This window comes from Varroa destructor, unplaced genomic scaffold, assembly GCF_002443255.2.
Source record: "Varroa destructor unplaced genomic scaffold, Vdes_3.0 BEIS01000005.1, whole genome shotgun sequence".
NCBI lineage: Eukaryota > Metazoa > Arthropoda > Arachnida > Mesostigmata > Varroidae > Varroa > Varroa destructor.
Window position 1 is genome coordinate 3,782,196 of NW_019211458.1, and position 144,179 is coordinate 3,926,374.

Here is a 144,179-nt window from a genome sequence, read left to right on the forward strand (position 1 = left end):
CAGTAGTGTGGGGCTACCGCATGCTTCATCACGTACAATCAACTCCATGCTTTCTGGACGTGATGACCTCGAGAGGCTCATACGTTCCGTTGACGAACTTAGATCCGCGAGTTCCTTATCATAGTCTTTTTCCACCATTTGGCTATCCAGTTCGGCCACGATGGCCTCGTCACTTAGCCGACTGAACGTCTTTGCATGACCAAAACTAAGAGGGAGCCCAAGTTCTAGCATGTTTTGTTGTTCAGGAGATAGAGCTACAGGAAGGTGGTCACATGTCCAATCAGGCTCACAGTCCATGTGGTATGACCGTGTTAACACAAATTCATTTGTCGACGTCTGACCTTTGAGAAGCTTGTGCCACACGTCGGTGTCGTGAATTCCACAGGCAAACCCATCGGGTGTACAACGGCCATAGTGATTTTCATGGATTTCAGAGGGCTCTTGAAAATATACACGAATCTGTTGATCTTTAATGGTAACGGAAAATGAAGTACTTGCACAATAAGTGTCTGGAATGGGACATAATTATGAACATAAAATTAGGTGCTAAATGATCCATTTTAATACACTTTTTTGGATGCCATACAACTATCCTTGAAATCTTTTCAGGAATTAGTTTTCAAATACTTAATGACTTATAGAATTTCAATGAAAAGTATAATAATTGGTGTTATTTTATTATTCATATTAGATTTAAAATTGGGATTATCGAATATTAATAAAAAAAAGTTATTGCTTTTTAGCTCACCTGCAAATTGCTCTACGGTATAGATGTTGTTGTAGATTTCTTTGAATGTTCCCTCTTTTATGATCCCCTCCTCGATGAGAGCCTCCAGCGTTTGATGAGCTTGTTTACCTGGCAAATTGAAATAAATACGAATAAATATTTAACGAAATCTTGGACCTAGTTGAAACAAAATAGACTGTTATGAAGCAGCAAAATTTCAAAATACACTTAAGAAAAAGAGTTTTTTTAATTACCATGCTATAACAGATTTCAAATGTGTTAACCCCAGTGTACAACCAAGAATTGAAATCATGCGTGACTATTTAAAATGGTGGGATTGGGTGCACCAGGCGTTTATCATAAATGAAAGCCGAAAATACAGCGTCGCAATAATGCAGCAACATTGTCGTAATACTAATAAACACGTTATTATTTATTTAATATGGCAGTATGAAACAAGTATTATAAACGTTTACATAAACAAACAGTATTGCAGTGAATGAACATGTGTAAGAAAGGTATGGGGCTGCACTCGTCAGTGCATCACCAGTCTATTTTAAGTGAAGGAAGCGATAAGGATTTAATGTAAACAGACCTGGCAACTATAATGAAAGGAGATGTTACTCCCATTAATAGCCTGAGATAGGAGGAAAAAATGAAAGCAATAGAACATGTGTTCCACTTTGCAATCTAGTGCAAAAATCGTATTTGAAAGAATGTTGGGAGACGTTTAAAAAGTGTAAACTTTTATCTGTGCATTATATTTCAGTTACGAAAAATACTATACGTATAATTTCTTTCGTATGCTGAACGAACCAGTCACTAGAGCCAGCAGAGAATTTGAGTGAGGCAAAACGAAATGACGTTTCTGTACGGCATACTCTGCTAATGTCGCAGCTTTATCTTTATGAAGACCGTCGGCGAGAGTTTTTTTTGTTTCTTTTATACATTAAGCTCTACAGTCATGATAATAATTGGTACACCAGGTGCTTTGCTTTCAAGTGCTTCGGTGTCTTTTAATTTCACGTGGAAAAAAACATAGGATTTTTTAGCTTCAGACTGTAGCGAAGGGTTGACGCCACATGCGTCCCGGTTTAAATCCGTAAGGTCATATATATGATCTAATTCAACCTTTGTACCTACGAGTTTACTAATGAACTTGGTAAGTATCAATGTAGCATTTTATTCTTCTTTATTGTAGCGTTATTTACTTATAATTACAATGAATCTAAATTACTTGTCACCTATACTTGGCAAAGATGAAACAAGATGTGGAACAGATATTAGTAAGTATTAGGAATACATACGAACACTTAGTAGTGTAAATAATGTCGTTTAGTAGTCGACTCTTTTCTGACTAGGAACAATTAACTAAACACTCAAAATAAGTTTGTCAATAGGTCACACAATTAACTGAGTAAGTTAGTCTTGGAAACTGTAAAGCTGAAAGATTTTTCAGCTTGATACTTTAATTCAGGGATTTTTGCTTAATTATTTATTTTTATTTAACATACGACGCCGTTCTACTATGCTTTGCTTATCTTCCATTGCTAACTTCAAAACAATGAAGATCACTCACCGGCACAATTGAGCACCATGAGACACATCCCCTCAGCTGCCTCTTCGATTTTTGGGAGAACGATTCGACGACTAACCAATACGCGGTCGCAACGAGCGGCTCCGCGTAATATTTCTACCATCATTACGCAAAACGCTGCAACGATTATGTGCTTAAAAACGGTGTAGTTTCCGTCAAATGAGTTCGTCGTTTTGCTCCCTCGCGAAAGTCGCGCTTTGCAAAATAGTGAGACACACTGTTCACAAACAAGCAGACGACTTTTCTGCACCTGGCCGGTCTCAGATTGTGTAAGAAACAGACATGAATCACATCGTGTATATATGTATATATATATATATATATACAAGGACGATCAGACTTGCACGTGGCCATTGATATTGTTCGCGACACGAACGTTTAATACGCTCATCATATGGTACTTAAGCTTTATCTTCGTTTATATTAAGTGTCCTAAACTAATAAACATTTTATGCCTACAGTAGAAAACTACGAGTCTACATGACAGTTAAAGAGGCTATTAATATTTATCTACTGATAACAATGGTTATATACTTTCGATAATATACCCAATTAATAATTTATTACTGACGTAAATAATCCATCATAAATATTTCAATTGTCTAAAGTCTTTCTCAGAACTCTCGAGCGCAAGTCAAAAGCAAATACGATCTGGGTAAATCCGACATAACTAACTATCGAAAAGATTAGCAGACCTAACATTTAGATTTTTAAGTGAACGAAAAGGACAAATTAGACGAACGTGTATAGAGCCATATGTTGCTGATAAAATTTTCACTTATATTAAAAGGAAACGTACCATAGATTAGTCGCAAGCACCACTACTACTGTTGTTCCAATAGATAATTAATACAAGTCTATATATATGGTCGGTGTCTTAAAAGGACCGTGGAAAGCAAAAGGTAACTGGCAAGATAATTGACTCAACACCGGCTCTCAGAAGACGTTGAAGGACCTTGAAATTATTACTGCATTAGATTCGCTTTCGCTAGGCCTTTCCACTTTGAACGGATAATTAGAGGACCGCATTAAGAGGACACTAGCTATAGATAAAGCTGCCTTTTTCGGCAACTAGATAGGACAAGATAGTGATTCAAATATTTTGGTGTCAAATGTTAATATTCCATATGCTTTGTACGTGTGTAATATACACGGTCGTCATTCCATTTGATTATGTGATTTCATTTGATTGATGTGTGATCCATACATAAAATCTGTGATTTAAAATTACTGTTAAGTAAAACAAGTTTATGTAAGCTAACAGTACATTGTTTTGGCGAAGATTTCCTTGTAATTAGCTTTCGCTGCTGTAGATAACTTTTCCATCCCCGTCTATGGCTCCCTTACACTCTGAAATACACCATCTTTTTCACTAAGAATAATGTTCACAGTGTGTCGTGGCTCTAGGAGAAAATTTAATGAAGTACGATGGAAGGATAAAATCAGGCAACTGATTACCATTTCTATTACAACGTTGATGCTCTCTATTTTAGAGTGATGCCAAGTGTGCCCTCCTCTTCTGTGGAGATTTTAATAGCTGTCCTGAATTTGGCGTATATCGACTCTTCACAACGGGAGAAGTACCTCATAGTCTTGCTGACTGGAAAAGCAGTAAGTTACATCAAAATCATTGAATGAATATTATGAATACTTGATATGAAAAAATCTTGTCAGTGGCGTTTCTCTTAAAATTTACGTAGGCCCTCATCATTTTGGATGAGAGAGAAAGCATAAATATAAGAACAAATGCGCTACAATCCAAAACTCTTAAACTCAATGCGATAATATATTTACACCCATTATGATTTATTCCGCTAATGTGCCGTATGGCTTTGAACCTAGCGAGTCACAATAAACACGCGTATGATACATGCCACTTTCGGGCGTCGTGACCGGCAGTTTTAAGTTCGAGAAGGATGCGACACACGAATTATTTTGTTTAAGTATAGCCCAACACAGCGTTTCAAGCACTACACCATGGGGCGTGCAATACTACTTAAATATTATATAACAATGCCGTGCCTGTTCGCTTATCAAATGACGAGATGCCTCTATAACACGATACGCTTTTAGGTGAGGAGGAGGCAGTGTCCGGTTTAACAGCTAGTATTCACGAAACGCTCCGCTCGGCGTACGGGACGCCGGATTACACCAACTACACAGTGGATTTTAAAGGATGTCTGGATTATATCTTTTATTCCAAGGTAGTAATCACTCCCGTTCTAATTTAAAATACGCGGTTTTATTATTAGCCCAGCAATACGTACCTTCGAACGATCTAATTTTCAGTCATTCTTATAGTAGCAAAGCTCCGCGAACATGAGCAAGTATATTTCAATAAAACGCTTGGTATTTTATAGTTTAAAAACGCTACGGAATCGTATAACGTTAGTCTCATCAAGTTTTTTCTACTTTTCGAATTCAGCTTTGCAATAATCGTCAGATACATACCTTGAACTGTAGCATGCGGAAAGTGTAACGTCATAATAAAATTTAAACAGTATTCCTTAAGCTGAGTCCAGGAACTATATATAGTAATGTTTTTCTTCTTATTTCATCAAATGTTTGGTAAATAATAAGAGAGCAAGGTAATTAGCTCCTTTTTCTGCTATAATGTCAAATGTCACATTTCCAACGAGAAAATGAAAACGAGGAGCATTTTATGGAAATCATTACATTACATTGATTTACTTTTACATTACCACTCGGTGCGCTACACTAACCAGAGTGAGCCAGCATATATAAGCGTATATGACATTGCAAGCCACGAATGCTGATCTTAAAGTATTTATTATGGATAATTATACCAAAGGCTTCCATAATCATAATAGTTATACAGGTTTCAATGCCGTTAAGTTAATATAACTTATAGTTTCATTTAACCCCATTTTGTGAGGCTATATGGGTCAACGGAATAAATGTTTCAATTACTATTTTTACAAAAATCAGCGAATTGCGCTGAGCCCATTAACATACTAGTATATGTTAATCAAAATGAAAATGAATGAATTGAAGGGAAGAAGTAATACTAGTTACTTCTTCCCTTCAATTCATTCATTGCGCGGATTGTCCTCAACGTTAGTGTGTGAATTTTAGCCCATACAATCTTATTCTCTCCACAAGAAGTAGTTGTGTCATGAATGAAAAGCATGCCTAAATTTAATTCTTAACCCGATGCTAGAAAATTGTGCATTTACTTATTTTTCATTGACAACACTAGTACATAGTATACTTTCTCTGACATAGACGAGTTTGAACCACTCTTTTGGCTTTTTTACTGTAAGCTCAGGGCATATTGATGCATTAGATCAACGAAGTTCAATCGCATAATATACTAGTGAGAATGCTGTAAAGTTTCCAGTTACGGCTGATGTAAGCTATAAACTTCCTCAACATTACCGCTATCCATTTAGAATGATTTTATCATACAAATATATTAAGGAGAACTATAACTTTAAACTTATATTATGAACCCACAGACATTTAATAAAAGATTATCGGATTTTATTGCTAATAGTCGGATCAATCCTCACTCAAAATTTTTAGCTAGACAGATGCTATGCTTCTGTGAAAGAATTTCAATTTATATTAATTTTATATTATCGAACCAATATATACGACTTTAGCGTGCATATTTAATTTAAGTTCCGATAATGGTTAAAGCGATAGCAAGGCTGGTATCAAATAAATAAGTTTGTCGTAAGCTGCGCGCTCGAATTTCGGCATTTTTGCAAAAGGAATTTTATTGGAAATCTAGCAAAACAGCAAGAATGACGGTGTTAACTCAGGATACCAAATGGTGAAACGCCTCTGTCGCGGAGGGAAGAGATGCCCCCTATGAAAGGAAAAATACCAACAATACCAGATGAAAATAAGCGGCTGCGTTATTAAGAGGCGCACTCTTCACGGCTTCCGTAGTTACGTCCAAAAGGCTTCAGAGACGGAGACTAAACAGCAATACATGGCGAAGATTGGCCAAGAATAAAAAAATATATATCTATAAGAAAAGCTTCTAGACTTACCTATGTCAAACCACATATTACTTATCAACAAACGATTGGTGAAGGCACAACTCTTTGTTAGTGTTTATCGTAGTATTTCTTTTATAATCAATAAAGATGTAATGATAAAAGACGTAAATGATATATACCGTATCTTGCTCATTGAATAATTGTAAGAACAAACATTTTGACGTACAGACTAGATAATTCTGAGCTTTCTATCGACCAAAATGATTAACTTGAAGCATGGATCTACATCAGGGCCTAAATTTCGGCTCTCCTTTGGTCACATTTAAATTTGAAAACATTTTCTCGATATGTCATTTCTCGATTTTACAATAATTAATGCATTAACAAGCTAGTGTGTGGTGTATCTGTCTCATTATATTTTTTATGAAATTATACATACTCTAATTCTACAAGTGTTTTGTTTATTTCTTTCTCTTAGGAGCTATCAGTGACCTGTGTGATTCCCCTCCCTCCGCATGAGGTCGTCGCCCACACCGAGTACTTGGCCATTCCCAGCCCCCTCCTGCCTTCTGATCACCTCGCATTAGTGGCCACACTTCAGTTTATTGAAGACGCAATTCATCAATAAACAGATCACCCACAACGTGATAGTTCTTTATTGTCTTCGCAATTGTATTATATAAAATTGCTTTTCATGCTGTAGTAACTGCTAGCCAGTCCGGTTGAAATTTCTAGAAATTAGCTTAGAAGACGCGTTTTATTTGGCTTTTTGCCTCCACCAACTAGCCATTTGGACACTGTCCTGCGTGTGCAACCGTTTCGAAAAAAAAAAATGCAGCGCCGCTTTTAAGAACGGTATGCACGGTACAAAAATATATACAAGATTGCCCGATGGAGATTTGTACACTTTTGCAAGCGCAACTGCCTATAACATCAACAATATCCTATGCTTTCGTTTCATACAGATCAATACACTTTAAATAAATATGACTGTTTTATACATTGTAAGTACTATGATGTTGCTAACTTACTGAGTTCCAATTATCAGAAAAACTAATGTAGACGGTAACAACAACGGATTTTCTGTTGTTTTTGTGTGCTGTTGTTGTTATCGTTCGTGTTGTTGGGTTCAACTGTATCATATTGATCTTATTATGGTGACATAGTTTTAGCAGACAATTAACAGGCTCCTCTATTCACTTTTCTGATCTCATTATGTACATTATTTGGCCATATCTCGTATTCATCCAGTTTTACTCACATACACACATGCGTATATACCTATACGCATTATATATTCATCTTTAATAATTTATATTTTGTATCCTTATATTACTATTCACTTCCTTTTCTATAGGCGTGTATTTTTAGCGCCCATTTTCAGACGGTACCTCTATAATTCAATGTTAGACGAAGAAGTCAACAATATCTACACAAACGCTACTGGCAAGCGTTAACTTTTGGTAAACAACGGTGATAAACCGAGCATGGTATATATAGGCCTCAAATGATATTAACGTTATTATCAATTAATAATAGCAATAAAAACAATGATAATTATTATAATAACTATCATAGAATATCTTCTTGTGGGCAAAAGCTGTCTTCTGCTTCGATGATGTCATTAGACTACCAAAATGATGGTCCTGCGACTTTCCAACTAACTTAATGACTATAACAGTTTATTCTCATTTTTTGTAATCAACATTCAAGCTCTGGACTCCAGCACCTTGGCCATCAGATGCATAGAAATATCAGAGATTTTTAAACTTTTCTCAAGTATTATGGACACCTGCGTAGTATCACATGCTATATATAGATATATAATCACGGCTAATTGAGCAGATGGCTTGATAAAGCCATCTGCTCTACAAAACGTCGATTGGCACCAAAACCATTTCTTTTTTAAAAATTTTTTCCTTAAAGAAAAATATACAGTACAATAACTACGAGGCTTCTCAGAAAAACAGTCTGCTCAACCTTCAATTAACACCTTTTAACTTGTAGGACATAGCAAATTAGGTTTTGTAGGGCTGCCAAAATATGTTTAAGGAGGCCCTTATTTAACACACTAAGTAACGTACAAATACGTTCTTTGCCTAACTGAATTATAAAGCAATCACCAAAAAGAATGAACCGAGCTCGGATCAAAACAAACATTCAAAGCTGGATTTTCGTGATACATGACCGAATATCCTAAGTTTTAATTACAAGAATTGCATTTGTCTTGACATGAGGAAAAAGATGACATATTATTTGGCCGACTCCGATCATATTAATCAATTAATGTTAACATTTTCCTGGTATCTCCAGATAATTCTCTGATTAAAAATAAATACAAAACTATAACTATATATAAATGTAATGGATGTTGAAGATACACATTTTTGGACTGCCTTCTAAAAGAGTATTCATTCATACTGGATAGGAGAAGAGCCTACTATTCTGCGCATTATGCATTATGCCCTCCTACATTGCCATAGGTGTTCTGTACCTGGTGACCCCAAAACAATCACAGAATCCATCAATGCTGGTTGTTTTGCTGTGTATGGTTGTACATGTATTTGTATATTTACAAAAATCTGCTAACTATTTTGTAATGCATGCTTCTCTGGGAGAACTTATATCTTATTGTAGCAAGTTTCAAGCACGCAGTAAAGATGTTTTGCATGTGCATACATAGAGTACGCATAAGCATAATCGAAACATTCGTTCCCGGACCTCACACTGTGAGAATATCTAAGACTTACACATCTTCAGCTAAAAGAAATGCATTTCTTTACAAGTGATGGTGAAGATGTGCAAATTCACTGGATCATTTCTTCCGTTGATCCTTACAGCATATCACGTATCTCTGGGCCACGTGCATAGCTGGTGAGTAACCTTCTGGATAATTGGTGTCTTCAAACAAAACGCTGTACTCCTCTTGTGGACCCAGAGGAATTTCATCCACCAAAGCCCTAAAATAAGTACATACGTTTTTGAGTTCTCTTGATACTCCTGCTTATATTGAGAAACACATATTTCTGCCTTAAGAAAAGGTAATAAAAATAAATATAGGTATGTTGTTGACGGGCTTCAAACGGTAGAATTCTAATACATTACCGTCAAAGTGACGCACCAAGGTTTCCAAATTGTTTACGTTCGAGATTCGACCTCCTCTAAAAGCTGTACATTAGTTATGCAACTCTGTACATAAACTTTCACACAAAAATATATCTCAATATGTAATTTTTACTAATTATTAGGAGTCGTAAACCGGGACTAGTTTTTTGGATTCATTTCGTCAACGAACGCTATATGCATAAAGACCCCAGTTCAGTAGTTTAAATAAAGATCAGAAAAGATAAAATTTGCTTTAGAATCCTAATATTAATTGATTTTCTGATGACAGTAAATGTAGAATAGCTTTATTTCAACAATAGGTTTTTAAAATTAATTTGCAGTTACTGTAATTGGATGGGTGAATATGAAATACTAATTGATTTAATTGGCTCTAGTCTCCTGGCTTATATATATATAAATATATGCCGAGCAAATGAACATATATTCGTATGCACGTTACATACCTGTAGAAACACGTAGTTTGTGGATAGAGAGCATTTACAAGCGTTCCTTTCGGAAATATTGCCTCAGGATGCGTTATAGGGTTGGCCCGTAGCAGCGGCAGTGGAATGACCCTCCTGCGTGATACCAGATGCCTTTCCCGTCCTTCTACATCTATATCGTCTACTTCATATTTGCATGACGTTGGATTATAATGAGACACCTAGCGGCGAGTATTGAAACATATGCAGTGAGGTTCGATTTAAGTAAGCTTACAAAAGCATATATATTAATATCGGTTCATAATGCGATTTTTTAAAATAAATCACAACAACGCAACGTTACCGATAAAAGTCAAAGAGGTTTGCTTACATTTCCGAGCAAAACTTGGCGTTTAATTTGAGAGCTTCATACAACAATATTTCTATAAACAATTAGTGTTCCATGAAAAATTTATGTTATCTGGATATTCCGTAATTTTGATTTTAATGATACACAGATGATTTCCTTGTTTTGAATGTGTTAGCAAGATAAAAACCTTGGCAAGAATCCAGTTTTCGTCCTCTTCGGTGCCTTCACCGGAGTCAGTGTTTTTCACCAAGGCAGCCACCATGTCCTCGACCTTAGCTACGTAATTTGGTTCAGCGGGAATGGCGCCGCAGAGGGGAGGCGGTTTTTCGCTATTCGACGGCACCCACAAAGGCAATTGCATGGCCCACATGCGTAACAATTGCATTTGAGCCCCTCGACGTAATGCACCCTGAGGGCGATCAGCGCGCTGTGTACTTCTTTTTGCCCATGAGGCTGTTTGAATATCCTGAATTAGCGACAACGATTTTCGCAGAGAGTTCTCCTCCTGCTCACAGTCTTCGATGGCACCCCGATAGCATCCCTTCAACTTGGACCTAACAAATCAACCCATAAAACAAGTTTATTATGTTTAGCGAATTGCCAAACATACCGCTAGGAATTGTTAAATTTTTTAGTCTAAAACGCTATCCATATGCGCAGAACAATTTTCCTTGCAATACATTGCAGCCTCGTTTGTAATACAGGTCAGTGTATTGCAAACTAAGATCATAGAAGCATCGTATCTCTAGTTGAGGCCAATGTTCAAAATATATCATCATAAGTGGTAGCAGAGAGGGCAGTAGCCTTTAATTAACTAGAATATGATTGCTAATTTCTAAAATAAGAAACAGCATTTCGAAAATAAATATGGGACAATACTAAGATATATGAAACTGAGATACGTTTTTTTGATAGGGCTAAAATCTGTCTGCTAAAATAGGATGACCCTCGTAAGAGGCAATATTATCTACTAGAATTAACAATTTTGGATTTACATAATAATTATATTACGGGAAAAGAGTATACCGATTTTGCATTGATCAAATATGATTCTCAAAAGCTGAATCAAAATCTCAAAGGAAAAAAAAATCACTTAATTCCAGCCGGAAGTCCGATACCATACCCACCCGTCACCTTTAAAATTTGAATTCAACACATTGTTCTGCACAGGATGTTACTCACTAATTACTTAAGAAAAGCCAAAAAGAATAAGTGAGTTAATATAAATTTCGTATATATTATATATAAAACTGTTTCGAGTCCCCCAACAATTGTATTGGGGGGAATCGAAACAGTTTACATTTTGATCACACCGCATAAAAACATGAAACAAGATTTCTCAAAAAAAAAAAAATATATATATATATATACATTCTGGCTATTGCACATTATGTTCTCTTTATAACTGAACCACCTTTCTGATTATATTCCCTAACGCAACGATTTCATTAATAAGTAGATTTGCCAATAAACGTGTACAGTGCTCTTTGTTATCATTTCGGGCATATCGTACAACCTAAGAGACTGGACAACCAAAGGTTATACTATATAGATGAAAGAAACCCTTTTTGTTAGAAATTGAATAATTTATGTGAGCCCTATATAAACTGTTGTAATCTTCACGACTATGTATACCTTTTTTGAATTCGATACACATTTAATTTTTATCTAAAGAGAGAAATATAATTATCATACACTTACTTGGTCGACGACGAAATCTTCTTCTCAAGTAGTGCCCTTTCTCGTGCCTTGATCACTGCCTCTACACCCCGTTGTGATTGAGCTCTTCTAGAAGCCACTTGACCTAGAAGTGCGCTAAGCTCTTGTAGCCGATCTCCGCTAAACGGGCCCCCGGTTCCTGCTCCCAAAGGCAATGGGTCTAAAGGAACTCCTGGACGATTCATATTTTTATTTAAAATGGTCGTGCCACCGTCCAGTTATAAGTGGAACAACAAGGTTGCAATTTGTTAAATTTCTTAGATTTACGAGACCTTAACGTAAGCGTTGAGCTTGCAGCAGTAGCACTCCTTAATGTAACTAGGGCTTTAGGTAGCCTGTTTAGCGCGATTTGTAAGCCTCCAACTGCTGTATCAACAAACAGCTCCACCGATGAGTCAGTCTTAGATGGCCAGTAGAAGTTCCAACAACGAGAACAGCTATGGCTAAACAAATATGGAGATAAGATAGAGGAAGGACCGCAACTGAAACCACTGATTATTCCCTGCTGCCGAGTGCAGGGGACGCCGAATGTCGTCGTTAAGGTTAGATTGGTGATTAGATGACGGTAATGTGGGGATGAAGGCCGATTGCTCGAGCTCCCGGCAGCACCTCGCCCACAGCACTCGTCCATCGGGTGGCTGCGGCTGAAATTACTAACATAAAATTAATGGGCGGTATATCAACAGGAATCCGGTGATTATACAGAGGTCGCACCTGAAAACTTCTCACTCACGTGAAGAAATCATGTGAGTGAGAAGTTTTTTTTTTACTAATAGATCATTTGACAAAATCAAATACACTCCAAGGCGACTTGGTAGCACATTACGCCTTATACTACCTATTTTGTAGAAGAACTGCTCTAATTATATGCTTATATTATATAGACTTCATATATATATATATATGGCCGAAGATTGTCTCTGGTGTAATCAAATGGGCAAGAGAAACATACTGCGACCTCATATATGAAGTCAACAAATATTTTCTTTTAAGCAAGTGTTTCTTGGAGTTATGGATATTTACGGAATCGAATGCTTAGACCTAAATCACGATCACAGAATGAAATCTATAATAAACTTCAAAAACAAGCACTTATGTCTACTCCCCCTTCCACCATCTAAACAGTCTGTTTTATGTTTAAAGCTCTGCACATTCTGCCGTTTGCCTTCTACGTTGAACATTTAATGTTTTGTCTCGATATTTTAAAACACATTCTTGACAAATACCTGTAGTCATAAGTATCTGGTACGTCTCTAATACCGCTTATGGTAGTGATTCTCATCATTAGTTGCGTCGTGCTTTCATAATGTTTGAAATCGTCAGATTCGTTCTTTAGCCTATACTATTTGGAACTTTCTACCTAGTCAAATTAGCGCATTGCAATTGTTTTTCTCACTATTTAAGCCCATCCTCAAAGACAATTCTATAGATTAAGTTATAAATGATAATATGCATAAGATGAAGTCAAATGTTGTACATCGTTTAAAAATTTTCATGAAAAATCATGCTCTGATATCTCCATCATGTTATCGCTTTTGGTAGTTTTTTTTCTTTGTTGTTTGTTGCACTTTCCGATTGGTACAACCGGCTCATCGCGTATTTCCTTATCGTGATAATTAGTAAAAAAATATAATTATTTGTAAAATTCTCTTTCAACCTTTGAGGTATCTTATTGCTACAAATAGCAATTTATTGGCAATAAGCTACACAAATCGTGTCTTGTTCCACTTTTTTTTACATAATACTCAAAGTTACGACCATAATTTCCATAGTTTCACTTTGGTTGTAAATAACGTCAATTGACTAATCGGCGTTGTCAGTCTAGGCAGCAGTCTATAAAGGAATCGCGCCATTTCCTACCCTAACCAGCTGATAGAGATCAAGGGATCGCCAAATTTATCATTTCGGCTAGTTTCTGTTATTATGCCAGGATGTTTCGATTCAGGCAAAGAAACCAACTTTTTCAGTTGAACAAGTACACGAAAGCATTCTTTAAGTTTTTTACATTTAGCGAAGCGCCCTTGCTTGCCACTTTACTGCAATTCCCATTTGATAGAACCCAATTACTTCTGTCGAAAGTTGACTCTTAGCTTATGTTGCCTTCATCATTGATTTATGTAAATCGTCATCACCTTATAACTGCGTATCGTTGTACTACTACAGGAGTAGCGGCAACAACAACATCGAAGTGCCGACCGCGTACGAACGTAGCGCTCGACAGCAACTCACTCACTCACACGTCGCAGCCTCCTCGCCGCCAGGTTGCTGCAAGGCGCCAAAACAGGTCGTCGTTTTGCACTGATTACCAAAGTTAAAGTTGATTGGATGCCTTTTTTATGTTTCAATATTAGCGAACGAAAACTATTTAGCGTAATAAACGGTCGTAGTTTTCCACGTAGCCGAATGGCGCTAGTGAGAAAAGTATTACAGACTAGCAAATGGGCTTACACCCAGAATAACAGTTTTGTCAGAAGCATGAGTATACGAATCGTCCAGTCAAATATCTCGCCCAATCTATAAATGAAATGGGGTCAGTAATTTACGAGCACTTACCAATTCACAATTCACAGATTTCTGAAAAAACACAATGCCTTTATCGGCACTGCACGGGCGCCGCCATGAGTGAATGAATGAATCTGCGAACGAATTCTCGTTGTGACCTCCTTAACCGCTGACTCGGGCTGCAAAAGGGAGAGAGCAAACTGCCAAAGAGCCCTCGAACCTAATAAAAAATGATTGTTACTATTAAGATTATTATTCTTGCCGATACAGTACAATGCCAGGCAAATTGCCAATATTAGTGTCCATATACTTCTAATGGAACTTTCGCTACATAATAATGTGGCCACGTTTATTTAAAGCTCGAAGCTGTTATCATTTTAGTGTAGACAAGGAAAGCGCAGTACGCAAAAGTAGCCGAATAGTACGAATGAAACGAAATTTGAAAACGAATACCCTTTTTAAATGTTCTTGAAAATAAAAATACTCTTTCGACGCGTTCAAGTTGTACTCGACATTCACTAATCCTACAGGAGACTGTTTATTAAAGTAAGTTATAGATTGTGCCAAATCTAAGAATATATAGTTCACAATATATTATACTTCTATAGTTATTAATAATAAAAATGTAATAAATAGATTCCTCGTCAAATAATATCAATGTCGGCATTTTTCTGCTAGTCAATTTTATCTTATTTCGGGTGGGTAATTTTCGTACTGCTATGCTTTATATATATATATATATATATATATATATATATATATATATATATATATATATATAAATTAAAACAATTTCTTTTCTGCGAAAAAGGGTTAATATTGATTAATATTATATAAACAAAAGTACTATTTATTTAATAAGTACCTAACTTTTCGGTTTTAGGAGAAAGAAAAATTTTAAAAAGTGCATTTATATTATTTGTAATGCAACTCTCAAGCTAAATAAAATAGCATGTATCGAAATGTCATTTTTACCATACAAAAGAGAATATATAATTTGAGTTCATTCCTATATCAGTTTTTATGTGTGCCCACAATACAGTCCCTGCAGTATTTATTTAGATTTGATAAAAAATATTATGAGTGCAGCTCCCATAGAGCTTAATAATAAATATTGTATTACTATGTGGTAGGTCAGTTTCAATGAAATATAGTGGGGGATAACTAACATTACGCCCACTACACCGAAGTTGGCCCTAAATTTTTTGGCTCCTGTCATTTCAGCAAGTCAAATCAATACAAATCCTAGATACGTGAAGCTGCGTTGAGACTGACAAATCGGCAGTTAGCCCGTTTTTCTGAGTAAAGTATTTTTTGCATTGCAGCCAAGCCCTTGACCTATTGTAGGGGCTAGTTGCTTGGAAACATCATTGACTAGACCTCGAAATTTATATTCGAAGGATCCAAAAAAATTGCCTATATAAAGCTAGCTCGAGGCTTTGTACTAGTTTGACATTTGTTAATCAACTGATTTATTTTGTTGATATAAGGGACTTAATCTGAATTCTAGGTTTAGATTTATTATTATTCGTTTGTCTTGTGATAGTTATCTCGCTCTCCCATTTAAATGCCAGTGTAATGCCAATTTCGTGCTACTTTTCCAATTTTCCCGTTCCTTAATCAATCCATAACCCGTACACCCTGCACGTTGAAATACGCTATCAATTTCAACCAGTGTGGAAAATGTAACATCAGACACGCTCTGTAAAACATTTTTTCGGATAATTGCGGCGTCTAAAGCAAATATTTGACAGATCGCTCAAATCTGAAATGTAACATGAGTGATAAAATGAAACGTAAGGAGTTCTATCAGTTCGTAGAATAAAATCGAACCATTTTAAAATAGACCAGCAGACAGACACATATTCTCTTTAATTAATTCCACGTGAAGAGCTACGCTTGCATTGATGAAAATAGCCTGTTTGTTCGGCCTATATTTATTGGTTCAATTACTAATCGATTGTCGGAGTTAGTAACGTTCTTGATGTTCTTAAGCGACACTAGAAAAATCGCATCCTTGTCATAGCTTGCAAGCTGCACGTCGAGATAGTCAACCTACAAATGAAAGCCGTACTCTTGGTATGCACCTTTGCTTTATATGAAAGCACGCTTAACAATATTGCGCAGTATATGTGGATGGTCGGGTTTGGACGCTTACACAGTGTTTAAAAACGCAAAGCACACTTGCCAGATCTTGAAGGAGTACAAACGTGTTCCTTAAATTTGATTAAAAATGGATGGTCAAAAATCCAAATAATCACGGATGTTAGCATAGCACAGGCCAAAATAGCCGATTCACTCAGCAATTGCTAGAGCAATAACAGCAAACTAGATAGAATTCTTTATAACGAAAATATAGGATTTGGCGAATTAACAAGACAAGTGAAGAAATGGATCGAATCATGTATAAACTCATTAGGAATCGTGTTTCAATACTGGAGAGGATTTCGGTGAGAGCCAAAGCGCTCCTAATAGTGAAGTCGGTAATTAGTAAAGATTGTCAGTAAAAAGTGTCCGATTCGGTTTTTCCTACCAGTCTGTTGGAGCACAAGACGACAATGACAATTAGTTGCGAAAGGTCGGAGATCCCACCAGGTACCATCCCACCTTTGATGGCGCAAACCGAATTATCATCAGGATAAGGCCGAAGGAGAGCTTGAGCACTGAGAAATAGCGCGGCACAAAATCGAAGAAAGCTAGGTTAATGGTAGGTCCTGTTAAAATTGCCAAGGACTCCATATGAATGTATTGATTTTTGCAGAGAGAATGCTTGTCCTGCTATTTTTTATTAGCCAGTTGTTGAGAAATTTTTGTCACAAAAAAAGGTTAAGTTTTTCTGTTTGTAGGTTTGCATTGTTACAAAATAGGATATTTGCCTAAAAAAAGTAACAGAGATAAGAAAAATGAGAAAATGCTATATATGTGGGGTATTTGATCGTTAGAAACGATGCCTGAGAACCACCCATTGTTACGAGCGTGAAATCAGCGGTTACATAGTCCCGCCCATTTTTCCGGACGGTGGTAGAGGTTTTGAAGAAAGTGTTTTACAAAAAGAGCGCCAAGATTTGGACTAGGATTTGCACCGCTGAACTATCGAAGCGGAAGGAGGATGGAACACAGAAGAAGCAGCAAAGATCATAGATTCGTATAGTTACGACAGACGGACATGATTGGTCTATACTGATCACAAGGACCACATTCCTGGCCGTAGATTGAAGAAAGCTTTTTCATCGCAACAAGGGGTTGAGTACATATGCATAGAAAGGGTCGGCATAGAAAGCATCCCTTGCTGTCAGCAGTTGGGACGGTACGTCGACGAGCTGAGAATGGCTAGAAGGACAGTTCTGCCCAACAAAGTCTGTTTGACTTCGGCGCCGCGATGGGTTTATGGGACATACACTAGATTAATCACACACGACTGGACGTTTACTGGGAAAATAATCTTATTGCAATGAACTATGGTAGAGAGTCAATTTTCAGTAGAGCCATACCCGGGACCATACAAGAGCCCTTTGCAAATGTCTTGGCGGGAAATTATAAACCTAAACATTCTACTCGCACCGTATCGAAAATGTTGAATCGCTCTTACTTATTAGGATTAATTATTAGGAGCAAAAGGACATACTGTAGATATCTCATTTAAGAAATTGGTGAAAACTCGAGAAACAGACCATATATGATGATCTAAGACTAGTTGAAGAAAGCGGCTGAAATCGACCTGTCGAAAGAACAAAGATTAAACATATTGAAAAAACTTTCTCCAACACAAATTATATTTACTCCAAGCCTATGACGGACTAAAAGTAGCTGATGAAACTGTAGATGTCCGTGGGATTCCATTGGAACTTCCATTGGAAATGACAGCTCTAGCAGCAAATATTTTCCGAAAAGGCGGGATGCCGGCTCTTTAAAATACGTCTGTGGTAAGCTGATTCCACTAAATAATGCTAAAGATTTGAGGGTTCTTCGTATATGGTTGATCAGTACTGCTTGGAGACTGGTTAGTCCAGAGCGGTGAAGATCTCGGCTAATGGATCCTACACAAAAGATATTATGTTAGGCATTTTTCACCAATATCCATAAGTTGTTACGGATAGCAAAATTGTAAGTTTCCTGTCCACATTACATTCAAATTTGATAATTGGCATTATATTGATAACGAATGTCAGCGTCATTTAACAGTATCGCATTTTTTCTTGGTTTTTGTTGTTGTTACAGAATGTGGCAAATAATCAGATCGTCGTTGTTAGTAAAGAATTCCGTGTAGATCAAAAAATATAAACTGTTTTTAATCGCTAATAATAACAAAAATCTGCTGCACGTAAAAAGCTATGTTATTAATATTTAGGAGTGATAGACAAATATAGAGGATGCGTAGTCAGAGGCAACCGTTCAGTTACGCGATCTAAATACGCGAAGCTAGTATCCGAAGAGCATACGACCAGCATAGGTGATTTTGTCTTAGTATGAAAGGGTATATGAATGAAAGAGTGTGTGAATGTATCATAGATCAATCCGTATTTTTATATATTTTATTGGCATTTAAGTAATGCACTTTCAGTTTATCCTCTTTCAACGGATTTTGGTCAGTTATTTAAAATTAGTTGTCTGTAAAAAAACTTTCACCTTCAATCTGTTATAGCGAAACACAGTGAAGTTCAAATGGATAGCTATGCGAACTTTGATCATGTTCTAGATTTTTCGTTGCGAGGTCGAAATAACCATGTTGACGGTTTCTCAAGCGTGTCAAGTGGAAATTTGAGGACAATATGGGTTTTAGAACGTGACCAAGTTTTACCCTTAAACCGAATAATTGAGATCTGTTACTCTAAGGTGTTTAGTCAAGCCGCAAATCCATCGAGATAACTATATAGATGAAATAAAAGAAACGAGATCAGTGGGCCATTTTGTCGCAATAGTAGTAATAATAATACCATTGGGCTGAAGTAAATCTTGAAAGGCCTCTATCGAATTTTTTTTGCTGTTGATAAACACTTTGTTCTCTGATGCAAGTAGACGTAGATGCAAACTCCTATTTCTCGAATCGACTCGTGTCATACAGTATGGCATAACAAAGAATGTAAATAAAAGAGCACTCGTCTACAGGTGCGGTCTTTTTGAATATACCTTAGCATACAGTACACATGCACACCCGAATAAAATAAAAGGCAACCAAATTCTCGTAGGGAAACGTGTTTATTATCATCACATAATTAGTGTTTCATATCTCCGAGTACTTCCCGACATTTGTTTTAGTCATATTCATCAACGTCATCGTGAGGATAAAAATAATTGTTTTTGCTTTACCGTTTCTTTTGCTTCTTCTGTTTGCGTTTTGAGTGAAGACTGGTGTATTTTACCCACACTCACAGGAAATCCGTTTTCATATATTTAACACGATAGATATACAGGACTATAGAGCTTGTTCATTGTACGGGTCGTTCATCGTGTCCTCTGATCACGTTCTTCTTTGACAACATAAATGTTGTGGACCGGTGCACATTTATGCACAAACATCTAATGTTTTTCATTTATTTAGTAAGCCCTCGTCTATCGAATTATTATTTCAGTTTCCACTGGGGAATATCTGATAAATGTAGTAAATCTTGTAAAGTTACAATTGTCCTATTTTGGGATGTTCTTCAATACTTCTACCACTTACGCTAGCCTATGGTACACTAAGAAAAGTTTAACGAGGTTATGTTGTTAATACAATTTTTTTACGTAACACCTTCACTTCATTGTCTCGTAAATCAATAATTAGGTAGCAACGTGTATCAAAAGGAAAAAGGGACCGAAAATTTTGTTTCAGAAAAGACCAAATGTTCGTTAAAACTCTGGAAACTAAACTCGTTCTTCTAACCTGTTTTATTTTAAAATGCGCAGTACTCTTTAAATAGACATTTGAAAAATGTAAACGCAAAATATTGTACCACAGGCTGTCTTCGAAAATTTCGGTTACTGTCCGAGTTGCGCAACTTGCTGATAGTTCCTAATATGTTTACCTGTTCATTGATTTGAAGAGGTTTTGTTGATTAAGCCTGAACCAATTATTGCGACTGTCGCTCACGTGAAGTTATCGTGTGGTAATGGGTAGAGTTAAAATTTAAAAAGCAGACCAGGGCAACAAAATTATAAAACAAACAGTTCACCTTCAAGGTTGATCTTTATTGTCTTAAGCTGCACTTCGTTTAGATACTGATTTCACTTTTCATAATTTTATATAGTATAATCAATATTGTATTTACACAAAAGTCTTTTATAAAACCTAGTTGAATATGAGTTAAAAGTGATTCGTAAGCTACAGTGTGTATACCCATGCATTTATCAATACGACAATATAAATGGTCTTTTCAGCATAAAGAGGACAATATAAACCAATAGGACGTTTCTTATAATGACACAAAGTTCCACCTAAATTCTTCCAATTGTATGCATGGCTCTGTTTGTACAAAAATAGCACTGGCTGAGAGCTAGCGTTATAATCGAATGATTAGACGCTATTTTTATCGTTTTTGTAATCAAATGAAATTATCAGCTTATATATGATATAAGCAAATAATTACAATCCGAATTATTCAGCTATCTTTGAGCAAACCTGATCTAACTCTTGCCTTTCGGTCTGTGTGTGCAGTGTGTAATAATTCTAATCATTTTTCACCATTATCAGCATCGTCGACTGTTATTGTAACTGGCGCTGCAGCCCTTTAGCAGCATACTAACTTCTATCTATTGATCGAGGGACGGAAATGGCCAAAAACGTCAAACGCTTACAACCGAATGGGCTCACGATATGATCAGTTTATTTCGTTTATCGTAAGTTGCCCGATCACAAAGAGGGCATCTCTGTAGGGCTTTGACCAGTCAAAATACACTCGTTCAAAGACATAAATCGCTTATAATATTTACGGCGACACGGTCAGCTTTTGTTTTAATAGTGAGAGGTTGATCCAACAAATAAATATAACGGGACCCCGCAGAATGTAGCCTACATCTTTGGTCGCTAACATTCGTACGCTGACTGACTATAAAACTTAGAACACAGATCTGAATGAGCGCGATATAGAGTTATTACTAATTATGTTACATCAAAGTAGATACTACATTCATCTCTGGATTCCTTATATCTGTTCAAAGATGTCATTTCCAGCCATGAATGTAAACATAGGTGCATCTGGTTCTGTCGATATTGAAACTGCTTGTAACATTTTTTGAATGTCCTTTGTTATCAACTATATTTTAATCAACAAAAATACAAATACTTTTACGAAATGTTACCACAGTGTTTAAACTCGTCTCGAGTACAATTATAAATCAGTATATATATCAAATATTCTAAAATCGGAATGTTTTGATTCTCAAGTGCACTTCTGCGTTACTTGTCACTGACATAAAAGGAACATCTCTTTAAAATATCAGACGTTGACAATAACAAGGTTCGCAACAAATATTTACGAGATATCTCTAGGAAGCTCTTCATTTACTAATTATTAGGGATTATTGCTCGGATATAGTTCCTAACTTTTTAGGAGGTTCAACTAACCTTCACGTTTTGTACACATTTGAATACTGACTTACCTAGAAAAAGAGAGAAATTGAGGCAATTCACTCCTCCTAGGTTGCGAGAAGAAATTTAACTAAGACCTCACCTAGAGCTCTGAAATTTACGAATATATATATATGAACTATGTTTTGCTTAGTGCGACACTCTTAATCGATGCTCAGTGCTTTGCCAGGGTAAATATGCTTACTCTTTGGTGGAGGACACTTATTTTATCATGTCGTGTTACATTTCATTGTTGATGTTAGGAACTATTGATTACGTATGCTCTGCCTTATCTGTTGATTCGAAGTGATGAACGCGTTCGTTGTTGTTGTTGTTCTCTTATTATTTTCATTCACGTCAAATCACAACGGTTATCAATAGTTCGCTATGAAAATGCTACTGCTATATTTAGCAGTTTAAGATAGAAAAACAGTTCGCAATCACATATCGAGCTATAGCTTAATAATAATGAGCGAAGAATTCTAGATATGTTACTCTAGATTCTAACAAGCTTAATGTACTAATTCGAAGAAATTTCTTGCAATCAACACTGTCTATGCAATTGCAAGCATTCTTAATTAAGCAGTTTCAAATCTACAAACATTTATCTTTTGCTGTTTTGATTATAACGATTTATTTTCGTTGCGTACAGAATTAATTGTGATTTACTTTTCAACGGCGTAGAATCTGTGAAGATGGATATGAAACCTGGTCCATCATTAGGTATACCGATTAATGCTTGATGACTTGTATGCGAGCCTGAGAAAATTTGTACAAATTTTAGTCTATAATTAGCGAAGTGTGAGCAAGAGAAAAGCAAAGGTTGGTGCATTATTAAAGATATTCATAGTAAAAGGTACTTCAAGTAATTACGCTTCGTTAGAGGCAGATAAAAATGACTTCAGGCGGCGCAATCTTAGCGGCCGAATAGTTTGTTATCCCGGAGGATTGATTGTTCGTCAACTTCGATGTATAACGTCCATGAAAATGAATTGAATTCACCCAAAGACACCTTTTTTGTGGGGCAATAAGGGAAGACTACGTATTGAATAGAAGGGTTAGTGTTAAAAGTTAGACTTTTCTGCTTAACTGCAAACCGGATAGCTCTGAGGTTTGCCAAATTGGGGCGGAAAGAGTTCCATCGTGCTGCAATACTGTAGTAAGATCACACCAAATGGTTCAAAAGTTACTCAAAAAAATACGAAACTACAAGTATTTTCATTTTGCAGTATCAGTGCTCAAAGAAGTTTTCACCGTCGTGATGTAATTTTTATTCTACAAATGCGTTTTTTTTTTAATTACACATCGACACAAAAATGCGAGCTGATTGTGCTTCAAAGTACATTTAGAGAGTGACTAACCGTTCTTATCACCGAGCCATTTGATAGCGGCTGTTACTTTGAGCATGCGTCAAGATTCCAAATGCGACGGCATGTTTATGTACAGAACATGTTAAATGTAGGAACATTACAAGTATGGTTTTGTAAAATCTACTAAACAAAAGTGAGGTTAAAAATGGGCTTTTTCGAAAATTCGTAAAAATGTCGTATTCCGCAGTGCACATGAGACGACAACGGGTCAGCAGATAAACCGATTTGGCAACACCTATGAGAATATAGACAGGGTACTGTTTTATAAGCACAAGGACAAGATTTTGTTTTTAAGCAGCTGTATTCTCAATGAGGTTACTGTGATGTATAATAAAGTTTTATCGATGTTGACTTTTGAAGTAATTACGGCTAAATAAGGCCCTGATATATCTGTTTCACTACTGCTGTGCTCTCGAATCGCGCTGACATTCCGCTCCCATCTGAGTCTTAGAGTAGAAAACCCGTGCGCCGAGAAGTTTCAGCTAGAAATCGTCTGCTACGTGTCTCGTATGCCTTAGCCGAGGCCTACGTCAATTTAGTTTATTATTGAATTCTAAAAATAAGAATAAGGTTGATTTTTTTAATACTTAATTAACTTACTGTTTAATTCAGCGTAGCTTTATATTTGCATTATAACCCAAAGTAATCTGTACATTGTATATGACATTGTTATGATGTAGATGATTAAAAGGAACAGCGGTAGATTATTCAGCATACAGCGCTGCCAGTAAAACTATTTGAAAGCAAAAACAAGATAACACAAAAAAAGGGCAATGTATCGGAAGAGCTTGTTCACTAACTTATAGCAGATGCAAGGAAGCCAAGCAAGGAATGCAAGAACAGAGCTTCATTTTTGTAACCCACTCATATATATATACATAGAGAAAGAGAGAGAGAAAAGAGAAAGAATGCGTCATATGTGGGTAAGTATCAGTTGTAACAAATAGAATTCGTAAACAATATATGAGTGGTCTTTAGCGACGTAATTCAAGTAGACATTTTTTTTATTTACATGTTCCTTTATATCAGGCTTCCCGTGGCATCACTTGAGTCAATTTCACGAAGTCAATGTCTTTTGTTCTAATTTAAATACTATAGATGCCGTTGATTTTTGTTAGTCCATACCACAATAATACCTGAGCGCTGGTTCACACAACGTGCTTTCTTATCTTTTTCTTTTTGGAACTTTATGGAATTATTTATGATCAAAAGATCGCAGATTATAGTTTTGTAAACGGTAAAAACTGAAAGCAGAGCAAAGAGCCCAGCCGAGTTATCTGCTCATAAACAAATGTATGCACATGTACACTTCAATCTACACACACACACATTCACACACATTATATTACCGGATGCATGTTATTATTTTTGTTGTAAATACATTAGCCAACGCTAGGAAGCAAGTGGGCCAATCCAGATCATTTCAACATGGTCTAATGCCAACCAAGAGCGACAACGACCACGTGACGACCTGTTACTCCATCTACACAGCTAATATCTTCTATTTAATGTCAACCGTAATCTCGTTCCTTTGATTTCTGTGTTGTCTTTGTTTAAACCCGTACGCTAATAGTCATAATGTCGGTTGTTGGGCACAGTGCAAAACACGAGCCATTTGATCGTAGTTTACTAAATTATGTTATTCTCCACTTAATTTAAGCATTACTTCCCTGATATATATATATATATATATATATATAATTTCAAAATTTACAGAATAATACGGGTCATTATTATTATTATTATAAGATTTGTAAGACAAAAGCTTTTCAACTAACACTTCATTGCAGTGTCATTCCATTTCCATTCGACTTTCTTTTCTTCTAACACAAATATGATTATTACAGCATAATACGTTCGTATTGAATATCTGCACGAATAATGTGCACTTCATTTCCGAATATTACATAAATGAACATTAGTTAGCTTTTTTTTTAGCTATCTACATATGTATTCATCGTCGAATCAGCGTTCACCTTTCGCTGATTTCGTTGCCCACCTTTTATTAGTCTGATGACAAACACGATGACTGGCAACGACGATTATGTAACACTTGGTTCCTGGCCCTCTTCTTGATCATGACCTCATTTTCTACCTAGTTTATTTTTTTACAGGTAGGTCAGATCTGTTGGTGTTGTGCACGTTAAAGCGTGCATATCCTAATTTTGTTCATTTGAACATGGTTGGTAAGAATGCACTTAAATCGTGTATATTTCATATAGAGTTTGATTGATCCATTTGTATATATATATATATATACATGCAGCGCAAAACACGTATGTATTTATATAATTATAGGTAGGCAACATCATGCATTCAGTCTTCCTGCTTCTGTCCCTCTTGTTGAAGCGGCGTTATGTTAAAATCATAAAATTCTAGTTTCGGATAAAACGAAGCTCTTGCACCATCCAGCTCACTCGACATCGTTAAAATAATTACCATATTTCCTATTATAATTATTCGGTGCGTTTGCATGTGAAGAAATTATTTAAAAGTTTTGTAAGGTCTCACATTTACAAAAAAAAATAACTCATTGGAAACGTACGTCGACATTATGTATATTTATGTGCGCGTGCGTGTGTGTGTGTGTCTACACATTGTCAACGGCTAAACAGTGTCAGGTGTGATTATGGATATCTACGGCTTGCTAATTGGAGTCTACCTAACAACTTTACTCTCACCGACACAACGTTTTCCGTGAACCGTGAACTCTAACAAAAGTCAGGCCAGTTTCACACGCATCGCTTAGGGGTAGATAGTTTACAGGGAGCGTAGCGTGTAACGTTGGCACTTGCGTGCATCCACATTTAACATTGATCGGTTTAAGTGAAGATGTCTTTCTTTGAGAAGCACGAAGAGTACCACAGATGAAGAGGCTATTAAGTGATAATACCGACGAAAGGTGAAGTGAAATCTCGACAGTACATTGAACCGTTTTTGAATTTCTTGAGAGAAAGAGAAGTTTTGGAGTCACATAGCTTCACCAAATTTCCCGAGGGTTGTGCAATTAGCTGTCTGCCTATATGGGCGTATCGTTCTGGCCAGGTTCCGCTCCTCTCAACCGAAGCCGTGCGAAGTCCTCAAAAATTAGATCATCCTCCGGGTCTTCTAATTGAATAAGGTCATCTACCGGGATCTGTAAAACAAGATGAAGCATAAAAACATTATTAGGCAACTATGACGATGACGAGTTCGAGGCACTCGCGCTTAAGAGGATCTGTTAGATGATAATTCTTTATGAGAATGTAATACTATGGTCGGAAGAGAAGTTTGAATCGCTGAGCACCATTAGGCTGACTAGCTAGAGGTTACATCGGCAAGGCCAGACAACGCTACTTCTAAATAGTTTTTTAGCTCTAAATATTTGATTAGTCTGAATAACTAATCTTCATGCTACTAAGAATTACTTAAAGAAAAAAATAGTGGACTAGCTTCGTTTTCAACCCTAGATACTGATACGTATTTCACTTAAAAATTTTAACAAAGCTATTTAAAATTCAGGCGTCTGCCCGAACTTCTATTTTCGAATATCTTTAATATTCAAATACACTATATATTTTGAGAGTAAGAACGGATAAACGGCAACTTTTGTCATGTGTTAAAATATAGTATACTTATTATGTAGTGTATGTTCTAAAGACATATACCGTATCGTACATATTTTGTATACCAAAGAGTCGTGCGCCGAATCATAGCAGCCACACAGTAAATTATCAGCAACCAAACGGATCCAACGCAGATAGAGAAAAGACTGAAGCAAGTGTTAAAGATACGCTTCCTCAATAAATACGTATTTTCGGTCAGATTTTAGGATATGTTGCTAATTTTAGAATGCGACATACAATGCTCGGAGTTGATACCAAGTAATCTGTTGCTAAGGGGTTTGACATAACCGTTTGACTTGATTTAGATCATTGGGGTGCCACACACATACACGCGTGCACAAAAATGTGGTTGGCTTCTTTCGGTTACTATCAGCGGTAATTAGCTTCTTGGTGAATTGCTAGCTTAGTTAGTGTAAGAACCGACGACCCCGAAAAACGTTCGACTTTTGGATATACGCCGCAGCTGTACCTATAAAGGTTCACAGTGACTGTCTGTCGCCCATGAGACAAATATGTAGAATAACGAGAATGTGACGCATCTTTTGCGCTGATATTCGCTGATATTCTTTTCTGCTATTTCAACTATAGTTCGTGATTATTTCTTTAGTGGATGACTTCGTGTATGCCGCCTTGCTTATATTCTGTGCACTTGTTTTTAATACACATAAAATTGTTGCGTTATTACATTATTATTACCCACATAATACTTGCCATATGCGACATTAACACGGCCGTTCATAGCTTTCTGGTTCTAGCCAAATAATCACAATATCTTAAAACAGTATAATTGAATAGCATGCTTTTTCTCTTTGAGAGCGTAAACGAAAGAAGTGCACACCATTGCTAACACGTAATACAGCGGATCACAAGTGATTGGTCTCATTCATAGTCAACTAATCAATATGATCTTGATCGCATCTTGTAGAAATGTCTATCAGGGACGTATTGCAATAAAGCGACAACCGACAGCAACTAGTCGGGTGTACATCAGAATCAAATGGCGTTCCGAACAAGTATACTTGATTAAAGTAATAAAACAAGTGCATTTTGCTGCTAAAAGGAAGAAGATAAGTAATCTGGCGGCCCGAAGAAAGGAAACATACGTACGTGGGTGCATCTATATTATATCGAACAACAACCACAAATTCCTGGTTTATATTGTCATCAGTAGAAAGGAAATGTCACTTAGTATTGCTTTATCGCCTAATGCCCGTTGTTATCCTTATTATGATGACCCAGTCATTCGTCGTTCTAGGCTTCTCTGTTACTATTATTAGCTCATTACCTATTAGGGCGTCCACCCCGTTGCGCATCGCTTCATCTAACGTCTTCTCACGCGACGTGTGGACTGATTGCTAGATAATTCATAGGTACGCCTTAGAAGCACGACAGCGAGTGATATAAACACCAGGCAATGACAATAACAGATGATCACACGGACAGACTCTTCCAATAGAACTTGCTGTCTATGGACAGCAATGTCGAACACAAACGTAAGAACTCATGCTTTGAAAACCGGATATCGTTGGTATTAAAAAATATGGTACACCTGTAATACAGGTAAACGATTTGGAGGTAAAAACAGAGCAAACGTCTCTCAAAATACCCCCAACAGGGTCTCAAATAGGCATTGTAGGAAATTGAAATGATCGAATTATTGTATTCTACAGGTCATTCTTTTTGTACTGTTGTATACAATATCCATTGTTTGCCTGGTTTATTTTAATAGACTATACGGTAGATTACTTTTTTCCGTTTTCTCAGAAGGTACATGAGTGTATTACCAAGGGTTAGGTTTTCTCGTGGGTTGAGAGGTGAACGGATAAATAGAACGACAGTGAAAAAATACTGTCGTTCCATTTATAGCACTCGTTTTTGCTGATCCGGTACAGGGTAAAGTGGACTTAGCAAGTTGTTTTCGTCGATCTAACGATGAATTAGTGACGTGGAACTGCCACGCATGACAATGATAATAGTGCACAGTACACTAAGGTAGCACATATAAAACAAAGCCCAGCTTTCTGCTGTAAAGTATAGCCAAATAAGGTCTTCATCTCGACGTGGACACAGTGACGTTGGCGTCTTACATTTAACTAAATACTGCAAAACACTACGCATATACCAGACAGTGCGGACGCTAGTCTTTTTTTATCCTTAAAGAGCACTAGAGCGTGACGAGATTTGTACAACAATGTATATAACAATAAAAAGTTATTACAGTCATATAGTATACTATTGATGCAATAATAGTAAATACAACTATTGTAAAATTATTTATACAATATTGCTAGCTATCGGAGTAGACGGTAATCCGCATGCATGTATAAGGCCTGGGCAATACAACGAATGCGGAAAAACCTCTCTCTCGAATTTTTGCAGGCCCTGGGCCTAGACGTATCTCCGGGAGCTGCTTATACCTTTCGGTTCTAACCGACGTAGAGACACCGCTTTTCGTAACTCGTAACAACCCTATGCAGATCTCTATTATGATGGATGCACGTTTTACACTACCAGATGAGATATTTGAGGTTAATGAGAAAACGCTGTTTTTTGTACACTTCACCCAGTTCACGGCCTTTTCCTCCTCCTTCTAATTCGTAGCAAAGTTACATACAGTTAAAACGCCTAACGATCTTCTAGTATCCGCAGTTTAGCCCCAGTCAACAAGTTGCTTGTTATCCGAAACGTTCATCAACTCTGGATAATGTGCGCATTTTAAATCTAAGATTCATTCTTTAAACTTCTCGTGATTCTGTACTGCTTTGTCAGCTTTTGATCTCGCCAAAAAGTAAACTAGAAAAGATGTGGAAAATGCACTTTTTTTTTTTATCTGGAACTTCTCTCTTTAGAGCCTTGACCCGACGTAAAACAATGACCGAATAATAACGGTTTTCTGCAAGAGTGGGAGATTATATTTTATACAAAAGATTAAAGATTAAAAATTAAAATTAAAAAATAAAATTAAAAGATACTCCTAATTGAGTAGAAAGAAACGAATAAATACGAAATAAATAAAGATAGAGAATAATGCCGTACGTTAACCTGTGATAACAAACTGAAAAATCCACAACTGAAAAATGAACAGTTTTGTTTCATTCCTTTTAAGTCATGAATCTTGTACGTTTAGCCTCACTCATGCTCTTAGGACTCTTCCCTTTACAGTGTAGCGTTTAATGTAACCCATTTTTTTTTATTAGTTAAAACCTTTGAGGTAATCTAGGTTCAAGAGAGGGCGTTGAAGTTGTGTTGGAAGTGGCCAGTCGCCGAAAAAGTACTAAACAAAAACCTGGAAACGTTTATTTTAGACTCGTGATACTCCATAGTCGGAAAGGTAAATAGAGGTAGCAATTTACTTCACCAATGCACTTCCTTGTAGGCATCTTTATTTTGCGGTTGTTGTCGTATTTTTTCTTGGCGAAGTGTTTAGATAATATCGCAGATATGGCAGTAAATATTAAAGATATTTACAGCAAAAGCTGTAGTCAGATTCGTATCCATACGTTGTGTTTAATGGGACAATTGGGCGAGTTCCACTGGAAGGAAGTTTTGGCTCCTCTCAAAGTCCTTGTGTATCTGTTGTGCCATCTTAAGTCGGACACACGTCACCTTTATTAAATAAATATGACCTGAAAGTTAAAGATTTAAGCTTTGTGTTAAGCTATATATCACATATGTAAAGTACATGGAGTTTGATGATTAAATACAGTTCATGAATAGCTCATGTTGCGTTCCGCCAGAAGTTCCACAAATGTTAATTACTATCTCTCATGACGATAAAAAAAAGAGAAATATTTACTCAAGAAAGGGAAACTGCTTCTTGAGGAAGTGACTTCCGGAACTTAGAGTGGCTTTGGAATATGACGAAGTATGTACTGTGCGTTCATTCGAAGTTGTTTGATCTAACAGTTGTAAATAAGGCCATTTTTTTCTGCTGCTATCTTTTTCCGGGTCGCACGTACATCCTTGTCTCGTTTATGTTCTGCAAGGCATATAGATTTGCCGATATCGGAAATAAAAAAATGTATTCAGAATTGATACGATATTGGTAACATTACAATTATATAAATTAAATAAAATACATATATTTTTACTTAAATGTGGAGAGGTTCTAAAAAAATATTGGACACCAGCTCATCGAAGATAAGTATTCAAATCTGATGTCTGGCCGTCTATCTCCCTTTTCCAAACTCAGAAAGTCAGGCGTGAAACCTCACCAAAACAAATAAAGACAAACTGGAAAATCTTAGGTGTATTTTGAACTTCTTTCAAGTGGGCTGAAGTTGCGTTAACTCATCTCCAGGTTAAAATATTTTTATCATTTCCTTAGCTCGTACTGCTTTACATGCAGAGTTAATAAAAAATGAATTAGAGATAAATTAAAAAAAAACTAATTGTTAGTTGTGATTTACCTGTACTTAACGCCGCAACATCGCTACATTGCCGGCAGTAGCACTTAGTTGTATCATTACGATTATTAGGATTGCAAGTATCTGGATCAGCAGCAGGAGCAGCGGAAACCGGATCCAAATGAATAAAAAAAAAAAAAAAAACAGCAAACCAAACGGGGCTCGAGAGAAAGGGTTAGAGTCAGAGAGCAAGGCCAAAAACTGCCGTTGTTAGCACTGGTAGCAGCTAGGTAATATTATATGTATTAATGGAACAGATTTATCTGTATAGATCAATAGCAACGACGCCTTAGCCACATTTTACCGTCGTCATCACGGGCATGAGCTGCAGACAGACAGACAAGCGCCTGCCATATGTCGATCTATTAATAATATGCACTAAACCTGAATAGAAAATAAAGCTACCAGAACTATTCTACTTTATGTGTATAACGTCAACGATAAATATTTGTGGCGGTTCGCAATAGTGATACGACTGGTAGCAGCAACACTAGGCGATTACTGTCACCTCGACCCATCATCGGCTGCAGTGGCAGATGACAATAACAACAGCAGGAGTTTCGACCGCCTGTGCACTAGCTCCTCGCCAGTCAATCAGCTTTTATAAGTCACCGGAACGCAGAATGGCAGTGATAGTCATGCCACCAAAGTAACAATATTACAATTGCCATAAGACTTCCTAAAATCAACCTGGACAGTGCAATGTTTCGGGCAGATTATGCCCGCTGCCAAGACAATTCCATGTATTACTCATAGACGTATGTGCTTCAACAAACTGATTTTTATTCATCGAAGTCCAATTCAAAGAAATCCGACAATTTTTGTAATGGATGTATCTCCAGGTAGAATTGCCTGTTTCAGCGTTGATTACATCAGGAGGGCTATGGGAATGTTCGGTCATTCAGATTTGCAGAAAAGCAAAAATACTTCTTACTACAGTTAGCGTATTCTATCACGCTCTAGATAAACGCAGTGTGTAGTTGTTACTTGACATTTGGTCCTAACCTTAGTAGTGCTCAATAGCTATCCTAGTATTTTTTTTGGCAAAATCAGTGCAGAAAAATATGTGAAATAAAATTAAATTATGTTTACTTTAACATTAATTATTATATATCCCGCAAGTTTGACTGCTAGAAAATGCGCTCGTTGCCACACCGCCTTGCACAGCAGTCGAATCAGTAAGCTCATAAACACGCATAGTCGCGTAAACGGATATTAAATATATACGTATAAAGCAGACAGCTATATTATAGAAACGCACGATCCTGTATTGCCATTGTTGCAAGTAGGTGGGAAACCGTTATGCTCCAGCTCTTCGGTTATTTAGCCCTATTCAACCTGGCCTTCCCTTCACTAAATATCGAGACCTCCTAGACATTAAACATCCAATATATATAGAGACAAAGCGCAACCTCGTTTTGCATTAACATGCCGGCTGATGTCATAGCGTCTCGATGTAATAAACGGGGTAGGCTGATTGAATAACAAAAAGACAGATAAAAAAGAAGCAGTACATGCGAACGAACAGCTTAGCACAGAGTCTATATCTCTCATTTGTACAGTCGACAACAAAATATAATGATATAGATGAACTGCAGCGATTAATCTAAGTAAACCTTGTCATTCTGTAACATTCAAAATAACAAAGCCAGCCACATACGGGATAAATATCCGAAATCGTTGTCTAACCGTTCCACAAACGTTTACAATCACTTGAAAGCTTCAAAGGTTTTAGGCGGTTCGTTATAAATTCAAATAGGTTCCATTTAGAATATTGTCCGTGTATTGGATCTAAAGTAAACGGTCGAGGTTGAATATTTAAAGTTTCAGTTCCAGTAGGGGATTAGATATTTTCAATAGCTATTAGTAACCTTGCTGCTCGAAAATAAATTTAAAAATTTGTTTTTCAGAAAAAAATGTGATTTAATTAATTAATGATCCATTGTATCTCATGACAACATAATTATAAAAAAAATATCGAGATTCGACTGGATTTTGATTTTTCGTCATTCTATAAAATATATCAGTTACGTTTATGAATACACAAAACTATCAAATAGAAAATTCATTGCTCTCAACCAAGCTTGTGACTTTCCACTAAAAGTCTTGGCGACAAAATAACAAACATAACAACATTAATTTATATATATTTGCGACATTATAGTTCCATTTAGATAGATTTGAATAATTTTGAGTTGAGTGACGACCTTTATTCAGAAGCGCTACGTTAGTCCTACGATAAATTTTGGGCAGATTCACTTAATGTTATCATAGCTCTCGTTGTGGCATGTAAATGTTCCATTGGTCCTTGCGTGATCAAAGGCTCGCGGCACTCGCGACGTTGAAATTAAATTCAAAATATAGAGGAAGTGTTACAGTTGTCGCAGATTAAGATAATTAAATTTTCAATAACTTTGATACTTGCTAATCTCTTTTTTAAAAAGTTTTTTTTTAAATTTAAAAAATACCTATTTTTAACCATGTTTGTTTGAGGTGCAACGATTGTGCTAAAAAAGTTGTAATAACTTTACCCCGTATCGTTTTTTTTTCTACTGTTTAATTTTTTGATGTTGCAGCCAGCCTAACGTACGTTACGAATCGAGCAATTACGTTACAATTATTTTGACTCTTCATACCCGTTTGTTCTACCGAACAGTGAATTTTACTCGCACATTTAGAGTTGAACTTTGGTAGTGTAAGCTGCGCTAGCCTGCAGCTTTACCTGACCCACATTCCTCACCCTTCTATAATTAATCCCGTTTTCTGGCTTCGAGAACTACTACCGCACGAAAAATACATTTCATTCAACTAAGGAAAATGAGGCACGAATGTCCATATGGTTACTGTTTCATCAATCATCTTACGAATTAACCAAATTAGCATTTTACCCTGCTACAGAATAAAAAAAACCTCTCTCAGAAAACATTGCCCACTCACAAAAACGAATTCTGGTGGTATATATTTCACCGATTTCCAATAGTTTCGACAAAAATCACTGTTTTATAGGTGGATCGTAAAAATATGAAACGTCAAAAATTTCAATGTCGTTTGTTTGGTAGAGTTTGGAAAAAAAACAATTTTGCACTATTATAGGCCTTCGAAAGTCTCGACGGTTGTCGAGCAAAAGGGTCAAATTATTTAAACTAGCATTACTCTCTATGGAAGAAACAAACTTCCTATTAACATAAGTATTCAGCCAATCGGAGAAAATTTATCGTGTGCAAATATACTTTTCAAACAGATTCACAAATTAACCAAGCTGGCATCACAATCTTTTACAGGACAAAGAAATTATTCCTTATGAAAGTTAAAAAAACCTGAACTGAAGTGGTTCATATTTCGTTCACCCCCAATGATTTCGGCAAAGCCAAGTATCATGCTTATGAAAAAGAAAAAACAAGCTCGTAGAAAAAAGTACTCGCACAATCAAAGAATATAAAGCGAGTGGTTTATATTTTATTAGGTAAGAACCTTTTTAACAAAAGGATCGCAATTGAAATGCAAAAATGTGAAGGATCGAATATTTTCCTCAAATCTAATGTTCTCCTATTTTGTAGAGCTACCCACTAAAGCTCAGCCCAATCTATCCATATTAAGGGGTCAATTTGGATGGGGCAGACAGGCACACAAAGAAACGGATTTAGTTTAAGTAGCATATACAAGTTGGTCTGGCAAGCTTCGCCGCGCACCTTTGTCCTGTTGATTCAGTTAATGATCCATCAATTATTATAACTAACTTAAATTATTGTATATAATAACGTTTATTTTCTTGCCAACCATGTTACGTTTTTTTCTAATTTTATCACGCGGTTCTAATATGAACGAGTTTGGTCTGTGTTGGATATAGCCTAACATAAACTGTAGTTGGATGGTACACCTTTACAGTGACCTGGTTCGGATACTTATTGAAACCTCGTTACACGATTACCCCATTTGCATGATTGGTATCTGTGACGGTGTTACCGCTACCCTGTTAAAATATAGACGCTCTTATTTCTTAACTGTCCTGTCTTCACATTGTATTCAAGCCCTACTCTGCAATTTGATTCATGTTAGGCCCAACTGAATAAATTATCGATTAGAGACTGGCGCTTTGCAACTGTCGTGTCCTGCTCATAGTAACGCACAATATTGGACTTCGTTTTACGCTAGCATCTAATAGAACCATACAGCACAGTAAGTGTAAGGGGCGGCTCGTGCAGGAAGTCAATACAAGGGAAAAACGGTACCGATTCTAAAAAATCAGCCTAATCCGCCTTCGTTAAAAAGTAAATTCAGGTCAAGCAAACCCGCTACATTTTTTTTGTATTTACTAAAGGGCTTCATAAATTTGATTATAATTAATTATTTAGTTATTCATAAGTTATTTGTTCATTTTACTATTAGGCGAATTAATTATATGACACGGGCTAAAAATCACATGTTTCAATACTAATCTGTGAACCTTCGGGTACGCGTTTGAATTCGATATTTCCGCGTGCGCAAATGTAGCTTAGTTCTTCTGTTGAAAGTTTTTTGCTTTATTAAGCCACAGGAAAATGTGCGCATGCAGCTATCTTCCTTTTTGTTTGCTAAAAAAAAGATAACGTTGCTCATTTCTTTTATATGAAACATTATTTTTAATAAATCTGGTCGACTTCCAGGTTGTTGGCATTTAGTAGGGTGACTCACAAATTTTGGCGTATTGTACATCGTTGTTACGAGCGGTGAAACATTTTTATACGTATGAACGTACATCGTAGCTTACTGTCGCAATTCGGTCATATACCTTCATCGTGTCATGGCATCACCGATTTTATGATGAATAGCACCTTGTAAAATTAATGAATAGTTGTAGGTTTCTGCAGGAAAACAGCACTCCCCAGAGATACTAATCTAAAGAATTTTAAATAAACAACTTTATTGTCTGAGGTTTTTCGTAAAGCCTTTGCTGGTGATGTCCTACTCATATACAGTTATTTCAGTTCCTTAGGCAACTAATTGTCCCCTGCATACAACAGAAATTTTCCATCTCATTTTTGAGGAGATATGCTTTATGATAACGACAAAATTTACTCATTTTACTTATATCTGGCAAAGCATTTTTGTGTTTTTTCCTCGTTCTATGTCGTCCACGGTTTTTGGAAGTAGCGCGACGTCGATCATTTGCATTTTTTGCTGCCTCATTTGGCCTATAAGTTCTGTCTTTCTCATTGTACTCTGCGCCAATCAATCGCTATTGATCTTTTATCGTTTTGCCGGCTCTCTTTGCTCTTTTCGCGCCTTTTTCGTTCTGAACCGCTGTTTTCAACTATGACAGTTTTCGCATAACTAATTAGTAGTCTATAATCCTCATTGACATAAAACCTAAGAGTTCCTTATAGAATTTAATTTAAATAGCTTTTCATGCTATACACGTTAAACACCAATGCCGCACGAGTTTTTTCACACTGATGATATATTAGTGCAAACAATGCTAGAGGACGTCCTGAAAACGCTACTGCAGCATTGCCTTTAAAGGTGAATAAGAAGAAATGCTGCTGTCAACCCACCAATTTAATATTACGCTTTGTAGAAAAAACAAACTTTATCCTCTAGAAGAAAGAGTACTTGGCCAAACATTTCCGGGATTAAACTCGCTTTAAAAAAAACACCTTAGGGGTCGCTTTGGATCCGACAAATAAGCAGATAGACGGATATAGATTTTTTTCATAGTATTTAGCACATGTAATAGGTTAGAGGGGCTTGCAATATTCTATTCTGTTTGATACGCGTCAAACCGAACAACGACTACAGTTTGATTGCAGATCTACCGCATTTCAGGATATTCCTTTTCGGATTTGTCCACTGCAGTCCCTGTAGTAGATTAGCTTTCCACCCTATACGAAAAACAAAGTTTTTTTTCTATCGGCTATATATAGTATTTACATTATTTCTTCCGGGGTGGTGTTATAGCGGCCGTAATAAGTTCATCTCAATGTATTCACAGAAGAAGATTTGGATAGGGCAAATCCGTTACCCAAGAATTAATAGTTTATAGATATGTAGATAAATGAGTAGACTCTCGTTAAATAGATGAAGAACATAGCTAGATTAATGAGTATCAACTTAACGGCAGTTTATGCAACCAGTACAAACGAAAATAAGAAGCAAGGATTGCTTTTATTATTATTATATTGCATTATATTATTGTATAAATGTAACCGCCAATGTTAAATAAACCGAGATTTTTTTTAGATCCGCATACATTATTTTCAGCACAACTAAAGTGGATCCGAGACTCTGAACTCACCTCGCTGCCATCTCGACTTTTATTACTCGCATTCTTCGCATGTCCATCGGTCGTTGAATTTGCGTCATCCGCGTGAGCAGGAGACGACGGCTCTTCTTCCTCGGGTTTCGGATGCATCAGGACAAAAGGCAGCTCAGCCACAAGATCGCCTCCAAGAGGACCTAAACATAGTTTCACCTTTACCTATAAAGTGAAAGATGTCCATTAAGATAGTATGTTATTTTTGAATAGGGGCTGTCCGTAAGGGTTTATTTATATGTAAAAGTATAAGGCGCAGTAAGACTAGAACATATTATATACTGTCCCTACCATGGCGATTTACCAGCACTGTAACTTCGTACGCTCTATCGTTCAACAAAGACCGAAGGTGGTACTAGAAATCGAAAAGAGTTTTTACCAATCATCTAAATTGCTATTGCCTAATAAGTTGACATAAAGGTATGTAGCGAGTCCACCAAGTTAGTTTAAAATGAGAACGTTTATGTGTCATCCCACGCCGATACGTTTACTTGTCTGGCCTCTAGATATGAGACATGGTGAAACTACGTATAGTCAAAATTCAAACTAATTAATTTTATTTTGAGCCGCCGAAGAAAAGTACATCAAACAGTACTTCTTGGTATCTAAAAAAACCGAAACAGGAAATTAACTAGTCTTCATCAAGTTTCTTTTGAAAAATAAAGTTAATCGTGTGAAACTTAAAAACCAGCTATTGAGGCTAATTACTTATACTCAATTTATTCGATTCATCAGTAGTTACGTTGCCACTACACCCCCCCCCCTGAAAATAAACGATCACTGGACCTTGCGGAGTGTAAAACAAGGTTACAGACACACTCGAGTCTGTTGTATAATCATCACAAATGGATGATACTACCAATACAACATTTCTGAAAATTCTAAATTTAATGACACGTTCTTAGAAAACATTTTGAGAAGATTGTATACATTTAGAAACAACGTATTTATACCGTAGTCCTATTTCCGGTTGAACTGCTGGAAAATCAAAATCGTACAGAATAAAATTAGAACACATTATAAGTTTACCGGTCTGTAGCTGAGGCAGCAGATTACAGATGAAGGAGAAAGGTGGAAAAAAAAGCCCTCTTGGAAGAGTAAAAAACGCATCACAAGTTACGGTAGACATATTCAGTGAAATTAGGATGCATATTGAAATCGATGATGATATAATTCATTTTCTATGGTCACGTAACTAAAGAGTATAAAAGCAAAGCTGGCAACATTGTACATTAATTTCCGAGAGAAATCTAACTAAGAAACTAAGAAATCTACGAAATTAGGCGCCCCTGTCTCTTAGAACTCTGTTTTTGTATTTTGCGGAGACCGACTAACAAAACCCAAACTATTGGCGTTTTTAGTAGATTTCCATATTTTTTTAACATGTATATGTTGTAGAGTCCATATATTGTAACGGATCAACTATTATAGTATGAACGTGTAAATAAATAGACAGCTACGGTTATATAGGAGCAGAGAGAGCGGCTGTAAAGGCAAGTCAGTTCGCTTCAGTATATATAGGCTTATAGCCGGACTGACCTAATGATTTTATCAAACGCTCGTTTTGCTGTCAGGTAATCCGATTCACGGCCTTCTAGAGATATAATTTTTTCACTCGTCCGTTACCTTACTTCGATTATACCATGACCCGCCTACATTTGCTCCCCACTTAATCACTGAAATATTTTAATAGGCCAACCGTTGTTATTTAGTATTTAGTCTCATCAACCTGTTTCACCAACGTCGCGTTGCAGTTTTTTGATTAGTGCAATTTTATCTGCACTATCCTAGTGCGGTCATTTTACGACCCGGTAGCCGTGCTTGCTTACATTTAACCTTGGGGTTATCTGGTGTACTGACTTATTAGAATCCTTCAGCAACCAATTATCCAATAGTCCCAAAGCCCGTCCTCATATTGCAATAAACTGCTACTACATCCTGGCTGGCACGGCTCGGGAAGTGAATACATATCCCTTCGAGCGGGTTGCCAGGATAACCACGACTAAGCATGCTAACGAGTTGGTTCAAATCTCAAGTGTGGATAAAAATGATCACTAAATATTTACAAGAAAGAACAACGTAAGAAATAAACGGAGTTATATATATATATATATATATATACATATATATAACGTTAATATCTACCCATAGATTTTTGGGGAACCCCAAGCAAGTCCAGTGAAACCAACTACGTTTGGACTCTTAACAGGAAGAAATGTTTGAAATAGGTGATTCCTGTTGTTTATATAATGATAAATGGTAAGTTGGGAAGATATTACATAGCCCTGATGTTCTGTTCTCTGAAACAACAACAACTAACCTCAACTTCAAAATGAAGAACCTCAATACCACTCAAAAAATATTTTGCTTCACTTGACCTAATTCAAAACCTTGCTCAGAGACATAGTGGTTAATGCCTTGCCCTCACTCCCTTACCCGTAACACACAACTCCTATTGAAATGTGTTATCGATTCCAATTTTTTGCTGCATTTCTCATTGCAATTAATTTGAAAATTCGACATGAACACAGTTTTTGTTTGAACACAGTGTAACACACAAGTATCAGACACACAAGTATGTCCACACGACTCTTATTCACACAATTTGTTTTTATCCGAAATCAAAGTTTGCGCTTATTTCGTCGACTCCACGAAAATCAAAAAACTTTTTAGGTAAAGGAGGGTTAATTTGCCTAAACGAATATTAGTATTTCCCTTTCCAAAAAATATTCAGCCAGCTGCGGGAATACATAAAACGTAAGCGTCCTCAGGATGAAAATCAGATCAAGCAATTAATCTACCTTATGCTAAAAAACACACTTACACATACACATAAAAGCTCTTGCGAAAAAAAATATAATGATTAAATAATAATAGAATACCTACGTTTCAAAAAGGTGCCGTTTTTTTGTTGTCACTGTTAAATTATAAATTCTTATCAGTATTCAACGAGCAAAATTCTCAGGCAACTCCCAATTATTTACTTCTATGGGTAACATATGCGCGTCGTTATCACATCCATTTGCAGGGAAATTGAGACGATGGTGTTTCCTGGTTGCATTTAGTACTGTAGCAGACTTGTGGGCAAGAGACCAGACTCGTGTAACTGTTTCGTTGTGGATAATAACTACAGACGAAGCTAGCTGGACGGAGTATAAATGACAGAACAGTAATAAATGACGTAGCTTGATTCTAGAGAAAACTTGCCTAGCAGTTGGCCTTTCAATGCTCAACCCCTTTACCCTTTTGTGCGCAGTAGGTAAATAGGGAGGTGATCATCCTATCGTGAACGTAAGCGTGCCTCATAACGGCCCAGCTACATTACTAAAGACTGGCTAAGATACAATTAAGCTCATCGTTACTCTCTAATAATATAAGCTTGTTCAGCATAGGATGCGGCATAATGGATTAGGATGCATTACATTTTGTCATAGTAGACTACAGTTATTTTATTTTCGATTGAAGTATTATAAGTTATACATTATTATATGTTTTCATTTAAGTGTTTGTTTATTTACTCTCCTGTGGTGAAAGTTTATGATGTGACTCTACAAAACACTTTAATAACATACGTTGTGCATATATGTACAGAAAATAGATGTATTAGTTAGGTATGTTCTGATAGACAAGCATGTGATGGAAGTAGAGATTATACTATTGAATTGAATTAACACTGATTTCTCCTACTGGGTGTAAATATCGTTAGACGATCTATTCTCCGCTAAAATGACTACGCTAAAATAATAAAGAAATATTAGTGTTCATTTCATTGGTACACCATTTTATATATATTCTTCTTTTATAGCCTAATTGTGTAAAGTGAGTCTCACGGTTTGTTATACCATTAAGAAGAAATAAGTACATATATTTTTGCAAAAGCATACATGGCTCTTGGGCAGCTCAATTCATTAGCAAATCGATTGGTTAATTATTGAATAGGTTAGCTCTACCTACGACTTACCTCTTATTTTAGACTCGAATACACGAATTGAAAGAAGAAGGCTTCGTATAATATTATATATGCTCAATGGTTCTTTCATGTTCGGGGTCATGTTGAGCTCAGAGGTATTTAATTTTTTCAGTTATCTTTACACGTGCTTTGAATGAACGTGAATAAAGTATAATTTGTATGCAAACTTTAATACGATAAATGAATGCTTGTCTTGTTTAATATATGATCCACACGCAGTAAAAATAGATACCTCATATGACTTTGGACAGAAGCTATTGTCATTTCACTACATTATCTTGGGTCATTTCGCTCTCTATATATGCTATCCCTCTATCATGCACGTAATAAAAATTCACCTTGCTTGAAGTAACAATGCCTAAACAGGAAGCCGAGGACAATCTCTGTAGGAATCAGTTTACGCACAATTTCATATTTAAATGGGACGTTCCCTGCCATGGGAGCGATACGACTGCTTCTTCAAAAGCAGCGCCATTGATTTTTTCTAGCTTTTAGAACGAACGTTTTTAGTTTACATAACGATCTTGTGAAGGTATAGTAGCAAGCGTATTTGCTGGCTAAGTGTAGGGATCCAGATTCAAATATGGGCTTATACGCATTTTTTTTTATGTTGAGAGCCAGTCGTTTCCGGCAATGTTTAATTACAAAACCAAATGTAGAGAACTAAGCATGTCGATATCATTAGGACTACAAACGGTTTTTATTGCCAGGTTATATTAAAACAAGAGGCTACCGACGTTTTTATTATATAGGTAGGTTCAAAGAGACTTTAGTGTACCAATTGGGTACGATAAGTGAAACCGTTTTTATCGTTAACCGATAATCATCTGTGATTACCGTAGGAATTAAAAACGCAAATATCGATCAGCAATTTAGGCTATTCGGCCGTACGGCAAAAGAATCGCTTCGAACCGAAATTATACGCTAAGCGTAATGGTAAAGATGAATTCCGTACTGCCATTACTATACATCAATGAGTACTCCCCGCCCAATGAGCGATGAATGTAAGCCTCAGTCGATCGTATTATCCTATTGCTACGCCTATAGTTTTTTCTAAAAATAGGAACCGTATTATGGTATCGCGTTCGATTTGCTTCAAAGAAGAAGAGAAATTATTTATGTCATCAAAGCAAAGTGTGCTAAGTAAAAATTGTGTGATCGACAAAGGTATTCTTCTATTAAATGTTATATGCCAAGTGGAATCATATATTAATCGTTAAACCCTGTCTTTTTACAATAACAGCGAATACTGCTTATTATGACTCAATTACGCGAAACAACAACTAGCCGGAAGCCGGTCCAATCGACTCTCGAAATTCTCATAATAACCTTATAATATGATCTAACAAAAAATATTTTATTCATAAGAATCATGATGTTATATATATTAAAGCGATACAAATATCCTTTTTATATAGGCGCTTAGAACACATTCACTTCGAGAGTTAGTAATATAATGCAAATTGTCAATTTCGGACAGAAAATGAGCTTGTTAATCTTCGTGGGAAAGATCGCGTAACCATTGATTTTTGTACAGATATGACGAATTTTCCGTTTTGTTTAAGACAAAAACTGATTTTCGTCTAAGAATGAATGAACGTATACCCGTTGTCATAAATAGCCAGACCATGTTTTCTCCAATTTGAACGCACCACTCTGTATACACTTGGAAGTTTTAGATCTGCGATTCTTTGTGAGATATACAGTGACATCAAAAATAACATCTGCTCCACGTCAAATCGGCCAGATGAGACGATGTTAGCTCTTCGGGCACTACGGTACTACACTAAGATAGGTCATATATTAGAATCTTCACATGTGTTGTGCTAAAAATTATAGGCGCTGGGTTGCTCAACCCCCCTCCCCCTCCCCTTCCTCCGAACATATTGTGTGGCGGTACCTTCCCAACGTTCGAGCTAAAATATTTTTTTATGCTTCCGTTGCCGGTATTGTCGGACCACTCTATGGCTAGAACGATTATATAAGATGTGATTAAATATAAAACCTACCATATGTTCAGCCACGACAAATACGTTTTTTTTTTTTGAATTAGTAAGGGTTGCTATAGCTAATCCTTGTCTTTCTCTGTGTAACTAATTTACAAATTCTATGGATCAGATTTTTCACATAAATGCATGACTCTGAGAGATACGGTTAGAAATTTCTCGAATCGCAATCTTCAGGACCGAGCATTCAACTTCGAAACAATCTCAAAATGATCTATCAAGTGCCTAAACGTACCCATATTTCAACTGCCTTCAAGTTCAAAATTTAAAAAAAAATCGACAGATTTCTGCTAAGAGATTACTCTCTCAATTTGAATAATAATAGGATTCATTATACATTAAAAAATAAACTTTGACGAATTGTCCTATCTTTTAGTGACACTATAAGTGTTTGTTTTTACGGAGTTAAATAGAATAGCAGATATATCCGCTCACATTAACTGATTATTTTCGAACAACAGAATAATTTCTGTTAATTTACTGTGAACGATACCAAAGCCAACCGAGTCATCCGCCGATACACAATCTAGGTAGTGTAGATGGAACACATTTAGTAGCAATTTAGCAAGACGTGTCAATAGCCGTTACCGCCGATACTTCTGTATAAATATATATTTCGAGTTTATTTTTGAGCAATACTCCGGGCAATGCCTGCACGAAAAAATAGTCTACCTAAATTGATATGTTCCAAAGTTCAGTAGCCAGATTCTATACCACTTTATTCAGGGACAGACGCTCACAAGAACCTTCAAAATGGCTTCCCTTCCATACTAATACTTATTTTACGGTCTTCAGTTTTATGTCGTAATGTACTAACTAAGTAACTCACTTTACTAACCTTTTAGTTTGTGGAAGTGCCCAAGGAAAGACTACGCACAGATCTGCATATATGGCGGACATACAAATTGTGAGAACGGTAAATGTTTTTTTACATTTGTAAGTCCCATCTGCGCATACAATGTCGGCATTACACATGATAAAGTCACATACCTCATCTGCATGCCTTATGTTTTTTAGTTATGCCCTTGGTTTAGTAAACTTGGTCCATAATTACCAAACCATGTAAAAAAAACCAAAAAATGTACACCACTGATTCATATTGTAGATTATTCTCTGATGTCCTAGACAGACGTTTGCTGTTTTAAAAAATAACATTTTTGAGATTAGGATACGCATATATAAGAGGTTGAAAGTGAAAGTAATCAAAATATCATAAAAGTGAAATCAGATGGCAATGCAGTTTTTATAACCTAAAGGTATTGCAGAATATTTTAAGAAGACAATCTATCATTTCCTAAAATAAATAAAGTATCATTTCCTAAATAAGAAATGTAATCAAAACGAAACTAAGGGCAACATTTTGTGTGCTCGTTTTTGCTCGAAAAAAATTATATTAGCGGTTTATTTTCAAAGAACCCAAAAAAGATTACTGAATGCAAATTGCTAACTCAATCTAAAGACCAACATCAACTATCACATTTAAACAGCTACAAAAAATTGCTCTTTGAAGTTCACAAGCTTGGTTCTAACAAAACTGATTGGTTTCAATAACAAACTTGTATTCAGGTTTAACTGGGAAAAACCTAAACGCAAGATTTAACTGTTTTTACTTCTCTACCCTTTCGAGTACTTCACGTATCCTCGCAGTTATAACTTCTTTTCCTACTAAATTTAGGGATACATGAGATCAGATGGGGCCCAGGTTCGAAACCAGGCGTACACAACCATAAGGTTCGTTTCAGGTTGCTTAAGGGTGCTTCGAGCTACTTGATAGCAACGAAGCTCAACGAGACATTTCAGATGCCCTTAACTGGAAATGTTTCATTTGCCTGGTACCTTATCAAAGTATAACTATGCAGGTGCAGTTGTTCATGTCGGCCATTACATCTAAACGAGAAAGGATAGAAATTTGTAAAATCCTAACGACTCGAACACGTATGTTATACCGCTTGTAACGGTCAATGACTATTGCGGGTGCCATGTGTGCCCAACATATTCTTTTAAAATACTGCGTTTAGGAATATTGTTAATTGTTACCTTGTACTGCACGATAATGCCGAGGTTTTCCCGCTGTTGAGGATCGGTGATAATTGTGCTTGAGGCAAGATTAGTATCTTCGTGTTTCAACTGTCCGTCTAATGCCAATCCACGTTTATCTTTATTGTGCGCCAGCAGGGGCTTAAGCATGAACACTTTTGAAAGGGTAAAGCCGGGCGCAATAGGGCAGCCCTCATCTGAGTCCACCTGCGCCACCGTGCACTTGTATTGTGCTGTTGAAAAGAGACAAATATCGGCTAATTGCCGAACTGACACTTTGACACGCTTCACACTACGGTTTGAGTTGTTGGCGATATGCACATTTACGGCGATTTCCTCTCCGTGGTGGTACAGCTCTTTATCAAGCGATGCCTCGAGATGTAATTTATTTGGTGACATTACGAACTCTTTTGACACTTCCACGGATGGTTGATCACCCTGTCGCGATGGCGCATACATCACCTTGCGAATAGCTAATCGAACGCAGTTGCGCTTGTGCGGTTTGTCATCCGGCGAATCGGCGACAAATCCTTTGAGTTCGTAGTCTACTCCGCATGGTTTACCCGTGTCGCCTTGCGCGGGCTGTAGACTCACACTGGCGGGACAGTGCGGAGGTAGTTCAAAGTAAAATGGGTGCGCATTTGGACCGAGCTTTTTAATGAGTTTCTCTTGAAGCCGTGTGAGCTTTCGTGCGGGTTCCTTGTCAGGCAATGGTGGGTAAATCTGTTCACAGGCTAAATAAAGATCCTTGCGAAATGTCAACCCTAGTACATCAAGGTCCTCCCGGCCGTATCTAAAAACTGCAAGCACATGTCCAAAAACTTTACGGTCTTTAATATATTCCGGATCGACAAGAATAACACCGTCAATCGGATCTACATGCGTAAAATGATCAACAAAGTCTCGCTTGCCAAGGTAAACTGTAAGTTTTCCATTGGGGCAGGTCTTCTTAAAGACTCGTGTGCCCTGACGGCTGGTTTTGCCTTCGCCGTTGTCAGGCTCCATTTCACCTAGGACATCCGTTTATAAAGTTTCTACCCGAGGCCCAATCGATTTTAAGCGAATTGTCGCTTTTGTTTTGACCCGCTCTGTTCTGTAACAACCGCCATGCAGCCACAATAACTATCACTATCACAGCTCGTCGTCTCACTGAGCCGTACCGTTTTTTTTTTTATATGCATCCCGAAATCACCAAAATTCGCATTCAATTTACCGCAAAACACAAAACTCGGTAATTCATTTAAAGTGCAGTTGCTTTACGACAAGCTGTATACGATGTGAGCCCTCATACACAGCTCAACCGATACAGCCACCGCTCCGAAAGTGGCAGGCATCACACACAGACACGCAGCGGAGATAAACAACATCAGAAGCGCCGCCACCATAAGCAACGGAAGCAATATCTACTCTCCTGTACCAACAAACTCCGTCTTAATAGTATCAGACACATGGTCTGCTCACGTGGCGAGAGGGGCCACATCCAGCAAGAGCGAGAGAGCAGAAGAGGGAGCAGAGATAAAAAGGCGGGAAATTTGACCATGTCTATAGTTGTCTTTTCTCACACGCAGGCCACACATACACGGTCATATCTATATAACAGTATATTGTTCGTTGCATTAATTTTCACTGATACACTGTCCAGTAACACTGACGCGCGAATCAACTACCGGTTGCGTTATTGGTTCAGAAACTAAAATGTTAACTCGATTATCACCTACCGGCTTCTTCCTTTTAGTAATCGCTTATGTACTGATACCTTCTTTTTTTTTATTTCGTAGCAGAGTTGAATATAACATGTTTAGATTAGACCCTTTATTCAGAATTTTAAATAGCAATAATTATTCTCTACCAAATCAAAAGCTACTGAAGACTTCCTAAACAAATAAACATGGGAAACTTGAGTATTCCTTTTCATGCATATATGGCAAAAAAATGAATACAGGTTATATTGAAGTTTTGAGTGTAAGGTGATTTTCGGTATGTAGTAATGGGTCAATAGCATTGGAGTAACAAAGACTCATTTAGAAAATTCCCTTCATCAATAATACACAGATACAGATACATTGTTGAGATACTAAGGAATTAAATGAATATGAATAGGTCAGTCGTTTTAGTAAATCATAACTTCGGTATTCCAAACTAACGTTTGAACAAAGGTTGAAGTTGTTGAGCCATTTTATTAACATAAGACAGAAATATGCTACTTGCTTTGCTATACTTTTGCCTCAGAACAAAAGATTTTTTAGAATACATCCTTGCGTATTTTTGCGAATGATTTCTTGAAGTAATAATTAAATATCTCAGGTTATACGTACAGTATTATTGTTAAACATAGCTTCAGGTGGCTGGCCCCTTCCAAAACGAAACATAGTGTGTTGACGTCCGGGCGAACCTAGACCACAATACGTGTACCTAATTTAGTAGGCAAACATTACCACTGCATCATCTCAGGAAGACTTGAGCTCATAATCACATGTGCTATTGTAATCAGAAATTAACTTTTTCTACACATATAAATATTTTGCTAGCTGTACAGCAAGAACCTATTTGGCCATTTTTAGATTATCATAATTCGAAAAGGATAACGATTCATGGCTACTTGTTTAGCATGGCTTTCCCACTGTCTCACAATTATATATGTTCCGTTCAGAGTGTTTGATGTATGAATCTATGTGTGAGTCAAAATGAAAACCTATAAATGCACTATCGATCATATGTCAGAAATGATCAAATTAGACGAAATTCACTTGATTCTTCTGAGAAGATTTGTAGTGGACGCTACGAACACACTTATACGACATCTTTCAAATCCATTTGCCAGCTTTGATTTGATACATTAAAAATGACAAATTATTCTGCTCAGAATTGTCACTTTATTTATAGTATGAGGACGGTGAATATTAACATTATTATACTTGATTTTATCAGAAGTGTCTTTCGTGTTTTATCCACGTGTTATATACGATAGTTACACCATTAAATATTACCAAACTGATTCTTATGGCCTGTATATAGTGCAAACTTTTGGTGTATATGCGAGTCTATAATTTTGACTATTTTTAAGCTGCTCGAACGTAGCTTCAAATAGAACTTTTTCAAATGTTGAATGAAGAGAAAAACAATGCAAGCGCTGATATGCAATACTTGCATTAAACTTTTGAATATAGGAAAAACGATCTACAAATCTGGCAAAGATAAAATATTTTTTCATGCATTTATATGTGTTTGTTCGGAACTATTTTGTTATATGAAGCTTGACGTAATTCAGAAAAAGGACCGCAACGGCCGAATTATTTTTGGATTTTGGTCCGTAGTGTGCGCCATCATGTTATTGTCATTGGCACGAATGCGCCCGTCGTAAGGAAAACAGTTCTCCTTTACACTAATATTATTACTATCATTATTATTATTTTGGCCGGCAGAAGGAGCATTAGCAGCAGAAGAGCCGGAGAGATTGACAGTGATACAGGTACCTGCTTAGTAGCAGACGAAAGCTGTCGGTGCTGTCATTGAAGGTAAAGGGCAGTGTGGGTCGGGTGTTGAGAGTTGTCTGCCTTTTCATTGTTTTGTATTATGTACACCCCACCGAATTGACAGCTGCAGCCGGTCGTGGTCAAACGGATCTAGGAAGCGTACCGCTGACCGTGAAGTTTTATGATTTCTCTCGGAAACGGAAGTGTGGGTTTCAGCAACTGTCGCTCGTTGTGAAAGAGCTCATGGCGGCTATTAATCTTTCCGCTCACCAAACCCTCTTAAAAGAGGCCTGGGAGGATGTGCTTAGCGAGACAACGGACACCGATTGGTAAGTGACTTAACACTCTTGGTACCAGTGAAGGTGATCAGTGAGGTAATATACTTCTGCCAGACTTCTTCGTTTCTGAACCGTTACTTTGCGCACGGCCTCTTTTTGATCCTGCCGCCAAGAAATGCCCTTGGGAGCTAGGTATGCTCTTTCTCCCTCTGGCTATAGTATAATGCAAATAAAATCCTGCGCAGAGAGTAGTTGTGGGGGTGCGGTGCTTTCAGAAAAGCCGTACGCGCATTATCTAATTCAAAACGACCCTCCCAAATTTTAAATAAATATATTAAATAATTAGTCTACTATCCTTATATATAACGCATTTTATTACATCTAAATGTATTGTTTTTTCAACTTACTCGCGGTGTTAATTCGGGAAGATGGTAATAAATGAGACTAGTTATACTCACCGCTCTTGTTGCAAATTTTTTTTATAATTATTAGAAAAGCTTAGTTGTGCACCGGGACTAATTACTAATAAAGACTGGGTCTTTATAACGAGTCGATTTCTGTTACCGGAAGCGCCATGGGCTATGCTGAGTTAAAATTCCGGGTTCATTCCGAATTTCATTGTTTCGTCATGGAAAGTACAAGAGATGATTGCACTTTACTGTATGCAAAGATTAAGTTAAAGCTAAATGAATCTATATATTTAAAATTTTTAAGTGACTAATGGTCGTTACAAACACTAGTTAGACGTAGTAGAAGGCGCGACACTGATCTGCGGTCTAATGCAGTGGCGACAAACTAATATATATACATACAGTCTTCTAAAATAGAAATTGACGAGTAGTAATAGCTGAAAATAGTAACCTTCAGCATATACCAACCAGGATCCATAAGATCTCGCTTTTTATTTCAGGAGGAAGGGTCAGTCAAGCTCGTTGTGACTTTCTTATTAGAGCTTGCAAAATGTTTATCCGAGTTATCATTACCTATTCTAACACTGATCATAAAAAAAACAATGTGAACGTTATATATAGACTTCTGAACTGTCAAATGAAATAACGCCGAGGCAGCTTCTACAGATATGTCTCCACACTTCTTTATAGAAGTAAGCGCATAAATGATTTCTTACAAATAGCAACAGTCGTTCATAATACGTTGACTAATATGTGAACATAGCTAGTGAATTCAATTGTGAGCCGTGGCCAATGTTGGTGTGAGGCAAACCTGTTGTATTGCGGATGTGAATGTTCGTTAATATGCCATTATCCATTGTTTCAATATCCGGAAGCTAGATGGTGGTGCCACGAAGCTTTAAAACGAAAAACTCATTCAAGTCAAGAACGGCAAATGCGCTTGTGTAAAAACGACAAACGCACGGCATAAGATAGAACAGGCTGTTTTAGATCTCATTTCGAACGCAACATAAAGATACTGTAAATTTTACCTATGTACCCAATCGTTTCAGTATCTCCGAGTTAAGATATAGCTCTCTGTCTCAAATACTCATCATTTTTAAATAGAGCACCTCGTAGACTTTTTACTCAGAGTATCAGGTTAAAGTTAACTTCGACACAAATGTGTAAACGTCTAAGCACCGACTCCTTTGGTACCATTCAGTTTTGGAAAAAAATAAAGAGGTAACTTTTTCACTAGCAACCTCTGCTTATCTGATAGCTGATACTTATAATAAAACCTTTAATAAAAAGGTGTCAGTGCTGGTTTGTTCATATGCTAGTTTATGCAAAATATATTCCAGGTGGTGTATCATAGCAGAATCCGTGCAACTATCAGTATGCGTGGATTATTTTTAGTCATGTAAGACAGTGACTTGCTATAAAGTATACTATAAAGTGAAGTATATTCCTACAATGATTTATTACACCATTTACGATTCGTTTTGTATTTTCAGGGCACTGTTTGGGTATGAAGGACAAAGCTACAACCTTACATTGGTGTCGAAAGGGTGTAAGTATAACTAAAGCGCCGCTGAATGCCGAGAAGTAATACTACTTACTGAAAAATATCCTTAAGTGATCTTTGGGTTCACTTCGGTATTAACAGTTAACTATTAATGCTACATTAGAAAATGACGATGTTGCACTGAGTACAGCTCATATCTTTTTCACTCAATAATATCAGTCGTTTCAGTTTAAAAGCAGTTGTTTCAGACAATTAGCACTTAGCACGTTTACGCCCGTTTCGAATTTAGGGAATCTCTCACGTTCCAAACGGTATTAATTAAACGCGATACCATTGCACTATGAGGGGGACGCAAAAGCATCATGTTAAGGCTAATCGACCTATGAATGAAATTGCGGTTTAACGACATTAAAGTTGAAGTCTCAGTTAGACAGGATGTGTAGTGAGAAGTACAGATTTCTCAAAAGGTTACTACACAAGATACATTAGCGTTTATCAGTTGACACTATACATATAGATAGTCCTGTATTTAATAATCTAGCAACAATTTATTGGACAGATCCTTTTCCCTTTAGAATTCTAGCATGCCAAAAGGAACAAAAGGTAAAAAATGCCAATTCAAATAAAGTAACAATTACTCGCATTTCCTATTATTTTAGCAGGGACTAGAAACGAATATTTTAGTGTCTTTACCTAGAATTCGGTTATAACAATAAGCATGTAGCATTTTAAATGGTTTACCTGTTGAATGTATGTTTGCTCGAAGAAAACGTTGCCAGCGTGAGATAGCTGTGACCGCCGCTTGGTTATAGTTTTGCTTGCCTGCCTTATTTTGAGAATTTGATCAAAGCCAGTCACCAAGAAAGTTTGGGTAACTATTAGATCTTTTTTCTAGCTACTTTTTTTGTTAATTCTTGTGTTAATCCTGACACTTTACGCAGACATATTTAATTTTTCATGGTCATTTATCCAAGCGCTGTCGATGTTCTAGTTTTTATGCGGACTGGATGTATTTGCTCTGTCGATCTGTTTCTAGGCGGTTGTAATATATATATATATATATATATATATATATATATATATATATATATATATATATATATCTGTAACTGTAAAATCTGATTACTTGAAATGATAATTTTAAGTAATCAGATCAGTTCAAAGGCTGATCCGTACATCAAAACGCATAGTGCAAGGGATTTTAGTGTCTATGCGAACAAAACGGGACTAAACTAATTATCATGAATCAATCTGGAAAATATGGCGAAACAATAGGGTAATAATAGAGAACTCACCATATGTGAAGTGTACGTTTAGTATAATGCTTTATGATCTGTCTCCTTGTTCTGCGAAACCTGAAACTGTGTTTTAGTATTGGGGAAATTTTTTAAAAAAGAAGGCTATGGATGGTTTCAATATCAAAAACAACGTTTTCATATTTGTTTTCAAAAATCAATTTTCTTTTTTCGTCATTTTTTGAAATTTAAAATGTTATATATCATACAATACCAAACGTAATTTAAGACTTACAGGAAAGTACATGTTACAGTAAGTCCATTAGTGACTGTATCTCAGTTAACACATATCAAATTTTTTTCTAAGAAAGCGTCAGGTAGCTAGCTTGGGAAATTTAGACTATTCAATCGCTCCGATGAGTTTTCACATGGGGCCCCCGATAGATGTCAAATTAGGAAATAGCGAATGGTAAACAAACGTGTTTTTGACTGCCAAACTATTAGATAGGCGGATTCCTAAATATTAACGTATCACAGAATCAATGCAAGAATACCAAGATACCGTCTATATAATCACGTTAAAAAATGTAATCTGTAAGTTGATTTTTGATGGAGAAATCCTTAATTTGATCATTCGAAACACGTAGGTTATGTTCATTCTTTTCCTTAGATCATTCCTTAGATTTCTGATAGTACTATATAATGTATAATAGATTGTGCCTACATGGAAACAACGTACATATGCGAGTACAAGAGTAAATAGAGGGGAAGCGAACTCGCGCCATTACTCGGCTATAGTTTTGTTTTACCCATTACTTATTTACTTATGTTATCTGATTTTCGTGCCAAGCCGAGTGCTGAGGGGAGCATCGTTGAAAAAATCGAAGGCTAGATCCATTTGCAATTTGTTACAGCTTTGATTTGTAAAACAGATTAGTTAATAGTAAGAAAAGACATAGGTAAAATATCACCTGAAATGATTCAATAGATAACAACGAATACGTCTTTAAATTATGCAGATCTCAAAAAGGAATAGGGGATGCGGATGTGGTTTTTAGCGTGCTGATTTTAAATTTGATAATGCTGGATTTCATGGAAAGCATCTGTATATCATACCCTATGGCTCTTAATGTCAAGTTAAAAGTTTCTTGCTCTTAACAGTGTCGAATGTATATACAGGGTTCCCATAAAATGTATGCATGGCTCGAATGATTATAGCTTCAGTTCCTATTTGTATATAATTAACATTTAAACACCAAATTAATCTACATAAAATATACAGTTTTTTCTCTTACTGCAAATGTTCACAATTTTTATCGCTGTGGTCAATAAACTGCTGGTAACAGTGGGCTATTGACCCAGCAAACATTTTCTGTAGTGTCCATGGTGCATTTCCTCTCAATTGCGGCCTTCAAATCTCTCAGTGTTGTTGTTTTTCTGCTTAAGGTATTATCACAAAAAGTATATAGGCGTCAGGTCTGCGGAACGCATAGAGTGTTCAATGGGACGTTTTCGTCCAACTCATCTGTTTATAAAATTCAGAACATGGTCTTAAATTACGATGACTATGTGTAGGTGTGCCATCCTGTTGAAAATAAAATTCACCATTTTCACCAGAACTTTTTCGAGTATGTGGTGGGACAGATTTCTACGGAAAGGTCAAATAACTGGCATCGGCCGCTGTAGTATAAAAAAAAAAAGGTCTAATTTATCCTACGCTTCAAAATGCCGCTTCACACCGTAACTCCAGGTAAATTTACATAGTGTTCCTGCATACCACGTAGATTTAAAATTGCATTATAAGTGCAATTTTGTCGAATAATTGTGCCATTCAATTTTAATCAAGCTTCACTGCTTTAGACAATTTTTTCAAAACCTGAGCATCTAATTTACATTTTTCCAAAAAACATTCGCAAAATTTTTTTGGTATGAATCATCTCTGTTCAATGAAACTTTTTCATTTACAGCATCTTACAATACGATAGACACTTTACTTACTGCTCACGAACCAACTGTCTTATATATTTTTGGGATGTTTTGCTATAATTTTCCAACACTTTTCTAGCTTGTGAAGCTGGTAGATGTCTGTGGTCTACAGAATGTTGTCTATAAATATCTTAAACGGTTCTATCCGTTTTAAACTTAGAGTAGGTAGGTCTACCTGAAGCTCTCCTCGATATTATTATTTTAAAATAAAATTTCTTCATTCAGTAGTTAATCTCGGTCCAGTCATTGTTTCCAATCGGTTAAACCCTGGAAAGAAAGATTACTCAGAAAGTTGTCGTTCGTTAAACAGTGTATACATTTTCTTGGGGCCACCAGTTATATCAAATGGGATTGTGCGTTTTTGCGAATATTTGTAGGCTTTATCTATCTAGATGCAAAAAAGGCGCTTACGACAACTAATTTTTTTTTATGTACCTTAATAAACATTATCCAATAATAGCAACAACAATAAATATAATAAATTTTATTATCATTGCTGTTTAATTTTTATTCGATAGCGGGCGGACTGGAAGAGCTTCAGAAAGAATTTTTGGAGTCAGCGATAATGTATGCCTTTTGCCGTGTCACAATTCCACCTTCTGGTATCAAAAAGAATATTCTCATCAACTGGCAGGTAAGCGTTGGAGTCTCGAACGGAATCCAAAAGGTATTAAGAAGATAGAATCGAAATTTAAGTGCTTTTTATTTAAGGCACTTTAATTTTCCATTAATTAAGACACTTACATTGATTGAGATTTACGCTTGTATTGCGGAAGCCTGTACACTAAGTAAAGGAAATACATGATGCCTAATTCACGATAAATCTTTGAGGTCATCATGTAATTATTTGAAGAAGTCGTTTACCTAAATATTATATTATGCCTAAAAAAAAGCCGATATACAAAACTTTGTCTATCACGCTGGACACGTAATGTGCTCTGCTAGGTTCGTTTCCTGATATCATATACAATCCATTAGATGATCAACAAAATACATTAAACCTAATATTTTTCTAAAATAATATTCTAAACTTCGCTACGAATGTTGGCTATATTACAAAATATCCACCTCAAAAAATTCATTTGCGCACATGATATATTTTTCCACCTATATAATGCTTAACAACTGAGTTGTTAGAGACCTGTATTTACGAAGTTTTTGAATACTACTAGCAGAGATGAATAAATAAAAGTTGTTTAAAAAAATTCTTTACTTTTCTTATACGAATCAAATATAATGTAAACTCAAGTGCAAAAGCCGTCTATTATGTCGATTATATTTAATCTGAAAGGTTAATGTTTGTTACGGAAGATAGCAATTTGGATGCCTTGTTCTGTAATTTACTGTAGGGCGAAGGAGCTCCGGTCGTTCGGAAGGGCTGCTGCGCTAATCATCTCCCAGACGTCGAACGTTTCTTCAAAGGCCTTCAGCTTATCTTGAACGCCCGCTCAGATGAAGAAATTGAGCCCGAGGTCATACTTGAGAAGCTTGAAAAGTGTTTCGCTTCTGCCTCAATTCGTGAGTCTATAGATCATACAAAATTATTTTCTTTGCGTAAAAATATAATTTACTCGGTAAACAATGCATATAAAACGATATGTATACACATTTACATCCGCAGCGTTACTTAATTGCCATTATACAAGTTATATGTTTTGTATACTGTAATTTTATATGTAAATATATATGTGAAAAATTGATGTAAATTTTTATATATAATATTTCGTAAAAATCTGTTGCGACTAGGGCATCCCTGCGGCGAAATTTCATTGCTTCATTTACGTGGACATTGCCTCTAAGTACGTACAAAACGTTTTGGACCAGCTTAGAAAATGCAGCATTTCTGGATGCCATATCAAACGCAGATTGACAATGAACCAACACTGCAAATAGGTTTTCACGAGGACTGCTACTACTAATAAGGAAGGATACGCTGGATGCGTTCCAGCAGAACTGAGCTACTTTAATAGGTGGAAGGCTGTGGCCAGGAGCCGTGCTGTTTCCCTGGATTGGGTGCCATGAGTTAAGAACACTGCGAAAAGCAGTTTGAAAAGTGAGGCAAAAGCTTATAGCAGCAGCTTTTTTGTTGCCGTAGCAGAACATGTCTCCAAAACCATCGAGACTGACTAGAATTGAAAAGAGCTTCGCTGAAAGCAAAGAAAGCCGGCAGCCGTCAAAATGTTTTAGAAAGTGTGGTAACCGATACGACTTAACATTGTTCGTCTAGAAATTCAATTTTGCTTACTGGTAGGACTTATGGTAGGAATTCATCAATCTAGCAAGTGCAAGCGTCTGTAAATTTTGCTTATCATTGATGATGTATCCTCTACAAGTTGAAAGCGAAAATAAAAAATAATAATGTTTAGATGAAAGGCTGTGAGCATAACTGGGTCGTCATTATACTGCCTCAGTTTCTATCTGAAAAGGTGGGATGACCTGGCCCAGTAATACTCTACGCAGAGGTGTGCATTTTGTAGAATTTACTTCATTCAAGACATGTTGTTTCAATCTCCCGTGAGAACTAGGACACGGCTTTTATGACAGCAGGCTATGGCAAGAGAAGAAGGTTTCAGACATCTTCGCAGTCTTCCTGTACATTATTTTTTGCTGCTGCGATCGCGATGCCGTTTGTCGTAATCTTTTTACCCACAGTCTCTTTCCTCGTTGCTTTGTCGGTCCTGCGACACGGTTTCGACAGTTTAGACTATAAATTAATAAAGCTTGTCAGTTCAAAGTACTGGATATTCATTCTGTGTGTCCTACTAATAACGGCGGGCAAGTCCCTTCTGTCCTTTCTTTGATTCCCAGCTGCTGTGAAAATTTTGATTCCTACTGCGATGCATCTAATGTAAGATCTTCGCGGGCACACCATTGCTAGAGCCTTAGTTCACATGCCGCGACTCATCCTGGAGCACCTATCGTGTGCTATCACCTATCTTAGTTTGCCGTTGCTATTGTTATTTCTCTCCTCCTATAGCCCTCAGGAGTGTTGCCATGACTTATGCTTTGGACCCAAAAAACCCAACATGTGTTGAGTAATCGTTGCGGCCGCTTGTTGCGCAGTCTCACCGTCGTAATTATCAGCGTAAATTGTATGTAAATTCCAAGAATTTAAGGCCATCTTGGCCCGAGAGCTCTTTCAGGTTCACTCTGCACTCTGAATGCAGCATTGGGGAAGAACAGATAGTCAGTTTTAATTTGTCTTGAGCCTGACGTTTAATTGGTAAATGCTGTGTGCCTTTTGCTTCTAAGCCTAAATGAACGCATATGCTGAAAGCGTCTTCAAGATGCTTATTGGCTCTTCATTCAATTCTTTGATCATCTGCTCATATGGCACGAGGGGTGCCAAGGAAACGGCGCACCATTATTATAGCAGCCTATAGCGTAGGTGATTATGAAGCTTCCTAACCCTTGTATCTGAGAAGAATAACAGTTTTCCGCTCTTTTGGGCTTTAGGCTTTCCTTGCTTGATGAAACATTTCCTTTTCGGTTTCCCGTAGTTGACATTTTTGCTCTGGAGGCATACCAGTGTGTAGAAATATAGACTCACCTAACAAATTCAGAATTCTCTCTCTATTTGTTCTTCTTTAAGCAGTGCGTATCCAATCTATCTTATTGGCTTTAACATGAAATTTTTTAATCGACCAAATTTAGAAATTGTTGTTCACTTACACATACTTTTGCAAATCATGGGTTCGATAATGTATACTTGATTGGTTGCCTCGATTGCAGAAAGGGTAAGCCATGGAAATAACGTGGACGCCCCGCCTCATGCTGTATCGAGCGCCTACCAACGCATCCAGCCCGATAAAGATGTCGTCTCGATAAGCGAACGCGAAAAGTAAGATATAGTCATTTCTATCTAGAATTTTTCTTGCTGAAAATGAGAAATGAAATTTGAGATTTATGTTTTTATAATTATCATTGTTAATCGAATTCAAAGGCAGCTTAATAGTGCTGTTTTAACTTACCAGTTCGACGAGCTGACAGCCATCAAACGTTGTCTTGAATATATAAAAAAAAAAACTTTGCATCTTTTTTATAGGGACTTTTCCTATATGAGCAATGAGCCACATTCAGGACATCTGTAAAAGGCGTTGTAGAGAAATGGTAGTTAAGCCTAAATAAATGATTTTTTAAGCAGTGAGGTAAAATTAACTAAGATGAAGGTTAAGGCAGCCTGATTTTGCAGTTTACATTAAGTGATAAGTAAGCTCCTTTTGTGTAAGTGCTCCATTGTCCTGAAATTGACAGCTATGTTTGGACCGAAAATAAATCGTCCAACCATAAAATTGTACGCGAAACACATGCAGGTGTTGTGCTTTTAAGAGCTCAGCAGATTTTAGGATAAATATTTTGTATTCAAAAGTTGTTAATAAAAAAAATGTGTATTGTGGTGTTAATATTGACGATTGATATTTCGCGGTATTTATTGCGCTCTTTTAGAGCTAAGGTTTTCGCTCGAGTCTACAGAGGTGAAGAACGCTACCCTTAGTGAAAAGTACCAGACTGTTTCTTAAATGTGTTTTCGTCAAGCACAGGATTCATCACGCTTGCAGGTGTGGCCCAATCCTGTTGCGGTAATGGACATTATAATAAAGCAGCCCAGTATGATTTTCTGCCATTCCATCGTTGCGTGATCGGTTATTCCTATGTTTGTGCGGCTGTTGTTTTTAATTTTCGTCAGATTTTGGCATCAGCAGCAGGAGGACGAGAAGCGGAGCGCCCGAGAGGAAAGAAAAGCTCTCACGGAGAGGCAACGCAGAGAAAAGGATGAGCAGCTTCAGCGAGAAGTTAGTCATTAAGCTTTTCTTGAATTTAATATTAAAATGGGTTATGTGTAAAAACGATTGCACCTAGCACAGTAATTGCATGCGATACGTGAATATTATGGTGCTCAATAATAACGAATATAATTGATAAAAAAATTATGATTGCTGCATCCGCCAGGTTGAAGCGGCGAAGGCCCGTGAACAAAAATATCGCGATGACTCAAAAACAGCGAGCACAAATGTTACGGTTAAGCGTAAGCCCGTGGCTCCTGTTAAAAAGCTCGATATCTCAATGTGGGAGAAGCAAATACAGGAGATGGGGAAAAGAGGAGGAGCAGCGGCTGTGGATTCTGAGCCAGTCCAAAAATTCGATAAAAAATGCAGTAAGTACTTGGCTGAGTGAGTATGGCACTACATTGTTTGCCATAGCCAAATATACACTAACCGTTCTGTATCGGTAAAGAATTTGATGTACGTATAATATAGTTTGAAAATCGAAGTTTTAAGAAGAAATGTTTTACATGTCGCTTCTCTTTGTAATGAATGAGATTACAATTAATGAGCCCGATTGTATAATGTTTTGCAAATCAATGAATGTCCTATTCTCTTTTTGTAAAGATTGTTACTCTCCGCTTGCAAAAAACAGTCCGTGGCTCTAGATACTGATGCTGGAAAATCTAATAGTCAAAATTAGATGTTAATGTATCACTACCGAAACTTACTTTTGAAAGACCAAACCAACATGCGATGGTGAAGTTATTCCCTATAAGGTTTGTCATTGGTGTTTTAGGTGTTCGGCAAACGAGAGCCTTATTTGAAAACCGTAAGGATTCGGAAAACTCTATATTGCCTGATGTCGTGCCAAGTGGAAATGTAAGAACTGTAACTGGAACAGGAACCCCTGGAAAAATTGTCGTTCCGAAGTTCGAAAGTAAACCTATAGAGAAGACACCTATCATTATAGACAAAGGTCCAGCAACGATCGTTGAGAACACTTCAGCCACTCCTCAAATGTCTCAAGAACGAGACTTAAAATCGTCTGCTGTAGGCCATCAACCACCGCAGCAAACTGGAACTCAAGAGTTTTCGTATACAAAGAACCTTCTCAAAGAAGAACGACGGGAATCTGTTGACACGGGTGGAAACTACGAAGAGCAAGATTGGGAAGGTACGGCAACTTACATTACTTATTTTATTAGCCAACATTTATTTCTGATTAGGTACAAGGTACAGGAAGCCTATCATGAAAGAGCATCTCTTGATGCATGACTCTCAAAAAAGGTGTCAGAAGGAAAAGTATATATATATATAATAGTGTTTTGCCTAAATATTTTGCTATATATAATTATCTTATAATTATATATTTCTCCATCTCAAACAAGCTTTTAATAACATTGTGAGCCTACTCTCACGCTGTAAAAAAAGCTACATTATATTGTTCATGTTGCATTCCAGTACGAAGTGTCTTGTTAATACACAAATACTAATTTAAATATATTGGATACCTCCAGTTGCAAATCGTTATTATAAAGCTATTGTGAAGATGCCCTTAAACCCCATTCATTATGGACGCGTGCTTCCGAATTTCATTTTCAACCGCATTGTCTTTGTATCTGTCTATTCTGAACAGAAGAACCTTTGGAAGAGCCACCTTCAAAGATTCCGGATCCCCTGGTTGACGCGATGTTAGAACAGGGACTTCTGAAGGCTCCACCGGAATCGCTAACTTCACAGAACACAATTTCGGCGGATCCTCCATACACATCTAAAACCGACTCAGCGCACCCCGACAATCCCGGTCAATCAAATGTTCCAATTGATAAAGGTACATTCATCATAATTAATCTATTAGTGCCTAATATTTTTTAGGAGCTCCACGCCGGTTGAAAAGTTTATTGTTAACAGATATTTAATACCGTCTAATGTTTCGTCAAACGTTCGGGCTATATCGGTCGATAGTTGTCTAGTGTGTTACTCGGTACAACTTACGACATCATTACCATAAGTCGTAACAAAAAATTATTGATTGTTTATTAATTTTTCGACTCTCCAGTGGTTTCCATTTCAAAACAATCCCGTTTTTTTCTGTATGTATAATGTATGTGGTGTACTTTCAGGCCAATGTGCAAGGGCCTTGTTCGATTACGAGGCAGCAGACGACACGGAAATATCGTTTGACCCTAATGACATAATCACAAATATTGATCAAATTGACGAGGGGTGGTGGCAGGGTGTTGCACCCGATGGAACATTCGGTCTTTTTCCAGCAAACTATGTCGAACTTATATAACCAAGACGTGATGAACCACAATCGAATACCGCGGATTGAGTGTAAAAACGTTACTGAAAATGACAGCTTTGATTGGGGTGCATGGAGAACTAAACTCGTAATAATTTTCCTTACGATAATTTTGTCACATACTATCAATGTAAGATAGTAGCCATCTGGAATTAGCGGAGTTAATCGATACGAGACACAAAAGGAAAGTAAGTGTTCAGCGTAAGGCAGTTCAAAAATGACAACCTGCTTTGTCAGAGTCCTTTCGTTGTCTTGCGTTGTATAACTCTACCTATTTTTTAGCTCTTAGAAAAAGAAAGCTAAGAGCGTAAAGTTAAAAATCTGTTTTTGTGCATCACTAATTTCTGATTTCATTATCATCATCACGATCATTGCAGGAATTAATATATGACGTGGTCTTGGTTACGTCATCCTTCATGCAGCGCTTAGGTATTCCTAGCACCAACAAGAAATGATCCATTGCAATTTTTTACTCTGTACCATATACATACATATGTATTACCGTATACATATTAGGTTGTCGAAAAAAAAATGACCGTTTTTTTTTTAACTAGATGTCTCTAAAGTGACATATTTCAGGTAATACGAGTCGCGTCGGGTCGGTGTTATTTAAAAGCTAAGATTTAGTAGTAGTAAACCATCGTTTAAATGCCTTTATTCAGATTTAATATAGCGTCTTGAAGATGAGTAAAATCTGTGCAAAAATCGACTGTTTTACAATCTTATTACAGTAAAGGCACAGATACTGCCTAAGCCTATAACAAAATGTGATGTTTATGATAAAGACAGGTTATCGGCCGAAAGATGACTCCATCGCTCTCGTTCTGGAGATTTCGATGCGATAGATGTTCTTCTTGATTTACTCGATCGCATTTCTATCTGCGAAGCTTTATAGAAACGCAACGAAATTGAGTCATTTCTAAAGCGGTTGATCACGGGTGATGAAAAATAGATCGATACAACACGAACGTGCAAATAAAAAAATACGTTCCACAATCTGTGACAAAATCCAAGCTGACGCCAAAGAAAGTCACGCTATATATCTGGTAGTTTTAAAAATAAATCGTGCATTATAAACTGCTGCCGCTTGGCGAAACGATTGCTTCAGGCCTGTTAATAACTAACAACAAGCCAATAAAAAGAACAGACCAGAACAAGTGGGTAAAAAAAAAGTTGTCTTCCACCACGAGAAAGCTAAGTTATACAGTTTTGATTACACGGCAAAAACTGAAAGTGCTTGGATGGGAAATTTTAATGCATCCACCTTAATAGTCCGGATCCTGTACTATCAGACTATCATCTGTGTCGATCTCTCCAGAACTCCTTTAAAGATGTTTTTTTAGTTTCAATAGAAGGGTACGAAACTCACTTGTCACAGTTTTTCACTAGGAACGACAAAATTTCGATAGTTTGTAGTGTTATCAGAAAAATAACATGTCACTGATCAAAATGGCGCATATTTGGTTCAGTAAGATTTTCTTGAAATATAAGAAATGTTGGTTTCAATTTTAACGTAAAAGCGGTCAAAGCTTTTTCGATAACATAATATATACAAGGTGGCATATAAATTAATATTTTTATGTGTCGTTCTTAAACAATATTGTAACAAAACCTTCCAAATTATAGTGTCATATATGACGAGTATACCTATTCAATATAACCACTATCCACCGCGATTACACTTTCAAGGCCTAAACCACTAACCACTAATTTTCAATCCATAAATGACTTTTTGATAATATCAAGTGTCAAGCGATATTGGTAAGTGCAGACTACCTAGATATGAAAATTTTAAAAAAAAATCGTGCTGATAGTATGCCAAATGACCTAAAAATGCAAAGACTCAAAAGGTCAAAGTCCAAAAGGCGCGAAAAGTATCAAAAGGACAAACCATTGGACTTCATCTTGGTGGCGCAATTGACAACTGATGTTCTAAAACGGACATTAATTTTTATACGACAGAAAAAATCTAGGTGTATCAAAAATAGCCTTCTAAGCTACTCTAATCAGTTTCCGAAGCTTTTGAATCTAAATCCCATTAAATATTTTCCGAATCGCCTTACGGATTTTTTTTTTCTTTTCAAACGCTGCATGGAAACTGATAATGATATCGGCTGTCGATTTCAAAAAAAGTTTTTAATACTGGTTGGGGTTTGCTCAGTGCAGAATGATTATATAATGGCTTGATTTCACTCGAATTTCAAAAACAATGTAGTCTTACTAACCGTGCTGAACTTGTTTTAAAAATAACTGGCTGTTAATTTTTAAAAAAGTGGGTTAACTCATGCTTGATTCGATAAGGAGCGCACTGCAGTTTTTCCTAATTTGAATGCGATATATATATATATATATATATATATACTGCCCCACCAACGAATGTCGATTGTTCATATTCAAAATGTATGTACTTGCGAAACTAGAAATAGCAAAAAAAGTTGCTATGAAGTGAACAAGTAAACAAATTGTGAACTTTAACAAGCAAACCTAAAATCTTTTTGATCCGCTTTGTGCTCTATATTGTATTTATCAGATCAAGAGAATTGTATCAGCGGTCTGTAGGAAGATGGATCTGATTAGTCTGACTAATCTAACACACAAATAAATTTAATTTCCTAGTACGGTTGTTTGTTATCCGTATCAACCAAATTTTTCTTAAACCGCATTCAAAAATGGCAACGCAGTGGGGTGCCGCGATACAACCTGATACAGCTGTTCATTTTTTATTATATATCGGGTTCTGAAGAGCGTTTCTTAAACTAAAATCATTCAGATGGTCGTTTGTTTCTTATCCTACACATCTTCAATAGAAGTTGAGTAAGTGGATAATTGCACGACGTAAATAACTGAATGAAATGCATTTCACTAAAATCAATAAGCGATTATATAACGATGGCATCGGAAATGTCAGTGAAGCCTATTACTTTCCAAAGAACTGACATGAGTGTAGTTAAAATAAGGTGGTAGAGAAGACAATGCAATTTCGTGAATTGTAGCTCAGTATTTAACACACTACATTACACTTACTATCAAGACTAGATATGTTCGATGCTTTTATGTAACGAATACTAAGTAATATACGTGTAGAATATAAGTACCGCTCAGCTATGATATTTTGTATTACACTGAAGAATGTGTCAGTGAAAAAGATATATAACCATCACTGGATATACCTGTTCAGCAAAGTATTTCGGCCATGGAACTTCGAACGTAGAACTTCGATTTCACTATGACTTTAGTTTTATATTATTTCCTAAAAGCACAGTGTTTTTTCATTCGGCTGAACAAGGTCTGTACTGTCGAATTCGACTGTTTACTGATGGTAAGATTGTATTTTAGATTCAGGCTTTAATGTCTTGGTGTCTACGCAGTACATATTACACTGTGAATATATAAATTATAACTGATGCTCGCTACGCCCCAATGTTGCTATCAACATTAAGAAGCCTGTGTTGTTCTCTTGTGTTGCGTGTGCGTATAAGGAGGCCTTAGGTTCTACTTTTAATTCACGCCTAGAGGGTGAGTTGCTGTCTTGTTTGTAAAGAAGTGAAAATGGATTTAAATTTGCCGAAAAGCTTGTTAACAACTAATAACGGAGTTAGATTCTCGACAGGTACTATACACTTCATGATTCCGCTACAAGCATTCTAAAACTTGGGTAATCTTCAGGGTAATGAGATTTATTCTCCTTTAGTACTTAGCAATAAGGTTTCAAGAGCGTACAGTTTTTGTTTTTGCTTTATTCTAGACTTCCCACCTACAAGAGAAGGGTCTTGACAGCAGTACATGACAGCGTACCAATTTTTCAATTTAAGCAGTGTTCTTAGCGCAGCCACTGTTTTTCTCGTCAGTTCGTGCATGAAACGAAGACCGATAAACGAGTTTACGGCTGTGAGGTTGCCTATCGTTGCTTTGAGCCCGTTTGATATGCATGTTGTAATTCTACAATTTCACTGTATTAGGATATGAAAATTTCGATTGATGAATATTTATATTCTGTATAAATAAGGTTCTCGTTTTTACTAATTTAACTCTAACTTCCGACCTTAATAGTAGGCTTGTATTTCAGTCCAACCTTACCACATAGTTTTTTTTACTAAATATTAATTTAATATGAACATAAAATTATTAATTTGATATTTATACCCAGTAGTTTTTTTAAAACATGTCATACTTATCTTTACCTGTAACTGACGAACCTCGTGTTTTGGCGTCCTTTACCTATTTGAATAATAAACTGAACAGAAATTTTTCGTATTGATCTCGCAGTCATCGAATTGCTATTCCAAGTACTTCTACAGACTCCGTGCCTATATGCACGCGACTGTTGTGACCACTTCTTGTATCAGCATATGGCACGTTTAACCACTTAACACCTAAAATTAGGTTTGACTAGACCACTTTTTATTATCTGTATAGAAGAGTGAATAGAAAAATTACTCTTGTTTACTAATATTTACTATTTATTTAATAATTATTACTCTAATTATATAATTTTTATTATCACTATGTGCAGTCTTACGCTTTCAAGTTCTTTTTCTTTAGGTTTCAAGTGAAACAAGAACGGGAAGGTAACCTGTTACTTTAACTTGATTAAATATGTAACAATGGATTATGATCGATTCTCACCACCAACTGATTGAAGCTTCGGAGGTCGGCTTAGGACGAGCTGCTAATCGTACCAAGGAAGTTAAACGCAGAAGCTACTATGCATAGCAGAGCGGATAAACAGATTATATATATATATATATAATATATATATATATATATATATATATATATATATATCAATCACAACAATGACCAAGGTTGTTACTAATGACGATACTTAACATGAGCAAACAAAAAATATCAACAGTAACAATTATGAATACACATATACTGTAAGAAAAGTGAATCAAAATGTTCTCTTCATTATTCTACTCATCGTGTAAGTGTAGTATCCTTTAAACACACTTCAACAGCTTTAAATAAAAAGGCAATTTGCTTATGTTAACGGTCGTTGTTTTTATTACGCACAACTATCGCTTGGGTTGGGTTGTTGCTTTCGTCGTGCTTCGGAACTACTGGTAGAAGTATGCATACTGGAACACAAGAGCAAGTTCCATCCTGCTTTGCTATAAACGATCACTCGGACCTTCTGTGCACAAATAGCATACATACGCCCAAGTATCTCGAACAACTTTTGTTTCACGAGCTGTAGATGAGCGGGCCATTTCAGTAGACGTCTGTCGATGTTTATTGGACACGAGTAACTGCTAAGATAGTCCTATTATTCGTTGGTCTTACAGAATGCACAATTAGATAACCTGTGTTCTAGAGAAAAAGCTGTTGCATCATAATATGCGTATATTATATCGTGCACGCTGTTTTGCAACGAAATGGAAACTCGCTATCTTAGGCAGTTAAGCGATGTTCACAATAAACATTACACAGAATATAAACGGGGCCTGAATCAGGAACGACATAAGTTGTACCTGAAACTCTCAGTTAAATCATATATACCAACCGCTACTAGAAGGCGGGATGCCGAGAAAATGGAGAACACACTGGTTTGTGATGTCCTGGCAAGAAGTCCTTGGCACTATTCACAGTTTATACAAACCGAATTTGACACAAGACACTGACTGAGCGATTCAAAATCACATTGCTGCCATTGCGAAATAATAGAATCCAGAAGTAAATGGCAGGAGTAGTAGCACTATTTTTGCTGAACAAAGAGCTGTAGTTATAGTTCTATAATAGAAAGTCCTCATCATTTGATATTTAAACACTTTGCCGAAGTCCACGATGCGTAGAAAGGGAGTTGGTGGATATAGGGCATCCATTGGCGCGGATTGATTTTAAGAGCAACAATCAGAAGACAATCAACAACAGCGGTAGTAGTAGCAGTAGTAGCAGTAGCAGAAACTAATCAAAAAAGTCTTCACACTTCATGATAACAAAATACCACACGCACATCTCCACAATTTAATCCTCCAAGACCTCGTCCCAGCTGCAGCGTCCTCATTTAGCTGTACAATCAACACGCTCAAACACGCTTCGAGCCTTGCTTTCTAGCCTACTAAGTTTAATAGATTAGAGCGATCGACTAAACGAGTGTTGAGATCTTCTAATGGGTTATTATCTTCTTATGGCTGAATACGCTTGGCTGACTTTTAGACGTTGGGTGAACAAAACACTACACAACGATAGCAGCTGATAGCGGCAGACACGCCTCATCTCGATACAGAGAGAGAAAAGGGAGAGGGAGAGTCTGTCAGAATTTTTACTCCTTCTGATGTCGCTGGAGGCTGGAAGTATGTGCGTAAGTCACCCGAGCCTACTCCACATACTGCACATCATAACCAGCACAACATGGTCGATTTCGAAACCGACAACAATAACATTACCCACAATAGCGATTACTATAGTAATCTTCTGTCCTTCTGTGCACCGGCTGGTCCACACTCAGTGACCGACTTACGGAGGAATGAGAAACTAAACACTGTAAACAATGCAACGAACATCTCGTTCCTTTCACTCCTTCACACTACGCTGCACTTTTCTCTCTACTTTTTCCCCTTACTCTTAGTTTCTCTGCCTGGCTTTCTTTCTTTGTATCTTGTAACTCTTCTCCTCTTCTGCACTGCCGTAAGCAAAATGTACCACATTTGTGCTGCCCATTCGCCGCTGTTCCTTCGATTAGCGCTGCTGTTGGCGTCGCTGCCGCTACCGCCACCACTACTGCCGCTGCTGCCGCTGCTACGCTCGCACCATCATCATGAGCAACAGCAGCGTCTTTAATTTAACTCGAGATTCACTTATCAAGCCACTAGTCCATCTTGGAGGGGGAGCACTAACTTCATGGTATCTTTCACCAGGAGAACACCCTTTCATCATAAATAGCGATCTTGGAGGTTTTGTGTTGTGTCAAGTAACAGAGTTCACATAGCACTTGCTGGTTTCATGCAATGCACTCGCTTTAGCACACGATTCATTGCATTTATTGATCCATCACGTCCATTTCACGTATCCAACACCATCATCCTTCAGCTGCAATATGCCCACAAGTTAGAGTTGAGCCTCACCCACCACTGCCGCCATCGACATTCTTCGACCGATGGCGAGACATCCGTCCCTCAATGTGCATGAATCTGCTGTTTTTCCTTTCAGTGCAGCTAATCTGTTCTTAGAAAAGAAGAAGTGTCATATTTACAAAAATGTACATTCAATAAAACTCAAGAGATAGATAGGGCAAACAAAAGGGTAAACAAATGGATCGATGGGTCGGCGGGCGAGGCTCTAACTATGAATAGAGATAGATCGCGTTGTTATTCAGCTTCTGGTTCGCCATAATTACTCGCATCACACTATTCTCATCATTTGTTCGCGCACGTAAATTTTTAAATTAGGATATTACAATAATACGTACAAATCATATGCAAGGTCAAAGTAGAGGGTCTAATACACGTTCAGTCACCTGCTACTTTTGTGGTCCTAAGACATACGTGTATATATATATATATATATATATATATACATATATAGTTTTATCTTAAATTGTCCACCATACCTCTTTCTCAAGTCGATTGTGGCGCCGTGTTATTCAAGCGCTTATCAGATAGACAGCTTATATTATTCAATTCTAGGTCAAGCTGACTACATGGACTAAGTTAGCCAAAATCAAACGCACTCACTTCAAAAGGTACTCCACGGGTCACAGCGAACATCTAGTGCCTACGAAGCATGTAGTGCTAATTGCGGTTAATTGATATACATTACTTAAAGAATATATGTTTTCAAAGAAACGTCATAGCTAGCTTACTACTTCCCGTATGAACTCCTCAAAAACTAACATTGAATGTTGCCGAAGATACGAAATACCTCTGGCTATACTTCGGCGATCATCTCCAGCTACTCACTAATCCTAAGCTTTACTACAGCCAAATATTTATAGTCAAATATCCAAGCAGCCTGGAAGTAATCTTCGACCCATTAAAACTAATGCATGGTAAATACGTGTGTCCATAAACTACGTGTTCTTTTCAATAATATATAATTTTCATAGGAGACTTGTTAGTTGAGGAGTCCATTTTCTGATTTAAAAAAGTCAAATATGGTGAACAAATTTCGCCTCCCCACCCACGCTTAATCCGTAATGGTAAAGTCTCCCCTCTTTGTTTCCTACACAATCCCCATCCCCTTTGCCCCTTTTCCCCTCGTCTCCTGCAACCGCTTCTGTCTTCATAGCTTCATGTGCGCCCAGTACTCGGTTCCTTTTTTCGGTCGGAAGACTACTCTCGGCGGCGCCTCCTTCGGTCGCCACTAATGTCTTGTTCCCTTTCGCGATCACGTTCAGCAACGGTTACTGTCCCAGAGGCCAACTTCCTTTTGAGTCTTTCCCTTTCGGCTCGAGCTTTCTTAATGATGCCCACGAGGTCTACTCCCTCGTCGACTTGGAACAGTCGACACAGCTCCTCAGCTAAACGCGGCTCGATCTCCTGACCATCGCGGCCAATCTTGACAGGCTTTCCCTCGTTCCACGGATTGTACAAATGTTGACATTTAATAAATGGCAGTTCTTTGCGACAGATCCAGTCAACATAGAAGACTCCGCCTAGGGCACGTGCAGTTAAGCCCGGCGGCAACACCCAATTTACAGGTGGCACATCATGACGCGATTCAGAGGACAGTCGAGCAAAACCCTGGAATCGGCCGGACTCCTTGACGCTGAACACAAGAATTACGTTTTTGCATTCGCGGTACGCCTGATTTAGTTTAGCCTCGTTCTGCGGCGGAGTCGACCATACGCCCCGCGCTTTGGATAATGCAATGTTCTCATAATTATTCGATTTTATCATAAAGAATCTCGCCTTCTTGAATAAATACCGCACAAGGGTGGGGTCGCAACGCGGGCGAAACTCGTCGATATCAGGACTACGTCGTCTCTTCCTTCCGCCGCCTACAGCATTAAGTCCAATGTTTGAATTATTGTGCGTGTGGTGGCCATGACCATCCCTCTGAGAGTCATCCCTTTTCCTGCGCCGTTCCCGCGACCGTCGGTCTCGACGATCTCTAGTTCGGTCATACCATGATGCGGGACTGCTGTCCCGTTCGCGACGTCTTTGACGATCTTTGACCACTCTTTGTCGTTTTGGGGGACTTTGTGATCGCGAGCTTGACCGCGAACGAGAATGATAGCCGTTCATAGACGAACTACGCGAGCTGGCTGCCTGAAGGTTGCACTGTAAAATGAACGTACAAAAACCAATAAGCACAGAACCAAATAGAACACTTCAGTTTACACAAAATACCCATTAATAGTACTTTCTATGCGGCCACGAAAGCTTCGTAAGATAGAGTAATATCCAGACAAATCAATTTTTTTCTTCGATTTTCAATGATATGCAAGATGAGGCAAAAATCTTGGCGGTCTGACAGTAGTCTACACTTCACATCTCTTAAAGTAACAGGAACTACGTAATTATCGCAACAAGGAGTGGATTTAACTGCCCAACATATTTATAAATGTGACACCCAAATAGTATTTTCATATTCCCATAATGCTATGTCATAAGAAAACTACAGGCTGTTCTGGTATTAGTCAAAATAACTATTTAAGTGACTGCAATAGTCATTGTTGTAGCTACTGCATGTTAAACATATATTTAACGCTATGGCATTATAACATAGTATTGTAGGAATACAGATGTAGTATTAAGGCACCTTTGTGATAAATGTGTTGCATAGATAAAGATGCTTTTCATTGTAATTGTTTGCGTATCCCCTGCCGGTTCGACAGACGTAAAATAAATACTTCTTAACAGTAATGAGACCTTTCGCAACTGTCAAGAAATTTTTTAAACGGTCCCAAGACGCTTGGTTACTTTGTATATTTGTTTAATTCTCTTAACCTTTTCGACAATCTGACATAAATCAAGTAGATTCGCAGCATAAGTATTCGATCCTGGCGGCTAGAAAAAAGCAAACGCAAGCAACGAACAAGGCCTGCCGCGCAACAGAGTAGGTATCCATTTTAATACGTGTTTCTACTAATACATATCTACCTAAAGAAATAATATTTATTGTGCTTAACAATAAAATTTTGTGCAAAGGTACACAGAAGCCTTCTTTACAAAAACAGAGACCTTAAAATATCCGAATTCGCATTGTCTAATTTAACGTTTTATAAGTCTTCAAGTCTTCTTTTATTTAGATTTTCCACTGATGCCTTGATCGATATTTTAGTCACCACTTGATAATATCACGAGTAGTATAAACCTTCTATATTTTTATTCGAAGGTAAAGAGAAACATTAGTACCATTATCATCATAATACATCGTCACGTCGCCGTAATGATCACGTTCGAACATTCGCCGCGAGCGCCGTATGTCTCAGACTCTTGGTGGCTTTAGCGGTCGAACATAGCGACAACAACAACAGTAGACTCAAGCCAGGGAAGTCAGGAGAGTTGGGAAGGGGCTGCATATATGAAACACGCACTTGCTGAACCCAAAGCCTTCTAAGAGATGAATTTCCCTTCCCACCTCATCTCAGTAACCGCCCTCATCGACCATCTTCCGCAGCTACACATACTAACGTCACTACTAGCAGTTGCAGTACATAAAGTGCAGATAGGTGCGTGTGTGCCCTTACCTACTTTACAGCCACTTCCTTTCGCTTGAAACGCAAGAGACCTCGCTCTCCCCCAGTGATACATACATATGCGCATTACGTATACCGACTGACCGACCTACCGATCCACTCACTAAGCGACACCTCATGCCGCTGCAATGCATCACACTGAAGCCCTTTCCCTTATTCCAGATGCAGGCGAAAGGTTCATGGCTGGTATCGTCCACACAGAAGCGTCGAGAAAGCTCTTGGTGCCATAGAACAATGATTCCAATTGAGGTGACAAAACAGAAGGCCTTACATACACCAGCTCTCTGATCAGTACACATATATCTTTATATCACTTGTGTTTCTTTGCACAACAGCGTCCTCGAAATACAGTCGGTTGGGATGGCTTTGCCAACGTTACGTTGATGTTTGCCTAAAAAGTGTCACCTGACGCGACGACGTAACGACAATATCGACCACGAATTCCTGGCTAAGGCAAAACCGATCGATAGCATTTGAATGAAAATCACCAGTGTTAATATAAAGAGCAAGCTCAAATAATTTAGAACGCAGAACACACCCTTCTGAATTGATCTACACCCCTCAACGCAGGAACCGACTAAAAGGTATTAAAGGTAAAAGGCGCAATGATATTAACGCTGATCAAATACAATTTTCCGCTGCAGTTATATTAGGAACTCAAACTAGAGAAACTCACTAAACAAATTTTTACAATTGTTTATTTATACACGATAACGAAAAAGAAATGTTTGGTTGTACTACTTGACTAGACAGGTACGACTCGAGCTGTTAAACCTGCAACTGCAAGTGTATTCCACTATGCGACAAACAGTATTCATTTAAACACTGTTCGTCGCCAATGGAGGATATACGACAAGTTTGGAGATGGCGGGGGAGCTTGGCCAGGTGGCCACAACCAATTAAGTTGCAGGCACCCGTCACTTTTTTTGCCAGTCCGTATTACTAGCTTACGTCAAGTCGAGCTGATATTGAGTAAAACTTAAGGAAGGTGGGATTTAGGTTAATCTCGGTCACCCAACCACCCAAAAACGGTATTTTATTGCTTGGGGTTTGATGTACGTTGTTAATTGGTTGCATACAGATATGCATTCAAAATTCCTGTCCTCTAACAAAAAATGTGGATCTTATAATGCATGTGACAAAAGATTTATATTCGAAACCACGTGAGCGAACTGCACAAGGACAGTTTTTGTAATTTTTTTCAGTATAATCTGATGAAGAAGTTGGGTTCCAAGTTAAAACACACACGTACAATAGCTATCAGTATTTCTTAGCGTAAATGCCACTTACATTGCTGAATAAGGCCTTTCCCTTTTCCGCTATAACTAATACGTTCATTGGCAAATGAAACAAGACCCCATCAATTCGCGCGCGTCGTATGAAATTGGAGCTACTGTCCCCATGGTCCGAAATTTGAATTTTCTCTTGCTACTGTTTGCTTTCCATTCAACTCCCTGACTGAAATGGGGCAGCGACAACCCATTTCTTTCCCTCTTGATTTCCCCCTGTCAATAAGCAGCTCTTGTTGTATTTACCTCCTAAGAAAACATACGGTTTACTTGGTTATAATCATTTTATGTTGACTTTGTTTTCTGATGTAAAAGAACAAATCTGTCCCAGCAAGCACATTTACATAAATTTATCCACTAAGTACTAAAGGTCTGTGCCTATCCGTCTGTTTGTCGGATCCAAAACGACAATTTGAGTGACAACACTCATTCTTTCTGAGTCTCTAGAGATGCATCCTGAAAAAAATCTGCGTCGAAGATGTAGCCAACTGGCCGATTACTTTTTTCTTTACTGAGAAAAGTTTACTTTTTCCCATAGTGAGTAGTGTTAATTTGGATGGTCACAAGTATACGCCAGCAGCCTGATTCTCATATTGTCTATCTTAAAACAACTTTGCATCGGCATTTACAGGGCGGCCATTAGCATCTACTGCGATGATATATCATCAAATACATGAATTTATATTTTTGCGCAAATTAGGTCGTGTGAACAAATGTGCACTACATGTATTCAACAGCACAACAAACACGGGGTGGAAACCGCGAGTTGCATTGAAGCAATGAACTAAGGTCAATCATCGTAAAACATCAAGTATTACTTATTCCATTCAGTGCGACTCGAATTGCAGCTAGTGTGATCGTCATAGGATGATTGAAAGAAATCATAAATAGAGAACCCCATTCTTATCGCAGATCTAAGCCGGTTAGATTCTTTATTAATAATCGTCGATACCGTATCGTGAATCCGTAAAAACTAGACCGTAAATTATAAATGTAGCACAGCTAACACGACCAATACCGTTATCTTGTCTGGACGCCCAACTTTAAGAGGATAAATGAACTCTTGTCATATTGTACTCGCTAGATGAGACTCTTATACTATGTTAATACGCCTATTAACCGAGAACACCGCTATGTCTATATTATAACATCCCGTATAGCTCTCAAGCTTGAGTGCGTTGCTTAATTAATCGTAGCGTAGCCCAAACGAAAGGAGACTGAAGCAATGCACTGCTAGTTTTAGCTCACCGCAAAATTATCGCCATTATTCCTAAAATATAACTTCTACTGTGGATTCTCTGTTGTTTTACTTTTGCACAATGTATTGTCCTAACTGAATAGTTCGTGCGCAAAGCTATTCCGCATAGCATACAATACAACACAAATATTGATGGTTTTGTTATATTTTAGTACTAAATGATTGGACGATGCGACTAATATAAAGTACTGTTACTAACATGGCTAACGGATGCATTACCTCCTCGACGACAGGTTCAACGTCTTCTTTTTCTTCGTCAGAACTCTCAGAATGTCTCGAGCGGATGTTGTGTTCACGGGGCATTATACCACTGAGGTGGAAAAGCAGAATTGTCGTAATAAAGAACTACTTTACCGACAAACATACAAGTATAGAGGACACTTAATCGTTACCGATAATCGAATAGATATTACAAAGCGCTACGCAAATGCGAATACGACCACAATCTGCCTAAAGTTCCCTCCGCGAACTACTTTTGTGCTCCGACTAGTCTCGCACTGACAAGCATTGCTTCACCGGTCGGAATAGAAGCTCCTGAGCGTGGTCTATTCGGCTACAAACATGTAGCAGCGAATCAGCATAGAAGTATATGAAGGGTTAATTTTTCAGCGGAGCAGATTAGGTGGCACCAGTTAGACCCTATGTTTGCTATCCTGTATAATGTGAATTTCTTTGTTCGAGAGCATGCTAATGATTAAAAACCTGACTGTCAGACGAGAGATACGCAGTTGTCTTTTTGAAAGCGGTCATAGCCAACAGGCCGAACCATCAAAAGCTCTGACTGTTGTGAGCTTCCATCAAGAGCTTGATGCTCGACGAATGCTACCGCTGTTCGCATGCTCAACGAATACCGCCAACGCGAGTCTTAGCACTGCAGCAGCTTAATATAAACAAATAAATACTTCATCCATCAAGAATAATGACAATAATAATAATAATAATAATAATGGTAGTAGCAGCAAAACATGTGTGCTCTGGCTGATGTCAGCAGTGCATAAGGCGGATCGTCTCGCCGTCGGTCATGTTGTTTTGAAAATACTGAGTACCTGAGCACTTGAACTCCGATGAGAACGTCGTTCAAACGTTAAAATTAATGCCACACCGTTGGCTAAGACGTTTGGTGAGTTCTCTTCATTAGCTATCTACGTCGAGCTTGATTTGGATGAGTTTCGCGCATCAAACAGAGGGTCTATTTTGCCTTTAATGCAAAATATTTTAGCTAGTGTATGGAAATAATGCATAAAATAATCAGAAACATAATTTTAAAGAATTTATCGCCTTGAGATAGACGAGGAATATTAAAGAATAAAATGTTTATTCAATATGGGTTGTATTCCAATTAACCATTTGAGGATAAAATTGATCCAGGAGTGTGTGTGTTCCCTAAGGTCGAAAACGATTTGGTAACTGTTGATACAGGAATTTCAAGTCGTATATATAATAAGACACAGCATATTGATACACGAGTTTTTTTCTCACATTTACTGTGCCCGATCTGTACCATTCTTTGACATCCTATTAAAAAATGTGAAGAAGAACCAGTTTGAGTTCTTAGCAATTCTGTTGCAACTGCAATTGAAAATACAATGCTAAACTAATGCAGAGAAACAATCTAAATAGTATTTTCTAATATTTTGACAATTTCGTATGAAGCTGGGTAATTACCGTGTGCCAATATTTTCCATTCTTTTTATAGTAAATAACGTATGTAGTATTAATGCATGCTTGTCTATGTGATGTATTTAATGTTTATTCGAATTTGCTTTATGGCAGTGATTTTCCTCTGATCAAACTTGAAATAACCTATCTAGTACACGCAAAAAATATTTTTTCTGTAGCACGAACAACATCAAGTCCGTATCCGTTGGAATCCTAATAATTAGGCGCTGGATGTTGCTGCTATACGTTTTCAGACGTATGATGGCGGGTCTCTCCACGCAACGCGCGTTGCAGGTGCTCTCGTCAGAGATAAAAGACGCTGTGGCAGAGTTTAAAAGTCAGCTGGACAACACGACCTCATTCTTCGGCATACTGAGAGACTCACACAATCTTCTATTATTCAAATGGCTTGGATATACTCTATTGCTGGTAATTGCCGTTTTAATGGCATTCCTTGGGCATTTATTGTTCACCCTGTTGGTTATGCTCTCACTTCTTGTCCACATCATGGGTGGGATTTACATTGCAGTGCAAGTAAAGTACGAGCTGCATAATCATCTGCAAAACATTATGGAACAACTCGAGGTGCTTAAGGCGAATAAGTTTAGCTACGAGTCTCTTTGGCAGCCTGTCTCGCCATGTATCAGCTTACAATGGACGTACCGGGATGGCCGCTTAGTGAACTGTCCGACCCAGCTTATTGTAAAGGGCGACATTATTCGTATGCGACCAGGTCAAGAAGCACCGGGAAAATGCATAACTTTAGATAAAAAGACGACTCTCAACCCCGGAGAAAAGTATTCACCACAGAATAAGACTGTTGTAGGCATGATTGACTCTTGTCACCTTCTAGTTGAAGGGGCACCAAGTCGGGATTTCCTTATGGTGGAGACTCCATATATAAAATATCTCCATTTATGTCTTGAGAAAGGCCTAGAACCGTACCGTCCAAACAACTTCACACGCCAACAAAAAGTGATCATGGGTCATTACATGAAGCGTTATTTAATTCCAATAGTTGGAATACTGTCGCTATTGGTCTACGCGACGAACTGCTGTGCGTTATCCCGTTTTGACCTTGTTTATATGGCGATCACAATGTCTCCAATTGTGTTCGTATTAACTTGTCCGCTGTATTGGTTTGTTCAGTTCGCTTTAGGGACAGCTAAGATCCTCTTCTATGCTGATAGCCTGGCTGGTTTATCCGAAAGAGGAGAAGTGCAAATTCAGGGTATACCTTGGCTCAGTGTGGTGCAGAAAGTTTTGACGCAGAAGCACCGCTTCTGGCATTCTGGGCCCTTTCTCGAGGCGTTTGCCAGTGCAACCAATCTGTGTTGCGTCGACAAAAAAGGAATTCTGTCGTGGCCGAATGCTATACCTGAAAAGGTGTTTTTTCTTAAGCAAATGGTTCCCGAAGCAGAAACTGAAGGTGAAGAAAAAAGAAGGTCTCTTACACTTAATGCCAAAGCGGAGGTTTTAGATCTAACATTGAGAGGATCTTCAAATTCAATTATGTTCGATGACCCCAAATGGACAACGTTCTTGCAGAATTTGAAACCACTTGGACTTGGCATTCTTCTTAACAACTGTGATGAAGAGACCTACGAGAAATACGCGGCGTTCTTTGACCACGTGAATTTCGAGAGTGAAGAACGTGAAATGTGGGTGCCAGTAATAAATAAACGGTGTTTGTGCGATCTTTCACGGCAAATGGGGTTCACATCAGAGGCAGTAGCGTGCTACGAGCATGTAGAGCAGCTTTACATGTTTCGACATGACGAGTATGATGGTGGATTGCGCAGCAACGATAATTTCAATATCCCACGACTAAAAATGCCATTTCCTAATTTTAGTTCCTCTGTGGTTAGAGACAAGTTTACTGGCGAATTTCAGATGTTCAGCCAAGGAACGGCTGATCTTATTCTTGAGCACTGCACAGACTACTGGGACGGGCACAGTATTTGTCCGTTAACAGACGCCGATCGAAAATGTATTCTTGACTTTTATCAGAGAACTTCACTAACAGCTTACTGTACCGCATTCTCGTACACTCCGCTAGGAAGCTGCACAGATTTAGTGGTGCCAGCAAATACGTTCATTCAAGTCCCTACACAGATATGTAATAGCTTTAACAATCATAAAGGCTCTCTTGGGAGCGTTCCAGCTGTATCGCATACTTTCCTTAAAGAGGTTGTCCATAACGTTGAAACATGTAGCAAAACCTTTCACAATAGAATTTGCAAGCAAGTATTCATAGGTATGGTTACCCTGCAATACCAAGCGCGACCCACATTTGTGCGTCTTATAGAAGAGCTTGACAAAGCCTGTATTCGATTCGTGCACTTTAGCAAAGAGAATGAATTACGCAGCCGGGGCTTTTCGGAGAAGATGGGTCTTGAATCGGGTTGGAACTGCCATATTTCTCTACTCAACGAAGCCGATTATGAAGATGAAAATACGTTTATAACAAAACCAATGAGAGTGAAGCTGAAATTAAATGGGCACGGGATGAGGTGCTGGAGTACGCCATCTGTTGTTGCATCATCTATGGGATGCAACAAAGATCCCCGCAACAGTTTCAAATTATCACTAAGTCCATCACCTAAGGAGCCCGACACTTGTTCTGAAGTAAGCACGGCAGTGCAGTTTGATATTGCCAATCGCGCTAAGTTGCCAAAGGGAATTGAAAACATGCGAGCACACATTGAGAACGTCGACAACGTACCCCTGCTGGTGTCCCTCTTCACAGACTGTACCCCCAGTGCTAGTAGAGAGATGCTTCGCATTATGCAAGAATACGAACAGGTGAATACGGAAGCATAGTCACAAATAGTCGATAATAGCTTTCTATAGAGAAGTCATGAAAAATCATAATATGTTTTATTTCCATCAATCCCTTCTAAAACTTCAAAATGTTAAGTACTCATTCTATTCCCTTTTAGAAAATAGGTGTGTATCCTTTCACTGTGAATTCTCCCTTTTTTTTTTTAGTAATACAATAATACTAATGAACTTGTTTCTTAAATTTGCAAGTATGAGGCTGCATTGATTCGCATGTACTCTGGGGGGTAGGAAGTTTTTATCATATATAAATAATGTATGGTTTGCGTTGAGTAAGTACTGGAATAGTAATTTCGTATTCATGGCATATTACGTATTTGTTTAATTGCAAAAGTTCTCTTACAGGTTTTGTGTGTTCTAGGGAGTTCCCGAAATATCGAAAATTTGCAGTTGTTCATTCAGGCTGACTGCAGCATATCGTGGACTCCCTTGCCGCCACGTATCTGCAGTACTGTACCCTCTTCAAGTCACGACCTCCTTTTGGACGTAGTTAGCTCATTGAATTCGGTGCCTTGCGTTCTGCGAGCGACAGCTGACGATGAGCTTATGGTGTTTCAGTTGGTTAATGAAGCGCGACATTTTGTCTCGCAGATGCAAAGCTCATTTCAGTTTGTGGCCCTCTGCTCAGTGACATTATCATTGCTGCATCTTTGCTGTCATGCGTTCCGTCTTCCGTTACCGTTATCACCGCTGACCACATTCTACTTGCTCGTCGTTGTAGTACCTCTTATTGGTCTGACGCTTGTCTGTTCACCTACCGATCGCGACATTATGGGAGCGCCGAATGTTGACAGCCTACAAGTAAATCGCGATACTCGACTTTTCTGTCTGGCCAGTTACTTTCTTAAAGCTTCCTTTACTGTGCTAACTTTACTATTGTGCAAAGCGTTGAGCATACTCAAGTACTGCGTGGAGAGGGGCTGTGACCTGCGGGATATTCTTGATGAGCTTCGTCAACATGATGTGGCAGCATTGCAGTTTTTCAACTTACTTCTGCTCACCGTTCATTTTGTGGCCATCTCAGCGTCGAGCCTTAACCGTAAGAAGCTACTCTGGCAGCACAACCCTTTGTTGAACGTTCTCTGGGTCTGTGTTTGTTTTACTGTCCTAATAGGTCACAGTCTAAGCCTTCTGTTCTGCCCTGATCTTAACGAGATTTCAATCGTTTCATGGCTAGTTTTTGCCATATCCCCTATTTTTCTAGTCGCTCTTAGTGAAGGCTGTAAACATCACGAACTAAAATTAATTCGTCGTCAAGAAAAACGACTACGATTACACTTTATGACTAAGTTAGGTATGAATAGCCCTTTTTAACCAAACCTATCGCTAATTTTTATTAACGAATTAAAGAATAACGGTAATTTGATTTTGAAAAAATTAATGAGGTAACAGATGCAATGCGCGCCTGTCTGGGTTTATATATATACATATAGCATTCACTGATTGTAACAAAGTTGTAAATAATCGTTGTGTTGTAGTCAATAGTGTGTTTGTAAAAAGAAAGGCAGAGAGCAATATTCTTTCATCGCTTCACCAGCCGTAAGAATTATTTGTGTACAATTTATATAGGTATCATTTTAATTACGTTGAAGAATTTCAAATAACGATGAAAGCTTGACATAAAAAGAGGTCAGACAACAAGATATAGTTGAAAGGGATACATAGTCCACGCGTATCGTAAACGTTTGAAAAAAGGCAACATGAACAGTATACAAGAGGAGTACTTTACCAGAAAAGAAAAGATGTATATAAAATAAATATTTCTTGATGTATTACAAATAACCTGAAAAATGTTATTATTTGGGTATAGTTTATTGTATTGTATTTTATTGTATTTATGTAGTTGTCCTGATAGAACGGAGATAATTTGGTTTGTGTCGTAAACTGTTTTGATTCTATAAATTGTTAATTTCATTATATAGCCCCATAACCTCATAATAGCAAAACACATTTATAATTCTCGGCTACATATGGACAGTTCAGCCGTTAACAGGAATACATCTTTCCAGCAGTAGGTGTTACATTATTACATTACGATTATTAACCTTTACACGTTTAGCAATACTTGGCTTGCTGGAAGTCCTCATGACTGCATCAAATCTTTCCCTGGAATTGCTGCGATATCTAACCTAAGAACAACATCTCGGGCGCTGTCGAGAAATCCTAATGCTTTCAACAATTTTTAAAAAATTTTTCTTTATGCATTCTAATAGCTATCAGCGCTTTCCTTTCTCAAACGAATAAAAACGGAACCCAGGAATAATACAGACCATTAATTGTTTGAGTTGTTTTACAAAACAGGGCCACATTAATGTCATTGTAGGTTAAAAAAAGTCACCTAATGGCATTCTAGCGGCTGAGATGTTTAAGAAATTCTAATCCTGATGATTATAAGAAAATGGTGTCTGGGCGGAGTGATACTTGAGTTTTTTTTCTATAAAATGCATCGGAGAATAGCGTTCTATATAGATGCACTTAATTTCATGCTAGAAGCAGCCATTTCAAGCAATGCTTAACCAGAGTATCGGACATAGAGTCGAAACATTATTTGTTCGTAATATGTCAACTCTTGGTTTTGTCTCTGTATTTTCACTTTCTAGACCACACATTCCGGGTTTGCCTTCCAATTTTTCTAAAAAAGCTTTATCGGCGATTGTTAAGCAATACCAAAGGTTACAGGCGCAGAGTAACAAATGGCATATAACAAGTGTTCTTACGTAACGAAAAGCAAGTTGTGTACAAGTATTTCGATAGCACAATCTACCTGACTGTTTGATTGTCCATGTGTCTAACGCTGCATCCTATTAGTTCCTGCTTTATTGTCTTTGTTTCCTTCTGGCAGTTGATACAATATACTGAATTAAAGTATCAGCAAAATGACCTGATGTGCGGGGCATGCCGCTATCACTTATATGGGTTTTCCCTTCCGTCGCTGCACTTTCAAGTAGTTTTTTTGCCAAGTTTATATTTGCGAGTGCTATTCCTTTTTTTTAGCAAATTTCGTTGATCCATCACTGCCTAACAGACGACCTTTAATAACGTTTTCGATTTTTGCCAATTGGGTTCAGTCGTGATTCTTTGTTTTACAACAGTTCAATAACAGTTGCATTTATTTGCATTCGCTCCTATTGGCATGGCTTTTTGATGTATCTTTTGCGTATCAATTCAACGTACTGCAATTAGTAAGTTGATCCGATATCTAGCGCAGGCGTTGCTTCTTGACTTTCTGCTTCAAACTTTAAGCGATATTTACGTCTACTAAGGCTACTAAAATTCAGGAATCCTATTCATTTTTAATTCGTTGTTCTCGTTTTATCTTGACAATTTTCACTGTCCTAGTGTCAATTGTTTGCTGGTTTGCCATTTTAAGCCTGCTTTTACATGTTTTTTTGCTCATTTTTATTGCATCAAAAAATTCAAATCTGTTAATTTCCTTTATTTAGAAATGTGAGGCATTGTTGTGACGTTTTATGTTGCTGCCTTTTATATCTTGTCAAAGTTCATAAGCGTATAGACATGATTATAACCAAGCCTTAACAGAATTTCCGATATTAGGTGCATTGTCGCTGCCAATATCGGAATTTTATGTGAAAATATTAATTACTTCGGTTTGCTTCTCACTTTTATTTGATTCAATCTGAAGCAAAAGGAAGAAATCACAGCGCCATTTCATCGGGGATTGTAATCATGCAATATTTTTGTTGAAATTTTTTGGAAAGGAACTTCCTATTGAAAAGACAGAAAACTGCGACGTGCACAAAGCACAGTGCGCATGATATATAATGTTGATTTCCTCTATTTTTTTTTCTATATAAACAAAATTATTTCATACTGTGCATTGAAAGTATGGAATGAGCCTGGACCCAACTAACTGACAGAATGTGTCATATAATCTGAAAGATGTAAACTTATGAAGAAAAATATGCAGAAAATGTATTTGAATGTTGTTTGGCCAAATAGCCACTTTATTTGAAATTGATGAAGAGCTATTTATGTTAAAAAAATGTTGAATGCTGTACATCTTCTAGTACCTATATGCATTCCAATATCGGAATTGGCGAACCTCTTCGGAAACTTTTCCTTCGTTTGGCCACGAAGCAGCTGAATGATAGAAATAGCACTTTAAATGCTGTATTGTAAATACTAAGTACTGTAGGTTGTTTTTTAGTTAAATGGTTCAATAAGTGGCTATAACAACTTTCAGAGCTATTTTCAAGAATAAATCTAAAAATCGTTCATACATCCCCCAAGTCAATTGATGGGTACTATTTAAGCGAGTCTATGTATTGTGCAATAGTATAAGCACTTCAAATTCGATACGACCGTTCTATTGTACCATAATAACGATGTAATCATCAATTTGATCTGTTGTGTTGTTGATCTTGGATACCTGTATCGCTGTTTATTGTGCTGTATGAATATAAGAAGTAAAGTGGTATATGTGATATATATTGACCTAAACAGCATCTGGAAAACTGGCTTGGTTGTACACCATGAAGAAAAGTCGTTGGCCAAAAAAGAAAGAAGACCAAAAGAGTAAAGCGAAAAAGGGAAAGAAAAAAGCGGCTGGACAGGTTAAAAAGGCACAGGATGAATGTTCTGGCACCAACTCTTCACTCCCGGATTCAGTCGATGACGGCAAAGCTCATATAATGATTAACGTACCCCCTCCACCAAGGTTTTCTGAGGTAGGATGCAATATGATCAATGATTTTGGTGTTTTTTCTTCACGGTCTGAGCAAACCTCTCGGCTATACTAAAGAGCCAAACGGTTTCAGCTTTATAAAAGTTGAACAAACAAACGATCGACGGATTGGGTAATCGTCTAAATATTTTGCTAACCCAAACGTTTCAATTGTCTAACCTGTGAAATGTAAGGAGACAAAATTTTAAGCTATATATATATTCATTCATATTTGATCGCAAAGAAGGCTGCCGCGTTGTCAAGAAAAAAAGATTTGGGGTTATGTTATTGCGGTGCATTAACGAAAAGCAAATCTGTCTGTAACTACTGTTTAACCTGCACAGAAATTTTGTTTCGACTAATATGGTAATTGCTACCTTTTGATCCATACATTTTTATTTTAGAATGCCGGAACATCATTATTTTGAAGAAGAGCTCGCCAAATTTTGTCCATGAATCACATGTAAGTAAATGATGTACAATCCAAATATTATGAGACGAATACGAATCGATCTCAAGATAACAAATGGTAAGTTCAAAACGATAAGTTCATCTTTATAATATATTAAATCTGCAAAGTACAGTATGATTGTTGCCTGTGTTCACGAAATGCCCAATTTCCGTACCCGTCGTCACCGGCACCGCGCAGCCTTCATTTGGCGTCCAACTCGCATTATCCGCGAATAATGGGTCTAATTGCTATTGTCAACGTCAGATTCTTGCTTGTTCATTCATTCGCTGTTAGCGTTTTCCTCCATTGCGTCAAGTATTGTCATCGTCATCGCGTGCCTCAACGGTCTCAAATGTAATTCTCTTCATCGTCTGTATTTGACTTTACGGTGTGGGAAAGCTTTAACCACAATAAACGTTCCGTATTTATGTACCCAGGATTGTTGAAGAGCTGCTCAGGACGATACGTGAAGTTCAGCCATATTTCTATTGTGACGATTGGCGCTTACAACATTAACTATAACTTTGTTGGGTCCCTGGTCACATCTAATCTCAAAATGAACACGGTGCGGATGCCTCTTTCTGTTAGGTCTCTTGGTATCAATTAACAATTTTCGGAACAGTCGTCATGCAGGCTCGATAAGTTAGCAAAACCTCTGCGGTCTTTACCCTTCTACCTCTTATCAACCCCTACGGTCTCTACCGTTTCACCTCTTATCGTCCGCCTTATGTTTAGAGTTTAGAAAGAAACTCTAAACACAGCTTCGATAGTAAACTCCTGGCTTATGGTTGTAGCAATATTTCTGTACTAGCATTGAGACCTTTTGGTGCTAGCATAGGTATGCAGATACCCTCTGGTGTGCCGGAGGAAACTTGACCTGTTGGTGTCACGAATCCTGCCATGAAACGTTGAAAAAATGTAGCTGACCCCAACAGCCTTTAATTTCCACTTACTTTGTAGGTTTAAGGCGCGCTTTAACTTCAGTAGGTACTCGGTTGCTATGCGGTTGAATTCCACTTCTAGAAAAGCGAAATAATAGGTCTTTATCTGTGAAAAAATACAACTCCCTGATTTGAAGAGTTTGGTGCTTATTTACTTATGCATGATTTAGCGTGCATTCCATGGATGCCGTGCTTGTACACCTCACGTTTGAGTAGAGCGTCCTGTTTCATGAACAAAGATGGTACGGTTAGGTTATTATGGGTCTGCTTGCAATAATTTCGATGTCTGATTTAGTTACAATCGACGAAATCGACGAGTTTTCGCTGTTCCTGGTATATCTGGATTACCGGTGACGTCTCCTTCTCGGCTTATTTCCGATTCGGCCGCGTTTGGCGGCAGCGTTTTTATCTATTTTTACCGCAGTCTCGTTGTAGTTTACGACAGCTCTATAGTTCAGATAGCACTCAACACGTCCCGCACCGCACAGAATTACTCTGTTTATATATCTACTTGCCTCAAAGTTACCAATTGTACACTTCGTGAATATCAGGTTAGTCTTCTGCGCACTGCGTCGTTATGATCCTCTACCGATGGCTCTGTGACCAGCATTTGGCTGAACAGATCCTTTCGACGAGAATCTCGTCGCTGAAGAAGCCCGCTTTTATGCTAGAATCATATGTTGTGCACCCCCATATCGATGGCACTTAGGTAATGTGCAATCAAGAAATTGTTTTTTGAAAGAAATAACCGAATTATTCAAATGTCTTGTACACAGTCGCATCCTCGTGTTGTCGACTGACTAAACTGAAAGCATGAAATTGAATTCTAGGCGTAGTTTGCTAAAAATTTAGCCTATCATAATCGTGAAATCCGTATTGAATAGCAGCATGACGTTTTTTTATCGTGAATGCGTATTCCTCCACGGATGTTTCGCTATCCTTGTTTGCATTAAATTAATTCTTCCATTAAGTTATATCTTAGATCAGGCTATACCTTTCTGGCTACCGACCATCGGGTGCGATAAATAATTTCAATTTCTCGTTGAAATGAAAACAAAGCACAAAAGACGAATGAGTATCGTGGCCAGCTGTTCTACTAAGATGCTTCGATCACATTCGGCAGCAAAACAGTTTTTACCTGACCTTCAATCTAGGCTCAGATCGCTTGAGCCATTCATTCGTAGGCAAACGGATTTATCGGCAAACTTTCTAAGCTCACAGATGGTCTCGGCTACAGGTCGGGCTCCGTTGTTGGCCTAGCCACTACAGTAATTGCCACGTTTTCGAGTGCTTCAGTTAGCTAGGGCCAACAGTAGCTTCTTGGAGGTCACTAACGGATATTAGAATAATCGGGACGTGTAAGATTGTATGGTCCTTTTGCTTCGAAAAGCGATGCTTACCAAAACTCAATCACTGTCCCGATTATGTATGTTGAATTAGCTACCGGAAAAGGTGACACAATGCTGCAGGCAGTTATCTGTTGTGGTCTATTGGAAATCCATTCCTACATCATTTGTTTGTTGGGCATACAACAACAGGTCCTCGGACACTCGTTGGTTTGTCTGCAAACTTCCACGAACCAACATCTCAAGTGATTTACACTACTTTTTAGGCAGTACCGGAACAGACGTTCCACTACTGCTCCACCAAAGGCATAAACTATGTACTTCTGAGTTATCCGACATTAGGTTGATCAATGGAAAATACAGCGAACTAGCGACAGTATAGGTATTTTTTTGTTTATGTATAACATAAATACCTTACCACGAAATGTTTAACTAAAATTAAGTTACGACAATATTCTTTCGTATAAGGCATGTTTTCTTTTCCTTTTGAATTGCTGTTTAAAAAGCTAATTTTTGCTGACTTTGTTTCTTTGGCATTTTGGTGTTCTGGCCTAGTCAATGCTCTTGTTAGTGTTTTCTCTAATAATATCTATAAAATCTACCAGAAACTTCGTAAGGTTTAAAGAATTTTTAATTGTGCCTGTTTGCGAATTGATAAATTACTCAGAGCTCGTTGGAATAATTTTGAATGATGTTTCATATTATGAAATGATACACTAAATATTATCTGTGCTTATCCAAATCTGAATTTGCTTTGACATGTTTAATTTTTAATGTTTTATGTTTAGCTGCACCTAGGCTCGTAAGAACCACTCACTAGACGACTAAGGCGATATATCTGCAAGTTTGTCATTTTAGGTGTTTTTTTATATTGTCTCATCGATCATATTTTTTTATATACCAATACGCAGTCTTTATAGTTATTTTGTATAAAACGGCATATTGGCGTTGTCAGTGTTATTAATCACATGTCCTTCCTATGTGGGCATGGTTTGACTTTTCGTTCTTGCTCTTTAGCTCCTTTCAATTAATTTGCGTAAGTAGTAGGGTGGTTGTGCAAGATTTCGCAAAGGAGGTCTGTGAGCTTAAAGCCAGGGCTGTTCGTATCGATCTCTATTCCCATGTACTTGCTAACATAGTTTATAGTTTAAATTATAAAATTTTTCATTGTAAACACTTTTCTCCTCTCAATTGTATATTCTTTTTTATTAATTTTCATTGTGAATAAATTGCTGCGAAAACTTTCCAACAAAGATATAATAAAAGGTAAATGTTTATTTAAGAAGTGGCGCGGTATCCTATATTTCAGCACTAATGAACTAACTTCTTTGTCAGACTCTGAGAAGAGTGCTTCTTAAGGCAAACAAGTAATTTGAAAAATAATGATTTTATAAGGGGTCCAGTGATTAGCTTTCTCAGCGCAACGTCAATGTAAGTGGCCGAAATGGTCTTATCCTTTTTTGATGACGCTCCAAACAAGTTAGATACTTTTCTCCAATTTAGGAATCTGGTTAACGTCTTGTAAACTTATTTTCCCTCATCATGATACGTGGCTCTTGAAACCTAACCTTACGTATCTCTCCGTCGGCTACTGTTCCGTCAGCCTGATGAAGCCGAGCATTTACAGCCATAATGGAACTGGCTGTTGAGTGCTTAAAGCATATATGGAGTTATCCAAATTAACCATATTTAATGACACCGCTAAGCTTAATTTTTGACAGATCTTGATGGATAGATTAGCCTTTGATCTTTTCCCTTAAAGCTTTTAAAAGAAATCGTAGATCCTATATTTCAAGGTTCCATCTAGTATCCCAATGCTCTATCATGAGTTGTATCTCGAAAAAGATTTCTTTCATAGTCTCACATGTTTTTAATTAAAAACTTTTCGTTAAATACGTAAAGCATTATATAATTTTCTCCATCCCATTTAACTAGCCGAGATTTATTGTTTGTCCCTTTCTACGAAATTATTATCAATGATTGAAAAATTCGCCATGGTTAACATTATGCCTTTAATTTAATTTTGCAATTAACTTGAAAAAAAAACAGGCAATCAAGAAAGTTATTATTGGATCGATAAACTCGGTTCACATGCATTTTCGAAATTTCTGAGCATTTCATTGAGACAACTCAGTCTCTACCTGAAGACTTACATTGTACAAGGGTTAAATGTTAGTCCTACGCACTTGCATGTGTCTGTGATATATTTCGTGGTATCCTAGCTGCCTGAAGCGAGAACAATGGCAGACCCAGAACCCGCTTCTTGCTGTGGCTATTTGATTCACTGAAAAAGGCGGAGCCTTCTACGTTGTTGTGGAAGCTCCCTCCACTGTATCTTCACTGTCAAAAGAGCACGCGATTGACAGCCGTGCGCCCATAAACACCAAACCCATTAATACTTGTGATTTGGCTTATGAAATTGTCTTTTTTTGTTGAAAAGTTTTTAAAACCCAGCTTCTGAGCTACAGCCTTCCGCGGGGCCATGCATTGTTAAGTGATTGGACAAATAAGTTGAAGCTAGTGAGCAAAATCGGCCATATGCAGATTAGGTTATTCTGCTAATAAGGCCTTCGTAGGCACAAACGATATGGCACGGAAGTTTTGCATCTACAATCAATGCTTAGTTTCCAACAATGTCAGTTACCAAAAAAGTCGCACGAGTATCGTTCTACATCCTTACATGCTTACATGCTTAATAGCAAAAGCTCCATCACTCTATGCTTTGATGCTAATCGCTCAAAGCCTTTAAGCTTTTTAATTTGTGCCCATAAAATGCCTCCTTCGGTTTCAAAGTAACGATTTTTCGCTGACAGTGTTAGTTGCCATTCTGCACCACTGCAAAGTTCCATCGGGCCAAATTAATAGACGATTTCACAGCATATAACGGCGTGCCAGGTGATACGGCAATAGCTACACTATGATGAACTATATTTAATTTCAGAGCATGCGCAAAGCCTAGACTGGATGGATACAAGATTAGAATATGCTAATAATGAATAGAACAATAACAGTAAATTATATAAAATTGTGTTACAAGAAATCTTAAATCGATAAGCGTAATGGAATATGGCGAGAGTTGAAGGTCCAAATGTGTTGGAGTAACTATGAAAGGGATAAGTAACCTAATGGTAAGTTTTGATGGATAAGCATGAATATCGGTTACTTTTATTCAGATTCTATGAACAATGAGGATCGAATAACATAAAAAATAATGCTATCTTATAACTACACCAGAAGGCTAGAAAATAAGTTTTTAGATGCTGTTGGACGAGCAAGGTAAAAACCTTGGATATCCAAGCCATGGCGTTCACAGATTATATGCAACACAATTATTTTAAAGACAATTATCATCATTATGAAAAAACTTTTTGGTTACCAGTTACGCCTTATTTAAAATCTTTCAAGAATATCATAATTATCTTATTATAGGTGTATATTTATCACTTATTAATTTATCACCCTTTTGGAGTAGTACATGTATCTGCGACAATACATGGATGAGTTGGTTGTGGAAAAATGTAGAAATAAGACTCCAGGCTATACATTATTAGTATTTTTTTTTTGCAATTGAATCTGTAGGAAACCATGTTCGCTTTGTATTCTATTTCGCATTTTACACTGAAACGAAGTGCCTGTGTGATAGCAAGTTCTCTTATGAAGTTGACATATTTTGTTCACGATTGTTCTGCATAACAATTTTGTAGGTTATATATGCCTTTCAAGCCTGTCGGATGTCTAAGGTCCTAAAATTCTACTACTTATCGATCGACGTCGTTTAATTTTACTATTCATCCTTGCGTTCTAAGTCTTCGTTGGTTCTAAGTGCCAAAAAAAGTACTGACCGTTGTCATATCAATTTCAAAAAGTTAAGCAGCAAGGTACAAATATTACTCGAGAGGTTTCATCTTCTATATTTTGGTGTATTTAACACTTTTCGACTATCATTTGTATGAGCTAATACTTTGTGGATAAAGGTAACTTATTTTTTGATAGTTAGATAGAATATTTAAGAGTAACTATAATAAAAATAAATGAGAGGAATTTTGGGCGTCAATTAATGCCAACATATTCGATGTATTTTTCTTAACTGTTTCACCAAACTCGTGAGAGTTTGGTATACATATATATATATATATATATATATATATATATATATATATATATATATATATATATCACAAATAAATTTCTGTAGAAAGTAACTATGAGCATTTTTTACATATGAATATGAATATTTTAGATGTTCGACGTTAGGACCCAATGAGATACTATAAACTGCGTGTTTTTAAGCTTCTTTCTCAACGTTAAAGTTTTTTTTTTAATTCTTTATAAAAGTTTTCGTTGTCCATAAAATATTGCAATCTTGTACTGCAAAATGTCACAAATGATAAAGAATTATTTGCCAAAGCTAACAAGAAGTTGAGTTTGCAATATGTTTAGATTTATAAGAAGTATTTTCTTCTAAAAAGTACAAGGATGGTGCAATTTAAGAAAAAATATATCCTTTTAAAAATCGCACTGAAACCTTCTGGCTTTATTTAGCCAAGCTTTTTATTAGTTCGACCAAATATACCTAACTTATGACTGTTGTTTTCTTTCCCGAAATATAAAAAAAATGTAGCTTATGTTCTCTTGGTTTTGATCCTTTGCCAACAGGGAGTGCTGGCAGCGAAGGCATGCATGCTTCGAGGTGCGGCTCCAAGCCCGTGTTACCATCCCATACCGCCACAGATCTCTCCTGGAATAATTGAGTTCGTTGACGAATCGCCATTTGGAGGCGGACTCGACGATACGACGCTAGCTCAAACAGCTGCAACTAGTGTCTTGAGTGCTACAGAGAATGTTTGGTGTACGGCTAGCAGTCTAAACACAATGGGTGTAAACCCCTCTGAAACCACGCAAGTCGAATGGCAAGCTCCAGGAAGCTCTTCATGAATGAGATATTCCTGCAAGAAGCACAAGTTTTAAAAACCAGAAGTAAAAAAGACTAGGTGAAATGCGGCCAGTCCTAGACGGATGGGTGGAACATTTACAAATGCTGCCAAAATATTATCATGTTTTGAGTATTAAAATGAGCTGAAAGAGAGCTTTTGTATATGGCGTGACAATAAAGATAATTTTGTGCTTGCTTTTTAATGTCAAGAATATTCCTTTAACACGGAGGTTTCAAATGACAATACGTTAATGCAGCTCTGTGGCGTCTTCTGCGAACTCACAAAAGGATATTGACGTAACAAACAGCGTTGTAGGACTTCGATCAATGACATCCGTAGAAAAATTACGTTCTTATCAAATAATTTTTCATTCAATTTAATTTCTTTAAGAGACAAATCTTGTCAGAATTTAAAATACTGACTAGATTTCATCGACGCTTATTTAGCATCGTTTTAAAATATGCACAAGCATCTTGTAAAGCGCTCAAAACTTATCATTCTCTGATATATGAGAACTCTAGATAAGACGAACTGTTTCATCATGTATAAACGAAAAGTCCGCAGGAACTCATTATTCTATTAGGTAGACACGCATCTTTAAATACAGTTGCTTAGGTAATCCAAAGCATTTTTGATCCATGTTCATCCTTATTTTCCAACAACGGCGTCGACACCTTATCCACGAAATAATTGCCGGTATGGCCTATGGTCTTTTGCATTTTGTCACGGAGCTTGCGGATTCTTTGGAGAGTTCTTGGCTCCTTGGTTCAAAATAACAGGAAACTTTTAGTTACTATAACCGTTTTCTGGTCAACAAACTTCGATATCGGCCAAGCGATTTGGTGCATAAGCCGTCGCGGTAAAAGGAGTTTTGCAGCCAAATAGAACGATGGTGTCTCTAATGCTGAATGTTGTGTTGGAACAGCGTGGCCACATAGTATGGTTGCCGGTAAACCGGGTATTGCATAACCCTCAATGAATCAGCAAGCTCTCGCTCTCCTTCCAGCATCGAAAACATTAGGATTCTACCCAAAAAGCTACTAAATACTGCACAAGCTCGGGATTTCCGCGGGAAATTCGAAGTAGTTAATGAAATATTCTTTTGAAGAGTATAGATGTAATAAGTTCGGATAAGAGAGAGCTCATCTTGAACAAAGACCGCCGCGTGCAGTTCAGAGTAGTAAAGACATAAGAGCTATGATGAGCATCAAACAATTAATAACAGACCTCAACGAAATTCAAGAACCCTATTGGACTGAATTTTTATATGGTTATAAATACTAACTGCCGTCCTGCCGTCATAATACACAAAAAGATTACCTTCACCTACAATGAATAAGGTTATGGCTTTGCCAGTTGCTAAAAACTTAATGAATTAAGACTGAACTTATTTTGGAAAAGATAAGAGGAACCACACCTTAAGATTTTGAGTTTACCAACGGATCGTGGCCCTTGAGATCAGGGTACATTTGAATCATCAAAGACGACGTTATCAAGAGTCTATTGAGAAATTTATTGAACAGTGTTTTTCTTTTCGATGGTAACGGGAGTGATTACAAAATGCGCCCATGTTCGATTAGACTTCGCAATGGTTTAATGCATAAATAGCTGCATATAAAATAAATATAAACAACAATTAATACATGCACTCAATATAAATTAAATGAGACAAATGCCGTCTTTAATTCACAATTATTTAATAATAATAATAATTTACTAATTATCAATCTCTTAAAGGTTATAGCAGAGAAAAAAGTATCGCTCGTGATGCGATGCACCATAATTTTTCCATATTTTAATGACTGTGTACTAAGATGGTGATCGAATGGGGGTGCAACGTGGAGCATAAATGTAATTTAATGGTATGGGAATATGATGCCTACCTGTAATAGCCTGTACGAATTTACAAAGAAAAACGCGTCGATCCGACTGAGTTTGCCTGTCATCTTCACTAGGAGTGACATGCAGCCAGCACTGCATACATCCCGTGATAGCGCAATTGGTAACGAGTTTGCTTACTAAATTTAGAGACATAGTGGTCCAGACTTGAATTCGGACTGGGCACACTTCGTTCCGTGCTGGGAGCTAGCTGTTTGAAGTATTGCCTAGCGGCTTAAGTACGTGAAACACGAATAACTTAAAGCTACATATGCACGAAACACTAACAACCTAGGTCGGTATAATTTGTTCTCAGATTAGATGTAAGTTATAAATACCTATTAGCGTCCGACACTGAGGTCTGGTTGTGACGTCCTATAAATCCCCATGAGCTACATACTTTACTTCTGTCAAAATTGTCTCTAAACAAAATATACGTGCTTTTCTCAACTTACTGCTAACTGATGAATGCAGTACAACTGCCTCTAACTAAAAACTACTCGAATGAGTTATGTTGTACATTACATTTGTTTTTCCGTGTAACCTCGAATGTCTTGGGGTTGATTTTATTATTAACCTGTCCTTTCATTAGTTTGTAAATTACACTGTATACATATTGAGACGAAGATTACAGACAGTCCTAGCAAGATATCACTGTGTACGACTGTATATATGTATCGTTCGACGTATATACGCGTTAGAAATAATGTACAAATAATGGAATAATTGCTAAAATCCGTCGCGTTTCCTCAGCACGGCAACGTGATAGATGTTAGCAGCAATAAGTGAAACCATTCGTATCCTGCTTAGGTAGTAACATCACGCATCCATTATACTTTTCTTCTTTATACTTTTTTCAGAGCCAACTAAAACGCCAGGGTAGACTTCGCAGCTTTTTATAAATAAAACCTATACAGTTATGATAGTCACAGCTTACTGCGGCTAGCTACTTTAACAGGGCCAATTCGGTTTATATAAGCAATTGTGCAAAAGTTAACTAGTTAGTTTTATCCGAGCCTTAACCATTGTGCGTAAACATCTGGTTAAACACATGTGTACTAAGCGATGACAGCCTTGTTTCATCATTCAGGAACATAAACTGTTAAGTTTATGTTAACTTTGTTAAAAGTTGCATACGCGAATATCAGTCGTATTTTATATGTAATGCCACCACTTACATATTCAGAAAACTCTTGGTTTCGCTTGTAATTATTATCTCTGTTCTGAAACATATGATAAGCGTAAATCAACAAAACTGTCCTACCATACGGTAGCCATGATATACATTTTAATGTAGTGAAAAGTCACCTCAGTTTTTGTAAGCAGTCTTCGTAGGTTACAACTGGTTTTATATTGAAGAGCTTCTGTGCATTCGCAACTTTCTGTGTTGCTAAGATGGAGCCCCACATCAAAGTATATTTCGGCTCACACTAATTTCAAAGAAATTTCACAGATGAACTTCTTTCTTTTATTTGTAAATAAACTCTGGATGAGGGCAGCCTTGTTCCTGCTGCTAAATCTGATAAGTGGTATTAACAAATAAATAAAATTTTCCGTTAAATTAAATAAAATTCAATTTGCATTTTCGAAGTTTTGTTTGTCTCTTCATAATGGCATAATCTCGAAACTTGAAGCCTTGCTCGCAGAGCTTGTACACCGCTCCAGCGCCATTTTTTCGAACTCATTCTTCGTCGTGGCGCAGCAGCCCGGCCCACGCTGTGACGTCAGCTGTTGTTTATAATTCCTTTGATGTTTGCCGACAGCAGTTCAACGCGAGCACCCAGCAGGAACCGAGTAGTTTGGGGCTCAGCTAAACCCGCAGAATTTCTGCGACCCGAGCGGCTCCGAACATCCTAACGTTGTACTGTAAGTAGAACTAGATGATTTGCATTATTCCATGTGATACAGCTATCGTTGCACCAAAAGCATTCTATGGTAAACTTATGACAATTTAGGCTACTTTCTTTCACACCCCGTAGGCCTAGTAGCTATGCTTTATGAATTGTTATGCAAAAAAGCAACCTGGTTATGAATATCTGTATTTGCTGGGCACCGTATTGAACGAATAACACATGTGTGAGCAGGAATCTTGATACTGCAGAGCTTATGATGTCTGCGGAAACTGAGCGATGTTATGATTCGCAACCTATTCAGTAGTAACTCAAATAGCAAAATAGAGTCTCGACTAATTTAAAGGTGGCTTGTGTTTGGTTGTGGTGTATAAGAATTTATGTCGACCTCTCTTGTCTTGCAATCCCGATAGATAGATAGATTATTGCAAAGGCTTATTACTAATAAGTTATTTTTGTTTAATTTGCCTCCGACGTATGAAGTTCAAGTCTAACCGGCTTTTACTAAAGATATAGTACCTTGAAATGATTTGTTAGTACGACAAAAAGCTATTCGGTAGTTGCCGCTGCAGTAGGGTAAAACTTTTTATCTTTTACGACGATAGTCGTCTTGGGAAGCCCATGATTTGATGCTTTGGTTGTGTGTGTATGTGTGCGCGTTTAAGCAACAGGCCTTGTAATGCGTTATTATCTAACTAAGCAAGTAGTGGTGAATTGAGTGACCTGATACTTCTTTCTCAGTTAATATCAGCCACTACAGCTACGGTGGTAACAGCGACCCTAGTTCTCAAGTAACAATAGACGGCAACAGTGGTTCACGGTGTTATAGTCCCGCGTGACAATTAGAATGACTTTTATTGTGCTTCTGCTTCATAGTACCCCGTCTGTGTTGTTAAATCGCTACGCTAGGCACTTGAAAGTTGCAAAACTTCTTCCTTTATGTTTTTGTAGACGAATGTACTCAAATTTATCTATAAATAATTACTAGTTGGCTTATTAGAATTCGTTCATTCTAAAGAAGTACTCAAATGATGCCAATGCACTCGGCAGATGCAGAATTTCGTAGGATTTTTTATAGTTGCTAGTTGCTGCTATGAAAATCTGTCGACACAGCGTCGGCATTTTCAAATTCTAGTAAAAAATTGTCATACAAATTAGGATCCTGAAGCTATCAACAATAATGAAAGGATTTTGATTGGCTAAAGTTTCCTCCGCTTGTATCTAATAGAACTGGCTGTCCACAGTTTTCTATTAATAAAAATGTGCACTGCATTTTTTATTTATGCACGAATTCTGGCTTTTTTAGCCTTTGCTTTAGTGTTCAAAACATTTTTTAATTAAAACTTTATGGTAGCTTCGGTTTAAATCAGTAACTGATAAATTCAGTTGCGTTGGAGTTTGAGATTTTGAATTAAATGACAATTTTGTAGTTTAGTTTCTGTTCTCATACACGTAAACACAAGGTACTCGGACATGCCTTCATGAACTTCTGTGAGAACCTTCTTATGATTTAAACGAAGCACAGCAGCTGTAGCATTCATTGGTGTACTATTTCTTCTGAGCATCATTTCTTTTAGAAGAACTTATATGGGTATCAAGCGAGACGCTAGCGGTCTATATCCTCTAACATTAGTAAGTAGTTATGTGATTTGTACTCAGGCGGCCTTGGATGAAAGAAATCTGACGCATGTCATTTTATTTATACGTTAAATGAGACTTCATACATTTTATTTTTATTTAAGGACGATTGTAGAAATAAACGTTCATTCAAGGAAGTAAAGTCTCTTGCCTTTACAGAATTAGCAAGTTTGTATTTTTGGCATTGTTGGGGATCACGGACAGACAGTCGATATGGATTGAAAAGTATTTCATGTATACCAAAAAGGAGAAGTTGATTCGATCGGGGGTTGTATGAAGAGTCAATAATGGTTGAACTAAGAAGTTTAATTGCGAACGTCGTCAGATAACTCGAGCTTAAAATAGCGTCGGACTAATTTGAACCAACATAAAAACAATGTAAAATAATTTGTTATACTATATATATATATATATATGCTTTGTTATTCATAGGACAAGGATTGCATTAAAAAAATTTAAAACCGCATTAATAGCTGCCAAGCATGCGTCCAACCAGTTCAGAAAAGGAAATTGCTACATATACACAACTAATCTATTTCAATTGTGCATGGTGTTGTACATTGTGAACATATTTCCGTCAAAGATTATCAAAAATGTTCATCTTCTAACCTAATAAAATCTTCTAATCTAATAAAAGTAAACCAAATCGAAATTGAAACATGTTTGAACGCAGTGAACATGAAACAGAACGCAGTGTTGTTTTTTGTACAGTTAAAACGAATGGAGCAATATTAAGCACATAGACTCAGAAATGTATGTCGACAATGTGGCAACGAGTGCTAGCTATTATTAGTAATAATATATCATACATCAGTAATTTTGCATTTGATCATGATAGGTCATATTGAACCGATTGATCTTTGCACAAACTATTCGCTGCACGTAGGTTTTTATAGCAAGAAGCATCTTCAGCACATCCATTAATTGATTGATTATCCAATAGTGATAGATTGCAACGATTACTATCATTCCTACTGTGCCTTTTACAATTGATAGATTGATAGTTTATGTAATTAACGTAGATGATTCTCACTAGAAATTTGTTCATTCCAGATTGGATCTCTTGTCTCTCGTCATATTCGCCCGCTTGCGTGGCTGCGGGTTGTAGTTCGGCCGTGTCCTTCGTCACGTACCGAGTTTATTTTGTGGTGCTTTCCATACAGGTGCCGTATACTTGCAGATCCACAATGAGTTACGCTCAGCTACAGCCGCAGGCTCCACAACCCACAGCCACAGGCAACCAACAACGCCAAGCTCAACAACAGACGATCAACCGTGAGTACACCTATTTTAAAATAATGTACATAGAATAACTGCTTGTATGTGAAATGATAGGAGTCTAACGGTAGAAATCGGTGCATCAAACTAAAAAAAAAACTGCTGAATAAGGACAAACGAACAGTATAGACTAACTGAATAATATGAATCGTTGCTTTTGTCATAAAAACATTTAAAAAAGGACTTTGTTTACTCTATCAAGGGGGCAAAAGAAGGAAAAACTATTCAAGAAATGCTACTGTAACGTACATCATAATCTGGTTTCCTCAACGAGCACAACGATGGAGCATATATATGTATAGGTAGCCAAAAAGATGTTGGAGGTTTGTTTAACCAGATGACTTTAAAGTCGCATATCTCAAGTAATGAGTCGCGCCGGGTCGGCATTGACGTCGTTTGAAAATTGGGATTTGACAGTAGTGACATGCTAAATCGTTGGAGTACCTTTGTTGAGATGTAAGAAAAATAAGTAAAATTTCTGTGAAAATTCGCTATACTTTACATTATACTAGGATAAAGGTACAAATACTGCCTAGACACAAAAATTTGTGGATTAAAATGTGTTACCGAAAGAAACAGCTCAAAGGTAGTTCAGTCATTTCCCTCCTGAAAATGTGGATCCAAAAGATATGTCTCGTAGTGATCGAGCCTTTACGAAGGAAAATGATGAAATATTGCGAAGGTTAAGCAAAGCCATGACCTCGCCAAGAATCTATATTTTATAACCAAACAGTTTTAAACCATCTGAAGAAGCCGGTTTGAAGCACGAAGTTTGGATTCCATATTAACTGACGCAAAAGAATGTACCAGATTGTATTACTATTGTCTGCAAAACTTTGTAGAACAACGAAATCGAGCCTTTTCTAAAATGTATGATTGCTGGAAATGAAAGGTGGACTACGAACAACAGCAATATACTAAAAATGTTCCCCGCATTTTGTGGCAACCAGGGCTAAGGCCAAAGGTGATACTATGTGATCGATGAGATCGGAAAGCAGTTGTGCATTACGAAATGCTCTCGCCTGGCAAACTGATTGTTTCAAACCTATAGAATTAACACGATTACAACAAACAATCAAAAAAAAAACAGACAAACTAGTAAACAGAAAAGACATCGTTTTACACTATGAATATACATTTTAGCTACTTCATAGAGAATTTAGATGGAAATATTAATGCGTCCACCGTGTAGCTCGAATCTTGCGGCATCAGACTACTATCTGTTTTCGTCTTTGAAGAACTTTTAAATAGTGTCAACTTAGTTTCAATGGAGGATGCAAAAATCGGTTGTCACAATTTATCCTTCAAGATCAGAGTTCTACAGTGATAGAATTATGGTGTTACTAAAAAAATGGAAGAGGGTCATCAAATAGAATGGCGCGCATTTAGCTTAAATATTAATGTTTCAAAATATAAAAAAATGTTTGTCTCGAATATTTAATACAGACATGACGAGGAATCAGCTATCGGTAATTAGGTAAAAATCTATAATAGATGAATAGAACAATCCATATTTGTTAATGTTTTGTTTAATGGTGATTTAATTATTGAAACTTTTCCGTCTTCTCTCTCTCTCTCTCTTTCTTTGTTTGGCTCTGTCTGATCAGTCTACGGAGGGAAGGGCAGCGGAGTGGGTTCCGTGGTGCAGTCGGAAGTATCGCGAGAGCAGCAGACGGTAATGTGGCAGCAGAATTCGTACCTGGCTCACGGCAACACTGGTTCGGGAACCGACTCAGGTATCCAGAGTGCAGGGCCTCTTTCAGTGGCTGGTGGTGCAGAAGACGGAATGATCTACGATTGGGGTGACCAGAGCTCGACCGGAGCCATTAGTAGTAATTATGGCGGAGCTCCAAATACGGGAGATCAGACCAACAGTAGCGTCGATGAAGTCGGTGCTCAGCTGAGTCAAACGAGATCACAGCGCGTTCGCGCTGCCATGTTTCCCGAGACCCTCGACGAGGGAATGGATATACCCAGCACCCAATACGATCCAAGCCAGCCAACTGCTGTTCAACGACTATCAGAACCTTCACAAATGCTACGTCATGCCGTAGTCAACTTAATTAATTACCAGGACGATGCTGACCTTGCGACGCGGGCCATTCCAGAGCTAATAAAGCTGCTGAACGACGAGGATCAAGTAGTTGTCGGGCAAGCAGCGGTTATGGTTCACCAGCTTTCGAAGAAGGAGGCTTCTCGGCACGCCATCATGAACTCCCCGCAAATGGTGGCGGCCCTCGTAAAGGCCATGGCTACTTCGAATGACCTGGACACGACGCGCAGCGCTGCCGGCACCCTACAAAACCTCTCGCAACATCGGCAAGGTTTATTGGCCATTTTTAAATCTGGCGGTATTCCCGCGCTCGTCAAACTGCTCTCGTCACCCGTGGAAAGTGTGCTTTTTTACGCTATCACGACCCTCCACAATCTGCTATTACACCAAGATGGCAGTAAAATGGCAGTCCGGCTAGCAGGAGGACTCCAAAAAATGGTATCACTGCTTCAAAGGAACAATGTCAAATTCCTCGCGGTTGTCACGGATTGTCTACAGATCCTCGCTTACGGCAACCAAGAATCGAAGTTGGTCATCCTCGCATCTGGAGGGCCAACGGAGCTCGTCAGGATCTTACGATGTTATACCTACGAGAAACTGCTGTGGACCACTACGCGAGTGCTCAAGGTTTGACTACGCAGTATACATACTCATCTATTTATGCTGTCCGTGCTGCTTCTTATGTCCAATTCTTTATGTTCTCATCCTACATCTATGCGTTATTACATTGATTTGTTTTAGATTAAAGTAAGGTTTTTAATGTATTTCTTGTGTATGACAGGTGCTATCCGTGTGCTGCTCGAACAAACCGGCAATCGTGGAGGCCGGTGGAGTGCAGGCGTTGGCTCAGCATCTGAACCACGGTTCGCAGCGCCTGGTCCTCAACTGTCTCTGGACACTTCGCAATCTTTCTGACGCCGCCATTCGTCAGGTATCGAGGTTTTAAAAGGAAGGGTAATACGATTTAGCCGACCGAGATAGGAGTTATCGAAAGATGTAGGCTATTAGACAGTGGTTTAAAAGGTCTTTAAAAATATAAGTTATTGCTTCCTATGATTAGATCTATCCTTGCGCATGCAGTAAGTATCATATACTTGTGCCGATAACAAGGGACCCTCCGTTCTGGCTCCCTTCGGGTTGAGCCGTATAGTGGGTTATGAGGATGCAAATTATCGATTTATGTGATGTAAGTTACGAAGCTTGACATTTTATAATATTGTTACTGTACCTTGCGTCTGAGTGTTTATGATATGCTTCATACGGCCTTCTTTTATTGTTGATTGATTTTTAGGACAATCTGGAACAACTGCTTCACAACCTGGTCGAGCTACTAGCTTCGCCTGACATGAACGTAGTAACATGCGCTGCTGGTATTCTTTCTAATTTGACATGCAATAACCAGCGTAATAAATCAATTGTATGCCGCGTGCAAGGTTGCGAAGCCCTTGTACGAACGGTCATTCAGGCAGGCGATCGCGAAGAAATCACAGAACCAGCAGTGTGTGCACTGCGCCACTTGACATGCCGTCACCCTGAGGCCGAACTTGCCCAACAAGCAATTCGACGAACGTACGGACTTCAAGTATTTGTCAAGTTACTGCATCCACCTGCACGGTGGCCACTTGTAAAGGCAGTGATCGGACTGATACGTAATCTGGCTTTATGCCCTGATAATAACGCGCCTTTGCGTGAGGATGGGGCAATACAACGTCTTAGCCAGATTTTGCACAAGGCATTCGGCGATATGACCGCGAGTCATGCAAACGGAGGACCGGCGCCCCTCTGCGACGGAGTCAGCATGGAAGAAGTAGTCGAAGGTACTGTGGGGGCTATGCACATCTTTTCCAAGGATCCCAGCAATCGTCCACTTATCCGGTCACTGCATGTAATTCCTGTATTCGTGCAACTCCTCTATTCGGATGTCGAAAACGTGCAACGTGTTGCGGTCAGTGTACTCTCTGAACTGGCAGCAGATCGTGAAGGCGCTGACCAGATAGAAGCTGATGGAGCAACAGGACCGCTCACTGAACTATTGCGTTCCGGAAATGAAGCAGTTGGTGAGCTTAGTTTTTAAATTTTTTCATACTGGTAGTTCGTTAATATTAGGTCAGTTGGCCCTTACTTTCTGTCCGCAATTTCCATATCCAGTTCTGTCTGAGCATTTTTGCACGTCAATTGGGATTCATTCTGCATATTAATTTCACTTTCCTTCTTTCAGTATGTAGACTACATATAAATTTTTCAAGTAACCAGTAAACCGTATGTATATATCAACGTGCCGGATGTAATTATAGTAACGTGACGTGTAAATATATAGAATATAGCACCTGACAGTGTTTCTTGACCTTTCTATTTCAGCGACATATGCAGCAGCAATTTTGTTCCGTATGTCAGATGACAAATCTCAGGACTATAAAAAGAGACTTTCCATGGAACTCACTGCGGGTCTGATGCGGCCAGGTGAGCACGGTACACCTCAGCCACCGCATGTCGATCCTATGGACATGGGATTCGATCCTGACGCGTATAATCCCTCCGGAATGTATCCTGCGCCCCCTCATACCGCTCCAGGAGGACCCAGAAACCCCGGCCAGCAGCAAACCAACAATAACAACAACAATAATTATGCTGCTCAGGGTGAGGCTTTTGTTTTGAGTAATAATCTCTAATTCATTTAATCACGCTTCTGAATTTTAGATCGGACGTTATCGTCTTATAGTCGATTTAGCAAAACAAAACTTCAGAAGTTACAAAGCTGACTAGCTGGATTCAATTAATACGTACTCAAAATGAAATCATTTATTTTTAGTTATGGTTTATGACGGACAGAAGCTAATAGAGCTATATTTAGCAACTAAATACATTTGAATGAGTCAAGCGTTGATCATTCAAAAAGTTTAACAAACAATAAAAATATAATGCAGCGTTTACTTTTCTTCGATAAAAACATTCCTAATAAGACGATACTATTCAAACAGGTTTTAAGTTACTTTCGTATTCTCTCCATCACGAAACAGCTGTAAGCCCTGTGGGGAACGAATAGCAAGTGGAGAACTAAAAAATTCAGTTAAGGAGCACGCCAAATCCGCTGAAGTACCCAGTATAGTGCTGAAGTTGATCCTGGCATATATTTACTCAATACGAATAAGATTAAAAGTAGCTTTGCTTTCAAGACCTGGGGGTCTCCGGGAAGATAATTTACACCGAAGGATGGAGTAATATCTAACTCAATAAAAAGCAGTAAGAAGAATAAAAATTATTCATCTCGTTGCTTCGGCTGCTTAAGTATCGATGGTAGACGAATAACTGAAATGCTAAATGAAAGAGTATGACGAGAGACTAGATATTCATATCGTGTCAACAATATACCAATTATAATATATAAGAATTATTATTCTATTGCCAATATTTAATAGACAATGTAATAATAATAATCATATCTGAAAAAGGCTAAATAACCTGTGGATGAACGACGAGTGTATATGTGAGTATATGTGTGTTACCTCAAGTTTATTTTCCGGTAATATAGCAATCTAATTGAATTCAAGTCATCGATGTCAGGTTTACCGCGCAATCTTATTTTTTCGGGCGTGCCCATTGACTCCACATTCAGAAATATTTATAGATAACATGATTATAATTGTAGAACAAACGTTCTTTAAGTCTATGGGTGAAGGTAACGGCGAGATATACCATATAGAGATAAGATATTATATATATATATAGGCTGGAGACAAATCAAGTCTCTTTCAGTGAAAGTGGATCAGACGTACGCATTATCTGCGTTTCTGGAAAACTAAAAATATGGGTTGAATAAATTGATTACGTAAATGATATAGAAAAATGATGAAAAGGTAAAAGAAATAAGAGATGTCACCATCGTAGTACATTGCACAGGCACCTCACACTCTTGTGCGACATACACACGTTCCCAAAACCAACGGCACCATTAATTTTTTCGCAATGAGAAATACAGATCTTCTTACAAGAAGTTATCATTTTTACATCGATACAGGTACGATTGTCCAGGTTGTCCAAAATAATAGACAATAAAGAATGGAATGCAAGAAAGAAAGGTTTGACCAAAAATGTAGAAAAAGGCATGCAAGTTACACGTTACCGGGCTAACTCTCAGGGTTATTATAATATAAAGCGAGCATTACAAGGATCAATCGAGCCAACTAAAACTCAATCTCTGTCTATATGGTATTCCCTAGTGTAAGAGATCTTCTACAAACGCAAATAGACACCTCTGTCCGGTACAGTGAGTGAAAAGACGGTGAAGTACATAAAAAAGGGGTAAATATAATTCCTTATTCCAGAGAACAGTACGAATCGCTCGCTAAATAGGAATTAGTAATAACACGATCAAAACAATGAGAAGTGCGAGTAGCACAGTTTATATTGCAAAAGGGGAGGATTAAAGATAGAGTCAAGGGATAACACATACACACACACAATAAGACATGAAAAACGATCTTGGCGAGCGATTAAGCGGCGAAACTAGCAGAGTTAAAACGCGTGGCCAAGATGTGGGAAGCGATTAATAAGTGTCAATTACTTGAGACTAAGAAATGCTGAATTTTACGATAGGTATGTAGCGGATGTCAAAGAAGACGATAATTATTATTATAATAACCACTGACAACGAGGCAGCGTGAGGAAGAAGGAAACAAAAGAACTTTTTTGTATATGTGTGAGTGTGCATACATGTAACCGTGCTACAGTCAACTCACATCTACGAATTCCGGAAAAAGTCCACGAAGGAAAGGAACTGTTTGCTACTGAACGCTTCTCGAATGAAGAAATGCGAATGGCAGGCAGTCCAATGTTCTCGTATTGTACACGCTCGCAATTGCATGACTAACCTAACTGAACACATTAGACAAAAAAAACTAATATTTTTATGAATGTTTGCAATGCTGCGAGGAGCGCTTCTGAGAGGTAAGAAGCTATGAGGGTGTAAAGCTAAAATATTTAGGCACTTAGACAAGATAGTGAGCTTCTAAAATGCGTATCGCTAAAAATCATTAGTAGATTTTGCAAATCGGTTTATCAGTTTAATTGCTTATAAATCAAAAATAAAATTAATAAACCTTACTTGTCAGATACTATTTTATAACAGTTTTTATGAAGTAGTATGTTGGATCCAACTGCCTTGTGCGTTTTTGCATCTGGGTAATTAGAAAAGGATTGTAATTCTTCTGAAATGCTCCTGTATTATCAGTTATTATTAGTACCTCAATAAGCGCGGTATACATTATGAGAACAGCGTCCATTATTGGACAACAAAGAATAATGGCAAAGACATGCAATAGGTTTACGGCGGGAAATGCATAGCTTTTATTTCAGTTGTGATACACATGTCAGTCACGTGATCCTTAGTTATTATGGTGACATATCTTCTTTTGTCCTGCAGACTGTGTAATTCAGTGGGCTGGTACCACAAAACACTTCACGATTTGGTATGAACAGGAGGGGTCTCATCGTGAAAATTGACTTGTGTCAAACTCTCGCATGTAACTAATATACGTAGGTCAGTGTGTTAATTTTTTAATGATGGTTGCTGTTTGTTGCTTTGATTGTACAGGTTATCCAGTCGACACACAAATAGCCATTAACTCTATGCAGACTTTGGACATTTCGAGTTCCCCTGTGGCGACACCGCACGCCGCTCATACTCCATTAAATAACTTCCAAGCGGGACATCATAACGAAGGAATGGATTTAGATCCCAATTACGACCACGCTGCAAATCCATCGCCGATAAATTCAGACTCCCTTAATCCCAACTGGTACACCAGTGATTTATAGAAAGCGAGTCGAGTTCTTCTTTAATTAGAGGCACTAAAAAGCACAAAGGGGTGTCTTGTCACTGCTTGATCTTGTATGTTTTACAGGTATGATTGTTCTATGATTTGCGCTATTTAATGTTTACATAAGTGTACGATGTGTATGTTTTCCGCCTTACGTGTGCTATATTCTATTCAACAGCGTTTGTGCAACGCACATTTATGTATTCTTTTATGACTGGTGCTAAGTGCATTTGCACCGACCGTGCTCCAGAAATTCTGTTATTCCGTTGTGTAATAGGTCTCAAGCGATTAATAAAATATTACATGCACTAGTTGAAGGATTACCTACCAGTTATTTGTACTTCGTCCGGAATCTAGGTCCAAATATTTGCTAAATATAAATTACTGATGGAGTGATAGAACAAAAAAGAAAAATCGTGCGAAAAATAAAAAAAACCATCGAATGGGAAAAGAAGTGCTGGTTGATGATCATTAAGTTAAAACGAATTAAATTACGATTATGGATGAGTGAATGGTGGTGTAACTATCCATCAGTGCGTGATTGCAATACCACAGCTTGGAAAGGTGAGAAATGGAGGGATATTATTATTATTCTGAATTACTTTAACTACAAGGCGCACACTGGGCCCGTCCGCGATAGTGGACGCTTGAGCTGCAGGCACCTTTTGCTGGAGAGTGGTCAACATCAGTTGCAACGATAATGTAATCAAGTGATGACTTTTGATGACTCCATCAAGAAATGTCTAATTATGGTATCATGTTCAAATGATATCACATTGTTCACACTCATGGTATCTTTTGCAATTTTGTTTATTTGCACAGACTTCGTATACACAGCTATAGTATTATGTTCAGCATTTCATCAACATTGCTTCAAGTAAAGATGAAGGAAAGAACGAACGTTATATACTATAAAAACGCATATAATTAACGACAAACTGAACTTCACACTCACCGTTATTGTGCTTTTCCTCTGAATTGTTATGTATTTTCTTCAGCAGGTTACAGGTCCACGTTCGGTATCTTGGTTATCAACATGGTTTAAGCTGTTTTCATGAAATCAGTTCAGAGATGTAAAAGTACATCCAAATATATAAAATGTATACTCGAAAAAAATTTATTGTCGTAATACAATTTGGCCAAGGACTCTGCTGTACCTAGGCTGCTTATTTCTTCCATTATCATTATACATTGTAACGACAAGCGGCGTCCAATGGCCCGGTGATTTCAATGTTGTATTTTTACATACGAATTTCGTCTCTCCGCCTATTTCACTATTTCTACGGCGGATTGTTTTTATTGCATTTAAGCTGTTTCGCAAAATGGTACATTTGTGGCGGTACTTTGAAAATAAAAGATACACTGCAATTCAAATATGGCAAATCTACATATTGGAAAAACTATGCAATACGAGAACTGTGTGCGGGTAAGATAACGATAAAAGCTACGAACAGGTTAGCAAACAGTGTCTTCTCCTGTGTAGTTTACTGCGAATCGCACGAAGTAGATGCTACCGCCGTCTCGTAAATTGTATGTGTATCAATTGTCGATAGCCGCCAACCGGCCACTTACAGACGGTAACCAGCAAATCTGCTATGAAAATATAAAGTTTTAGCTGCACACGACTGTATGCATACATTATACACAACAGCAAAAAAATGCGCATACAAATAAATATGTTAATAAACATTTTATCCCAAAACTTAATGGCCGTATTGATTTGTAACCATACTTTTTATACGTATTGATTCATTGATAACTTATCACTAACAGAAAAACTTTTTAGTCTAGAAGAAATACTCTTTTATAGGACTTTATCTTACTATTATCTGAGTAAATTTATTCGAAACCAGTGATAATAGTTACTGTCTTTTGTAAGAAGGCTTCATAGTATTTTCTTAAAGATGTCTACGTTGTCTTTCCTTCCCTTAATCGAGTACGCTATCTCAGCTATCACGTATTTTTAATATAAAAGCAAAAAACATTTGAAACAGTCTGTCTTTAACGTAAAACTTTTTGCTACAATAACCTCGTTTCCGAGCTTGCCTGTCGTAAGGCATGGTCTAGGATAAAGTTTGTGTGTATGTATGTACATATACCCGTTAATCTAAAAATCACCCAAAAAATAAATCCACAGCTTAACCGGTTTTGCCTGCATATGATTATGTTCGTATACAAAACCTATAAAGACTTTCAAACAGCTCACTATATTACAGTTCGATCTTCATAATATTATATGAATAAAGAATTATAATTGGACTGACGTGATGCAATATGAGATTCCATTAAACAAAGGGTCTGACCAGTAGATTGATTCATTTAGCCTATAAATTACACCTGTTACCTATGCGTAGGTAGTTTGTTAGTGGTATTCTTGTCTGCGTAACATACAATAAAACATTGATGGACATCAATTGTACAATAATAAACTGGAAAACAAGAAGCTCTTCGGCTTATTGAATACATCGCTGGACCGTGACGCAAATAGTCACCGTGAGACATTTTCTGAGAGCACTCTCCCCCTTAGAGCTAGCAGTAGAGTTATTAGATGAACTGAATCGATATTATAAACCAAGCCTGCTAATGCCATAATCAAGTACCCTTTTATTGATCCAAACGGGAGACGTTATGAACACTTCTTTAAATAATTGTAACATTCTTCATTTGGCGTTTTTTTTTGTAAATTCAAGGGTAACGTTTTTACAAGCACATGCAGCTAGACGTGGTCAAGCATATGAAAACTATTACCGAGATTGTTATACTATTTTATATTGTTTTTTAGATTTTCGAGGTATATTTACATATAATTGCAGAAGTACATCTAAGAAACCCTATTTGCTTGAGTGTATAAGTTCGGTATGAAGATTCACGAATTACAAAAATTATCTTTGACAATTACAAAAAAAAACAAATATGAACTTATTTCTGTAATCGACAACAGTATGTAACTCTATTTTTACAATTGTAAAAAAAACTTACTAAGGGTACGGATACGGTTAAATAAATGGAATCAAACGCTTCAGAATTGTAAGGCACATCTGGAAGAAAGTTCTGCTTCTAGAGCATTAATAAGCGCATGACTATATTATAATATTGATGATCCGACCGAAACCATTACATACTAAATTGAAGTAGCATAAGAGGTTTTTAACCTTAGTTATAACCCAACTAAATTTCACCCAAACCTCTTGAGCCGGCTACTAGGATGTGTACTGGGGCGGTGTCTGAATCGACTATAAAGTTTAATTCCATGCACGAAGCATCGTATTTGTTTAGAAAAGCTACAATTGCTTTTGAACATATTAGGTTAATCTAACGTGAGCCCGACTATAATAATGTGACGCTAATTGATAATTTTTTATAAGGAAGTACTGCCCTCGAACTTTTTGTTAGTTCGAAGATGAATTATTCTGTTCTTAAGCGTGACTGTTTGTCGTAATATTGCAGAGTCTAGCATAGGCAGACCTTATCTAAATATTGTGGGAGCATACGATATCACCTAGCGATGTTGCACGGATTGCTCAGCTCCTACGAGACCTGAAACATAACCGCGAATCTACTGGTTTTCTAAAGATTAAAGCTGTTAAGACCTTTCTACAGACAGTTCGCAACTGTACCGATCTTTATATGCAGTTATAACTGGACACCCAAGTAAAATCTATTCTTGTTCCAGGAAAAACTGTCACATAAAAAAAAAAGTAGGAACGTCTTGCTATGTAACAACTACGGCGGGCTGATACACGTGAGATGCTGGAAAACAACAGGAATTTAAGTAGTCAGCGATTAAAAAAGATTATAGAGCTTTCAGTCGTCGCTATTTTCTGTCGAACAACGGTACTGTACAGTGAAGTGACAGGCGTATCGTATTTGTTCATGTACATATGTAGGTTGTATAAAACTTGAAGTTGGTAGTACTCATTACATCATTTTCTCAACAAATATAAGATCGAAGAACCTGTCACTAGAGCTCGGGGTAGATCTAGGTATGAAATCTTTCACCATTTTCCTAAGATTGATCGTTTACGCGCAGTGAGCCCGATTCTGTCCATTTCACCCCTTTTTTAAAACCTAAATTTAATTTTTTTTGTGTTTAGTGTATCATTATGGAGGTCAATGTCCGTAATATCTTTCGATACAGTTATATGCAGTAGAGGAAAAGAAAATCCAAATATTTTTTTCGAGTTTTTATTCGGTATTTTACATTCGGTGGTGTAGTGAGATCAGATGAACTTTGTTACAACTCTGTACTACCGAACCCTTAGCGTATATAAATAAGCACTAGCCCTACATGCCGCCTTTTCAATGGAAAATAAATTCCAGTAACCAAACTATTTTTGTGATTTTCTCATGCAATACTCATGACAACGTAACTTTTATAAATATGTGCGTTTCTAAGCGTTGATGCCTGGCTCGTTCACGGTATGTGTGCGTCAAAATCGGGGTACATCAAAATTCGATTGCGTAGTTACGGTGACTAAAGATGTAATAAGATATTCAAGCTTTATATGAAAAACTGCGTTATTATTGATTCGGACGGCTGACCTTCAGCGTGAAGCAAACGGGTCAATTTCATGCGAACCATAGATTCATATATTTCTATATTTAGCGAGTAAGTATGTTGTCTCTGCGCCCTCATGTAAATTCTGAAAGGTGTTTATGGTATGTTTGTGATATTTTACAAGTAAAATGGTAGGTAGGCCTGGTCTACCCTCGGCCTGGAGTAGTCATAGCGTTTTTCAGCGCTTTAAAATTTTCTGGAATATGGGTACATATGAGATGCGCGCATTCAGTGGTAGGTAGCGGTTTGGGAATTATTAATTTCTCTCTCTTTGCATTTTTTGTGAGTAGGCTTTGCTACCTCTGCATTGTTGCGTATCCATATGATAGTTATTTCTTAAGCACTGCATAATGCGAGATATTTGAGCTTCAGTTACAAGACTAATAGCCTATTTTTTTGCAGGATGTACAGACTTGTTAGAATTTGCTAAAATTATTCCCAAATGGGTGGCTTTGAGCGGAAATAGCTCTCAGTTCCTCAGTAAAATCTCATTTCGTTCTTGAAACAGTTTATGGTTTTGGTATGTGACGGCATTATTTATCGTTGTTATTTAGATATTTATGGTCGTTCAGGGTGATTTTGTTTGTCAATACCACGAAGACTCCCATCTGAAGTCTTATACGTGTTTCTGTTACTTTCCTCATTGTAGTTTATTTGCTCTCTAATTCACAAATGCTTTTTAAAAGCATTCATCGGAGCTCACGTGGAACGAGTATAGCGGGCTTAGCCGTTTCATTAGGCAGGTGTTCTTAATGGAGCTTGTGTGTGAGTAATGCAAAGTACTTCTTATATAATATGCTGCTCTGGCTATCTACTCTGACTTTCTGCTCCGATAGTACTAAGAAATGGCATATTTCATATTCCTTATCCATATCTCTTGCAGCATGTGGTGCTTATACCATCTGCCATTTTTAAACGATAAAGAGAGATTCTTGCAAAAATACACAACGACGCGTTTTTTTTTAACCATATCTTACACTTGTATATCTTCTTAGCAGATTGCTAAGTGTCAGATGTAGTAAGCTTTAGATAGCGGTGCGCGTTCTCTTAAATGTTCTGACCTCTTTCGCAAATTAATTTGGAAGCTTGCAAATTGGGGCAGATCTTTGCGACGTAGCAATAGCCGACATTTTTAACAGGACCGGTTATGACATCTGCTTACGTTAACCCAGGTTCTGCCAGGACATGTGTACAAATTTCGAGACGGAGTTTCATCACTTTTACCCTACATTGTTTATATTATAAAAAATATGTTCATTTTATACATAAATACTTTTCAATTTATGACCAGTTTTATGTATCAATCCACTGTTACGAATGTTCTCAAACTTGAACGTTCGTTTATTTGACGAAGGCATCACAGGCATGTGGATATGAGGCAGTCTATCGATTTTGGAAAAGGTTTTCTAGAGACAATTCCTTCCGCTTAGTGGAAACGCGTGCTGATGCACTATTTGTTTCTTGTTCGAGCTGTCCAAATGTGTTCGTTGTAGCCAGCCTATCAGTGAATTTGAGGATATAGAAGTGTACTATCAAAAATACGATTTTGCCGTCCTGAAAGTCAACAGAGACACCTATGACCTTTGGGCTTATAACAAGCGGATAGTGGTCAAACCAAAGCGAAATGTAAAGGAAACCCGTTTAAATTTAGTCCCCACATAATTGAGGCTCGATAGGATTTAGTAAGGTAGGAAGATTTCATAGCTTCACTACTGGTACATTAGGCTACCAAAAACGAAAACGCTTTCACGCAATGCAAATCACTTAGTGCTTGTATCTGCAAAAAAATCAATACGTGTAAAAAAAAATAGGGTGAATGCTTCTCCTAGTATTTCAAAATTACAGTTCTGCTCTATTCAACTTTAATAAACGTAAACTGTCGTTGCCAGGGAAGTGACTATTCTTCATCCTGAACTCGCCACCCTGCTAATAAACTATTCTTTATAGTAGCTACATAACATATTACGTAAGTTCTCAAACGTTTTGGGATTGCGTGAATGTTCGAATCCTTTTCGGCGATCTGAAAAATGTAGCAGATATATAAAGAACGATTCAGAAGTGTACAAAATAGAGACCACAGCAACATCTAATTCAAAATAAGGCGTTAATTTATATTTTTATTTTATTATCTGAATAAGACATGTTCTCTTGGCGACCTTTATTAAATATTACACTATACAATTAACTGTCAATCAAGTTACCGCTATCGTTTTTATTTGCAGGAAGTGCCGTTTAAGTATATCATCACCATCGTTGTTGCGATTCTTACTGTTAGCGCTTCTTTAATGGATCAACTCATTAGCTAATCAACATTATGATAGACATAAATAATAGTCTTTAGTTAAAAATTAGGCTCTTGTGTGTCTTTGTTATCAGCCATTTGAATGCGACCTTTGATTTTTGTACGACGCATAGCTCATAAAGATAATAAGACACAATGTACGCGCCATTGCAATATGATAGTATTACGACGTACTATCATCGTCACTATGATCATTGCTAGTAAGACCTGTTTGTGTGATGTTGGAATTATCTGTTATTTATGCTCTGACACTTTGGGATGGGTACATTCTCAGACAGCGAATTTTATGTGTGGCCTTCTTCTGGCTGGCATATCTGGATTCACTGTGATAATAATTACCGAAAATGTACCGTCTTTCATCTCAAAACAAAAATAATTGCCCTAGGATTTAATTAGGTAATATATTATTATAATAAGCATCTAGGGCTTGCTATTAGTTAACGATTTTTCTTATGATAGGTCCGGCACTTCACATACATTACGACGGATAGATGATATCACACTATTAAATGAGGGAAGACTGCACAGACAGACATATGGGCAGACTCGGGTCGTAAGCAACCCGAAGCATTGGTTTCCACAAAAGAGATGTTATCTAATCAAGGCTTTGCCTAAAAGTAACATATAAATTAACATGTTAGAAAGAGACTTTTCGAAATAGTTCACCAATGGTAGCAGAAAGTTTCCGTAATCTGTTACCGTTTTCTATATTACATACATGTAAAATCTATGGAGAGAATTGTATGTAACTAAATAGTACCGTACATATGGCGTCGCGTGTATTTCCAGCAATTTTTTTTGGCGTAGTATGCATGAATAGCAATAATAGGTTTGCTTTATTCACTTCATGCATATCGTTCCGGGCCTATTAGCTTATAAAGTAAAAAAGGCGTTTTTGTTGGCTAGGAACTACCGCTATCATAAAATTGATACCAATAAATCTATGATCAGAACAACAATAATTTAAGTATAGTTTTTTTGATAAATTAAAGAAACAAACTTAATAACATAAATGTTCATTTATGATGGAACCTACTGTCCTAATTTTCGTTGTTTAATACCTATCATGATGGTGGTTCAGACATGTTCCCTGAAGTTACAATGTGAAACTATAGAAGCCAGATTGTTCGGGTAACGTCTGGTGTCCTAAACAGTTGATGACTCTTTCGCGCTACACATGATACCGACAAATCGTTCCATTGCGCGAAAAGGAGAAGGGTGGTTGTTTCTGATTTTGTAACCGTCCACCAAACGTTTTTTGTCTGTATACATGCAGATATGCGCATTACATGCGCATATCTTGTTTTCATTCGAGCACCTTTCCCTTTACACGATCTGGGTTGGTATATCGCCAGCTTTGTATAAAATATTTACCATGATTATGGTATGACTCAAAATAATCTAATCTTTGCGTGCAGAAATAGCCTCTGAAGTCCCCTTACTAATCGGCGGATCCATGATGTGGATTCAGACGCAGGACAATTTTGGCGCTTTCCTTACGTAGCCAAAAACATTACATGCACTCTGGTTTCGTGGTAGCTGATGTAATTTCGCTGAAACCACTATAAAGAATTATTATTATGGTTGAACACTCCATTGGCCTGCGTGATTATTCTTAACTGTTTAACGGCCCATTCGAGAAGTTTTTTGCGTTCCTTCTGTTTTTGATTGAAGTTCAGCAACGTATTTCGCTTTTTGTCCGCTGCACACACCCTGGAAAAATAGCCAGTAAAAAGGTACAGTGACTTAACATATCTAGCATAAAAAATTGTCTTTATCTTGAGAAGGTACCCACTTGACGAAAAAAACGTTCCTTATCCTTAGCAGCTTACTACATTTGACTATGTTCATTCGGTTGCCTCGTACTGATTAGAACCTGTACTAGGTTAGGTAAAATTTAGCTACATTATAATAGAATAATTTTCATAATTCTCTAATGGTAAGCAAAAATAAGCTGATTACTTTTCTAGAACGATAAGTGCTGTAGTCGGCTGGACCCGAAGATATTTTGCATCGTTTCTTCCGTCGCTTTTCTCCTGTAAGTAGGTCTGCCAGTCCTCATCCATGACGAGATCGACAAGCTGTCTTAACTCAACGAAGAACATGGGCAACACATCTGCATTAAGACCCTGCACAGGTTCCGAGGTGGCAAACTGTTCACACTGAATCAAATCCAAATTGAACTGTTCCACGGCACCCGTAGATATCGCTTTTACTTCTTCGTTGCGGAGGAGATCGAGTAGCTTCCCGGAAAGATGTTGACAAGCCGTCATGCACGCTGTTTGCGCAACTCTATCCTGTGGATAACGCCGGAGATTGTTGTCAGTGGTGGCGATGGTGAAAACACCATAAGATTAACTTCTAAATCACCAAGAAGTTCACTAGTTCCGCCATAGGGTGCAATGAAAAATCAAGTTAAGAAGCGTTACTGTGTAATAAAACATCTAGACACACTTCTCAGAACGTAACGCTATTTAGATGTTAAGTTCAGGCAAAAGAGTAGTTATATGTGTGGCACCTTAACAAATCCTGAATAACAATAGACGCTGTTGAAGCTTTACACAGTTGTGGCTGTCACACCAACCGAGTCATGACCTTACTTTTGCTACCTTTGGTATGACTGATTTTTTATCGATTTTTCAAACTAACTAACCCTTTTTTCAAAGTCTTCGTCTTGTTTTATATGGGCTCTAGCCAACTAATCCCATTAGAAGTAGTACAAAATGCATTTACCGAATTTAGTGATCTGATACATGCCGCAAGATCAACGTAAATTGAGGCCAAGCAAAACGACATACATAAAATAGCTGAACTAATGAGAATAAATGACTAAACAATTCCTAATCATGCAAGCAAGCAATAATCAAATTCGTCCATGAAACTCATTTGTATCTAACTTCACTCAAAACAGAGAAATTTATTTTTCGGTATAAAGAAAACACGTTCTACTTCAAAACTTAAAACGAAAATAGAACTTCGTTCACTTGACAAGGAAAACATATACATTAAAGCGGCTTACGGAAATAATATATATTTTAATACGTTCGCAGGAATGTCAGATATCTAACTGGAGTAACAACTAATCCAATAATAATAGGAGCAGTGGGTTAAGAATGGGAAAGTAGCAGCTTGTGTAAGATTTGTAGCTGATGGGTTACTCGTGAGAATTAGTGGGTAGTCGACCGCATCAAAACTTCACCGAGGTAAAAGCATCACCAAACCATCACCGATGAGATGAGAAAAGTCCAGTAGAAGATAGAAATCTGACCAAATAAAATTTTCTTCGTCTACAAACCTTAAACTCGCAGATATCGCCTCTCACCTACAACAGCCGTGAGGCAGTGACGGATTGGATATTTTAGGAACGCATGCAGCAGCAGGCGAAGGCGCACCAATGGATTGAAAAATAAATTTCAAAAAACGAAATAAAACACACCGATCCAATGTTAGATAAACTAAACAGCATATACACACACACGATACATTTGTTTTTTTATGATGAGTTTATATACAGACTGCGTAATGGCTTGGGTGGCTTCGCGCCTTAGTAAAAAATTAGCTGCCTTAAACCTTGCGACATAAAAATAAACACTGTGCAATTTTAGTTAAGGTACACATATATTATAAATATACATTATATAGAAGTACCTTAAGGTATTTGTTATAATATAACAGTACAACAATATAAATAAAAAATGATAAGGGGTATATATAAATCTTGATTAAATACTAAAAAGGTACATTACGTAAAAACATAAGAAGGTAAAGAAATTCGCATAACACTCCAGGTAATAGAAGAAGCAACCTTTTAGACTAAATATACGTCACTGGCGTGCTAGGTATGTATCACAGTAGAAAATGTATGCATTTTTGCCATTTCTATTATACATATGAAACTATTTTTGTCCAGCTGTAAATGTACTGTTTTGTTATACAGTTTACTCTGTTGTCTCCGTCTAGCTAAAGCCGAGGGAAGGCTACTTGCGGTACCGTAAATTGATAACCGTTTCCTTCTGTTTCTAACTATACATAAGTTAGAGTCGACAGTCAAGAGACTTAATTCCACTAATTTCCATGCCTGAAAGAAATAATTTTGATGTATGAAGATTAAAAGATCCCGACGACACCTGTTACGCACGTGGCTTCAACACAGCATTTACCGTAAAGCGAGTAACGAATGCTGCTGCTTCGGGTATTTAATACACTGAGAGCGGATGCGTATCGTCCGGCACATATTTTATAGACACGAATCCGCCCTTTCTATAATAAGGATTCTACTTATATTTCATGTCCAAGTAGGCATGTTGTTAATGTCATTCCAGAAATCACCGTTCGGTCTTAACATTCGAAAACTGCTGAATGTCGCTATCATTATAATATGAGTCGAGCAGCAATTACTCAGTTCGGGCACTGAATTATAGCACTGTATTATAAATAGAGATAGCAGAAAGCGCTACATGCAAAATAATCGAACAAACAAATCATTCTGAACGGAAGCAAACATGCTACTATACGAAATGCTTCTATAAATAACGTATTACTTACAACTATGTACTATGTACGGCTTATTCTTTTAATTATCAAAGGGCTCGTCATCCTTATTCATAGATTGTGTATACTCTGCTTGAAATAACAGAACCTTCCTATTTTATCACACATTTATTGTAGCATGCTTTGAATAGAATAAGCAATTAATAAAAAAGATTACAGCTTTCAGGGAGAGGATTTAAACCAAAATTAACAATCCCAAATCATTATTAAAATTCTTTGATGGTTAGTTCTAAGTGGATAATAAGAGAGGTGTGAACTACGACTGCTGGACAATTAACTCTGATAAAGATATGAATAAAAAATCGAAGTTATAAAGTGCTTATATGCAAACACTCCCTCAGAATAATTATAAGTATGGAAACACCGACGGGGAGCAACGATGCATGCAATCTACTCCAGACGATGGTAAATGGTGGCTCGTTGCGACCCAAGCGGACTTATATTCGAACGAGCTCCTGATGTTGAAATTATTGTTGTTCTTCCAAAGAAGCAATACTTTTTCTGTTCAGCCTACGATGCGAGACTGTGGGGCAGAGTGTATCGACGACTTTTTGAGTACAACTTTTACACTCAAAAGTGTTACCTACTGCTAGAGAAAAATGCATTTTTTTTGCACATAATCGTTAACATGAAGCCGTTAGCCTTAATAGATGTGACCGGAATAGGATCAAAAATATACACACATATTTTATATTAAATTTAGATTGATCCAAATTTCCTTACAAATTTTGTTGTTAAATAAGTAGGGAGTAAACTAATCCTCAGGGTAGTTGAAAAGTTTAGCCCACTGATTAGCCCAATTGAGGATACTGCATTTCATACAATGTAAGGGTCAAGTTTTGTTCCACTGCAGTTAGCTTAATTTGACTATAGGTTGGAGACTAGTTGTCTGTTTTCAGCATTCAAAGGTTATTAATTATACATAATGCCCATTTCACATAAGTATATTCCTGAAGAACCAACTAAGAACACGCTCAAGACTAAATTGATTCATTGACTCATTAGATTACACAACTTGAATTCTTTAAAGATGTGAACGAATAGGATCCAGAAAATTGTATACTGATAAAATTTATTCTATGTTTTGTGCCTACAGGGTACTTACGGGTAGATTGGTGAACGCTTGGAAGACGTTGTTGAGAAACGCAATTAAATCGAGCATGTAGGCGGAAGCAGTACCGCGAGCCTCAGCGGCGGTCCATTCGTAAGTTGCCAGCTCGATACTCTCGTCGATTTTGCGTTTGATCTGTTTGTAGATTTGGTCTTCGGCGTTCTTACGAGAGTCCTTGAAGATCGCCTTGCCTTGTAGTCGTGTAGCGTGAGACGACACACCCGTTCCAGAATTGGTTCCCACGCCGCTTCCTACACTAGCACTACCACCAGCTGATGCTGGCGACCTATTCCAACAGGAAGGTGATGGGTGATAAACAGTTACGGTAACAACAAACTTCAAAGCAAAAAGTCAAAAAAGGATAGACATATTGTTTAAATCTACAATTACGCTATTGGAATTATTGATGATATTGCAATACAGTTCAAACGTTGTGTTTCTATTTGAAAAAGGAGGAAGCCAGAACTTTAAATGCTATTATAAAAACGCTGAATAAATGTGTTCTATGTTGAATTATGATTCTAATATTACCTTGAGCGTATTGTATGCAATACGCACTTAAAACACTGTGCACCAAGGGCAAAGAGCACACAGAAACACATCAACAGGAGCCCTAAAGCCGGCAGGCTTGGCATGTTACTAACCTGAAGATGGATTGAATATGTTCTTCGAGAAAGAATGAGGTCTCCTCAAGATAATTCGTATTAATTGTGATCTGAATGAGTTGCAAGAGACCTAAAGAGGGCTTCTCGATAAGCGCCGTAAGACATCCGCTCAACGTCCGCGTCAGGAGTAGGTTTGTTGACTTGCGCACCATATCCTCCACTTCACTTTGACTAATACAACAAAAAGTACGCATATTCTCGTACTATAATATTGAATCTTTCTGTGTTACAAGATGAGAATTAACAAAAATGAAAATGTAATATATCAAGGACGCCATTATGGTCCTGAAGATAAACGTTACAGTACGCGGCGGCTAATATACAACATTCAAGCTTAGAATTGCCATTCGCAAAGAATATATTCACACATCACTAAAATTGAGAGACAGAAAAAGGTTAACAACAATTTATGTATAAAACTGTGCAAGTACTAAAACACATAATATTAATCGTAGGATTTTATTTATAAGTTTCAAACAATAGGAGCAATGAAATGAAGTGGTTATCCTGATTTACTTTTCTTTAGCAGCGATTTCCCTTAACGATGATTACCTTAAATTTAAGTCCTGCAGAAACTTGAGTGATTCGCCGACAAAGTCCTTAACATACGTGTAAACTGCCGGAACAAAACTAGAAAAAGGAAACTTGCGTGGAAACGGTGACCTCTCCAAAACTTCGTCGCGAAATGGAAATTTACTCAGCACCCGTCTAGAACATCAACAAGGACCAACGTGTTCCTCTGTTAGCTCTGAATGTTCGCTATATTCAGTTTAGCATATAATTATAAAGAATATAATTATAGTAGATCCACAATTTTGTGTCATATTCAATTGGTTGACTTTAAAGGTTCACTAACGGGATTTTAGCGTAAAGGTCGATTACCTGGATTAGTTCGTTGAATTACTACCATAAATCTATGGATTTTTACAAACCTATATTCTTCTTCGGTGTCAACTTGCATCGGATGATAGCTGTCCACTTCAAAGAGTTGCCGAAATGAATCTTTGCAGGTCTTCATAAGGATTTCATTGTAGTGCTCATACACCTCCAACAGTAATTTAATTAGAGGATCTACCTTGTAGCCATAACCCTGCGTAAGAATTCACCGTAAAGAATAAAAGTGACGACCATTGTTGCAAAGCATTTTAACCTAAACATTCTCGCAGCTAATCTCCTATCTGTGCCGTGACGGAAATCGACTTAAATGTCTCCTATGTAGGATAGCTTAAAAAATATAAGAAATTGCATAATTATATGCTCTCGTCATTACTTCTAGCCATCCAACCAGCCCTGCTGCGGCACACAACACCAGATACGATCTACAAGTTTTTTCTGACAATCTCAAGTAATTCCCATATATCTATACTATCAAGCTGCTTATTCAGTAATACTTACTTTGAGCGTATATGCAAATAGCATAATGAGTGTCTTGACTCGGAGCATGAGGGGAGCTTCTGTACAGTAGCCAGTACTCGTTCTGAGAGCAGCCTCTACGCGATGACATGCCTCCGCCCACGAAGTTTCAAGTTCGGTTCGACTAACTAGTCCACCTGCCGTATTTGCCACATGCTCCTCAACGACAAAAAAGCCAGCCACCTCGTTAAAAAAAGCACGATAACCTTCGAGTGAGGCGTGCATATTAAACGCGGACTGCAGAGCGAGTTTGGCCTGTTCTTCCCGACTGCTCCGATAATAAGTTCTGAAACGTTCGCCATTACCCAGAACACCGAATATATGGTAACAGCGGTAAACTGGGCTGAAGTCCACCAAATCTTGTGCAGTTCCAACCGAGGCTGTATTTTCGCCATCAGAGGGTCCGGATATCGACGAGGGCTTTTTGAGTTTGACGCCAGATGTCGGACCATTAGACACACTGTTAATGGCGCCATGTGTAAAGCCCTCCGCTTCGATCTGATATTGCTCGCTAGCCTAGTATACCGCACAAATATACACGAGATAAATCTTAAATGATGTTGCAGCTTGTCTACAAAAGAACTTCGTAACAGTCCTCAAACGCGTAAATATAAATAATATGCCAATTTCGATTGATATTTATTTGGGTGCGCATCGACATGCGTAAAGAAGTGAGGTATACTTGTATTCTTCATTATCGTTGACATGTGTAACTACTTTGTTGTTAGTGACGCCCCACCTGTACAATGGCAATATCCCCAATGTGTGCTGAGTGTTTTCGTATGCTCTCCAGAAAATCTTTAAGTTCGGTCATGGAAGCCTCTTCAATTTGCGCGCGAAAGCGAGGCAGACGTTGTCCCATAGTTTGTGCAAACTTATGCCTTTGTATTAAAGGCAGGTAAGTATGTTCTAATAGTTCAATAGTTTTCAAAGCCGGATAATGGCGTTTAGCAGCCATCTGCTCGTTGAGTTTCGAATACATGTCGAGAACAGGCAGGCAAATTGATAATGCCTCTATGGCTGCCTTAATGTTGCATTGCGTTCTTCTAACTCGAACTAGGGCTTCGCCTTTTGCCAATGCTTTCTCTGTGCTATCACTCAATTCAGCATGGATTTCTGACACTTCTCCCTGAAACGTTGAAAGAGGCAATATCATTAGCTGTTTTTCAAATGCACCACTCGTAATTCACATGTCAAAAATGATTCGAGAGCAGAATACCTGCTGTACTTTCTTTTTCTTCTGTTCTGCCGATTTCAATGCAGAACCAAACAGTTTACAAATTAAACCAATATTTTTTTCAAATATGTGCGGTATTGGTAGCTGATAATTGCCAAGAAGTTGTTTTAAATAAAATCTCCTTGGTTACCTTGAGTTTCGCCGCTTGACTCTTGACTTGAAGCAGTTCATTGATTGAATCGATAAATCCTTGATAGTGAAAATTGCACATCTTTTGGATTTCTCTCGAATGGTCGTCGATGCGAGCGCGTAATTTTTCAAGGAATTTGGCGTGGTCGTCTCCATCGTAAATCGCTCTAAGAAAGCGACAAGAATAGATAGGTTCTACATTATCCCATATCTTAGTATTATAAACATACAGAAACAGTACATGAATAAACAGGGCCTCAAATGCTAGATTAAAGATTTTGTTCTACTTTGAACATTCAAAAATGTATCTATATAGTATGGTAAAAATAAATAAATTCAATATAAATTCACCCTTTGCATCAGCTGTTATGTCTTCTGCTATTTTAATGTAATATATAATAAAGGCATAACTTCTTAGGTGTAGTTTTTTAAATGTTGAATGACTTTTGCCAGATCTTCGTATATATCTGAACAGATATTTGCCATTAATATTAGAAAATACGCATTGCGTGCAAAATACATGTTTTTTTTTAATCTAGTTTAGTTATAGTTAAAAAAGAAAGTGTATGCAGAATATAGTATTATATATACTATACAGAATAATATTCAGAGTGCCTTTTTAATAATAATCTAGTAGGACCAATTAAAGTCAAACAATTTAAGTTTTAATAAAATTATATATTTAAATTTGGTAGCCATCGTTGCACGCAGTATTACTCTTTGCGCGTGTACTAGTGGTAATAGTTTTCGACATGTATGTATGTACAAAAGATGTACTATATCCTGCTTAGTGCCAAATTTTGGGTTTACTAGTACAATGAAAAAGACAATGAATCATACCACAAATATTTACGTTAAAAGACGTTTTAAACGACACCTAAAATTAGACCTTATTTATCAGTTACACCAGTAGAATTTTATTTGAACATATAGGTTTTATCTAGACATGATGATATTGGTATATTCGTATAATAATTTCGTATGTTGAACAAACACATAATAATAATTAATAAATTACTTAATAAATACATAACAAATATAAATACTTTACATTTACCTATTGGATTATAAAACTGCACACTTTCATATATTAAGGTGCTTCTGATTCTTTTTATCCGTTTAGTGAATAGCTCTACGTTGTTTACTATGTTCCTGCTACATGTGATCTTTTCAGATTGTACGTACTATACGAAAAATTATTGAAACGTCAGTAATTAAAGTTTCTACTTGTGTCAATCAAGTACAACCATAACTAAACAAAATAAATTTCAGCTCAAATGCGTAGAGGAAAGCCAGACGGATGTACTTTGCTTAAAATATGTCTATAGCTACTTCCTTCCGGAAAAAAGCCTGGTAGTATACATGGTGGAAATGGAGAATCAAAGCGGAACACGAAAACAGCCAGGGTAGCCGATTAATTAATTGGCAGTCCTGGCTATTTTCCTTTTATTTTCTAGCTAACAGCCATGGCGTGGCTATGGAAATACCAGATTTTTTTCAATCGATAACTTTAACAACTAAATTTCCGACAGGGGGGAGAAAGATCTTCGTTAAGTTCGTTGATCACATCTATAGCTAGCACTACACGATCGGATACGGTTCCATAGTTGAGGAACTATGTGCTGTAACTACTGGGGCCATTCAAAAGTGAACCTGTGAAATAACTGGGCCCACTTTGTTCAAAACCCTCGAAGAGCAGGTTTATAGTACGGAGTGCCAGTCTTGACGTGAAGTATTATATGCCATATTTCCTCTCCCGGTTTATTGCATCAACAAGAGATACGGAGGCACGATGCCTGTGTCCCTTTCGGATGAAGAGACATACAAGGCATGTTGTTTGCTGCAATGGTTACGTCCGACGCGACTCCCAAGTCAGTCTTATTTTATGCGTGAGTTTATAAACTTTGCACACAGTTACAGTCACAATTTTTACTGTACCAAGTTGAATCAGAAAGCAAAACATTTTTTTAATACGAAAAATTCTTTAGGTCTGTACCCACGCCAGCATTTGGCTATTAACTACTGATTGAGCTATGTTGCTTAGTAATATATAAGGAATGAGACGACTAAGGTTTAACATAGATAAAAGTAGCGAATTTAATAAAAAAAAACAACGGAAATTACTAGGCTTGTAAATAAAATATCGCCGTCCTTGAATGTCACACAAACAGATGGATTATTCGAATTTGCTCCGGTTCCTTAATTTAGAATGCTGTCGTTCACAACATTGATGCTCAAAATGTTTCGAGTTTTCCGTCCAATACTGCTTGACTGCAGTCTTTTTCATAAGCTACTATAAACTAGTACTAATTATATATTGCGGCTAATAATTTGCGATTGTTATATATAACAATCGCAATTAAAAGTTCCTCAAAAGCGTTTAGTATATCCGTACCATGCTCTAACGATGGATATGAGCAAAAAAGTGTGATCAAAATGGTTCAGCTGACTATTACGCAAACCCATTCACTCTTTAGCAACAGAATTTAGTTGATATTTAACCTTCTATGACGTCCTTAGAACAGCAATAATATGGCATTAAGAATGTACCCACCTTGTGCTATCATTTTAAGCTAATCAAAAAGACGGACACGGTTTCTATGAAAAATTTATACACGTTCAGGGCAGTTACATTCCACACATAAGGAATGAACTGCAAATTTTGTAGTAGATGCGATCGACGTGCAATAATTGGACTCCCCCATTCTTCACTGTGCCACCTACTATTCGTTAGGATACGGAATGAATACGCATCTGTCGCATGACCAAGATCGGTGCTGATAAATTATCCGAACCATGTCACTCTTCACTAAACTAAATTGCCTTAACTGAACACAGAAAACCTTGCGCAGGCGCAGTGCTGTTTCTCAGCGCAGAAGAGACGACTATGGGACTCCCTTTGCCTTATCGTTAAATGTATGCCTCGCAACTTATAGTTTATTTTAAATACTATTAAAAACCAAGCAACATTTACTGAAAGGTTCTACCTGAGAACGTGGCCGACAGTCGAGGAATCACTTGTCTCAATCTCCTTAAGCAGGTGCTCGTGTTCCTGCTGCCGTCGTTTGTCTGCGTCCTCAGCGGCTGACAACAACAAAATTCCTTCAGTCCCTACCGTTGTAGTCGGAGAGGTGGTACTAGGAATATCCTTAGACATGATGATGCTTTCCTAGTATTTCCTTGATAATCGGCGATGATTACGTTTTCTCTCATCTACTCCTCACACACGTGCACATTTTTATGACACTCGTAGCCACTGTGCGACCTCCCTATGAACACTCCTCTCAATATTCTCACGTCATTGCGGATATTTATAATGAACCCAGATTGAACCTTGCAAAGAGTTCGAGAACAAACACTAGGTCCACTAACAATATAATGGTAATCGTATCAGAAATGAGTTCTTTTTAAACTCACTCTTTAAGAGAGAGCGAATCGGCACACGAAGGGCTCACTAATATAATAAAGTCACCGAGGCAAAAATTCGTCGAACAACAGCAATATTCAGAGATCAGACCGACATTTTGGTGGAAGATTAGTAATGACACTTAATGGCGACTAGCAGCTACGACAGCAGTGATCAAAACCAGCTCACAAAACCTATACTAGCAACACCACAATTAAAGATCTGCTCAGAAAAAGAAGTAGCCAAAAGCAAACGACCTGCTTGTTGTAAAACTCATCCGGTGCTTGAAAACACTACTTACAGAACATTTGATTTGCTTTCTAGTTGTTATATTTGTTTATGTATAGAAGATTATGGTCGTAGCAATGGACCAATCTTTTAAGTAGTATTAATACAGCTAAAACTTATCCTTCGGATATTGCATTTGACTTGTATGATCTTTCTCTCACTTTCTATTGATTTCGACAGGCAACGCTCACTCCGACGACTACGGTAAATACCAGCTGCCAGCTGAGTTGGTTATACGCGCAAACAAGATTCTACCAGACACGCAGCATGGGATAATAATAACAACAACATAATATAGCGCAAACGGCCGCTATAGTTGCAGACGAAAGCAGCGATCACAAGCAGGAACTTCGTACACCAAAACAGTAATCGAGCAGTGCTATATAACGTACGGCAAAAGCTTATGGTATTTCTCTCGCTCTTAATGTCCCCAATACGAATGGTGGAATCAGAACAATGAGACTGATGATCAGACCACCAGCGCTTGGGTGGCGCCAAATTAAAAACGATTTCAAATGTTTGCTTTGATCAACAGCTAAGCTCTTCGTATGATTACATTTGTGCTCAGCATGTTTTGTACGCTTTATCCTATCATTTAATATATATCCCATATATAAATACCTAGTTGCGTAAAAGCCTGTTAATTTGATCTCATTATTATAACGAAAACAAAGAGAATAAAAAAACGTTAACTGACAGGAACTTTGCACCTGAATTTTTCATCGCCAGCCTATAGTGTGGTGTAAACAAAAAGGTTTTAAAAACTATTTTAAAAAGAAAGCGCCAAAAAAGGTTCGCTTTAGTGGCCACAGACCAAATGTTCATTAATGAGTTCAGTACTTAGCTGGTATTTTATTTAGCTGTCGAATGCACAGGGATTGGAAAAAGCTTGAGAAGACCTATAATACTTAGGATCCATTCCAATGCACAAGAATTGCTTTAACGAGTTTTCTGGGAGATGAGAAGCGCCGTAAAAGAATTTTTCTAATATGAAGATTCGGAATCTCATTTTTTGTTGATTATGTAAATTTGCGAAAGTAAACATTCCATTTTTCTAGTAATTTTCCAAAATTTAGTTACATTCGGTACGCTCTGGGATAGGGCATAATAGGTAACAATGAACGGGAAACATCATTGCTTGATTTAGTTTTTTAATTGCAGGTTTGTAAGGGTTGAATCCGATCGCTCGTGTCACAGGAAGTGATCGAGATGGTTACGACTAGAGTTTCTCGTATTTGGCGATTAGAAGATTCAGCTTAAAGGAGTGTATTAACATATGCTTGGTTGGGACTTAATATCTCGTCAGGTTAGAAAAACTGCAGGTGTCGTGCTTTGCTGTAAAATCTTTGTAGCACCACACTAGCGTTGTTTAATCGGTCTTGAATTCAAAGATAAGATACAGCACAATAGAAGCGAAAAAATCTGCCTGGAATAATGCTTGCATTAATTACCTCGGCACGTTTTCATGGCAATGCAAACCTAAGAAATTGCTTATATAGCATGTTTGCATCGCCATGAAAACGTACATGAAAATGTAATATACATGTATTTCCCGTTCCGGTCGACGGTGGATAATTATTTATCTTTATTATTATCTATTATTTAGTTTTTTTAGACTCTCACGTCCTATATCGTTAATCATTGCTTCATAAATCTAACTCCCAGTACTAGATGAACTGTCACGGATTCGAACCTGCGCCACCACACGTTAATACTACACTATCACGATTATGGTGGGAATACCATCAGGCCGGTTGATCGCTAGTTTCCAAAGGTGTGTCCCCGTTGTTGCTGTGTTTTTAGTAGCCGTAGTGGGATTCAACCTAAACCTGCCCTTATTCTTTGTTTTACTGAAGGGCCTTCCTGATAAGATAAGAGGGTTAAGGAAATTAGTTAAAGTTATCTTGTATATACTGATATATAGACTGATGGATGAACGGATTTCAAATGCAGCAAGTTCTAGCCCGGCTCCGCACGAGAGTCACAGATTTAATACTGACCGTAAACCTGATCAAGACGCGATGAAGTTTACATATAAATAAAAGCGATAAAGGTTAGATTAAATAAATAATAAAAATGAAAGGACAGAACAGGCTATTGACATTTTGTACCTCACAAAGTTTCCTCTTGCCTACATGAACCGGTTTCCGTATCTAAGGTTGCTCTTTGCAAAGGGCAGAGGTTTCACTGCACACGTTACCGAAAGATGCAGGAAGGTAGTGTTGACCGTATGAGCGATTAAATTGCCTCATCGCTTGACCTCCGCAACCGCTCTCAGCTTGTTCATTATTAATGTAGCTCCGATTGAAGGAAACAGTTGGGACGATCTCACGGTCGTGAACAATTGAATCGCGTCAAAGCCTCACTCCTCGAAAAAGCGCTGGAATCAGACATAGTGATACAAAATCACCTCGCGTATCTCCTGACTCCTCACTGCTGTTTGAGTGCCTATGTCGTCACTTTGAGCTCCCTATCAGATAAGCTTTTTCCGACGAACGTTAGGAACTGGGAACGAAAATTCACGGACATTTGTGGCTATTTCTTTGCTTTGAGTGCGACGAGAAACAACGAGCTTAAAAAGAGCCGGATGAACAGGCATGTCGTCAACAAGACCCATATGACGCGAAGTACGCGAAATAGTTTTATGTGCCCTTTCATATTGAAATGTTGTGTTGTTGAACTATATTCATGACGTTTTCAACTATCACCAGAAAACGTAAGCAACATTGACTTATAGAAACCCGCATCTCTATATCAATTCAGATAGATGCTTTTCGGGTTGGCTTATGCCCAGCGATATTCTGGCGGCTAATACACCATTTCGGTGAGTTGCGGTACCAGATAACAATAATCTATTTGGATGGCATCCCTGTATTCCCCCGGAGTTCAAGTAGCGTCTGTATCAACTTTGAGTAGTGCTGTTTTTGGTGACGCCGGTCTACACCTTAAAGTGCGTTTGCTATGTGAGAGCTCTTATGTCTTGATCGTAGGGTTTCTTCGCTGGAACTCTCCCTTGAGCCAAAGAAGCGATGCATTACTGTAAATCACTTACGGAGCTTTCTACGGCGCTTCTATTCGTGCTGATTCATATACACTATTGCACATATTTCGTTCATTTTTTTCCGGTTTAACACGCGACAGCCAACGCTGTACGGATTGAAGTTTTCTTCGCCTTTTAGAAGAAACACGGAGCCATGGATGCCCATTTTCACGGATAACGTAAATTACTTCTTCTTCATTTAATTATTATATATTCTCCATATGATGACTGATGTAGCTATCACGCAAGCGAACAGAGTGGTGCAAAAAACGATTCATACAATCGCAGAACGCATATTCGCATTTTTGCTGTAAGCTCCTGGCTCTTTCGTTTTTGCAGCGTTTGCAGTATCAGCCTTAACGATGAATACCACCGTCAGCGAAGCCTTAGGCGTATCTCTGTTAGACCGTGCCACCGAAGAAATCGTTGGAGTCGTAATCAGCCCAAATATTCTGTCGCTCTGTATTTAAGCTGCAAAAAAACCCACAAGCAAATCTGCAAAACGACAACCTCCTTATAGCGCTCCGACCCCTTTAGCCCACCCTTCTGCATCTCCAGTGCCAGCAGCCTGACACGTCCTGGAAACTGTCGTCTAAGTCCCAGCTCGGATAGAGTATCGAGAAGTAAGGTACGTGGTATACCCATTAATTACGCGGATTACGGCAATGGCGTGGCACCGCCGGTCTAGGACACATCAGAAAGAACTCGGTGCAGGATGAGGGCATTTAATCTGCTAGCGTGGTAGAGTGAAAAAAACGTAGGAAATAAATATTGTGATAACCAATGCGTCTTCGGTTCCGACCAGTGATGGTTATAAAATACGTTTCTGCCAGCCAATTTACTAGTTCCCAGTAGTCGAATCTTGACTGCTTCACTACGTACATTAGTGCAGCATATTGTTACGAGCGAGTGTATATATATATATATATCCCAGGATAAAAAAAAAGTATTGAAAAATTATAAGCCAAAATCGAAGCAAATATTTTTTTTGTATTTTAGAACAATATAACTTATCGTAGTATGTATTGATGGCGTATTTCTATTTTTTTTTGGTGACACTAGAATACCGCCATCGTAGAACCTTTGTCTGGCATCGATGCTTCCATTGTTCACTAGTTTTGGTCGATTTTTTTCAAGGGCTTGTTGTTGTAATCTTGACAACAGAGGTCATACTCAATCAATTTTGTTAAGCTTTTTTTACCTCCATTAAATGTATAGCATTAGCTTGGCGTCGCAGAGACTGTCACACGTTACTGTTATTTGTAGTCTACTTTTTATCAGCCATGAGCAACCGCTTAAGAAATTCTTTAGTTACGTTACGTTTCTGTAGAGTTTCATGGATTCTTCCGCGTCAGCTCATGCGGAACTGAAACTTCGAGCTTCTTTTTATAGCTGGTTGTGTTTAAATTTAAAAGTGTTTTCTAATGGATGTGCAGTTTTTCAGCAGTGTCATGGTTTTTTATAACTCTCGCAATAACTTCAATACTTTTTTTCGATATTGGTTGAACACTATAAGAAAATTTTTGTGTATCAAAATTCCCAGATTGAATGTGATAGAAGTATCTTTGGACCGTTTTTCCGATAATACATCTCAGCTCAATTTTTTTATGAGCCTGAGCGTTTATACCTTTATCGCAAAAGACAGTGATTTCTTTTTGCAGAAATTGCATTTAGGTTTAAGGTGCTCTATCTTAGGCCTGAACAAAGATACTCCACCAATTCAGCATATCTACTATGATCTTATTTCAACTTTTAAAAATCATCAACGCTGACCCGATATGACTCATATTACCTGCTATATGTATCTTTAAAGTCATTCCGGCTAGAAGCCTTTTTAATTTTTCGATAATCTAGTATTTAATATTTACGATTGTTTTAGGTTAAGAAAAGAAGAAAAATGTGCTTTATATAGTTTTGTACCTGAGTATGGGTGATATGGTTACAACTCCTCCAGTGTACTCTATCTCTCGAACGTAGTACTCATGGCGTTGCAGAGCGGCTGCTGTCTCAGCTTCTTCAGGTGTGAAGGCGTTCGCTACCTCAACCTGCTCTTCATCGCTGTCATCTTCATCTAAGTACGTCAGTACTCGGGCCATAATTAAAAATACCCCTGTCTACTACACTACAAACTACAATGCAAACTACTTTACCAGAACCCGAATGCTGAACAACAGCTTTTATGGAATTGTCAGATCACTTTTCAATGAAAACTCGGTGTTCATTGGCTTTTAGGTGGATGGAATAACTTGCGCTGGCACGTGCACTCAATTGTCGAAACTGCATCAGATATACATGCAATTAACACAAGTATTCTTCCCTTATTGATACTGAAAGGTTACTCCTGGCAAACACTTTTCGTTTTTTGGACACCAAGTATTTCACTCGTCTGTACTAGAGAGCACTTCACGGTTTGGATAGACTTCACCTTTCCGAAATGCTAGCGCGAGCTCTTCCTACAATACCCACAAATAAATTCAACCTATAAGTCGTATTGTCGCATGCATCAGAGCAAGGCGTTAAGGTTCTATCTAACTGGCGAAGTATTGTTGCTGTTTTTCTTTTAGTTTCGATATCTGGTAGGCCTCTACGCGAGCACTAGTAAATGTGACTCTGTTTACTCAGTACGCTTTGACTCGTGCTTGCCCTTTTGAAAACTACTTACACTTTTGATTCGCTGTGTGACGTATCATAACGCACCATTTTTGGTTTTTAACACTACTAGGCTGAATAAAGGTGTAACTCTATAGAAAAAGAAAGGATCCTTGCTGCGTATTAATTTCGTTGCCCCCACTTAATCTAGGAAACAAGCAAGCACCGCTACAAGGGTTTATTTCCACACAAAAGGTTCTTCCCCTTCTTATTCCGTCTAGTATTTGGGATTTGTGATCTATCTACAGGCTTCAACTGCTCATGCCTGCAGCTTAGATAGACGCGTACTTCTACTCAATCCACTACCAGAATGTGTGGAGAGCACGGCGAGAGTCTATAGCAGCACTATGACCTCTCTGGCTTGCCATTGCCGTTGGTGCATTTGCAGTGCGATAATCAGTGAATGAGCGTGCTCGCCTTCCTTGTGTCTACCTATCCAACAGTTCTCACTAAGACTTATACACCAGTCTAGAGCCAGTAAACCTGTACACGACTCGTGCACACTACCCGATCCATTGGAAAGCGAGACTGACGGAGGGACAGAGCGCCGCGCTTTGATGATGCTACGCTACGGTCGCCGATGCTATGACATACGACTGCTACTGAGAAACTTTGACAAAGCATGCGACTGCTGGCGTTGGTAATGACTACAGTGACGAAACAGGGTCGCATCTACGAACTTAACAGAGATACGTACTGTGTTATTATAGTGCAGTCTCTTCGGTAATCACTCAATTACTTGTCGAGTTTAAACGAGATTAATCTTGCCTTGATGCTGATGCCGAGCTTAAGAAGCCATTGCCGTCGTTATATTCTGAGTTCGTATCTAGCGACTTTACGACTATTCTAACTGCCGTTTGTGCACGAGGTGTGGACAGGGTGTCAGATCGGGTGATGTAGAGTCCCTTCTTCGACGCCTGTGATTCATCTGCTCCCATGAGAAATGTTGAAGTGTTTGGTTTTGTACAACAATTTGAATTTTTCATCATTTTGGCTAAAAAATAATTTAAGTTTGGCATTTTTGATTGCCAGCTGCAGCAGCGAGACACATTATGATGGAGCGGCTCAAAAGCCGGCTACAATAATGATAGCAGTTGCCCTGCACAAACGTGTTCAAATAATTGATATACGTCAACAATAATATACGATGGCAGTTGTTGTGAGGCCTGAAAATAGACTGCAAAACCCTCTTAGCCTTCACTACGTGGCAGCGAATGTGGAAGTAACTGTCGCTTGCCAACACTGCTCACAGCAATAGTAATACCTTAGGAGGTCATTTTTGACGATTTTTCCCTTCGGAAGTTAGCTTTTTTTTCAACTAAATGTGTAGATGTTTTATCTGTTTTATTTTAGTTATGGGTTTTTTCGCCTGCTCTGATAAAAGTTCAACTTCTCCAAAGGTTTGAACCTTTTACTCATTTTTTGATTTCCTATAATTGGACGAACTACTTATTATTCATTGTATTTCGCATCGATTACAAGAAATGGACAATCATTAGGGTTAGATACGCAGGGCTCGCTAAAATCCTATCTTCCTATTCTTCTTCGTTTATTAGCACGCACTAATACGTAAAATGTTTAGGGTACCTATGAACAAAAATCACTTTCAGGCAGATCTTATATAGTTAATCGCAGTTTTTGTATATGATCAGACTCAATCATACGGTCCACTTTTCCTTAACAAAGGGCCCTGTTTGTATTGAGTAAAGTGGTTTTATAAAAACTTGTTGAGTAAATGTATGTGATCGGAGAACACATCGAACTAATGCATGGGCCACGTGGGGTGTTGCATCGAAATAAGCACAGTAATAGACCAGGAATAATTAAAGGGTATCTAGGACTCAACTTTAAGTATGACAGGCGGTAATTTCGGTAAGTCATTAGATCGTAGTGTAAATACAGCTCATGGCCAACTCTCTCGTCAGGCTAATCGTTGCCTCTTCCAAGCCTGTTTTCGTCCTGTCAGCTTTTCTCTTGATTTAATCTCCTCGAAGAAGCGTTTCATCTATATCGCTATGGCTGCAAGATTCTGTGAACGCATGTACGTACTGTAGTCTATCACAAATGCATCGCCTCAGACATTGAAGGAGTAATAGTTATAACTGACATATGCCACTGATGTAAATGGCTGCAATCAATCTATAACAGTACACCGATACGTTAATAGATAGATGATAGAAAAATTGCGTTATTTTAATTAACAAAAAAAGTAGCTTACATAGTGTCTCTATAAACTGTCGAATCGGGGGCCAATAACCAAAATAACAAAATTTTGATTGAAAGAAAGACTTAAGCGAAATAGTACGTGCAAAACACTGTCAGTCTCACACGGAATCATTATCTTAAAGGTTAACATAAGATTTAGTATCAAATTACTCACATGCCCCTTAATTCACTCAATAATAACCTCGTCAATTTTCGTGAATTCAGAAAAGTGCCCCGCCATATTGAAAATAGTATAGTCTAGCTTGCAGTTCTACTCTAAATATAATACCCGTGAAAACCCTTTATACTTGCTAAGATTCGGAATCTATGATATTATATTATATATACGATTAGGTAAACTAATACCATACTAAAGAATTCTCTAAATTGTACTCTTGAACGTATGACGTTTCTTTATGCGACGAAAAAATTAACAAATGACTTCAAAAAACATCCAGATGTGAGCGGTAACGCACCATAGAGACACCCCGAGTTCGACAATATTAGAACAATTTACCTGAGTAAAACTGTTATTAACGGAAGAGCTGTTCGAGAACAACCTAACGAACGAACAGCACACGGATTTTTTCGCACAGGAAAAACTTTTAAGCGGCAATACGCTGTAAAGGTCTATTGTCTATTGTTGGAAGTGTTAGAACCGAATATATTACTGGAAGTGCGCATCATTTTGAAAACAAAGTTAAAATCTGCCTAAGTCGTCTGGTCAGACTGAACGTAATTATATTGAATGCCAATATACGAACGCTTTACTGGCTAAAGACATATGCTTTAAGATGCACAACGTTTCTCTTAAAAAAAAAAAAAAAAAAAAACTATTGAGGTGTGCTGTTAATTATTTGAATTATCTTTGGACGGATACATTTTTGGTTATCTATCAATGTTTAGCCGAACTTAACATGCCATTTCGACATAAAATGGCGCCATTGTTTGACCATTCTGGTAACTGTCACTCGTTTAGGAACCACCTAGTGTTATATACGCGTAGTATATTTTATGGGCGGTATGATATTTGAACTTTCCTTTTACGGAAATCGAAGAAAATTCGGTTAAATTAAAATTCGTAAAAATGTTCGTTTTTGTTTTCCAGCTTTTTTAGAGCGCAACAGTTCGGATTAGTACAAATCAGTCCTTTTCCTATGATTGATAAGTATTATTCAAAGGTGAGCCATATTGAATACACGGACTTATGTGAAGACCCAATAATAAACTCGAGTGGATAAACATTTAATGATAGCATGAAGGCTAAGCTAATAGTACAAACACTTAGTACAGCAGTACGACACAGTCTTTCCGAAGTAGGCATTAGAATTAAACTACACCATAGAGAGATACTACCTACTCTCAAAGAACACCTCTTTAGAAGTTCTTACTTATTAGATACACAAAATCCCATGTGAGAGTGCCTTTTAAAGGTTGAATTCGGGAGGAAAGTTCAAAAGGATTATTCTAATTACGACATATTAGATGTAACACTTTATAGTCACATAAGTACGCTGGTCAGTACGCCTAATTTAGAAACAGATCCACCGCATCAAGGAGATGAGACTCGCATATGAGGTACTGATTAATGGTTCTCAGCGCGCTAGAGCGATACACACCTAAGCACGTTTTAATCACACCCGGGTAAAATTTGTGTCTGTAACTTGATTGGGTCACAGCACTAAAGGTACAACATCAAGGTCTCCATTGGACATTTTAAGCTTTGTGCGGCCTGCGGCGGCTTTGCTGCAAAAACCGGAAATAAGATTAGACCTGGATAATCTCTCCGATTAAATGATTCTCCGATCGAGAAAGAGATTATATTCAGCGACATCATCGTCATTATCGTCGTCATAATAAATCGAAATGGGCCTTTTTTTGAGACAAAGGTAAGGTGTAGCGTTTTTTGCTTGTATTTGTAACAGACAAACAATATCGATCTCCTCAGTACCGAAAGAATATGTGACAGCCTCAAAACACCAAAACTGAAAAACTAGTAGTCCTTCCTTGTATACAAATGACGTTTCGGGATGCGACGAATAGTTGTAGGATAATCCCAGTCATAGCAAAACCGTATAGTTGAAGCAGTATATGCTAAACGTAACTTGCAATAAAAAGAACTTGTTAGACTGAAACAAAATAGTTGTAAGTTTGCAAAAGCCACCGAATCAAATTATTTTTATTCTTATTTCGGGGGGGGGGGGGGGGGGAATGTGTCTGATGATGGCTAAAGTTTTGGTAAACCAAATGACAATCCATTTCCAGTTTCCTGCTTTGAGTATTGTGGCCTTTAAATTCTCGCTGTTGAAGTTGTTTTTATAAAATAGTATGTCAAGTTGAATAAAAACATGTACTCGTTAATACTACAGTATGGATAATTTCACTTGCTTATAATTTATGCATTAGTACCTGCACGCAACACAGATAAATATACATAAACAAAAAAATTAAGAACAGTGGGCTTTACGATGGCTTTCATTGCCGATATCAAAAAATATATGACAAACATAATTTGAATCGCCTATTTCTGGTATACTTATAAAATCATTCAGCTTGCACAGCTTGTTTGTCTGAAACACTCACTTGGGTAATACATGCTACACAATGACTAAATAAACATCTAGACAAAAATAAAAGTATATATATCATCTAATTAAATATACTGCTCCTTATTCGACCGGCATCCTACTTAAAGCCTGTTTGATTTAAATGAAGTGTACACTTAGCTGTAGACATTTGTAGAAAAAAAATATATATATACACTTATTTACTCTTGGTTGCCCAGATAAAAAAAATAACGACGTCAAAATGTTAGAAATAACACGTACTTTAAAATTCAACTTTCTTTACCAACCAACACTCATAGGAAAGATCACTTTTTTTTTTGGCCCACTAAGCAAACAGAAATGTAAGCTTTCTTCGCCTGTTTTTGGGTCTTTGATTTGCCACAAGCCTAGGCTTATATTGCCGGGGTTAGCATCGTTCTCGCCGATGTTTAAAAGTGCTATAAATGCGCTTTAATACCTAGTTTATAACTCTCACTCGAAATCATTATTTCTTATGAGACGTTCCTATAACAACCGGTTGGATGTGTCAATATCAGAGATCAGGTTCCTTTCAAAAAGCTGGTGTGATATGTGAGAGTTACTCGATCAGGTATGTGCGTTGTTAAGGCCCTTATTATTGAGACGCTGTGATTCGACTCATTTAGCAGGTTATTCATACTCTCTCCCCATTGTTTCATATCAATTACGTCTATGCTCGCCGCTGACTCTCACGCTTCTCTCATGTAATCTACAAAGCACAACTACTTAATTCAGATGAAATTAACCGCCAAGTTAGAATTATGTTGGATCCGCTACTTTCCTAGAGTAGCTTGGTAGGCCATTGCAAACTTATATTGAAAACGCGTCAATCCCTCGTAGCCTCACAAGCCGAGCTACGCGATATTGCATGATAGCATGCAATCTCAAAACGTTACAAGAGTTGTGCCAACTGTAAGGTCCGCTGTACCCTATTCGAAGTGCATCAGCCTCGGGGCCCTCGCCGTGGGCCCTCCCTCTCCAGGCTGAAGCCACAGCGAAGAGACCTCAGCCTCGCAAACTGAGGCCCTCAGCCGACGACAGTGCCAGTGAGAGCAGTGGCCGATTCGAACGAGTCTGCGACACGGCGCAGTACAACGGTCAACACTAGCCACCCAATAAGCTGCGATTCTCGGGCAAGATAAGCTCTCAGTCTCAAAACAGCTGTACCATTATTGCTGGTCTAGATGTATCAGCACAAAATCGTTTCAAAAAGCTTCTTTTAAATTAGCCTTCAAGTTTAGTTCCACTAAATTGCTGCTTATTTGAAGGCGCAAAAACCTTTCGTTTGTGCCTACCGAATCCATTTTTACACAATACACAAATAATACACAAGGATAATCGTCGGATCTAATAGTGGTATGAGGTACTTTGAAGGTTTGACAATATGAAGATTGTAAACTGATCGTTCAACTTCGTACCTTGGATATTCTGAAGACATTATTCTTGAAGGACAACACCAACTCAACAGCACTCAGGTTAGGCTCTGTTATCTTTAATCGATTCACACCTTATTGTTACCGCCTAACTAAATAGATATATATTATGCTAAGTATAGCTAAGCACAAGCCGCTTTCCTAGTCCAATTACGAAGCCATTTGGCTCCTTAGTGCATTCCGCAACAGTATTACTCATGTGTACAGAGCTTGCTATTGTTCGCATACATGTACATGATACGATAATGTATTGCTCCTTTACGTTGTAGGCCTGGTACTATTATTACAACTTCTCCATTTTTATGGCTAAAAACAATACCGTTCCTTTATGGGGTATAGGTAGAGTCTAGATTACTGTTGAACATTTTATCAAGACATTCTTTACTATAAAAGGACAAAAGACTATTTTTCCTTCAATCGCTTGGATACGGATGCCTTGATGTATTTCTATTACATCTGTTATATTATATTATTGTTATGAGACACCATAGGATGCTGCATTACTCATACTAGTAGTATTAATATCAGCGACGGTTTTGTCCCGTCCGACCGGAAAGTAGGTCTTAAGGGATATGGTTAGTGAACTAATACATACCCAACCTAACTCATCTACCTAATAATAATAATAATATCTTACTACAGCCCCAAGAGGACAACCTGAATTCTTAAGTATGCACACCTGCGCGGACGTACTGAATAATCGTCACTAAGCTAATATTTAACAAAGAAAACTTCGGAGCCTATAAAATCTCCAAACGGGGAATGGTACAACATGCCAGGTTCGTTTATGTAGAAGATTTTGAATCTCTGAGACCTTCGCTTGCTTGAGCAAGTTAAATAGCAAATGTCTAACAGGGAGTGTTCAACTACGACACACCTAAATGATGGAGACCCTATCCAAAATATTTACCCTGTGACGTCATTCAAAGCAGGGAGCATTGTGGCATGTGACGCTAACAATGAAAATGGGGACACGAGGTCGTTAGGAAATAATCTCGCCCTTTTTGAGGCGACCCATTGAAGAGCAAATGGGGAAAGGGGAGAGGAGGAAGAGTGGGCGAAAGGGGGAGCTTCTTTGGCTCGTTCCCCTTTCTCAAAGTTAGCTTCTCTAAGGAGTCATGGCTAGCTGCTAACTTTGCCGGAGCTGTGGAACCGCTGCGTGCTTTTCCTGGGCTTATATCTCGGTTCCTACAGGCAGCGAGCCTGGCAAGGCCCCTGTCTTGGCGCAGCGCTCCTATAGCAGTACGACACGTACCTTGTTGCTTTCTTACTTTTTTTCAATTAATTAGAAATTCGATCAGAAGAAAAGATTTGTTGGTGCAAATTAATGTATATTTCCCTTACCCTTTTATCGATTTTTTGTGGCAAGAAGAAACGATATGTCATTGAAAGACGGAGTAGTGTTATACAATAAGATCCATATTTTCGAATAACATGCATCTACAGCTATTACCAATTCGGTATATAAATACGCGCTGTCGTACTTATTCATCTGTTATTTTTGGAATATACTGTGTATATCAATACGTTGAGTTGGGGCTGGGATAAAATATGCGTTATATGAAATGGAATGCTTCACTCTAACTAAAGCGTATTGCAGTAGACATGAGACTGTACTTCAACACCAGATAAATAATATGCAATAACAATGGATACTGGGTATAACGAATTCATTAACTAAATAGCCGTTCATTAGATGATGATGTCATCGGGTTCTCTCAGTAAAAGAGGGTTAGCTTCTTTCGGAAGCCTTGTTCAACTAAATTCAGTTTTGCTGAATCCCCCTGTAAAACTTTGCATAATCGAAACGCTTCATGTAGTCTATTGTAATCTATTACGATGGACTAGAAGAAGCTTCCCCATTAAACCACAATATCGTGAAAATTGGTGCTTAAGATGAGCGAAGGTTTTGCTTACAAAAAAAATACTAGGTACTGAGTTCATATACCTAGTATGTCGCATACCATATTTTTTGAGGTTCACTGAGACCTGCGTGAAGCTCTCGCAGAATGATATATTAATGCTTTTTCGGCTAACGTAATCCTTTTAGATAGAATGCAAAAATTATGTTGATGGCTCACTGGAAAAGTTATAAATTATTTTCACCAATATTATAATTCTACCGTAGTATAATGAGTGAGGAACACGTGATTGCTTACGTGACTAGTAGGTTTACACCGTGCGGCAACACCAAAAAAGCAAACTTGGTTTCCCTTTATTATTGTTATTGTATTTGGTATTATCTAAATCAATTGAAAGGCACTGGCGTCAATCGTTAACGAAGTCCCGTGATATCAAAGTACGCCGAGTGAGCAATGGCTGGTGAAGCAAACACAAAAAGAGCGACAGCTGGTGGTTGTATTTTTAGTTCAACCAAAGGTGATGATTTCACGCGTGCTTCACAGTACGCTGGCACTGCATCGGAATTACTCATGCTATTGGGTAGTGAGTGCCCTTTTCGATAGCTATCATGCATCGTCTCTGTTTCGTTTGTTTAGGCCCTCCTTTTACTGCATTTCTCTGTCTGCGCGTGTGTGTATGTGTGTGTGTGTGCATGTGTACGAGTACATATGCATTAGTTGCGATGACTAGCTTACACAAGTTTCTACTACTGCTCTGCGATCGATTTTTCCTTCTTTTTTATCTATGAGTTTGGCTAAACCGCACGATGATGATAGCGAGGCTCCGTGCACTATGAAGTGAATACTATAGTAGATTTTTTAAACACCAATGATCATGTCCCCTGTAGCAGGGTTTCTCCGAGCTTGTTTCAATCTTGGCCGTCCTCATTCTAGGCCGATCACCTTGACCTCCTCAATCCTTCGGCAAAAGGGAAACAAAGAGAGGAATGCAGAGCGGGCACGAATACCAAGGATAGAAAATCGCGGCTTTTCACAGTTGAGCTAACGATATTACACTTCTTGCTCTCTGCTTTTTAAATTGTTTCTTAATAAGAGCCATACTGTAAATACAATCAATTGCGTATAAGTTGGATTTATATATATGTAGATAAAAGTTAAACTCATCCCTCATCGATTCCAAATCAAAATAAGTTCTCGTGTGTCAAGTCAGACCTTGGACTCTTGATCAAAGCGCGCAGCAACGTATCTTAAACTTTCCAAATGATAATAATGCAGTGTCTATAAACAATCCTTAATATAGACGTGTCTTCTTTAAGTTTAGATTAATCTATAGGTTTTTAACCTATAGTAATCTATAGGTTTAAGAGATTAACGCTTCGTTGATTTGTCGTAAATGGTTTTTTTTAATTCTGAATGTCAGTTGCTATAAGTTCGTGTATTGCTTATAGATCAACGAAGTTTCTAAACCTCACCATTTTCAAAACTTCAGCACTATCTCTAACATATCGCTCCTTTTTAGCATTACATACGAGTTATCAGGTGAGAATGTCACTCATGACGTTTTTTGCGAGCATGGAAGTACTTTTTTGTTTCGACCTTTGAGAAACGCATTATTTATAAAATAATACTGTTAAGGGTTATTACACATATTCACTTTCGCTTCGAAAAATCGCTTTCTAATATCAACTAACACTATTGAATATGGTTTTAATGTCATTAAAGCGAAACCACATACAGGAATGTGTTTAAGAATGGATTATTCATAGGCAAGTCCGTAACTTATTATTAAAAGCTAATTTGCTAGATGCCTCTTTTGAAGATTCTAAATAGTATTCGTTAAATTGAATTACAAATAAATAAGTAATAGAACGTCTGTATTATATAAAAAAAAAATTATATAAAAAAAATAAAGGACACAGAATTCTTTTTATTTTTCCTTGGGTCACTGGTTTAATCTAACTTCGAAATGTATGCACACAAATTAAAACTATGTCTTTACTTCTCAGGCGACTTCTAACAGCTTAAATACCGGACGTAAGACAAAAATACATACGCATATATTCGTTCTGGTAACTTTATGAGATAGTAATGAATGTTTACCGTTCAGTAAAAACACGTAACAACGATGCCAATGCAAGCAATCAGCACATCTTCAAGTTAGATACTAACAATTTCGACATATCTGGACTTTTTGTGGTTGACACTTGTAACGGAAATGACCAATAAAGGAATCGTACATTTTGATTTGAATGCTAGTACGTGGCAGTAGAAAAAAGGGTGCATTCGATATACATACTTAATGTGCCAACCGGATAATATGATAAATTTTAAAAGATGTTGTAATTTTAACTTTGGAATTAAGCGTAAACATGAGAACAGGAAAAACTGATTGGTTAATACGTACGACCTCTGATTCGCCCGAAAGCGTAGGAGTGCCCACGTGTTTTCCCTTTCTAAGCAACCTTTACTATAATAAAAAAACAGTTGCTATCGAGCCGCACGCCTCAAATAACAGCAAAATGAGGACCGCAAAAGAAAGGACCACAGAATGATAATGGGCTTATCCCAGTATTTTGCACACGTGTTTCGGGTGTGTTATTGTTTCGAAAAAAGTTACAAACATTAGCTAATTTAAACTAAGATAAAACATCTAATCGTAGCGTTAAAAAAAGCGTAGAGATAATCTCTTCTATCAATTCTATCACGCATAGGTCACATAACTCTGATAGTAATTTTGGGTATTGTATAAAGTATAAGGACAATTGTCTTGGGCAGATCATGGTGATAGTACTTTTTCAAAATAATTTTGGCAGATTGATTAACCTGTCCTTCAAAGCTAGCAGCAGCAATAATCGTAAATGTTTATATACACCTCTCGAGAGTCCAGATCCATCCTAAGAATTTACCCGCTTTTTTCTGACGTGAGGCCTAATGGCTGTTTTACTTATGTTTAAAACTTGAGGTATTTAGTCAAGTTGAACATACTGTGTACCTATGCTCGAAAACTAAATTATATAGAACTTGCTGAGTCAACCATGAGTGTACGGACTAGAGTTAACAGCGTACAGAGAAGGGTTACAGTGTCGATAGCGCAGTCGGTACGCGGGGATCTTAACTCAGGCTGTTTTAACGTGCAGTGTGGGTCATCACACCCCGCAATAAAATGAATAACCGGGCTGCTATGCGGGAACGCATATTCACTTAGAAATCGTTCCTCACGAGGAGCTTGACATTTTTGTGTTCCAAGGATATCTGATTCAGGAACATGTGTTAGTGAACGCGACAAACTCACCCCCAGGAAGCCATAGGTTCAAGTCCTAGTCGAAATTGGATCACTCCTGTTGAATTTTTTTTATCATAATTTTCTACATATCCTCTTTAGTTAAACGAGTGGAGCCGAATAATTCAAGCAAAAATATGTTGCGGTTAGTAAGTGCTGTGAGTAACAACCGAAACGTTTGCGAAGAACGTCGTGACTCCTTGAGGAGTTTGCCAGAGTATTCATCTCTCAGTAGCACTACAGCAAGACCAACTAAAAATTTTATTTATTTATTTATAGTTGTTAAAATTATAGATCGATCTATGCATGTTTATGCATGACTAAAAATAACCCACTAACAATATTTAAATTTGAATATGCAAATATATTTGAATAAACCCGAGGACAACATCAAGCGGAGGGGCTGCCTAATGCCAAGAACAGCGTGGCCGCGATGCAAAGACGGTGTGTATTAACCGAGGTCTCTAGAGTTAGTAGGAGCTTTCTAGGCACTGCTGACCCCAGTTAGCCTCATACAATAAATACGAGTAATTCAGCCTAGTGTGTTTGATGCCTCTGGGTGGTAAATATTCGCTACACTAATATCCGCAAAATAAAGGACGAGTAAATTTTTTAAATTAGTGACACAAATCTTAAAATCTTTAGGTTCAAATCCGCCAGTAGTCAGTATCGATATTATTTTTGTTATTTTCATTCTTACTTAATATTATTTTATTGCGGCCGTGTCTTCTGCTTTCTCTTTTTATTTGGTTATTCTGTAAGGATTGAAACCTTTGAGCGCCGAGATCCCGCGATGTACAATCATATCTGTGGTACAATAAAAACCCAATGCTGTATATTATGCAGTGCATGAAAGAACTAGCAGTTGGCCAAATGCAATTCAATAATATCTCTCTACAAACGACATTAGTCTTTTAAGCAGTTTTAATCGCCACATTCAATTTTCGCAGTGTCTGAAACGAGGTTTTTTTCTTTAACAATTTCTCATCTGTGTTTCTCAGCTGGAGATACAGAATATTTTGCTTTTTTTCACCTTTATTTACCAGGGTATTTTGAAGCAACATGTTTTAGTGCACTTACCTATCAGATACATTGTACAACAAACAGCCGACAATTTATCTATGAAAGAGAATCCAAACAATGTACAAAATTGTTTATGCAATTTGCATAAACCGCGTTTATCGTTAGAAAGTTGCACATAGATGTAGCGTGATAAGATTGAGGCCGGATATCAGCGTTGCGTCTATAGACGTATCGGTGGTAAAAGCCTCGAACATGAAAGAAGCAAATCTCTTGGCATTA

The 144,179-nt window shown here is 37.6% G+C and overlaps 9 protein-coding genes and 4 long non-coding RNA genes across 39 annotated transcripts in view; 8 read left to right on the forward strand and 5 right to left on the reverse strand.

Moving 5' to 3' along the window:
• The first annotated feature begins 3,179 nt into the window (after positions 1-3,179).
• LOC111251116 (uncharacterized) lies at positions 3,180-17,091 on the forward strand. 4 transcript variants are annotated; one of them, XR_015328043.1, is made up of 6 exons: positions 3,180-3,935; positions 4,398-4,528; positions 6,774-10,070; positions 14,075-14,195; positions 14,482-14,959; positions 16,950-17,091. It is a non-coding gene; the product is annotated as an uncharacterized LOC111251116 (long non-coding RNA). The 4 variants fall into 4 exon arrangements; XR_015328042.1 differs by lacking the exons at positions 3,180-3,935; positions 4,398-4,528; positions 16,950-17,091 and having other exon boundaries at positions 9,932-10,070; positions 14,482-15,071; XR_015328044.1 differs by lacking the exons at positions 3,180-3,935; positions 4,398-4,528; positions 6,774-10,070; positions 16,950-17,091 and adding an exon at positions 12,534-12,657 and having other exon boundaries at positions 14,482-15,071.
• Sgf29 (SAGA-associated factor 29) lies at positions 6,917-12,096 on the reverse strand. Its single transcript, XM_022808232.2, has 4 exons — positions 11,894-12,096; positions 10,380-10,746; positions 9,865-10,064; positions 6,917-9,255 (listed from the first exon to the last, which is right to left on the reverse strand). The coding sequence occupies exons 1-4, from the start codon at positions 12,094-12,096 to the stop codon at positions 9,111-9,113; spliced, it is 915 nt and encodes a 304-aa protein (XP_022663967.1). The 3' UTR covers positions 6,917-9,110.
• Positions 17,092-19,590: 2,499 nt separating the features above from the next.
• krz (beta-arrestin protein kurtz) lies at positions 19,591-47,073 on the reverse strand. Of its 8 annotated transcripts, XR_002674110.2 has the most exons (6): positions 45,643-47,072; positions 37,612-37,794; positions 31,344-31,424; positions 30,731-30,913; positions 30,403-30,560; positions 26,348-26,465 (listed from the first exon to the last, which is right to left on the reverse strand). XR_002674110.2 is itself a non-coding variant. In XM_022809556.2 (4 exons), exons 1-3 carry the CDS (start codon positions 46,645-46,647, stop codon positions 31,350-31,352), a joined length of 1,263 nt encoding a protein of 420 aa, XP_022665291.1. In that variant the 5' UTR covers positions 46,648-47,072; the 3' UTR covers positions 19,591-26,465; positions 31,344-31,349. The 8 variants fall into 8 exon arrangements, 5 of the variants coding, with proteins under 5 accessions (XP_022665291.1, XP_022665289.1, XP_022665294.1 ...); XR_015328039.1 differs by lacking the exon at positions 30,731-30,913; XR_015328040.1 differs by lacking the exons at positions 30,731-30,913; positions 31,344-31,424 and having other exon boundaries at positions 19,591-26,465; positions 30,435-30,560.
• A 2,041-nt stretch (positions 47,074-49,114) lies between these two features.
• Abp1 (Actin binding protein 1) lies at positions 49,115-64,220 on the forward strand. Its single transcript, XM_022809552.2, has 10 exons — positions 49,115-49,444; positions 51,300-51,355; positions 55,050-55,165; positions 55,881-56,049; positions 58,264-58,372; positions 59,219-59,324; positions 59,482-59,686; positions 60,094-60,471; positions 60,934-61,128; positions 61,421-64,220. Exons 1-10 carry the CDS (start codon positions 49,359-49,361, stop codon positions 61,591-61,593), a joined length of 1,593 nt encoding a protein of 530 aa, XP_022665287.1. The 5' UTR covers positions 49,115-49,358; the 3' UTR covers positions 61,594-64,220.
• Positions 64,221-68,536: 4,316 nt separating this feature from the next.
• Ythdc1 (YTH domain containing 1) lies at positions 68,537-75,296 on the reverse strand. Of its 3 annotated transcripts, none has more exons than XM_022809563.2 (2): positions 74,994-75,296; positions 68,537-70,826 (listed from the first exon to the last, which is right to left on the reverse strand). In XM_022809563.2, exon 2 carries the CDS (start codon positions 70,788-70,790, stop codon positions 69,876-69,878), a length of 915 nt encoding a protein of 304 aa, XP_022665298.1. In that variant the 5' UTR covers positions 70,791-70,826; positions 74,994-75,296; the 3' UTR covers positions 68,537-69,875. The 3 variants fall into 3 exon arrangements, with proteins under 3 accessions (XP_022665298.1, XP_022665296.1, XP_022665297.1); XM_022809561.2 differs by having other exon boundaries at positions 75,014-75,295; XM_022809562.2 differs by lacking the exon at positions 74,994-75,296 and adding an exon at positions 71,904-72,169.
• Positions 72,244-81,085, forward strand: l(2)k05819 (transmembrane protein 94-like protein l(2)k05819). Of its 2 annotated transcripts, none has more exons than XM_086991513.1 (3): positions 72,244-72,831; positions 76,708-79,258; positions 79,640-81,085. In XM_086991513.1, exons 2-3 carry the CDS (start codon positions 76,712-76,714, stop codon positions 80,606-80,608), a joined length of 3,516 nt encoding a protein of 1,171 aa, XP_086847639.1. In that variant the 5' UTR covers positions 72,244-72,831; positions 76,708-76,711; the 3' UTR covers positions 80,609-81,085. The 2 variants fall into 2 exon arrangements, with proteins under 2 accessions (XP_086847639.1, XP_022663515.1); XM_022807780.2 differs by lacking the exon at positions 72,244-72,831 and adding an exon at positions 75,443-75,914.
• A 2,476-nt stretch (positions 81,086-83,561) lies between these two features.
• LOC147755187 (uncharacterized) lies at positions 83,562-91,852 on the forward strand. The gene is made up of 2 exons (XM_086991518.1): positions 83,562-83,982; positions 91,373-91,852. The coding sequence occupies exons 1-2, from the start codon at positions 83,788-83,790 to the stop codon at positions 91,649-91,651; spliced, it is 474 nt and encodes a 157-aa protein (XP_086847644.1). The 5' UTR covers positions 83,562-83,787; the 3' UTR covers positions 91,652-91,852.
• Positions 91,221-95,147, reverse strand: LOC147755188 (uncharacterized). Its single transcript, XR_015329337.1, has 2 exons — positions 94,837-95,147; positions 91,221-91,662 (listed from the first exon to the last, which is right to left on the reverse strand). It is a non-coding gene; the product is annotated as an uncharacterized LOC147755188 (long non-coding RNA).
• Positions 95,148-95,246: 99 nt separating this feature from the next.
• Positions 95,247-107,870, forward strand: arm (armadillo). The gene is made up of 7 exons (XM_022807737.2): positions 95,247-95,394; positions 98,070-98,291; positions 99,902-100,974; positions 101,129-101,278; positions 101,639-102,404; positions 102,706-102,984; positions 105,938-107,870. Exons 2-7 carry the CDS (start codon positions 98,204-98,206, stop codon positions 106,159-106,161), a joined length of 2,580 nt encoding a protein of 859 aa, XP_022663472.1. The 5' UTR covers positions 95,247-95,394; positions 98,070-98,203; the 3' UTR covers positions 106,162-107,870.
• Positions 107,871-112,806: 4,936 nt separating this feature from the next.
• Sec15 (exocyst complex component Sec15) lies at positions 112,807-132,679 on the reverse strand. Of its 12 annotated transcripts, none has more exons than XM_022807097.2 (12): positions 131,526-132,679; positions 130,784-130,934; positions 122,131-122,296; positions 121,503-121,892; positions 120,746-121,279; positions 120,283-120,440; positions 119,903-120,058; positions 119,330-119,521; positions 118,680-118,971; positions 116,319-116,345; positions 114,986-115,320; positions 112,807-114,736 (listed from the first exon to the last, which is right to left on the reverse strand). In XM_022807097.2, exons 1-12 carry the CDS (start codon positions 131,551-131,553, stop codon positions 114,586-114,588), a joined length of 2,580 nt encoding a protein of 859 aa, XP_022662832.1. In that variant the 5' UTR covers positions 131,554-132,679; the 3' UTR covers positions 112,807-114,585. The 12 variants fall into 12 exon arrangements, with proteins under 12 accessions (XP_022662832.1, XP_022662835.1, XP_022662833.1 ...); XM_022807100.2 differs by having other exon boundaries at positions 130,784-131,140; positions 131,526-132,678; XM_022807098.2 differs by having other exon boundaries at positions 130,784-131,316; positions 131,526-132,678.
• Positions 123,486-126,401, forward strand: LOC147755189 (uncharacterized). Its single transcript, XR_015329339.1, has 2 exons — positions 123,486-124,018; positions 126,004-126,401. It is a non-coding gene; the product is annotated as an uncharacterized LOC147755189 (long non-coding RNA).
• Positions 128,478-132,915, forward strand: LOC147755190 (uncharacterized). The gene is made up of 2 exons (XR_015329340.1): positions 128,478-129,491; positions 130,743-132,915. It is a non-coding gene; the product is annotated as an uncharacterized LOC147755190 (long non-coding RNA).
• A 4,184-nt stretch (positions 132,916-137,099) lies between these two features.
• The window catches only part of LOC111250822 (uncharacterized), a 53,714-nt gene continuing 46,634 nt past the window's right edge, over positions 137,100-144,179 (forward strand). Inside the window, exon 1 of one of the 3 annotated variants that reach the window (XM_086989334.1) lies at positions 137,100-137,777. The gene's annotated coding sequence lies outside the window, so the exon portion shown is untranslated. The remainder of the gene's footprint in view (positions 137,778-144,179) is intronic. The other 2 variants (XM_022806620.2, XM_022806621.2) reach the window with 2 other exon arrangements.

Bases quoted from the DNA above. Each gene is read 5' to 3' on its own strand.
- Sgf29 (XM_022808232.2), bottom strand. From the start codon at position 12,096: ATGAATCGTCCAGGAGTTCCTTTAGACCCATTGCCTTTGGGAGCAGGA. The intron at 10,747-11,893 runs GTAAGTGTATGA...TTGATTTGTTAG, and splicing joins AAGATTTCGTCGTCGACCAA to GTCCAAGTTGAAGGGATGCT. The intron at 9,256-9,864 runs GTATGTAACGTG...TACTTATTTTAG, and splicing joins CAAACTACGTGTTTCTACAG to GGCTTTGGTGGATGAAATTC.
- krz (XM_022809554.2), bottom strand. From the start codon at position 46,647: ATGGAGCCTGACAACGGCGAAGGCAAAACCAGCCGTCAGGGCACACGA. The intron at 37,795-45,642 runs GTAACAATTAAC...TTCACTTTATAG, and splicing joins GCATTATCGTGCAGTACAAG to GTAAAGGTGAAACTATGTTT. The intron at 26,466-37,611 runs GTGAGTTCAGAG...CTTGTTTTACAG, and splicing joins AAAGTCGAGATGGCAGCGAG to ATCCCGGTAGATGACCTTAT.
- Abp1 (XM_022809552.2), top strand. From the start codon at position 49,359: ATGGCGGCTATTAATCTTTCCGCTCACCAAACCCTCTTAAAAGAGGCC. The intron at 55,166-55,880 runs GTAAGCGTTGGA...AATTTACTGTAG, and splicing joins ATATTCTCATCAACTGGCAG to GGCGAAGGAGCTCCGGTCGT. The intron at 59,687-60,093 runs GTAAGTACTTGG...TTGGTGTTTTAG, and splicing joins AAAATTCGATAAAAAATGCA to GTGTTCGGCAAACGAGAGCC.
- Ythdc1 (XM_022809561.2), bottom strand. From the start codon at position 75,097: ATGCCCCGTGAACACAACATCCGCTCGAGACATTCTGAGAGTTCTGAC. The intron at 70,827-75,013 runs GTAATGCATCCG...TTCATTTTACAG, and splicing joins TTGAACCTGTCGTCGAGGAG to TGCAACCTTCAGGCAGCCAG.
- LOC147755187 (XM_086991518.1), top strand. From the start codon at position 83,788: ATGAAGAAAAGTCGTTGGCCAAAAAAGAAAGAAGACCAAAAGAGTAAA. The intron at 83,983-91,372 runs GTAGGATGCAAT...CTTTGCCAACAG, and splicing joins CTCCACCAAGGTTTTCTGAG to GGAGTGCTGGCAGCGAAGGC.
- arm (XM_022807737.2), top strand. From the start codon at position 98,204: ATGAGTTACGCTCAGCTACAGCCGCAGGCTCCACAACCCACAGCCACA. The intron at 101,279-101,638 runs GTATCGAGGTTT...ATTGATTTTTAG, and splicing joins CTGACGCCGCCATTCGTCAG to GACAATCTGGAACAACTGCT. The intron at 102,405-102,705 runs GTGAGCTTAGTT...TTTCTATTTCAG, and splicing joins TTCCGGAAATGAAGCAGTTG to CGACATATGCAGCAGCAATT.
- Sec15 (XM_022807097.2), bottom strand. From the start codon at position 131,553: ATGATACGTCACACAGCGAATCAAAAGT. The intron at 130,935-131,525 runs GTAAGTAGTTTT...TGACGTACTTAG, and splicing joins TCACACAGCGAATCAAAAGT to ATGAAGATGACAGCGATGAA. The intron at 114,737-114,985 runs GTAATCAGCTTA...CTATTTTTCCAG, and splicing joins GCACTTATCGTTCTAGAAAA to GGTGTGTGCAGCGGACAAAA.